Source organism: Ornithodoros turicata, chromosome 7 (assembly GCF_037126465.1).
Source record: "Ornithodoros turicata isolate Travis chromosome 7, ASM3712646v1, whole genome shotgun sequence".
Lineage (NCBI taxonomy): Eukaryota > Metazoa > Arthropoda > Arachnida > Ixodida > Argasidae > Ornithodoros > Ornithodoros turicata.
In genome coordinates this window covers 19,973,079-20,117,257 of record NC_088207.1, presented here as the reverse complement: position 1 = coordinate 20,117,257, position 144,179 = coordinate 19,973,079, and the positions used below count along the sequence as shown (strand labels likewise).

Here is a 144,179-nt window from a genome sequence, read left to right as displayed (position 1 = left end):
TGTAAAGGCCACATCGCGGCGCATGCGGGGGATTAATGCAGCACCTTGACGAGAGGTGTTTCGTGGCATGCGGAAAGCGAGCGTTGGATCAACTCTGCTCAACATAGAGGGGGGAAGAATGTCCGTTGTCCGTTAGCGGGAAGAGACGCCGATTAGACGTCCCTCTCGGTCTTAGATATTTGGATATCACTGGTATGTTCAGTAGACATTCGTGGTTCGCTAGGGAGTTAGCCTCCAGCTTTGGCTTCGTAGCCGGGAAGACAGCCGAAACATGGATGAAGGCTCGAGTCTAGCCAATGGGTGGGGTTGCTTGACCAGAGTCCACTGCAACGACAGGTTCTCAACTGATCGCCGTTCCTAAAAAAGAACGTCTTCGATGGAAGCTTCAAGGTGAGGACCAGGGGCAGATCTCCCGTCAGTAGCCATTCATAATCTCATAGATAGATAGAAAGGACTGTGAGAAACACGTGTTTTTTGTGAGAACTTTCAAGACCGCTCTACGTCGGTTCGAATAGGGAGGTGACAAGGACAGACTTTGTGACTTTCTTTTTAAATACCGGGTGACACCGCATGTCACCACAGGCCGTCCTCCTTGTGAGCTGTTGAATAACAGACAGTATCGTTCTCTACTTGATCTCGTCCGTCCATCTGAGGTGGCGTGTTCTGGAAGAGATAGTCTGGCACGGGGGCGTCAAAAGCGAAATTATGACAGAAGAACTCAGGACAGACAGTTCTCTGTCGACCAAGGAGTTTGGATGTTGGACAACTCCAAGAAGGGACACTGGAAGACAGGGACGATTGTGAGCAAGCAGGGCTCCGTCATCTTTACGGTGAGAGATGCTTCGGGGAAAGTTCACAGAGTCCATAAAGATCATCTGAAACGGAGAGAAACTGTGGAGTCCTGGAAATGTTCGAAGAACATTCCCGCTTCCGATGTACGATGTCGCCCTGCAGCGATTGACGATCCTAATGAAGAGTTTCCCTTGCCGTTTCCGGAAGTGGAAGGGTCGTCATGCGGGACCTCCTCACAGTTTCCTCATTCCGACCGCCCTCATATCTTATCGACAGAAGCGGATCACAAAGACAGTCGCACTTCCAAATCCGCACTTCCGCAGCCAAAATCAACCTTAGCTTCGTCACCTGAAGCTCTATCACATTTTTAAGCAGAGACACACGCTTCTTCATAGTCTTCTTCACACACGCAGTCTTCTTCAATCACAGAATTACGCTGATGGTCCATCTTCTCAAGTTTCTTTTTATTCCTTTTCGACGTTTTTCCAATCTGCTGTGCATTACTGTGCGAGTCAGCAAGAATGGAAATAACGGCCACTTTGAGTTGCGCAGCATGAATGGTAGAAAAAAGAAAACCTCGATGCGCCCTAGAACGTTGTGTTTCAGGTGCCGGTGCTTTACAGTCTCCCCCTCCGCTGCGTTTACTCCTTCCCAGTTCACTGCGCACTCAATAAAACATCATAAATTCAATGTAGAAAACTCGTTGAAAATCAACCAAATGAACGGATAATCAATATAAACAATAGTAATGAGCGAGGTAGGCCACCATTATGGACAACACAGGCACGTAAGCGTCAAACACTCAGAAATTAACGAATTCTAACAACTCAGGCAAAAGATGTGCTGCCGCCAGGAATCGAACCTGGGTCTTCTGATCCTCGGGATCAGCCCCTCTATTCCCTGAGTTTTTTTAATGCATAATCAATGACGAGAGCGAACATTGAATGCCGCCTAACAAATGTCGCCGCAAAAATGAGTTATATTAACATGGACCAATTAACGTGTATCCAGCGTAATGGAAACGCGGTTCATACGTTAATACAACGTACACGAATGTTGAAGTGGACAAAAATGTAAGGCACACCTTTTTAGCGGAAATCAGCATTTTTCCTCCAGTTCTTTTTTCTGTTTTTGTTTTTCCAATCTCTTCCACCACACGCCATTTTCCTCTAGTTCTTTTGTGTGTGTGTGTGTGTGTGTGTGCCGCGGACTTTCCATGACGAAATACGCGCACAGTGTCTTCAAAAAAGAAACAAAGAAGAAGAAAGAGAGAGAAATATAGAAGCTCCCAGAAAAACCAAATCAATGCAACGCAATGCCTGCCCACATCACACAAAAATGATACAGCTCTTCGCCTGAAACGAAGAGTAGGCACCCTCCATTTTTTCAGAAATGCCACTGGCATTTCCTTCCTGAGGGAAAACATACAGGGTGTCCCAGAAAACGTGTCATTGAATTATAATAAAAAAACTACACCACCTAGAGTCATGCGGTCAATGGCATTTGTTCTTACTGGGTTTTTGCCACCTCCTCATGTGAATATCGTGTAACGTAAGTTTAATTATGTAAATTTTTGCGAGCTTAAGTCGGAAATTTGCCTAGTAAAGGTCACTTTTTTACCCCACCAATGTGAAGAGCGTGTGTAATTTAGTGGAATGAATGATAATTGACATGGATATTCAGGAGCTATCCCATCGGAAAAAACAGCCGAACATCATGCTCTACGGAGGTCGCACAGAATAGCTCACGATGAATTTTTCAGCGCAATCTTTGTCAGTCCGACGAAAGGAGGTTGGAAACCCAGCCCTCCCCGACATCGCAGAAAGAGATAAAACAGGCACGGCTTATCACGTACGACTTTCGCTGGGATAATGCTTTCCCTCTCCCAATTTTAGGAACTTACTTTTTCTACTATCACTCTGTGGGCTGGCTTCGGAACCTACTTTCGTCGCACTGAGAGCGATTGCGCTCAAAAAGTCATCGCGCGCTATGGTCCGGTGCTCCGAAAAGCATGAGATTCGGCTATTTTTTCCGATGGGATAGCTCGTGAATATCACTGTGAATTATCATGAATTTTACTAAATTAGACACGCTCTTCACGTTGGTGGGGTAAAAAAGTGATCTTTACTAGGCAAATTTCCGACTTAAGCTCGCAAAAATTTACATAATTAAACTTACGTTACACGACATTCACATGAGGAGGTGGTAAAAACCCAGTAAGAACAAATGCCATTGACCGCATGACTCTAGGTGGTGTAGTTTTTTTATTATAATTCAATGACACGTTTTCTGGGACACCCTGTACATACTATACATTGCTTGTCTTGGAAACTTACGCGAATCGGAGGAACTTGTTCGTCCGTGAATCAAGTCGAAGGGTGAGGTGTCTGTCTTAGTTAATTAACCTTAGTTAATTAAACTTAGTTACTGCAGACAAACAACACGGAAGCGAAGAATAGCTTCGAGTTGGGAGTCAGCATCAACGTGACGTCGTTCTTTCTGACTGGTTACATTCAGTTGTTCCTCAGGAAGTTAATTAAGGAATTCCATCATAAACGTCAACACTGTTAAAACGTGCGCCATTCCACTGGTGGTATATGAGTGCTGAGACTGAGTTGTATACTTGTGTTACAGCTCGCACGTTGAATTTTCCACGTACAATCTGCGTGGAATCGATCTTTGTAGAATTTGCGTTTCAGAAAGCACAAAGTTGACTCGTCTCGGTGGTTTCGCGCATTGTCCGAATCAGGTCCCTTCGGGGTGTTATATGCACTCTTAAAAATGGACTTCACCGCAGAGCGCGCTCTTGGCCAACCATCATGACGAATGATATCGTTATCGGCCCTGATTTGTCGAAAACGGGAGGCGTACGCCTTTTTTGTGACACTTATGCTGTTCATAACTGTCACAAAAAGGCGTACGCCTCCCGTTTTCGACAAATCAGGGCAGATAACGATATCATTCGAGATTATGGTTGGCTAGGAGCGTGCTATGCGGTGAAGTTCATTTTTAAGAGTGTGGAGCATTCAGAGGGCTGCTGGAGCAAAGTTTGTGCATTGCCATTTCAGGCCCATTTTCGCGCCGTGGCTCTTGAAAATTGCGATAAGACATGTGACCCGCTGAAAAAAAAAAAAAAAAAAATTCTAGCGAGATAGCTCTTTCGCCAATTCCGACTAAATCCCTTCTTACTGAAAGCAAAGCATAGCGCTTTCGTGTCAAGACCCGTCGAAGGCGGACCGACACTTTATGTCGAAAGTTTATGCCCCAAGGAAACCAAAATTTCGAGAACGTTTGGAATTTTGTTATAGAACTTGTCAATTTTTTCAGACCCATTTAAACTATCCAGCGCTGTTGTCTAGGAGGCATAGAACGTGTTAATAATATTTGGAGGCGCGCACACCTGGAAGGGTACGCAGAAAAAAACAAAACAAAAAAACTTTGGACATATTGCTTTTTACCACATATTCGTGCGTCACTTGCGCACTGAGGTGGTCCTGATAAAAATATGAGACAAATTGCATTTCATAGTACGTCCCTGGAATATTTATATGAAGTTATGTCGAAACACTTTTTTCTTTTAACAGCTAAAAATATTTTTGAACTTGGTCAGCCCCAGACTCATCTGGCGTTAAACCGCAAGGTTGCTTCGGCCGAAGACACATCAATCCTGTTGTCACCAAGCACACATTTTTTTCCACCAGGTAGGTCACATGTCCCATCGAAATCTTTATGAGGCGGCCAGAGCGCGAAAAAAAAAAGACAAAAATAAGCAAGGAGAGCATTGGCTGCATGGGAACAATAAGCACAATTTATTTGAATGAAATCGGGGATGTTCGAGCACAATATCTGGGACATCGCCCATGGAGTGATCAAATAGCTACATGCAGCATCCCTCAGAGACCCTGGTTACAACCGTATCTCCCGGTTACGTCCACAAAATGCACGTCCGTAGGAACTTCGGACCACGGCCACTTGGATGTCCCAGGATATCCGTTGGAGAAATCTCTTGATAGTACGGATATCCGAATCTCCGTGAAAATATATATCCGATGGATATCCCACAGAATTGACACTGTTGACAGGGTACGGCGCTATTTCATCGGGGCGTCACACTGCTTGAATCTCCCATTCTAGGACTACTTGCACTATCCCTCATACCTGCCACACAGCCTTAACAGCAAAAGGCTAACGATCCTAAATGGTGCTAACGATGCTAAAAACTTCTGGCAAACAATCAGTCCCTCCCAACATACTGCTATTACCCTTAACTGCTCAAACGGGAAAACAGTACCTGACACTGACTGTGCTGAATTCTGTTTTTATAACGATTTCATCGCCACAGGTAACTCGCCACAGGTAACTCGCCACTTCCAGTTATGCAGCCTCATAACCACTTTTCAATGGGTCCCTTTACAAACCGAGCTTACTGGCATAATCAAGTTAATTGAATCACTGAAGCTATCATCAACGCCTGGCACCGTTCTGATCACCATTGAAAAGCACCATTTTGTACTCCTCAATTATTCGTTCTCAACTCTTCCAGCAACCTCTCGACACTCATGCAGCAGATCACAAATCCTGTAACGAAGATTTACCTAACAATTACAAACCCATATCACATACTAGCATGCATTCACTGCAACATACTTGAGCACGTCCTTTATTCACATTTAGTGTGCTTCCTTGAAACAAACATTTAGACCGCTTCCTCATTATTTTCTCACGCACACTACGGGCTCTGCAAAACATTTTCTTGCGAAACGCAGTTGTTAACTTTTAGTCACAAATTCCACCTGATTTTGGACCGTCGCTGAAATGCAGACTGCATATGAAATATGCCTATTTCTATTGAAAACGTATATTCACTTCCTATGCCACTTCCATGCATGGAATGGCCACTTCTCTAAAGCATTTGAAAAGGTTATGTCACAAACTCCTAACCATAGATCCCAATCTTCAAGCGTGGATTGAATTGATTTCTTTCTAATCGTTCCCAGTTTGTCACCTCTAATAGCCACCCGTCCTCGTTATCTCCTGTTCGCTCTGGTGTGCCACGAGACTCAGTCTTTTCCTTATATTTATTAATGATCTCCCGGATTGTGTCTCCTGTAACTTCCACCTATTGGCTGATAACTGCGTAATATTATCCAATTGGTGGAACAAGTGGCTAATGGAACAAAATACTAGCAAAGCTTAAAATGTCTCGAGCTAATACTTTAGTACCATTCTACTACCTTAATAATAGTCTACTTCAACCCGTTTTACCACACCGGTACCTTGGTGTCCATATAAATTCATCTCTTCCCTTCTCACAGCACATAAGTAATATAATGCCTATTGCCAGCCGTATCTTGTTACATTCGTCGCAACTTCTCAAATGCCCCCAGTTCTCTAAAACTAACAGTGTATAGACACTAGTACACAGTAAGCTCGAGTACGCTGCATCAACACGGGACCCCAGCTCCATTTCTCTCAACTCAATAGAGCTCATCCAAAATAATGCAGAGGGTTTCATCCACCGAATTTTCCATCGCCCAGCAGCCGTGACATCAATGAAAAACACACTACAATTACCCTTGCAACTCGTCGTACACGCTTAGAAATGAATTTTACCGCATAGCACGCTCCTAGCCAACCATCACGACGAATGATATCGTTATATTCCCGGATTTGTTGAAAACGGGAGGCGTACGCCTTTTCTATGACAATTATGAACAGCATAAGTGTCACAAAAAAGGCGTACGCGCCAAGTCAGGGCAGATTACGATATCATTCGAGATGACGACTGGCTAGGAGCGTGCTATGCGGTGAGGTTCATTTTTAAGAGTGTAAGATTGAGTCGTAAGTCGTCATAAGTCTTTCACCGCATGCCATAACAACAACTTTATTGCGAGATGATGCCACGCATTTCGCCATTTCGAGTCACATTGCCATACTTACGCAATGACCGACTACTTTCACCATCATACGTATCATCGCGCATAGATCAACACAAGGTTGGAAATAAATCATGTCGTACAGAAGAGTTTCATGAGTCATTTATTTTTCGCACATCAGAAGGGTAGAACCGCCTTCACGAATAAATTTCAGACATCACTGTCAATTTCATAATGCCATATCTAACACTGCACAATAATGCAAAGCAGGTTTTTGTTTTTCCGCATTGTGAGTTGTATTGTCATATGTAATATCATAATGTTTAGTTTTGTTGTGTAACCTATTTTTCTGTTGTTACCTCTGCCACACTCTTAAAAATGAACTTCACCACATAGCACGCTCCTATAGCCAACCATCACCCCGAATGACAACGTTCTCGCCCTAGATTTGTTGAAAACGGGAGGAGGAGCCTATTTTGTGCTCATTATGCACGGCACAAAATAGGCTCCTCCTTCCGTTTTCAACAAATCAGGGGCGAGAACGTTGTCATTCGGGATGGTGGTTGGCTAGGAGCGTGCTATGTGGTGAAGTTCATTTTTAAGAGTGTGGCAGAGGTAACAACAGAAAAATAGGTTACACAACAAAACTAAACAACGGCAAGCTACCTCGACACCCCCCCCCCCCTCATTTTTAAGAGTGCACTTGTAATACGTGATGTTATAGCTATTATATGTTACCATAATTATGATAAACTACTACTAATATACGAATTGTTGCTGTATGCTCCATGTCATATTTATTGTTTATTTTTTTAAAACTGCTCTCTGTATTGCACGTTTGGGCCTTGAGGGTAAAATAAATAAATAATAAGCGAAACAACGGACGCGAGAAAATCGGTATCGTATGTGTAATCGCATTATCTACATTATTATACATATAAGATCATGCATCGTTTCATCGCATTTCACCAGGCTTGGTTCTGGTAAAACCCTTATGTGTCCTTATTGTATGAGCCCTTAGCTTGACTCGCTAGAGCGCGCTACTTATATCCTTCAGGTAACTCATTCGAGATGCTCGTTCCGAAGAGAAAGGAAATTCTCCAAGTGATCTCTCCTCTACAGGAGTCACAGATTTCGTAGTTTCTTCCAGTCTTCTCTTGGAAGCCTTTCCAACCCGAAGAGGTTCTATTCTGGTGGGGACAAAACACAAGTGCACTGTTAGAAGAAAACGTATATAGAAGGTATAAAAAGGTATAATCCAGGGCTAAAGTATCATATTTATGCCTCATTATACCACAGTCTATTCCCCGTTTAAACCATGTGGGAGGTATAGAACACTGAGGTTATACCTTCCACGGCAGTTGAAGGCATAACAAGGCACTTCTCTCTTACGTTTATACGCTCAGCGTTCTGTATAGCTTTACCTCCGCAACCTGTGGGATCACATTAATTTGTAGCACAGAGGATATCATCTCAGTTAAACAGTAACTTGATTAAAAAAACACAGTCGTTAATACAGTAGCATTCTAATCAGGTTGGCTAGTGATACCTGGCAGCCTATTATTTCTTCATAAAATAACTAAATATACGCGTCCTCACTTCTTGAGTTGCTTCCTGGGGGAAGGGCGGTCCATATTTGCGAAGCCCCGCTGTGTTTTATATGTATCTGTTCCCCAGCAAAGGCAAACTTCAGTATCGCTTGCGGCGCTGGTCCGGGGAAGATTTTCCCTAGTATTTCTTGATGTCGTTTCTTGGTTTTGAAAATTTCAGGCGTACTCCATTTCTTTGCCCTCCGATGCGCACCATGTGTTGTGAGTTTGTGTGGGAGCATGTTGAGGTATTTCTCTCCACGCCCAGGTTTCGTTCTCGTTCCTTTTGTCATTTTTGTTAATTTCTGGCCAGCTGGGATCGGAAGCGACTACTCGGGTACGGCGTTGAAATCAATAGAAGATTATAGCAGTGATGGTCACTAACTACTTCTAGAGTAGTTTAACTATAACTACTAACTACTTTGAGATTGAGTAGTTTAACTAGTAGTTCAACTACTTTTCAGGGGAGTAGTTAAAACTACTTCTTTAACTACTGCAATGTAGTTTAACTACATCTATAACTACTTAACGCTGTCCATCAACCCCAATCCCTTGTGGTGTTCTTGGACACCTAAATATGAATCACAAGCAATGATAAACTTTGGCTCAAGCCATTGCTACGATCGTCAAATACAAAGCTTGCGGCGGGATTCTTTTTGTGCCTACGCGATAAACTAAGTTGCAGAATTATTTCGCAGCAAATGAGGCTTCACTAGAGAAGCATCAAAAGTGAAGATTTAGTGCACATGCACAACACAATTGCTCTGCACCTCCGTTCTCATCAAACAAGTAGCTCAAGGTAAAAGTCGGAAGCACAATCGTGCCGTAAAGCTTGCGGCAAAATCAGAAGTAGTTGGCGCCTGCAGTAACCTAACTACTGTAGTTAACTACTCAAAATAATAGTTTAACTAGTAGTTGCCACTACATTTCTGAAAGTAGTTGATAACTACTTTTTAACTACAATCAAGTAGTTTAACTAGTAGTTTAACTACATGTAGTTAACTACTGGCCATCACTGGATTATAGTTTTCGGAATCACACCTGAGGTCTTCATAATATATAGGAGGTATATGCTTATACCCTACAGTGCAAATAATATACCTTCAGCGAGGTATAAAGATAGTATACCTTGAGGAAGGTACCTCAAAAGGTACGCGCCCTGGGAATTTTTCTAACAGTGTGGTACGTTACAACTTGCATACTGCCGCGCTCTAATTAGCGTACGATACGAGTAAGGAGCAACAAAATACATGTAGCGCATGCGATTAAATGGATTGCGACTGGGGGGGATACACGCAGATCTGGACCCGCTCTGCCTGATAGGATATCATTTCCTGTTGCGGACTTTTCACAGCCAATTATAATCGTGTTCGCTCGTACCGGCAGCGAAAGGCTAGCCATTTCAATGTGAATGAAAGAGCGGTCTGATCAGTATGAGCTTCCCGTCGGCACGATATTCTTTTCAGCTGTGCATTATGTTGTCAATATCGCATTCCGTTACGTACCGAAAGATATCCTCCTTCTTGATCACCTCTGGTAGAATGACCATTCTTGTCTCGGGAAGCCCGGTTACCAGAAATCCAGCAACTATGCAGGCCACCGCATATAGCGCCGTTTGAGTCACCTCTCCAGACACAATTTCCTAGGGTGGAACGTCCAGCGTCAAGCTTGATGCCACAAAAACATGAATGAATGCGATTGGTCTTTTTTTTTTCTTTTTGTCACGAAATCCCCGCTTCGCCATTCCGAGCTACACCTCCCCGTTGGTGAAATTTTGTGTAACCGTAGAAGAAAACTACCAAGGAAAAGTACTTGTTTTTGTTTGTAACTCAAACGTCGCCATGCCAGTACGGGACAGCTGTTTCGGCCTTGTTTGGGCCATCATCAGCAGTACGCAGGCAGGCAACGTTTGAGTGGATGGCGTCAGAAGGTCACGTAACACGTGATTCCTCCCGTCAGGGTGAGATAACTCACTCACTGAACTGAAAGCCCAGTGCAAAGCCAGTGAAGTATAAAATGAAAAAAATAGCCGGAGCTCTTTGGCTGCACGTATAGCATATGTTTGTAACTCAAACGTCGCCATGCCAGTACTGGACAGCTGTTTCGGCCTTGTACTTGTTTGTACTTGTTTGATTGACATGCCAAACCTAAATTTTTAGGTTCTTGCCGCAGTGACAAATCCCCGCTTAATAAACTAAATACACAGTGCGCATATATTGTATTGCGACGCCACAAGTTTGCGGCTATGGCACATGGTATACGTCTGCAAAGACTGTGCTATAGCAATGTAGTTTTTTTTGTGTGTGTATGTGTTACTTTTATCAAACCGGTTACTGCGTCACTTCTTGTTTTGAGCTACAGTACATTGTATCGGAAGACGGCGAATGTCGTGAGAGGCGCCATCTGCGTCGGTGCTATACAGTATGAAAAACTTCGCCAAAGGGTGAATGCAATAGCAGTATTATTGTATGCTGTGGACTGGCCTTGAGCATGTTATGCGGTGAAGTGCTGTTTTTAGAGTGTAGGCTATGAAAGCAGTGTTTTGCATATATACATAAGCTGCGCCAGAAGCTCTCTCCCTCTCGGTCATTACTAGTTTTGCTAAATGATGCCATGCTAGATGCTAAGGGATGAGATTTCGAACATACGTACTAGTTTTCCAACAAGAACTGACAATATTCCGCCCACTCTGGAGAAGACGCAGCACATGCAGACGGAGATAGTTCTCACAGAGGTCGGGTTCATTTCCACCATGTACAGGAGGACGACAGTCACAGAAACCCCGATAGAAGAAAGAGCGAGTGTTCTCAACGTCATCTGCACATAGTGTAGCGCCTCGTCACCTGCAAATCAGGAACGAAGAATAACATATGCGTGTAAACAACATGCGAATATGTGTTTTGTTATTACACTGTAAACTGGAAAACACCCTTATGGGTGTAAATGGCTTGTCCTATAACTGACACCTCTTTTTACACCGTACATGGTCTGGAACACCCTTTTTAGAGGGTGTATTCCGTGTAAATCACCCCTGGAAAGGGCGCTTTTCTTTGAAAATGCCCTCTTTTGCACCCTTTAAACACCCTTTTAGGAGGGTGTAAGATCGTTAAACACCCTCCTAAAAAGGTGTATAAAGGGTGCAAAAGACGACATTTTCAAGAAAAAGCACCCTTTCAAAGGGCGTTTTACACAGGATACACCCTCTAAAAAGGGTGTTCCAGACCATACGGTGCAAAAAGAGGAGTCAATTATAGGACAAGCGATTTACACCCATAAGGGTGTTTTTCAGTTTATAGTGTACGTCAAGCACAGCATGGAGTTACGAACCCAACCCCTTTTGCGACTTTCAGTGGCTAGAAGGACGTAAAGAGAGCAACAAATGTTGCTGTGGAGGATCCTCCACAACGATGCTTGATGCTTCGTGTTTTGATGTCAGAGTGATAAAGTACACTGCTTTCACACGGCGAACTGAATACTGAGGATCGTGAGGCACAGTGAGACGAAAAAGTTCGTCGATTTCTGTTTGTCATTTCTGTACAGGAAAGAAAACTTTACATTTTAACTCCAGTGGCTGGAACAAATCATAATGGTAACGCATACTGGTAACGCAAAATAAGCGTTGCGACAAGCGTACAGAAAACCCTCGTAACTGTATGCGCCAGGCTCGGGCAGAGAGTTGCCACCAGTGGGGGAGTATGATACCTCAAGCGTACAACGAGTCAATTGATGGAAAGTTAACTTTGAACGCGTAGCAGGGCTCAGGGCGTCTCCTGCCGCTACCTTTTAGCAGTGCCGTATCAGGAACGTCGGGGTCGACAAAATAGTGAGTTTTAGTACATCGTATTGGTTATCGCCCTTGTTTATCTTAAGCGCCATCTAAGGTCGGCACCTAGTAACGTCAAACGAATGGCTTACGAGGCATTTGTAAGACCGAAATTAGAGTTTGCAGCAGTTATCTGGAGCCCCTATCAGTCGACTCTTATCAACGAGCTGGAACATATCCAAAGTAGAGCCCCCCCCCCCCCCCCCCGTCAGGTTCATAACTTCAAATTACTCACGATTCACAAGTGTCTCAGCTCTCAAAAAAGATAATGGTATCCAAACATTAGAAATCCGGAGGAAAATATCCCGGCTGTGTCTCTTACATAATCTTTATTATTCTCCATGTTTCGAAATTGACTTGAGTTTGCTTCCTCCGCCTCATCGACTTGCGCGTATTCATCATGCTTGTTACATTACCCGCCCAAGGGCTCGAACCACTACATTTATTAAATCACCCATCCCATTGGCCATCTCAGAATGGGACACATTACCATCTTCCATAGTCACAATTAAAGATGCAGCACTGTTTAAGGCTGCTTTGTCTGATTTCTTTATCTAATTAACACTTATAATATCTTTGTTATCTATGTAAGATTGTTCTATTGTTGCTGTTCATTTTGGATGCATCAGTTGTACCCCCCTTATGTAATGCCCCTTCGAGCTCTTAAGGTAAATAAATAAAGAAATAAATAAGTACGCTATCCCCTTTGCGTACGGAAGGGATAGCGTTGATAGTTCTGCGCACGCCCACAACAGAAAGAGAGCTTCGCGCCGTGCGCAGAACCAGCAACGCTATCGCTTCCGTACGCAAAGGCGATAGCGTACGATGTACTCTCTAATAATTGAGTATTTTCTTGCTCAGAAAACTTCGTATTTTCCACGGCCCGCGGCACTCTCTCCTGCCATACACTTGGCTTTAGGTACAAGCAAAAGGACAATCAAATGGGTAGTAGATTTACACGTAAGGTGAGTTAGCCAATTTGTGTGGTGACATGCTGCACGTGCCGCAGTGTAGGACCCCGGATAATTTGCTGGGATTCTTCTGACGTGCGCCGGAAATCTCCGGCACACTGTGCTGGAAGCAATGTTCACCTCCCCAATACGGCTACCTTCCTCGGCTATAGGATCGGACCATCGAGTACATTGATTCAGTGTGCCCCGTGTGCTTCAGTAACGCCGTGCCCAGTCACATAGTTAGATGGGCACACCAGCGCGTGACTTACCGCGTGACTCAGCGCGAGCAAACAGTATGTCATCGTTGGATTCCAATTCTGTGTGATTCCGCTTTCATTTACTACAGTCATGAGGCGTAGGATTCAGGTCACTATTGTTGTATGCCAGGAAGAAATCCAGTCAAAATAGCTCGTCATCGTCGAAATACGTCCGCAAATAAGATTTGCCTGTCGATTGCCCATTTGCGAGAACTAATGACGATGTCGCGCTGTTCGACGGATAACGTTCGTTGTGCTTTTCTGAGGTTCTCAAACGAGGCAGATATCGGCAATGTGATACTCTGCCCCATGCCTCACTGTGCCTAGAGCAATCATAAGCGCCAGAACCTTCGACAACGTGCGTGCGATAGCGTTTATGCGTATACTTATACAGGGCGGTTGCTCTAACGTGTCCAGAAATTTTATTGAAAGCGAGCGATAAAAGAGAAACGACCGCTACTTTTCAGCTACTTGACTAAGAAACAGGTGCTACTAGAGAAGCAGTACCTGTGTCTCACTTAAGTAGCAGAAAAGTACCACTTGCTTTTCTTTTATCGCTGGCTTTAAATATACTTTCTGGACACTTTAGAGCAAACACCCTGTATAGCAATGATGCTCTAATGCTTTGAAGCCAACCCGGCAAATAAAAGCTTAGTGAACGGTGGAGGGCTTATATGCTATACCCCTGTCACACGGTTAGACATGTCCAATGATAGCTGAAGTCAACAGCGATTGAACCAGAGCCGTTTATAGGGAGAGTTTGGCCATTAGGAGGAGCCTAACTTGAAGCGCGTCATGCGACGTCACGGCTAAGCCACCTCCCTCGCCGTGCTCTATTGTTGTGCAGTTGTCAGCCGGTCGCCGACGCCATATTGATGCTGATCGTTGTTTACGATGCAAGGAGGGAAGACACGTGCGTACATTGTCCTTCGAAAGCCCTTCATCCTTGAACTCTTTCAGTTTGGCAACAAAACCCCCCTTATCAGAGGCGGCTGTGGGTCATAAGCCGGTTATTCCTGTAGATTGCATTCATTGCGACAACAAAGCTGACGGACAGCATCAATATGGCGCGCACCAGATGGCTGATAAGCGGATTCTGCTTGGATTCAGTCTTTTTGGGCGGCGCCACGACGACTCTGACGTCAAAATAGGCTCCACCTACGAGGCGGCAAAAGATCAGAGAATGGCCAAACTCTCCCTATAAATGGCTCTGGATTGAACGTACGTGTAGCACCACACAGCGTGTAACATGTCAACCTGCCAGAAAAGACTGGATCCAATAGTCTTTGAGAAGATGAGACGTGGCACGTTTGGTGGTGCTAGGCGCATACGCCTTAAACATATGTCCAAGGACGCTAATGAACCTGTTGAAGGCAGTTACTCTTGCCGACACGTCACCCATCTTCCCCTGTTCCCCTTTGTTTTTTTCTTTCGCAGACCTTGAAGCGTGCCACTTTTATGCACTGTGCTGAAGAGCTCCATACAGAACAAAAAGGGAAGGACAAAAGCTGCGACAGTGGTATGCGACAAAAATAATCACATGCTTTGTCTTTCTTTTCGTCATAATGGAGCTCCGTCAATGACAGTTACCGTATCGGGCTAATTACGCAATGTTTAGGCTTTCTCTATACGGAAAAGAAAATAGACACCTTTAGTTTGTAATGAGCTTCGCTACATTTTTGGTATTAGGGAGTTATAATATACGTAACGCTACCGTTACGTTACCGCACCTACCGGAACCAATGATAGCGTGCGTGACTCAGAATCTGATCTGTTGATTGGGTCCCACCGTGCTACCGGTAGGGGTATACCGAAACTCTGTATTTATTCGCACCCCAGTTAGACGGCCGGTAAAGATGAATGCATCCACAAAAAGAAACATTTTTACAGCTTTGAAATACATAATACGCCGTAGGCAGTAGTAGCTAAACACGCGTCTTATAAAACGTAATGCAAAGCACATTGCCCCTATGTCCATGCATAAAACCAGGGGCAATGCTTCCCTTTCCCGTCAAGCCGACACATCTGTCCTCTATGGCCTTTCACGATGGGTGCCAATGTACCTGATGTTATGAAGCTTGCAGCCACGCTGGCACCTGATGTCATGAGCACCGAGTATGAGAGGGTAGGTCTTCGTCCAAACTGCTCAACGCATAAATAGGCAATGTACTGGCGTGGAATTAGAATGCAGAGACTGACAGCCCAATGCAAGTCCTTCTCCGCTGTTGCCACCAGCGTCATTCCATAGAACGTGAAGCAGGTTGCGAACCTGAAGACACACATCGGTGAAAAAAAAAAAAAAAGCATGACGTGAAAAAGTAGCAAAGTGAAATACATGTATCTACAGGGTAGTACTACAGCCAGGGAAGGATAACGGACGTATTTTGGTTACCGTTTCCATTTTCGTTACTGCTATATTGTCGTTTCCGTTATTTGTTACTGATACCGGCCTTTCGTTTCCGTTACGTTTCCGGTAATGGAACGGTTACAGAGCTGCGGGAGGACGGCCCTTCCGGCTCTCTCAGCACCCTGGTTTGCCCAAACGCTGCTTGGGTGTCACGCGTACACACTACGCAAGTAATTTTACGTCGTTGAGATGCGCACATCTTGCAAGATAAAAATATAAAAAATCTGGGAACATGTCTTCAGCGTTGACTCACTCGGAGTCCAGCAACTCCAGATGGGGTTAACCTTCGCCCAATGTAGCATTTATGAGCGGACGCCCTCAGTAGTGTAATAATACTGCCATGGCCACGGTGAAAAGACAAAAAAGTACAAAATAAGTAACTAAAAATCGTAGGCTGTCACCCTCGTGCTATGGTGGAGTATAGTCATGTGTTGATGTCATGGAGTTATGAGGACTGGGTCGAGGTAAGCGACGGATGCACCCTCGAGATCCAATGTTGCGCTTCCTTTCCATGCTCTCGTGTAGCAATACCGGACGATAAATTTGTTTCCGGTAATGGAGGACCGTGGTACGAGTCTCCATATCCGTTATCGTTACCATCTCCAATTTCGGTAATATACCATTTCTGTTTCCGTTACCTTTACCGTTACCCTTCCCTGACTACAGCATTTCGTGCCGCTCGGACCTAGTATATTTTCTACTATTGTTTTTTTTTTTATTATTATTGAGCAGTCCAGCACCTGATTTCCTTGGGTTCTGTGCTTTGATTCTGTGTAAAATAATGGCGTCAGGTATGCCGTGAACATTGACACGAAACATGAGGCGTATGAGAAAAGGGGCAATGGTTCGGGTCTTACCACGCATAGCTGAGGATGATGTTCGCGTGCAAGAGCTTGTGTTGAAGCAGGATCTTTGTATACGACACGTCAAGCGCGCCACATATCATTCCTTCTTCCTGGAACAATATAACGAATCTGTACCTGCCGTCAAGCTGGGAGACAGCGGACCCCTAGACCCGGACCACAGTATACTTTCCGCTGTTCGCGATGCATGATATGTAGGAGTAATTGCGCTATGACTTGTAATCGGTTTCAACTTACTTGCTTTACTAAGGTCGTGTAATTACGCCACGATTCACGAGCGTGCTCGATGTTTCTTCCATTCACCTTGGCTATTGCCAAAACAGCTTCTTCAGCCCTCTTCAACTCCCACTTCGAGATGAGCCACCTGGGAGACTCTTCGATCAACCTAGAAGGATTGAATCTCTTGGTGAAACACTTTCTTGACATCTTTTTGGCGTTTCTCCTCCTTTCCGCCTTTCTAGTCTATACTAGTGAGAGTCTAGTACTGTCTTATTCACCTACAAGGTGCAATAAATATCAGCTTTCCGAACGATGGTTGGCGAGAACCCCGCTGTGCGGCGCAGTTTCCTTAAAGTACGCTCCTCTACGCTCCTCTAAAGTACGCTCTAAAGGAGATATGATGCCACATGTCTGTGTACACCACAGACATGTGGCATCATATCTCCTTTCCACTTCCCTTTCTTTGTACAGCAGTGTGTGTAGTCGTGTATACAGGGTGTCCCAGAAAACGTGTCATTGAATTATAATAAAAAAACTACGCCACCTAGAATCATGCGGTCAACAGCATTTGTTCTTATTAGGTTTTTGCCCCCTACTAATGTGAATGTCATGTACTCCAAGTTTAATTATGTAAATATTTGCACCAGCTCCCGTGGCATAGTTGTTAGAGTGATCGCTTTCCACGCTGAGACTGGGAGGTGACACGGGTTCGAATCCTGTCACTGGCTGTGCTGTCTGAGGTTTTCCCTGGGTTTTCCGAAGACTTTCCAGACGAATGTCGGCACAGTTCCCCCTGAAGTCGGCCCAGGACGCATACTAACCCCCCTGTCCCCCACTCGTTCCTGCTGTCCTCTCTCCACCTGTCCACGTCTATACGCCGCTCATAGCCACAGTTGCTTCGCGGCGCTAACACGGAATTAAAAAAAAAGTAAATATTTGCGAACTGAACTCGGAAATTTGCCAAGTAAAGGTGACTTTTTTACCCCACCAATATGAAGAGCGTGCCGAATTCACTCAAATTCATGATAATAGACAGTGATATTCACGAGCTATCCCATCGGAAAAAATAGCCACATATCAGGCTTTTCGGAGCACCGGACCATAGCGCGCGATGACTTCTTGAGTGCAATCGCTCTCAGTGCGACGAAAGAAGGTTCCAAAGCCAGCCCACAGAGTGATAGTAGAAAAAGTAACGGTTCCTAAAATTGGGAGAGGGAAAGCGTTATCCCAGTGAAAGTCGTACGTGATAAGCCGTGCCTGTTTTATCTCTTTCTGCGATGTCGGGGAGGGCTGGGTTTCCAACCTCCTTTCGTCGGAGTGAGAAAGATTGCGCTGAAAAATTCATCGTGCGCTATTCTGTGCGACCTCCGTAGCGCATGATGATCATCGGACGCGCATGAGACGGATCATCTTAATCACTACGCCATTGGAGCTTGTCACGGTTTATCATATTCACCGTTTCTCGCTTGCATTAAGTATCTCCAGTCTTGACTACCACAAGATTCCTGTCACATACGAACACTTATTCACACATACCAACATTTAGATTTGTCTCAAAGGAAGGGTTGCAAGCGAGGCAGTGAACAAAATAATGATTGCTTTGGAGAATTAAATAAGAACACGCGTTAGGCGAGGATTCCACACTCTAACGGTAATATCAACAGCATTATTTCTGATTGTTGTTAAAAGTTCATGGTAGAACAGGTTATTAGCGCATAATGCCCCATAGTTTGATTTTTTCTTATGACGCTCAAACCGACTGGCATAACGGGGCAAGGTTACGCTGACCGAAGCGCTCAGTGGAACCAAGGAAAAAGTTTATCACTAATCGGCGATAGGAAATTTAAAATGCTGGCTAATTCTGATACGTTGCATGAACAAGAATTTCATAGTTTCATTTTCGGTATTGGTTACTCAAACTTGTTCGTGCTGTGCACACTAGGAATTTGGTAGTTTGTGATGAACACCGGGCAATTCGCGGTGGATCCAGAGTTAAAATTTGCTCGAAATTTAAACAATGACAACCATGACGGTAAGCGTAATTGGTAAAAACATTGGCTGTGTAATCAAACAAACTTCGGACATAGAATAACTGTTTGCCGGACGCTGGAGAATTAACTCGTAAATTAACTACTACACCACAGTGTCCTCTTGGGTGAATAGGTAAAACAGTATGCATCAACATGACGGCGGTTACGAATTCTTACGAATTCCCAGCGTCCAGACTTGTGCCCGTTACCAAAAAAAAGGACCTAAATACCGTTACCCGCTCCTTCAGAAAAAAGTAACTAAATACGTTACTCGTTACCAACATACAAAAGTAACGAGTTCTCGTTACTCACAGGTAACGAGTTACTTTTAAGTTACCTCCGCATAGTTAAAGGAGCCTACAAACATGCCGTCATTTGCCTTCAACCCTTTATTAATGAGGAATTACACTTCAGAAGAAGCTGATACTCGAAATTTGTCGTCCGTGCTTCGTGTTCCGTGTCTCTCGGCCCCTTACCATGACTCTATATCAGCTTGCCTGGACCTTCTCCCTCCTTTCCGAAGTCGGGGTGATTGGAGATTATGAAAACACAAGAAAAAACACTTTTCGTGCCACCAATCACCAGCGGTTCCCAAAAACAGACGAGGGGCTGTGTCATAATTTAGGGCGCCCAGAAGCTTAGCAAAGACAAGAAAAGTCGAGAAGTCGAAACGCGTTTTTTTGTTGCCATAGCACAATAGGTGTCCATTCTTGTGAAGGAGTGATGGTCGGAGATTACGGAAACAAGAGAAAAGACAACAACACATTCAGCGAGGGACTTTGAGTCACACGTTGTTGTGGGTCACGCAGGTCAGATCTGCACGCATTGCGCCACGCGGAGTGCCGAAATGTGCTCCCCCGCGCTGAAGAAAAAGAACGAGTAACGTCAGTAACGAGTTACCAATTTTTGTAACTGATTCCGTTACTATTACAATTTTTAAAAAAGTAACTGAATCGTTACTTCGTTACCAAAAAATGTAACCGTTACCAAGTAACGAGTTAGGCACAACTCTGCCAGCGTCTTTCAAGCACTGCGAGAACTCTGTGCAGCTGGTATACATGCAATGCAAGTAGCCATTTTGTCTCCATTTGCATTACAAATATCGTACAGCTCGACAACTTGCTTGCATTAGTTGCTCGTAGAATCAACCACAGAGCAGTGACATCCGGATAAATACATGTTGTTGACTGACAGCAATTCAGACCGTAAGAAAATACCACAAACCAATAGTTAGTTTTAGTATACCGGCCATAGGCTACCGGTGGGGCCGGTATTGACGTCATGCCTTCTCTGCGCAAGCGCGAGCGGAATACCGGCCTCCCGGTCCTACCGGCCGCCGGTCGGAGGGGCGAAATACCGCGCAGCCTACCGCCAGCGTACCGCTCGCTTCACCGGCGAGATCGACAGCAGCGCCGCCGCTCTCCTTCCCGTCTCCGTGCGTCGCTACCGGTGAAATGTCGCGGTAGAGTCGCACTATACTAAACGAGCCTGTTATACCGGAGCCGGGGACTGCGGTAAGCAAGTCCACCGGTAGCCGCGGTAGCCTACCGGGCACCGGTAGCGGTATACTAAAACTCTCTAATACTGCGAACATAGAGAATTTGCGTTCCGACTTCACACGCAGCCCCAAGGTCAAAGCTGCCCGCAGGTGGCGCGCTGCGTCGAGAGTACGGGGTGCGTCCCGTTCACGTTGGTTCGTAGCTAAAATTCTGGTCTATAGGAACTGGACACCCTGGACAATTTCCCTTTTTTTACAATTTCGAAGCATAAGATTCACGTTGAGTCAGTACGCCATACATGATTTTGATGACACCGCATGAATACATACATATAATATATATGCCATACATGATGACACCGCATGAAAATTGTGGAGGCACTGTAGAAGAAGCAGTTCTCCACTTGAACTGCAGTACTAAAACAAATTTGACCAAAAAGTAGGTGAAATAGACAGCATGTTTTAGCACTCCATCCACAGCTCACAAGAGTTTCTGCGTCTCCTGCACCACCGGTATGTTCTACACAGCGCAAGACGTACAGCCTTTCATCCCAGGGAGTCATGTACTTGACCACACTTACGCGAAGCTTCCGAGGAGGAAACACATTAAGAGGAGGAACATCGCCTGCAACGTCCTCCACTTGAAATACATGTCCATAAAAGCTCTCGCCATGATGACGCCGACCTCAAAGCCTGTGAAGGTAAGGGCGCCGTAGAGACCCCGGCTAGAGGGAGGTATTAACTCCATGACTGGAAATAAGTTTACGAGGTCCAGTTTAGACAAGAATAATTCCATGTCCCTAACCGTACCTAAAATGTAGCAGGGCAGCGCGACTGCACCCAGGGTGAAGGTGACCCCGCATCGGAAGCAAACAAACAGAGCAAACGATATGCTGTTCAGTACGCCAACACTGAAGATGACACTCGCAGCGGAACAAACGCACACTACCGGTTTTCGCCCGATACTGGAAAGCAAACAGGAATTATATATAGCGTCCTCGATCAACTGCACCGGTGCGCCCCAGTGCGACCTGGTGCGGCTTGCCATCCTCGATAAACTGCACTGGTGCGCACTGAACGTCCTCGATTAAGAGAGTGCACCCGTTCAGTGCAGCACTGAGTTGCCCCGAACCCACACCGAGAAAATCGGCCGAGCGCCAGAGTGCAATCCCAAGAAGCATCGCGATTGCCGGAAGCACGGAGGAAGGCGGAAGCGGCAAGTAGCCAGATGTAGCCGTGCAAGTAGCAGCAGACAGTCATCGTCAGCATGGCATTCGATCGGTGCCGCTCGCCAGGTGCCTCTCGCTACGGGTCGCGCAGCCTACGAGCCACAACGAGCACAGATCTCTAGGTAGCGCATGCTAGTATCCATCAGATCCACCAGTGCAGTGCAGTTTCATGTTCGATAATGCCTCCGCCCAGGGCTCCGCCAGTGTAGAGTGCCACGCACCACTGTAGTTTCGGGGCAATTCCGGAGCAAGTTTATCGAGGACGCTATTAGTTTCAGGAAAGGCGAAGGCATTTTGTGTTCTGAAATATCAGATGTTGCAAAAGGTGTTATGTTCAGACGTTGAGAAGCTGTAATAGAGTAATATGAAACAGTGATTTGAGCATAACGAGTGGCATAAGTCTTGTAATCAGGAGCATTGAGCAGGAGGGACGATAGAGAGGTAGACAGAGATATATATGCACTAATGATCTAACCCTAACCTAGTCCTACAGCAGGCTACATCCTTCCGCCTGCATCACTCTGCCACATGCAATAACGATCTAACCCTAACCTATATACGTGCCGCGGCTACATCCTTTCGCTGTATCAGTCGATCGCATGCAGTGACGATCGAACCGTAACCTATTCGTGCCTGAGTCTACATCCTACCTCCCGCATCAGTCGGCCACGTAAGATATACGATCTAACCCTAACCTACTTCTTTCCGCAGGCTACAACCTTCCGCTTTCATCAGCAGGTGGCATTCCATATAATCTAACCATAGCCTATTCATTCCGCTAGCATCAGTCGGCCGTATGCAATAGCGATCCAACCACAGCCTACATGTGCTACGCGGTACAGAAAGGCAAAATATGCCGTACACACTATGCGGTTTCCTACTCCCTTTTGCCCACCATCGATGTCTGCTCCATGCGCATGCGCCCTCTTGTTTACAAAAACTGAATTGGGTCCATTTCTCCAACAGGCCGCATCCTTCCGGCTCCATCAGTTGGCCGCATGCCTTATCTAACACTAACCTAAATCTGCTGCGGGCTACATGCTCCCTACTGCAATAGCGATCTAACCATAACCTATTCCTTCAGTCGGCATCAGTTGGCCGCATGCAATAGCGATCTAACCATAACCTATTCCTTCACAGGCTACGTCCTTCCGCCTGCATCAGTCGGTCGCATGCAATAACAATCGAACTATAACCTATTTCTTTCGCTGCATAAGTCGGCATAAGTTAACATGTTCCTGACGTAGGCTACACCATAAGGCGTGAATGATTCGGCCCCATTCAAGAACGATCTAGGCATATACCATTCCTGTCGCTGGCTACTTCCTTCAGACTGCATCAGTGGCACGCTCGCAATAACGACCGAACCTTAACCTCTTCCAACAGTAGGGTAAATCCTTCAGTGCGCGTCAGTTGGCCGTATGCAACAACGGTCTAAGCATAACCTATTCCCGCCACAGGCTAAATCCTTCCGCCTGCATCTGTCAGTCGCATGCAATAACAATCGCACTATATCGTATTACTTCCGCCGCATTCAGGGCGCAATGTAATCACGCCTGGGACACCCGCTGTATCACGGCCAGCACTATAGGAGGCGCCACCTTCGAATCGGAGTTAGTGCCACCGCTTTGATGGACTTCTTAGACGTTTAATTCATTAACGTGAGTGCTTTCTGTACTGCTTGTGCAGGATAACAGCACGACGAAAAATGTTTGCTATATGAAATACAGCCTCCGTGAGTTTTGTTGAGCGTATATGACGTGAAACCGTAACTTTGGCAGAGTTTGGCACCGCGCGGCGCGCGTGCTATATGAAACGGCAAAACTAAAGAATACGCACGAATTCTAAGCAGGTGCCCGTTCTCCGTGCCTCGTTGTTGAGTTCTCTTCGAAATAAAAAAAAAAAAAAACGCCCTCGGGGCCGGGGAGGCGCGTGCCTATGCGACTTGCATGCTGCGCTAAATTCTGCAGTAATTCAGGGAGACAGTGCGAAATAACTTTGGGCACCGAACACGAGGGTTGCTGCCTTGGCGGCACTTGTGAAATTTGTCCAGAGCTGTGGGATGGATACAACCTTCTAGCATCCTGTGTGCATGATCTTGGGATAATTGTGAATAGTGTTTAATTGTGGACTTCTAGTGAACATGTGGATAGTGGACTTCTGAACAGTGAATAGCGAACTTGCGAGTAGAGCACCTGGGAAGTAGTTTTGGGGGGTGGGGTGGAGTGATAATTTTTGTTAGGAGTAGCAGAACAAGTCGGGAGACGAGTTCAATTTCTCCTTGTTTTTTTTTTCTTACAAACAAACAAACAAACAAACAACTTTTTCGCGAATTCCTGTGGATAAAAGGTACGTGCTGACAGTTACGAAACAAACTGCCTGCATGCGAAACTTTTTTGTGTTTCCAGAAGCGAACTCATACGCACTGAAGCTTGTTATTGTTGCCGATGTACTATTGTTTCATAAATAAGTCAAAATAAATTTTGACTTATTTGGAATGAATGTTGCATACACAATACTTGCATGCCAAAGTAAATGCAGCGCCAGAAAGTGCGTGAGGATACGGGAACCACCAGCAACGGGCAGCAGCAAAGCTGCCGGCGGATATGTGTGCGAAACAGCGTCCTGCGCAGGCTGCAACGAACTATACGCATCCCTCCATCCACATGCAGCGAAACGCGAAACTGCGCATACACAGCAGAAGTCCATTGTCCGCAAGAGGCGCTGTATCTCAACAAATATTGGCTTCATTGCAACTAAGGTTAGTGTCATACGCATGATGTAGAAACGATCTAACCACAACCAATTCCTGCCTCCTGCATCAGTCGGTCGCATGCAATGACGATCGAACTACAACCAATTTCTTCCGCCGCATAAGTTGCCCCAATGTATTAACGATCTAACCCTAATCTATTCCTGCCACAGGCTACATCCTTCCACCTGCATCAGTGTGGCGCATGCAATAACGGCATACCCTTAATGTATTCCTACCGCAGGATACATCCTTTCGCCTCCATCAGTCGGCCGCATGCAATAACGATCTAACTCTAACCTATGCGTGCCGCATGCTACTAGGTTCCGCCTGTATCAGACAGTTCATACGTTCCTACGACAGGACACGATACGTTCATACGACATATTCGTTATTGTTCACCAAATGCACCACTGCGTGGGAGTCGATCTCCACATCTATCGAAAACCTCTTTCTCCCACAGGCTTATTCCTTGCGCCTGCAATAACGATCTCACCATAAGCTATTCTTCCCGCGGGCTACACCCTTCCGCGTGCATCTGCCGCCACCATGCAATAGCCATCTAACCGTAAACTATTCCTCCCGCACGCTAGACCTCGCTGCCTCCATCAGTCGGCCGCACGCATAACGATCTAACCACAACCTATTCCTGCCGGAGCCTATGTTCTTCCGTCTGCATCAGTCGGTCGCATAGAATACCGATTTTTTTTAAAATTACGGGTTACCGCCGCGAATCAACTGTGGCTATGAGCGGCGTACAGACGTGGACAGATGGAGAGAGAACAGCAGGAAGGTGTGGGGGACAGGGGACGGTTAGCATACGTCTTGGGCCTACTTCAGCGAGAACTGTGCCGGCATTCGTCGGGAAAATCTGCGGAAAACCGAGGGAAAACCTCAGACAGCACAGCCGGCGACAGGATTCGAACCCGTGTCACCTCCCAGTCTCGGCGCGGAAAGCGATCATCCTACCCACTGTTCCACGGTAGCCGGTACACATTAACGATTGAACAATACCCTATTACTCACGCTGCACCAGTCAGCAAAACGTAAGAACGATCAAACCATAAGCTATTGCTGACGCAGTCTACATCCTTTCGCTTGCATCAGTCGGTCGCATGCAATAACCTATGTCTTCCGCCGCGTCAGTTGGCTCAATCTAATAACGTTCTAACCGCAACCTATTCCTGCCTCAGGCAACATTCTTCCGCCTTTATGAGTCAGTCACATGCAATAACTATCCAAGTATGACCTATTTCTTCCGACACGTTAAGTCTTCCCAACGTAAAAACGATCTACCCATGACGTATCCCTGCCGCAAGCTTCCACATGCATCAATACCGTGTATACCGGTCAATACCGGCCGTATGCAATAACGACCTAACCCTAACCTATTGCTGCTAGTCACATCCTTCCGCCCTCATCAGTCGGCCGCATGCAATAACGATATTACCATATCCTATTTTTACAGCAGGCCACTTCCTTCCGCTTTCATCAACAGGTGTCATTCTATATAATGTAACCATAACATATTCCTTCCGTCAGCATCAGTCGGCCGTATGCAGTAGCGATCCAACCACAGCCTGCTCCTACTGTAGGCTATACTTCTTTGCGTCTGCATTAGCAGCCAGTATGCCGTACTATAGTAATACTGTCGGGCTGACATCGATCCACGCTACATCTACACCCATCTCCCAAGATGGCACCAACTACAAATGGTATAAAACTCTTAGAATAACTAGAAACCGAGCTGGCGAAGAGGTACATCCCAACCAATGAGGCGCAACGATAGCTATACGGTGGGCATAACACGTCATGAACGGCATCCCTTACAATCTCCATGCGCGGTCCTCACACGTTGCAGCGCAGGTTTTACATTAGGGATGTGCCAACCGAATCCGCGAATCTTCGAATCCACGAATCCTAGGCAGGGATTCGAGATTTAGGAATCAGAACCCAAGTGCCCAAAACGGCGAATCCAATCTTTCGAATCCACCGACCACGTTTGTTCGTTTCTTTTTCAAATTGGCGCCTCCGAAGTCCGCCGAAAGCCTCATTGACCGACGGGTGTTTTCTTGTTTCTTTGTTTACATTGCTCTGGACTGAAAGAGTTCAGGCAGGAACTCTTACATTACAAGTTTAAAAGCAATACGGTTTTGCTTTTGTTGTTGATAGTCTACGAACAATACGTTAAATAAGTTAAGAACCATATGGGTATATTCTTAAACTAACTTTCTAACTAGTAACTTTCTTCTTCTTCTTCAACAACTAAATAGTAACTTTGTAACGAAACTGAACTATTATTTAATGTGTGTGTGTGTGTTTTTTCCATTAAACTAATGTATCATATTCTGCTTCCAAACACTCTCCAGTAGAAGTTTTTTTTTTTCTTCTTGGCTTTTTGAACTTTTTTTAAGGAAAGGATTCGAAAGATTCGAGATTCGTAAGATTTGTGGATTCGGAGAACCTTCCTTGGAATCGCATTCGGATTCGTCCAATCTCTAGTTTAAATAGTACAATTCCGTTCTATACGGAACAGGAGGCAATCCAAGTACGTACGGTGATAGCAGACAAAAGAAACTTCACTTCGCACACGGGGCCTAGAGGGTGAAACACGCCATGGATTGGATATGCAGGTATGCCAGCGGGCTGGCCTTCACGCGTTCAAAGGCCGTGGCCGTATCCACAGTACCTATATCATGGCGCCTCCCAGATATCGACGCTGGCAGGAGGTATCGCGTTCGCACAGGCCCTTTGCTCTCCACTGTTACTTTATCTCCCTGCTTTTGTTTTATCCTCTCCCCTTCCCATTTCTGGTGTCGTCGAAGCCGTTGTGAAATGTGGAGACGTGAGCGTGAGGCCTCAATTATTCATACCACATATTCGTTGTTGTTCACCAAATACACCACTGCGTGAGAGTCGATCTCACCTGTCTGAAAGGATCCCCGATGCCACCAATCCCAATAGAGCACTTCCCATGTGAATCGCCAAAGCTGAAGAATGCATCCATTCCCAATCACAAACGGCGTCCCACTGCATCATGAATTGCGGGAGACATTAGCCAATTGGATTGTTTCATAGACGATGAATGTCAAATCTATCTGATGCGCCGCGTCAGCTATTAAGCGAGCAACACTGGAACAGGCCCTATCTTGCCCAGAACCTGGACAGTGAGCGTGCCCCGACAGCTTCCGGTATGAAGCTGAATGGGGCATCAGCATAACACCAAATAGGCTACATTGTGCTACGGGACGCGAGTGGAAGCAAGCCGGAGACATTAAAAATCGATGCTTATCTATAACGATATTTAAGATAAAAAAGCTACTTAAAATTACAACTCGCTCAAACCTATGGCTCAGACGTAATTACCATGCGGTGGCTCAAACTTATTACCTCTTGAGTGACGGTTCCAGTGTGGCGTGTTTCATCATATTGCCACTTTGTGCAACGAATAGTTGAACGATTAGGGCGAGATGAGTTGTATTCTTGGTACATTTCGCACTGGCTGTAGGTTCCGTCATCTTGGATAGGGATGCTCATGTTCTTCCAAGCTTCTGTTGAGATGTTCATGTGTTCTGGAGGAGAGCACCAGTGGTCCTGTTCAGGGGCCACCACAAGGGGCCACTGCTCATTCATGGAGAACAGCATCGTCGCGAGCATACAGTGAGCCAGTAACAGACTTTGATATGTGGTCGTTTCTCCTAAGACTGAAGTCAAATCGATATCTGAAGACATCTGGTGCGTGCTGCGCTGTTGAATGCTCTGTGTGGTTACCTCCGACCCCTGCGGGAAAACAACCATGCCGATAAGAGTGGGTATTTTGACGAGTTGGCGGGCGGGGGGGAGGAGACATGTGTGAACGAGCATTGAGTGTAAGAGAAAACACACGCTAACACCTGAAAATAAGTCTTACTACACCTGAAGATGTTCAACTACAAAACATGAGTTAAAAACGGAAAGACCATTTGGGGAAGTGGGTCGCGCCCGAGAAGCAGAGCCCTGCGGGAAGCCATCACAGCGTGCGATATCTGATAAATCCTTTTTCGGTTTTTGTGATCTGTCAAGAGGGATCACAGTTGTCTGTCTCATTTATCGAATTGCCACAAGCATTTTCAAATGACGTCCATTGAGAAGACGAAAGAGGCAACTGCGACAAGACGACTACAGTGCAAAGTGGTCCCTCTTGTGTGTGTGCTCTCCAATGTCCCTACCGTGTCTCGATATAGATCCAATCAGCATAAAGAGACGCTACTATGACGTCGAAGCTATGTGACGGCGGATAGCGTATCAATTAATTTCGCCCATCCAAACGTTCTTTAACGCACGCTGGAAGTTTAACCCACGGCAACCCTTGCGTAGGACGATATGCGACAGCCACTTTGGTTCATCGTTCGAGCACGCAACCTTGAAGTAATGTGTGATTATTCACCAAGATGCTGGAATGGAACAAGGTGCAGAGCATGGTCAAACGTTACTCATTATACTATACCGGAATCTCTGGTGGAGCACCTGTAGGATTGGTCATATGGTTCATTCCAGGCGATTATAGGTATTCCGTGATATTCCGAAGACCAGCTTGCGCCGTTGTTCGCTTCTTCTTCCTCCTAACGCACCCAGTGGCCGTGAAACACGAAGGGAGATGCCACTTTTGACGACGGAGAAAAAGTAAATTCACCAGGGCTGTTACCGTGTATTTGCACGTGTGACACATCAGTGGAATATTCTTCTTCTTCTTCTTCCACCACTAGGAACAGTGGCCACCAGCCACACAGGGCGATTGGCCAGGGTTTCGTGCGGAGTAATATTCTACTAGAAGCGCAAAAAAAAGAAGAAAATGTTAAAAATAGACCAAAGGCCAGGAGACACACAGCTCGGATACACACGAAAATTCTCGTTGGTATCGCAGCTCATGAGGACGTCCGTCCTTGTATTTTTTCATTTATTTTGTTATATAAGCCAGTGTAATCTATTTGCTGTGGACACAAGTGTGTTTTAGAATGATACCTGGGAATAAAGACTGGTGCTCCATGTCTTGTGGACATTATTGCTCGAAAAGGAGTGTGTGCAATCTGCATTGACTGTTTTATGCAGTACAATGAAAACACAAAGCATATGTTGATGCACGTACATTTACCTACTTATCTTATCGTACGCTAGACGCCGCTGGACCTATTCTAGGCACTTACCTTGCAGGAAGAGAACAATTATTGGTTATAAAAACCATATCCCTCCTGTGTGTTTTCGCCCAATGTGTTTGGACATTTTTTTTTTCATAAACACATGTTAGCGCAGCGATGCACCTGTGACTATGAGCAGTATAAAGACATGGACAGACACAGAGGGGACAGCAGGTAGGATTGGGGGACAGCAGGTAGGATTGGGGGACAGGAGGGTTCGTATGGGCGTCCCGAGCGACTTGCCTGGACGTACTATGAAGAATTAGTGTATGTGAAAGATGGGAAAGGATGCAAAATGGGACAGCATGGTGATCATTGCGTCAACTGTGTCAAATTTAAGCTATACTGGAGAGTTTGCATTAGGTGTGTGTGTTTGTTGAAGCACTCACACATTTAGGTGCTGACAAATACCGAAGAACAATATGGCACAATGCACCGTCAGGACAATGGGTGGCCCTGGAAGGAAGGGAAAAGGACGCAAGAACTGTCAGCAATAAATAAGCTTAATCTGCAAATGATCAACATTTCGCATCAATACATCTGCAATACCTGCATCGCAATAAGCGTAGAACAATATTACATCTATTAAACCCGTAACTAAATACATGCAGATAGGAGTTCTTACGTCCTTGTACTGGTGTCACTGACAACACGTTGAAATCGCCGTTTGGAGCCGACAGGGTCGGCGGTCTCGCTTGGTACAGTTCATAGCTCCTTTAAGCTGGAATACGGAGTAGCTGGAAGAGAGAAGTCGTCTTATTTTGCGCTCAACAAGCTTGCGGAAAGCTCCACCCTCATCAGCAGACTTCGAAAGTGCGTCAGCTGTTTTGGAATGGGCAGCTAGCCTGTCAGATGGACTGTTACGTTGTGCCCTCCGTTACGAATGCTTACGGCGGCCAGATATTGTGGCCACCGCTGCAGTGCTCGCTGTCGGTGCTTTCTGCACAACTGGTTGTATCTCGGTGTGAGAGCTGTCCCTGCTGGGTGAGTGCCCTGGTGAAGCATTTGCAATTGACAGTAGAATTTCGCTGCCATTTGTTGTACAGGACTCGACCTGCAATTTTCGGAAAAAGGCGTACACTCTTAAAAATGAACTTCACCACATAGCACTCTCCTAGCCAACCATCATCCCGAATGACAACGTTCTCGCCCCTGATTTGTTGAAAATGGGAGGAGGAGCCTATTTTGTGCCGTGCATAATGGCCACAAAATAGGCTCCTCCTCCCGTTTTCAGCAAATCAGAGGCGAGAACGTTGTCATTCGGGATGATGGTTGGCTAGGAGCGTGCTATGTGGTGAAGTTCATTTCTAAGAGTGTACGTGCTTATCGTATTTACTTTCTTACGTCGCCCTCCATCAGGGATCAACATTGAAGAGTCCAGGGGGAAATTAAGGTGATCACAAATGTGGGTGAGCAAAGACACACACATAAATGGGGTGATGATGTGGTGGGTCATTCTCCGCCGTTATGGCGGTACACTGCCCCATTGCGCTTGTGGAAGGGATGAGAAAGTTATGATGATGGAAAGGTGTGCTATTAGAGTTCATCCATTAGTCCAGTGCTGTAGGGGAACCCAGCAACAGCTCGTAGGCCTTGCATCGTATGTGAGGGGTCCGACCATCGCCCGAAAATTTTGGCTAAGTCGAACTGGCGTTGATCGACGCGTTGGAGAGCAGTTTCCATGAGGGCGCGCTCGCGATCGTACTGCCCACAGACCAGGAGGACGTGATGGAGGTCACCGCGCACACCACACGTGGAACGGAGGCTGGACGCGCCGACAACGAGGAGGTGCTTGAAAGCCGGTGGAAAAGCCACATTAAGTCTCATGCGGTGGAAGACTGTGGTAAAGGAACGCGGCATTCGGCGGGGGAGAGTAAGGGACAATGGTGCACTCTAAGAAAAAAAAGGTAGAATTTTCTATCCATCTCGGTAGAGCTGCATTGCAACCACAGTTCTACTCAAACCAATTTTACCTTTTGGGTATAACTGCAGAGTAAAAACAAACTATAGAGTAGAAACTGCTGTTCTACCAGCTTGGGTAGGAAATTCTACCTTTTTTTCTTATTCTTCCGCTTATACCCACAGAGGAGAAGGCGCGTGTGGATTGTCCCGAAATGGTACAAGTACCGTCGTTCTACCAGCTCGAGTATGAAATTCTATCTTTTTTTTTTCTTAGAGTGTGACTAGGTACCCAGCAAACAGTAAATCCATAGCCACTGTTCGTCACCATATTTGCCAGATAACGTGATCGATGGATGAGGAAGTTCTTTGTGGGGTAAAATGTGCACAGTGCCTGCAAGCTACTAAGGGAGTTTGTGTAGATGAATGCAGGGTTCACATGTTTTTCCAGGATATAACATAAAGACACAATTATTGCGTAGACTTCAGCACTGACGATCGACATAGCAGAGCTGAGACGGTGGCACCTTGTTGCTTCTACCTTAACCATTGCACATGAGACAGCAGTGTCCTTTATGGACCCATCTGTGTGAAATCTACGTGGCTTCCAAAACCCTCTCTCACACCTTCGAACTCCTGCTGGATAACTGCCCAGCAGTATCACATTTTCTGAGCCTTATTAGTGAACGGTCGCACTTTGCAAGTGGTTGCCAGGGGGGGATTAGTTTGCCTCTTTCTATGATCAAGGAGCTGTAATACATTAATCTGTAAAGTACACTGCTCTCTTTCACACACGGGAGAGCTAGGTGATGCGGATAGCTTCTAATTTTTACTCATATGATGCACTAAGGTAAAACCTTCGTCTTTCCAATGACCACTCGCTGCACTGCACATAAGGCTTTCGACTCGGGCTCGCGTCTCTCGTCCACGACCGCTGTCTCCAACTGTCTTTTGTAAATTTTATTGCGCAGTGACAATACCTCGCAAAGCAAAATATTTTACATGGTGGATTCTTTGTGACATGGGACTCCTTGTGGAAAGCTTCACAGGTAAAGCAGGGTTTCGAGTCATGTTAAATGTCACTTCCATGCTCCTTTAGTCTGAGGTGAGAAAGTAAGCTCAATGGCTGCATTGAATAGCTACATTGGCGTGTGGATGCTTTTTGTCAAAAATGAGGCAGAGAAACTATGTTCAGGCCTGACAATACGGTGGTGCCTATTCATTTTAAGTTTGGGATCTGGAAAAAAGGACGCAAGCTGTCTTCTCGGCAGAAAACTTAAAACCGTTTTCATGAGGTCACTTAACTAGCCTATTGATAGCCTACTGTTGCCGTTTTCATTCGGTCACAGAGGGTCATATTCGAAGAACAGTAGGATATGTGTATGTCATCCACGTACGGGGAGGCGTGCCTTCCACGTGATGGCAGGAGGAATAGCATTTGCTACAAAATTCATCTTTACAATAAAGAGTGTGACATACCCCCCGCTGTTTTGTTCATAAGAGTCTTTTTACAGTCGCTTCTCCACCAAGGTTTGGGACGTTTCGGGAGGCGACCAGATGGAAGGAATGGCTTGAATGGCTGCATTGACAATAAGACTATTTCCTGTGACGCGGAGTTTCAAGACCACCGGAAAGTGGTCGCTAGCGTACGGCCCACCTCCTAGCCTATGCATTGAAAGAGACATGGGATACACAAATATATATCTATTGCTGAAAAGGCCTGCGTAGCTGCATTTATGTAAGTTTAGTGCCTGTATTTAGGAGGCAAAGAGAGGTGCTAACTAAGATGTTTTCTCTCATTTTTCCAAACCTGTCAGATCTTGCAGAGCACCACAAAGAGTTGTGAGCATTTGCTCACCTAGAATTAAGAATGGTGATAGCAGTTGGTTGCAAAGATATTTCACCTTCTTTTTTGTCACAGTGACGTTTGGAGGTAGGTATAAAGAGCAAATAGTAAACGGAAATTTGAAATTTGGACTGCTACAGCCTCTAGGTCTGTTGCAAGTGGAGTGCCTTTAGCAGGAAGTGATTTTGGTGTTCGTATGGCCGCGCAGCCTAATGACCGAGTGCTACCTGCACCATCTTTCCTGAGGATATTGCAACGATGGATGAGGTTTTCAATATCTGTATTAAGGTACGTCGTACCTGTCGAAAAGGTCGTTAGCATCATCTACGTTCAAAGTGAATCCCCGACAATTCCAGTGGAGACAAGTCAGTCTTGTGCTTTCTTTGAGGTAGTGAGCCCGTATTGGCAAAAGAGCGTTCAGAGCTCGAGTCCTTATCATTTCACTCTATGGTACCTTCGATGTGCAATGTGAGGTAGCAGGGAGCTCCGTAGGTGTGCTGCTCTTTCGGGGTGGAAAAATAGTGTCAGTTTGCCTTTCCTTTTTTTTTTCATTTGGTGGCGACTCTGTCATCACAGTTTGAGTTGAACATGTTGACATTTTTTTGGCTTTTCTTTATTTACAGCCGCGACTTTTCCAAGATAAATGGAGATGCTTTCTTTCTTGCCTCAGTTTTGTGTCACCTTGCGATGTAGTATTGCTTTTTCAACCTTCCATTTTGGATGCGAACGGGAGTATGTTGGGTGGTCCCTTGAACAGCTAACACAATGATAAGGCTCGGAGAACAAGGAGCAGTCTAAACAAGGACAACGACACAAGAAGACACACAAACAGAGGCTCCACTATCAACAAGTTTTTACTGAACAACACAAGCACATTTATAACCAATGGTAAGGACGGGAAAAGGGGGCAAAACGGAAGACACGTGGGGCCATATACACGAGGAACAATCAGATCTAACTACTCACTTCCAGCCTTCAGTCTGCATTCCAAGAACCCAAACTCTTCCCTAGTTAGCGATATTGACGGCTCACTGACACATTTATCAGACCCGTACTTCATTATCAAAAAGGCCTCGAAAATTTCTCTTTCATTCTTGGAGTTAAATCGTCCTCTAATCTTTGTTCTCGGAAACTCCGGAACGCAACCGCAGACCCTGACATGTTCATGCAAGGTACCCCCACCCGTCTTATTTACACAATTGTTATGCTCCATTAAGCGTTCATTTAGGCACCGGCCAGATTGGCCCACATAAACCTTATCACACGAAAGTGGGATTTCATAAACAATAGACCTTTTACATTCCACAAGAGGACACCTATGCTTCTTCTCGCACTCTAGTGATACCTGTTCTTGATTCGTTAACCTAACGAGTGAAGATAGCTTAGAAAAAGACTTAAAAACTACAGGTACACCGAACCTTCCTGCCAATTTTTTTAAATGGTGCGACGTTTTATGAATATATGGAATCACACCCGGTCTTCCTTCCATTCTTATATGGGAACTCTTTAGACCATTAACCTCTGTAAGCAACCTGCGGAGGATCATCAGCAGTACCTGCCGAGGAAACCCAGCTTCTTCAAGGCGGTTCAACTGTAGCACTACGCTTTCAGACATGGTATGCACACAAGATTTCTGGAGGGCCTTCCTAACACAGGTCAATCCTATCCCATTTTTTACTACTTTTGAATGGTTCGACCCAAAGGGTAACACAGGTTTTCTGGACCTTTGTTTGTACTGCCAACATATATGTTCTGAACCTTCAGAAATACATAGGTCAAGAAACTGGAGCTTGCCACCTACAGGTTTCTCATGTGTAAATTCCAAACCCTGTCCAAAAGAGTAAAACACATTCAGAACTGCATTCTCTTCCAACTCACTATCAAAAAACAGAAGAAAATCATCTACAAATCTAAAAACCTTCTTTACACCTAAATTCTGCAAAGATTCATTAATGCTCCTTGTTCTCCGAGTCATGTACCAACAAGCCCATCAAGCTACTCTAGTCAATATTATTTCTAGTTACTTGGGCATCGTTAATTTACCTTCATCATCTTCGTCTGGACGAGACATTAGCATTAATGAATCTTTGCAGAATTTAGGTGTAAAGAAGGTTTTTAGATTTGTAGATGATTTTCTTCTGTTTTTTGATAGTGAGTTGGAAGAGAATGCAGTTCTGAATGTGTTTTACTCTTTTGGACAGGGTTTGGAATTTACACATGAGAAACCTGTAGGTGGCAAGCTCCAGTTTCTTGACCTATGTATTTCTGAAGGTTCAGAACATATATGTTGGCAGTACAAACAAAGGTGCAGAAAACCTGTGTTACCCTTTGGGTCGAACCATTCAAAAGTAGTAAAAAATGGGATAGGATTGACCTGTGTTAGGAAGGCCCTCCAGAAATCTTGTGTGCATACCATGTCTGAAAGCGTAGTGCTACAGTTGAACCGCCTTGAAGAAGCTGGGTTTCCTCGGCAGGTACTGCTGATGATCCTCCGCAGGTTGCTTACAGAGGTTAATGGTCTAAAGAGTTCCCATATAAGAATGGAAGGAAGACCGGGTGTGATTCCATATATTCATAAAACGTCGCACCATTTAAAAAAATTGGCAGGAAGGTTCGGTGTACCTGTAGTTTTTAAGTCTTTTTCTAAGCTATCTTCACTCGTTAGGTTAACGAATCAAGAACAGGTATCACTAGAGTGCGAGAAGAAGCATAGGTGTCCTCTTGTGGAATGTAAAAGGTCTATTGTTTATGAAATCCCACTTTCGTGTGATAAGGTTTATGTGGGCCAATCTGGCCGGTGCCTAAATGAACGCTTAATGGAGCATAAGAATTGTGTAAATAAGACGGGTGGGGGTACCTTGCATGAACATGTCAGGGTCTGCGGTTGCGTTCCGGAGTTTCCGAGAACAAAGATTAGAGGACGATTTAACTCCAAGAATGAAAGAGAAATTTTCGAGGCCTTTTTGATAATGAAGTACGGGTCTGATAAATGTGTCAGTGAGCCGTCAATATCGCTAACTAGGGAAGAGTTTGGGTTCTTGGAATGCAGACTGAAGGCTGGAAGTGAGTAGTTAGATCTGATTGTTCCTCGTGTATATGGCCCCACGTGTCTTCCGTTTTGCCCCCTTTTCCCGTCCTTACCATTGGTTATAAATGTGCTTGTGTTGTTCAGTAAAAACTTGTTGATAGTGGAGCCTCTGTTTGTGTGTCTTCTTGTGTCGTTGTCCTTGTTTAGACTGCTCCTTGTTCTCCGAGTCATGTACCAACAAGCCCATCAAGCTACTCTAGACAATGATAAGGCCCTTTCCAATCCTTCGTTTCGCACTGGGGTTGGCCACAGCACGCACAACAGGGTGAACCACGACAGGCATCAGCAGCATCTCCGAATCTATTACACATGAAGCACTGTAGAGGATTTGAAATGTACAGCCTAACCTCTGCTGAGAGGTATTCGATCGTAAGCTTCTCTGGGAGTGTAGTCGATCAAATGTGACCACTATGTGGTGATGCACTCGTTATTCTTCTATTGTTGTTGTTGTTTTTCGCACGTCAATGACCTCTTGTTCCATTAGATTTTCAAAGATTTCTTTGGTTGGCACATCTATATCAGTTCTGAAACTGATATAACTTCTCTGCTGGTATTTAGTGTTTTCTGTAAGGAGGGTGCACCCTCCTCCACCTTCGGGCACCCGAATAGCTATGTATAAATAGACTTCCGACTCTTCGGATTTATTCGATGTACTCCGATAAAGACCCTCCGATGCTTTGTGCAAAAAATCGGATTTATCCGGTGAACTCCGATTTCTTCAGCGCCCACGTGGCGGCGCTACGGTTTTTCCAGTTCCCTTCTTGCTTTGTCCCCCTTCTTCCGCGTCTACTTTTCGACTTCAGTCTGACCTACAACAACAACAAAAAAAAAAAGAAAAAAAAAGGGGGACGTTGGACGCATGAATGGCCCAAAAGAAGGATACTACACACACTTGTCCCATCTGTTCTATGCATCCACGACCCTAGTGACTATACTTGACCCTGGAGTAGTGGGCTAGTTTGGCACAGAACAATTCTATGTTCGTCACAGCTGCTACTCATTTTAAATGAATGTGGGCACCATTCACAATTTGAGCAAATACGCTTGTTTGTACTTCAATAGCTCGGGGCAGTAGAACATCCGTGAGCTACATCGTGCGGTCTGTCACTTTTGTACTTCTTTCCTTGCATTGTCTCTACGATGGTCACTCCGAAATTCTTCGAAATCGGCGCCATTCTTTTTTCAGACTTTATAGACTCAGAATTTCGGAAAAGCTGAAAACTCAGATGAACTGGAACGCGATTTGGAGCGGTGGAGATAATTGCAGTATATGCCGCTCAGCTGGCCAAATAAACCACTTTCCGGCACAAATAAGCCACATTCGAAAGGGGTGATGGGCTCCTCAGGTGCGCTTTTCCGGTTTTGGCTTTTCCGGTTTGGCGTATCAAAATTCAGGGATGGATATTTTAATACAAGAGTGCGTTTTGGGAATTTTTGAACGTAGAATGGCATTCAACGAGGATATTCTCTCAATCTGCTATCTCGCTTTTGCCAAGTTAATGAATTTCAGATATATAATAGTCTGGTAGTTACATATTCTCTTCCAGAGGATGTCCGCCTGGCTGTAGAATTCAACTGGAAAAACATCATGTATGCTGCTCTCATAGCTTATAAAAATTCTGCTATATATCCTGCTGATACATACATACCTTATATATATATATGTGTGTATATCTTGAAAAGTTGGGTCGGACGGCTACGTAATTATAGTGAACCTTGAGATAAATGCGAGACGAGACGAAAGTAGGGGAAGCTCCGCTTTTCGTCCTGAAGGCGGACCCTCCGCCATATTGTAGACGTCGCCCCCAACTACAGCAAGGGTTTTAATAAACCCTTTTTGTTACTTCCCCTACTTTCGTCTTTTGCCTCCCATTTATCTCAACGTTCACTATATATATGTATTATATATATTTTATATACAGGGTAGGTCATGTAAGACTGACCAGAATGTTCTGAAATTCGCGATTTAGCTGTCTTTGGAAAGGTGGTTTCTATTCCCGACAGGGCATACTTGAATGTAGTGGAGCATCAGTAATTAGTGAAAATAGGCTAACCACGTAATTGTAAAGTAGTAGAGCACAACCCTGAAAGCATAGTCCACTAGAATCGAACCTGCAACGCTTTTAAGTGCTGTAAAATATGCAAAAATCCAGAATTTTTCGCACCAGATTTCATAAAAATCACTTTATATATGATACCTCGGACACCCTCTATACATGTCAATAAACGAGTTACAGGCTGCACTAACAGCATCTTCATTATTCTTTTTCTTTTGTCAGAAACAGCAAGAAGAAACCCGTTTTTCTTTTTTTTTCGAGGCTCAAATTACCCGGAAGTTTTACACCCAGAAGTATGATGGGCGGAAGAAAGAACATCTCGGTGCGTCCGCTTTATAGTCTCCCTTTCCGCAGTGTTAACCATTAATCCCGCTCCCACCATGTCGTGGTCGAGGTGTGTCCGCCAGGATGAGAGCGCAGAAGAAAGCGACCGTCTCCGAGAGAGAGAACACGTTGAATGCTTTATTGCCCCAAAACCACACCACACGCGCAGACTGCTCTGCGTTAAGTCAACGTCGTCGTCTTCACACGACACCTTCCCCTTTTAGTCTGAAAGTCACTCGCTATGTACAATAGCCGTATCTGTCTGGCTTCTTAACCACTCGGCCAGCCCGTGTCTTGACCACGCCTTGGTCCTGTTGTGTTAGCGCTGTTGGAGGTTTGCCGACTGTTGTCGGCTGTTTCTGTCCGGCTGCGGTTGAAAACGACTCCTGTAGGTGTCTCGTGGTTCGCCTTGTGGGGCCACCCTCCGTTCCCACAACATACGACCTCGGGGTTCCTGCTTGTCGAAGAATCGTCCCATGTGCTCCGGCGCCCGCCAGGATGCGGATCCTTGTACCGCTCCGCAGCTCTGGACGCTCCGCCACCCGGTGTCGCGAGTTATACACAGTTGCCCTTGCGACCTGTTGTTTCCGATACCGTCTTCGATATGTGTGGAGATATGGCCACGAAGGGATGAGGGATTTCGGGTTCACAGGGACGTTCGATTGGAGTCGTCTTCCCATCAGAAGTTCGGCCGGCGCGTACCCACAGCTTCCGGGTGTCGTCCGGTGTGCTAGGAGGGCGCTGTTGACGTCCGGTTCCTTTTTCAAAAGGGCCTTAGCCGTCTGGACCGTGCGTTCGGCCTGTCCATTGCTTTGCGGAAAATGTGGGCTCGACGTGACGTGCTTGATTCCTTGCGTCGACAGAAACCGCTGAAATTCTCCTGATGCGAATTGAGGGCCGTTGTCCGACCGAACAACGTCAGGCACGCCAAACCGTGCGAACATAGGCCGAATCTTCGCAATTACGTTTGCGCTTGTTGTGGTCTTGAGTCTGCTCAGCTCAAAAAACTTCGAAAAATAGTCGACGACTACCAAGTAGCTTCGTTCATTGGCGTAGAACAAGTCCATGCCTATCGTCTCCCACGGTCGTTGCGGTAGCGTCGACTGCATTAGTGGTTCCACCCCCGGGATTCGATGCTCCTGGCAGGTCGGGCATCGGCGTATGTAGTCCTGTAGTTCCAGACTGATTCCTGGCCACCACGCTGACTCCCGAGCTTTCGCTCGGCACCTCGTAATCCCCTGGTGTCCTGTGTGCAACCTTTCCAGGATTTCATTGCAAAGAACTGGGGGCACGACCAGACGAGACCCGCGTAGGAGCAGACCTCTGACGACGGAGAGCTCCCCGGAGAGGCTGGCGTACTTACGCAGATCGGCTGGGAGGGTGTTGGCAGAAGGCCATTGTGTTTCGCAGTACTCCATTACTCGGCACAATGTTTGATCTACCCGCAAAGCGTTTCTGATGCGCGAAAGCATGTTGCGTGATGCCGGCAGCAGGTCTACGGTGAGGACCTCGAAGTCCTTGACAGCCGACTCCAACATGTCATTATTGCCGTTGACGTCGGGAACCGGATTTCTGGAAAGCACGTCGGCAGTGTACAACCCCTTGCCGGGTACATATGTGACTGAGAAGTCGCACTCCAAGGTGCGCATTCGCAGTCTTTGCAGACGAGGAGTGAGGTCATCTAGCCTCTTAGAAGTCAGGATCGGTACCAGAGGCTTGTGGTCCGTTTGTACTTGAAAAGGGAGGCCCAGCACGTACATGCGAAATTTCTCACACGCCCACGTTACCGCCAAGGCCTCTTTTTACACTTGCGCGTAACGCTGCTCAGTCGTAGTCAGTGCTCTGGAAGCGTACGCAACTGGATGACGTTCGCCATCCGACTCGTCCTGTAGGAGTACCGCTCCGAGACCATACGACGACGCGTCTACTCCCCCCCCCCCCTCACAATTCACTCTATATGCCTGCACCACCTCGCCTTTGTATAGAAAAAAAAAAAGCAAGTCGCTCTGCCCTCGCTTTCGAACCGTACCGTGCACTCCCAAACCCAAGGCGTGGTATGGATACTGGGCATACGCAGTGAAGTCGACGCTATTTCTTAAGGGCCTAAATCACTTCGATCCTCAATTCTAGAACTCTGCTCTCTTCTTTATACCTGCAACACAGACTCAAGAGCCTGTTGCAACTTTTGTTTCTTTCTGAAAGGATGCAGCAGCCAGTGTGCACCTTAGTGTCAATAAGCATGGACAGCCCTGATTGGACCAATATGTACGTGATAACAGGACCAACTCATGTGCATCAGTGATTAGGGTGCTGGCCATGTCACGTAGAGACTGGGAGGCCCCTGGGTTCGAATCCTGGTGCCGGCTGTGCTGTCTTTTTTTTTTTTCTGTTTGCATCAGACGCTTTCAGACATATGTCGGCACAGTTCTTTTAGAAATCGGCCCAGGACGCACATTCCCCAGGGTGTCAGTCGTGACGTTGCCCACCTTGCGACAACGGTGAGTCCTTTCACCATCACTACCACCACCACCACCACTACGTGAAAGTCTGTATTGTAGAGTTATTACATTACTATGTGTAATTACATCATGTACATTATCATACGTACGCAAGTCGACGCATTATGCCGTCACATATTTCACCAGACTTGTTGGTATTGCTAAAACCAAGACTGCACGAGCCCTTTGGTTGACTCGTTAGAGTGCGCTATGTATATCCTTCAGGTAATTCATTCTAGATGTTCGTTCCGAAGACAAAGGAAGATCTCGAAGTGACCTCTCCTGAAAGCAGCTTTCTACGGGAGTCACAGATCTCGTGGTTTCTTCCATTCTTCTCTTGTATGCTTTTTCAACCCGAAGAGGTTCTATTCTGGTGGAGGAAAATAAAAGTGTTCCGTCACAACGTGCAACGTATTAGCGAGTTTTAGTAAATCGGAACAACAACAACAATAATAACTGTTTCAAAAACATAAGCCAATCGCTGTGCTTCTTTGGACCGGGTGATATCACAATGCTAAGCTTGGAGTTGATAACTTCCTTCATGGTACCGTTTTCGTAGGTTTCACCCGGCACAGTTCCCCCTGAAGTCGGCAAAGGACGCATACTAATACCCCCTCTCCCCGGCTCCTTCCTGCTGTCCTGACTCCACCTGTCCTCGACTGCACGCCGTTCATCGCCAAGTTTCTTAGGATATACTAAAATTCGTCATTGGTGTGCTGCGGATGCGATTACCATCAGTTATGGGTAAGCCCAATTCACACTGTTGCGTTCCAATGCGTGCGTGCATATGCATTGACACCCCTCTCCTTGTTCTACCTGGAGCGCGGTCAGTGACTGCTTATGACGGTCTATGACAGGCGGGGCACAAGCACACACGCACAAGCGTACAAATTGGTTACCACAGGCACGCGCACGCTCTCGCACGCATTGGAACAGTTGTGAACTGTGCTTAATTAAAGGAGCCGTAAACAGGCCACCAAACATTTCTGAAATAATGATACCCCATGAAAGAACGCAGCTCATAATACCCAAATATACATTTCGTTCGGCTCGTGCCAGCTCATTGACCCGTATAACTGCTTTCAAAGATGAGTAACCAGCGAGCCTCTCTCCACAACGCATACGTCACATGGCTACGTAGCCTTTTGCCGTCCAATCGGGCGGCCCAGTTGCGCACATGACGTTTCAAATTACCAGCCAATAAACATGCTTCGTTATCAGCTGTGAGTCGGAGCGCCCAGTTTGTTTGTGTGAAACGACGTTTTGCGCTCCATGGTTCCGAAACTCAACGTCATGACATCTTCAACATCTCCGGCTGGCGCAAACAGCTGTGCTGCTATCACATGACGCGATTCGAACCCGGGTTCGTCCCAGTCACGGCGTGACATGGCCAGAACGCTATCCACTGTGCCACGCGAGCTGGTGACGCGATACCGCGTTGATCAAACCAAAGTACGGCAGCCCAGTTGTCGGAACCATTCGAAGATGACGAAGATGTTCCATAGCGCACCTACCTAAGATTCCGGAACTGCAGTCCCGGATATTCATTCGCGCTCGTGGTGTGCTGCGTGCTACTGCCCAGAAAACGTAGTGCGCGTATGATACCTAAATTAAACGCATTTCTTTCTCAGTTTGAGGCTCTAACTGTTTAGACTTTAAATAGAAGAGGATTCACGTTCATCTAGTCCAATTCCGCATTTGAAATAAAATCGTACGTAGAACACTCAATCGTAATTGGTGGGGAAAGCGCTACGTCAAAATGACGTAAAGTTAGAGCGCGGGGCGGAGCTCAAATGCGAAAGAGTGCAGTGGATATTTCGTCCGTATGCAAGCGCCTTTTGTTTTTGAGCGTTAGTAATTGCAAGGAGTTTTCACTGACTAAGTTCCAATAATATAACACAAATAAATGTGCACCTTTTGTACCTGTTTACGGCCCCTTTAACGAGCAATACTGCACATATAGCGCATGCGATTACGCGGCAGCGACCGTAGTGATAAATGTGGATTGACTACATCCAGGGAAAATTGACTATTTTTGGCTATTGTGTCATGGCACATTTGGAGATTTTCAAGGTTGGCATTCTTGTGTCTGGTTCACACTGTTGCATTTTCACGCGTTACGGATGCGGCGCGGCAGGGTCGTCATGGCAACGAAGTACGGTGAACGCATACGCACCGCAAGAGCTGGGCCCGGTCGAAGTCCTTGGGGTACGGATTACCTCTGGCTACGCAGGCGAGCAATGAGCGAAGACGCACTGGGGAGTGGAGATAGACAGACAGACGTAAAAAAGAATGGGGGCCTGATTGGTCAAACACAGGCGCTTTCTGTACAAAGAACGCATGTGTCTGAACAGCGTGTACAGTACGACAACCGCATCCGCACTCGTAACCGTAACGGAGAGAAGTGGCAGTGTGAACCGGGCATCACCCCGCCTGGCACATTACGTAATTCTTTCCTCTTATAGGGGTTTACGGTGTTCATGAAACACAGTAGCAAAAGCTAGCCCATGTCGCCAGAGTAACAACAGAGTAACCTATCGTGAAACGGATCGCTTTGAGGATGGGCTTGTAAGCGGTAGCGCCGTTGACATAGTGCAGAAGACGCAGGCATGTGGTGAACCTTAGAGGGGTGTTGTGACCACGACCTACTAGATTATAACGACCATATCGGGCGCACCCCTTCTATGCGCCGCATTTTTGGAAGGTAGCGGTGGCGCTTCTAATCGTCCCAGTTATTGCTTCCTCAACTTCTACAATACTTTGTACTTCAGCTTACCTTAGTATTTCTGTACAAACGGTGGACGTTCCACAGATGTTTCATTCTGAGGTTGATTATCATCATCATTCCACGCGTTTTCATGGGGGCTGTCGCTGTCGTCTGCTACGGTGGTCGTACATACGCTTCTGCGAGTTCAGAATTCAAATTTCCATCGTCCAATCGTGGCGCCAGTCCGCCAAGGCGCGTCAGTAGCGCCCCTGGCGGACCGTGCGGACAGGCTCCTCATAGGGTTTGCGAATTGTGACATGCTCGTTATAATCTAGTAGGTCGTGGTTGTGACACGTTCGTAGATGTGGTTCATTACATCGTGGACGCGTTGCATTGCATGCCAGAATACTGAGGAAAGAGTGTTTTTTTTTTTTTCTACATGCCGTACTTAGCGAGATGCAAGTCCTCGAACACACTTCCGAGCGAAGCGCGGACGTCACAGAGCTCGGAGTTGCGCCCATTCTCATAAGCAGCCGTAAGCAGGTGAATTCTCGTGCGCTACCTCACTGGCCGCGGCGAGGAGTGTGTCGTCAGAGCCACGTGGTTTTCGGTATTAGCGGTGTCAAATTTCTCGGCTTATATGATCCTCTTCGCTATGGAACTTTCAATGCAGGTTGACATCGATGCAAAGAACCGTCTTTTACGTTTATCTGAGATGACCTGAGATGTCCTTTAAGGGGAACAACGGGGAGTAACTCCTCTAATGTGTACAAATCACACCGCTTCCGAAGGAAATGTTGAACTGTGTTTCATAGTAAATGAAAGAAAGGTATGATAATAATAATTAATAATTGGGGGTTTACGTCGCGAGACAACTGAGATCATGAGCGACGCCACAGCGGTCGGTCTGTGGATTGCTTTCGCCCACCTGAGGCTTCTTTAACGTACGATGAAAGCTCATCACATGGCACCCCGTATTTAACATCCCTCGCGGAAGACGGCGTGTCTAAGCAACTTGTACCCTGCTAACAAGTTGCTGGCGTCCTCGCCTGGGTTCGAATCCGCGATCTCGGGATCAGAAGGCGAACACGCTACCGACTGGGCCACCGAGGCCGGTGAAAGATGGCTTTTCTGTCGTCACGCTATGCTTTTCAGCTACCCGGGGAACATATAGTGGTCTAGTAGACATCCAAACCCGTTTTAACCTTACACTTTAGGGCTAAGCCTAAAGCTGGACGTTTACTAGACATCTATAACCATTGCCGTTATTCAGACGTCCAAAATTAGTGATCTACAAGGCGCCTGATGGACTTCTGAAAATAGACGTCTAGTTGTAGACGTCTTGTAGCTCCCCTTGTACATACCACGTATTATAGATCACCCAGATTTCGTTTTAGTGTGTCCTTTAAGACGCGTGATCACGTGAAAATAATGGTAAGCTATCCTACGAAACATCTACTCGCGGATAAGCTTTACTGCGGCTACAGTTCCCTGTGAAGTAAAGGAAAGCAGTTGTCTTCTGACATGTGACTGTGTTGTCCTCCAATGTTCCTGGTGTTCTGACTGTATAGATAATGCTCTTTAATTTTTTGTCAACAAAGAGCTTAAATACATTTGGTGAGAGGCTTGAGCTGCATCCGGTTTACATGCCTGTCGTGCGGTTGTTGGTTGACTATTTTTCAGATGCTGTGAGACGTATCAGAGCAACTGCAGGTGCGATGTAGAAGTAAATGGAGAACTGTGTCAGAGGCTTGTTGAAGAATTGTATAACCTATTTGAGCAGCAGACAAAAGGCTCTTCAAAAGGTACAAAACTACTATTTTTGTGCTTAGTTGTTTTGAAACATCTGTAGTATTGTATGGGGGACTGTATATGTAATTCATGCTTTCTTGCTTCAAGGAAACAGCTGTCCAGCCGCGTCACAACATTTCAGTTATTATTTGAGCTGGTATTTGATGTGGTAATACAGCTTTTGCTTTGAATTGTCTTATTTAATACAAACAGTGTTTATTTTTACCGTTTCAGAATTTTTATAGGAAAGCTATGAGAGCAGCACAGATGTTTTTTTTTACAATTGAGTTATGCGCATCACAAACTGCAGCAAGAGGCGTGACCAGCACTATGCAGTTTTTCATTAGGCAATGTTACCAACTACTCCACTTCAGACCTCTGAGTTAGACGGTCAGACTGACATCCTGAGGAAGAGAGTATGTAAGTACAAGATGTCTATAATTACCTCAATTAATTAACTCTTTAATTATGGAATTTTGGGCGAAAGGGAGACAGCAGAACGGGAGACAATCCTCGTTAAAAGCCATTCTATCTTTTAAAAATTCAGAAAAGAGCGCGCGTCGTGAAATATCCGTTGCTGAATTTGGTATGCAAGTCAGCCGAAACCGAAACGTGCGGCTCAAGTGCGCATCACCTACGCCATCAACACCTAGGCTTATCTGGGCCTGAAAGCGGTGTATCTGGCCAGCAGGTCGACACCTACTCCTATCATCTCAATCGCTCCAAATCGCGTGGCCCTCTGACGTGAAATCTGCGCTGTTCTCCCTGAGTTCCCGGTTGACGCAGTTTCGGTTATGGATATTTTAACGTGCGCGTTTGAGGATTTGTTATACGTGGGATAGAACGAGGATAGCCTCTTATTCTGCTATCTCGCTTCTTCTCGAAATTCCTAATTAGATACTTCGTTAATAAATTTTAGGTAATTAGACATGTTGTAGTTGCGTTGCAGAATATCTGCCTGGCACGCATAATTCAACTGCAGAAACGACATCTGTGCTGCTCTCGTAGCTTTTTATAAAAAAAATTCTGTAAGGGATAAAAGTAACCACACTGCATACGGTATTCTTTTACAGCGACAACTGTTTGTGCCTCGTTTCCTAAGATCCCGATGTCGTCCACATCAGGTAGACACGCTTCAATTCGTGATACTCGACTGTAACCGTCCTGTCAATTTTTTTATCTGCAGCATCTTCTCTTTTTGAATCTACCAGATCAGCATCAGTACCGTTTTTGCTGTTATGTGGCCAGGCCGGCATCCTGTCGAGGAGAGTATGTAGCCACTAGATCTAGTTAGAACTAGCAGGTTACATAATGTTTTCTGGCATGTTTTGGTCTATTTTCTCGCCACAATGAATCATTGGAAGAAGCTCTGCAGCAACAGCGATCACACATCGGAAGAATGCAATGAGGTGGCCGTCAACACCCCACTGCCAATTCAACGCTTATCGGTCAGAATACAAGATGCCTGATGTGCGGCGAAGTCGATCCGGTTTTAAGCGCTAACCGCATACGACGAATTTTCGACGGAAAAACGGCCACAGTCACCGTTTTTCCGGTGAGCCGACGCGAGCAATGGCAACTTCACCGATTTCTCGACGACAGCGGTGGACAGAAAAATTCGGCGAAGAACGGAAGCAGCCGTTCGACGGCAGCCAATAGGACCGGTCCACGCGCTGTCGTATCACGAGCGGATGTGCCGGACCAGTGGCGGGCATTTCGGATGCCCGTATGGCTACTCTGGGAAGTGGGAAGGAAGCTGCCGTCCACTCGCTGCTGTCTGAGGGCGCTTTTGTAGCGCTTGCTTCGAGAATATGCTTTGACCACAAGAACCCTTCTGTGTGCCACTATAACTTTTCTATGTGTAGCAAAATATTTATCGGTTAATTTGAATTCACAATTTAACACGGAGTAACGAAACGCCCGCTAGGACGCCTCCGTCCGCCGCAGTGGAAATCTGTGCATGCGGTTCATCCCGCCGTTTTTCCGTCGAGTTGTCATGGCGGTGGGGAAGTTGGCCGTTTTTTTCCGTCGAGAAATCGTCGTATGCGGTTACCGCTTTTCTGTCCACCGCTGTCGTCGAGAAATCTGTGAAGTTCCCATTGCTCGCGTCGGCTCACCGGAAAAACGGTGACGGTGGCCGGTTTTCCGTCCAGAATTCGTCGTATGCGGTTACCGCTTCAGACTGCCTTTTGTATTGTAGACTTGGTGCATGGTTTACTATGAATAAACGTTCATGCCAAGATGCATCTTTTCTATCTGAATCATATGCATGTATGGATTTCAAATCTCTCATATTTATGCATGAATACACGCGAGGACTGTAGAACGACTAGTCATAGGCTAAAGAATGTCTAAGGGTGACTAAAGAGGAAACAAGAAACAAGAGAGTACAAGAAAGGTATACCCTAGACCTGTTGCTTGAATGGAGGAATAAAATTGGTCTAGCCTAAGATTTTAGGTATAATATGATGGTTAGGTATCTGTCCCAGTTCTAGACATTTGTCCAAAAAATGTGTAAACCTCAGCTAGGCACATAGACATTGGACGTCTAAGGCTAGATGGCTAAGTGGCATAATGGTAGATGTGTTAGTAGATGTATAATTGACATTTGGTCTAGCCTAGGCATTCTATAGACATCCCTGTTTTCTATTTTTAGACGTCATAGACGGCTATTATCCCACCATGTACTGGCTGGGTATGCATCATGTTGCCAAGATCAGCTTCTGTTACGTACCGAAGGATATCCTCCCTCTTGATCACCTCTGGTAGAATGACCATCCTTGTCTCAGGAAGCCCGGTTACGAGAAAACCAGCAACTAAGCAGGTCAACGCGTATAGGACCATTTGAGTCACCTCTCCCGGCACAACGTCCTGTGTGGAAACGTCAGTGTTCAAGTTTTATGCCACAGTTTTGTGTGCGATCTGTGCGGAATCTAACTATTAGGACCTAGAATCAAAAATAACAAAGACGTTTAAGAGCATCAACTGTTTACTATATACATAAAAACAAGACTTTCGTGCAGTAGGCTGCACTTCTTCAGGTTTGAGGACCTGTTACAAGTGGTGAAGCATATATCAAAAACCAAGTCACATGGTACAAGAGAAAAGGCTAAGGGTGAAGAGAACTACAAACGCAATACAAGTATCAACAAAAATGAAAAACAAAAATGAAAAACAAAACGCAATCAATAGGAGGTGGCTGGACAAGGTCAGACAGACATACAGACGAGTCGGAGTTGTACGTGGAGGAAACCAATGAGCATCACATGAATAGGCACAGGTTCACGTTCTACAATATTAGGACCTAGCTACGATAGGTCACGCCACGATCTCTCGTATGATACGATAGCTCTATTCTTGTTCTCTTCAGGACTTTGCTTGCGATGTGTGCCTGGAAGCTACTACTAAAGGTTCGAAGGTAAATGCTAGAGATGAGATTCACAACAGAAAGAAGACGGTTGAAAGCATCTCAATTTTAATGAGACGAGACTTTCGTGCAGGACGCTGCACTTCATCAGGTCTGATCTTCGCCACGATCTCTCCCATGATACCATAGCTTTATCCTGGTTCCCCTCAGGACTTTGGATGCAATGTGTGGGGAGTCTGGTTATTAGGGCTGAGCAACGATAGATCAGGCCACGATGTCTGGCATGACACGGTAGCTTTATTCTGGTTCCCTTCAGGACCTTGTGTGCGATGTGTGAGGAATCTGGCTGGCTGAGCAACGACAGGTCAAGCCACGATATCTCACATCATACGGTAGGTTTACTCTGGTTCCCTTAAGGTTATCCAGTTTGCTGAGCTGCACTCAGGCACGCTAGGACATGGTTACTGCAGTGCCAGGATCCACGAGGTGTGGAGGGGGTATCATTCTCGCTGAGCTCGCCAGGAAGGGCGCCCATCGGACAACTTTAAAGCAGGAAGAAGCCCCTGTAGGACAGGCGAAGGGGGCACAAATTTCCTGCCAGTTTAGACGTTGCTGTAGGGCGCGACAACTGGCAATGCACGATGCGACTCATGATTACGAGTAGTGATTGGCGTTCTCTCAAAGCGCACGGCACTTCACATTGAAATAATATTCCTTGCATGGAAGATCAGACTGAAACGCAATGACACTTTTGCAAATCGTAATTGCTCACGCCATGTTTGTTCCATGGTTTACGGTCATATATTTCACATTGTACACGTCACGTGGAATGGTAAGGAGCAGTTCAAACACTCCCTCGGTATAGTCTGCGCTTCTACAGTGTCACAGGAAATCTTACTTGAAAGGTAACAAAACAGCTAATAACAGCCATTGGTAATGAAGGTGGAAACGTACATTAGCGGCGTATCGAAGCTGGACCGAGACAGGTCACTCATTTGGAGCGATTTCACGTACGTTCAAAAGAACAGATGCAGGGTCTTTTTCTTTATACAGACTTTTGCGAAAAAAAAACAAAAAAACTAAGGGCTATAGACATCCTGTTTTCACTTCTATCATCTCTGGGTCGGCGGACGTTCTTTTCCATCTACTCAAATGTCGAATGACTAATTACCTAAAAATCGCTAAATTAACTGTTTAATTAAAGGCTTTCCTGGAAAACCAAGCCTACAGTTCCCTCGCCGTTCCTTAGTGAAAACTTTTCCACTTGGTAAAAATTCCTAAAAAAGAGCATGCTTCGAATTACCGCTTACTTCCTGTTTCCTATGCTAATGACCAGACACCGTAGCTGAGCGCTCAAGCTGCGCCGGGAGGGACGTTCCTATTTTTCCTCAGGGAACCACAGGCTGTGACAGCACTGACGCACGTGAACGCGACATCGAGACCTTCGGTGAGGGTGGCAGCACTAAAGAGATAAACAGGTCGACGTTCAGATATGATGTATATGAAAGTAGCGTTTCCGCGAGGTCGCTGCGAGGTTCATAGCCATTAACGGCTGGTGTCTATCCCTTGCAAAGTGCGAAAGAGGGTATCGGCTCAAGACAGCTCCCAGCACCATAAGGTACTCCGTGGAGGAGAAAGTGGAAATGGTTGTGGCAGTCGTGGAAATGAATGGCAATTCAAGCTGGCCGCACAGCTCTACGCGTCTCGCCATCCAGGCTGCCCCGTTCCCGGCCACAGCATGCTTGCGAGAGTTTTCAGCAAGTTTCGAACGATAGGGTGCGTCATTCACGAGAGACGTCTGAGAGATGTCATAATACGTCAGTGCGTACCCTGAAGCCAGTGTCTGGCAGGTTGCACTAGAGTCTGGAAGCTCGAGGAGTACAGTCTGGAGAGTGCTAAACAAGCATCATCTTTATCCTTATCATGTATGCCTGCATCAAGATCTAACCGCCCAAGACTGCGAGAAATGACTCGAGTTTTGCAACTGGGCACAAATTTAAAGAAAGAGGATAAGGTCTTTTTTTCACAGAGTAATTTGGTCCGACGAAGCGAAGTTTTGTCGTAATGGAAATGTTTATGCGCACAATGCCCATTATTGGTCGCACCAGAATCCGTAGTGGCTCAGAGAGCGTTGGCACCAAGTTCAGTGGTCCTTGAACGTATGGTGTGGGATCCTGGGCGATCGAATTATTGGTCCCTACTTCTGTGACGGGAACCTTACTGGATGACGTTACGTGGAGGAGATATAACAGGAAACTGTCGACAGTTTTGCGTCGACCTGCCCTTGCAACACCTGCAGCAGACATGGTTTCAGCAAGACTGAGCACCACCGCACTTTTCAGCACTCGCAAAAAATTGGCTGGATGAAAATTTTCCCAATCAGTGGATTGATCGTGGAGGGTCCGTCCCTTGGCCTCCACGATCGTCGGACTTGACGCCACTGGACTTCTTTCTTTGGGGTCACATCAAGACAATGGTATACATGACAGAACCTCGGTCTGTTGCCGAATTTAGAGACAGTATAATTTCTACATGTGCAAGCATTTCTCCAGAATCGATTCATAGAACCATCGATTCAATGAAAAAACCCTTCATGGCCTGCATTTCAGTGGAGGGGGAACACTTTGAACTTTTATTTCGAATTTCATTTCGAACTTTACTACAAGTTTACTGTTTATAAGTGTTGAACAATGAATGAGTTACAAAGAAATTGAAAATAGAAACTTGCGGAAGTTTACGAAGTTGAGAGCGATGGATTCAGCTTTCCTCTGTCATACCATTATTCGTATTTATCATCGTTCTGGAGAAAATCGCCAAGTGGTAGACGCCATATCACGAGCATGCGTTAGGGTGCACATACGAAACATCACGCGTGAAGAACCGAAGTAATCTTCTGGCATGTTAAATTTTAAGGACAGTCTTTGTAACCCTCGCCGGCGTTATGAAGCCTCCTCCCTGTTTAGAGGCACAAAAAAGGAAGAAAAAGACACCAGCACACAGGATAGTGTACACAGCCACGCATCATATCTGAACGTCGACCAGTTTATCTCTTCAGTGCTGCAACCCTCACCGAAGGTCCCGATGTCGCGTTCACGTGCGTCAGTGCTGCCACAGCCTGTGGTTCCCTGAGGAAAAATAGGAAACGTCCCTCCCGGCGCAGCTTGAGTGCTCAGATTCGGTTTCGGCTCATTAGCATAGGAAACAGGAAGTAAGCGGTAATTCGAAGCGGGAATTCGATGCGGGAATTCGGCATGCTCTTTTTTAGGAATTCTTACCAAGTGGAAAGGCTTTCACTAAGGAACGGCGAGGGACCTGTCGGCTCGGTTTTCCCGAAGAGCCTCTAATTAAAAAGTTAATTAACGATTTTTAGGTAATTAGTCATTCGACGGTTGAGCAACAGATGGCCACGTCCGCCGGCCCAGAGATGACAGAAGTGAAAACAGGATGTCTATAGCCCTTTTTTTTATGAAAAATCTGTATCGAAAAAAAAAAAAAGACACCCTGTAGATGAGAATGTTGTGGTTACAGCCTCTTCTGTTGTGGCTGAAAGACTCACATCATCAGCAATATAGATTCATAGGCATATAGCTCTGTGGATAATTACCTAAGCTGTGTTGATGTGCACAGCGTTCGAAGTAACAGGATGCACTTGTCAGGATAAACACAGTTACTGTCATTCTCCTGGTTGATCTGCCGTATACATCAGCCAACCATAAGTGGGCCTCAACTGACCAATCAGAGAAATATCGATGCCTGTACACGCCGGGTCTGCTCGTTTTGTCACATTTTTCAATTTTCAAATGAGCAACCAAACGTGCACTACAGTACGACACACTGCAAATGGGATGTTCCGACCAAAGACTCATGGTCCATGCAATGGAGCAAAAGAAGTAACTAATGGGTTTCGTTCACGCCATGGAAGCGTGACCTTAACGTGTGACAAAAAAAAATTGAGCCAGTTGAGTATCCTATCGTGGCATTCAATCTTAAAGGGGAGGTGAAACTTCGACACATGCAGTCCAGTACATCACGCGCTGCACTGCATGGCAGAGTAATCATGGGCTAATAGCTATTTTTGTTGGTGTCCTACTTTTCACTATACAAACTCTCGAACACACGTTTGGCTCGAGATCTGAAGCAGCGAGAGCCTTAGACATTCCCATTGGTCCTTCTAACCACGTGACTTCAACCGCGGATGCCACACTGGCAGTCATCCATATTGTGTTGTTGACGATTTTCTACATGTCACTTACTCTCTGCTTACCTCTACTACTCTTCTCCCTTTGCTGCAAAACTCGTAATGCAGGTCCACATCGATGCATAAAACCGCCTTTTATATTTATCTAGTGTAGCTTAGACCCAAATGTCTCAACATGTTTAATTCTAGGCGCTCGAGGAGATGACACGAAGACATGTTTTAGTGCAACCTAATACTGTCGAGCAAAAGCGCGTAAGCGGGACTAATTATACGACGGGCAGCAAAATGTGTCGCAAACTTTAAATATGAAAAAAAAAAACTTTCCTTCGCGGCTTATCGTTTTGGGCATCAGGCACTCGAGGAATACGAGAAACGTAATGCAGTTCATCTATGATATATTAATTAGGGGCATAAAATAGGATCAAAAATGGGCAAAGATGCATATATACATTAAATTCAATAATACAGTGCAAAATTTTATGAATCAGTGCAGTTTTCCTGCTTTATTCTCGGAATCGCGCTCTTCACTGGCCCATGAGCGAAGAACCATATAATTTATGCGTAGGTAATGAAAGTGAAGCGAAAGTTGAAGCTGCTTTTGCAGTTAGTTACAAGATAGATAGATATACTCACAGAATGGAAGCAATTTATTGTTTTTTTTATTATTATTATCGTCAAGAAATATTCGTCTTGCCGTCCCAAGCAACCAAAGGAAAGCGATCACGTTTGATTGACTGGCCGAGCTTCGTTTTTAGGTTCCTCCAAATGGACAGTGCTGTATCGCGGCTTCACGAGACTGCGGCTATTACACACGGCGTACATCTGCAAGGACTGTCGGGTCTCAGCATGGGAAACGTAGTTTTTATTCACTGTATCAAACCGGTTACTATATCACTCTTTGCTTTGAACTGCATTGCTGTGCCGGGTGACTTTGAATGTCGTCGGTTGTCTACCGTTACACTGTATGAAAAAAAAAACTTCACCATAGGACATAGGATATCATTCTGTTCAGTGTCTTGTCTCCAGACTGTTATGTTGCGAAGTTCTGTATTTAGAGTGTAGGTTACGAGGGCAGTGTTTTAATTTTGTCGAAGACACGCATGTGCTGCGCCAGAAGCTCTGGCCATTCCAACATGTCACGTTCCAACTGTGATCATTTTTAGCTTTGCAACAGCATGTGAGACTAACTACTAAGTGATTTGGAACACACGTACCAGTTTTACAAGAAGAATGGACAACATTCCGCCCAACCTGCAGAAGATGCAGCACATGCAGACAGAGATGGTTCTCACAGAAGTCGGGTTCATTTCCACCATGTACAGAAGGACGACAGTCAAGGAAACCCCGATTGATGAAAGAGCCAATCTTCTCAGCGCCATCTTCACATAGCGTAGCGCTTCGGCACCTGTAAGCCAGAAATGAGGACTACATGCATGTGAACCGTCGTGTCAGTTTATTCCGTCAAGCACTACATGGCATTAGGAGCTCAACTCATTCCAGTGGAATGCAGAATACAGGCAGGGATACAAACAAAAGGCGCTAGAAGGTCGTACAGACCAGTGCCGTGTATGCCAAAGGGAGTCTGGCCATTAATGGGACCTGCCTATACCTGGAGCTCCACCCACTTTTTGAGCTCTCTGGCCAATCATGAGGCAAAGTACAGTTCGCTATTAATCCCAGGCTATCCAAGCTATAAATTATCTGTATTCACTGGGTGCCGACTATTTCGGGAAACAGGATTGGATTGGATTGAATAGGATATTCCCTGACGACCAAGCAATATAATGGATTTTGCGTCCACTTTTAACAGCGCCATCTGGATGGAGAGGGGCATGTCGGGAAGACGCAGAATAGCAGAAGGGCAGAAGTGCAGAACTGATTGGCCGGTAGAACCGCTAGTTGTAACAGACTGCCGGTATTATACGTATTTTAACTATAAAACATAACATGATTAAATCAAGATTGGGCAAAGGTGTGTCATGAATCAAAGTATGTCATAAAATGCAAATTTTTGGCAATCCGTAGCGTTTTTCTTGCTATTTGCCTGTGGTTGCTGTCGTTACTAGGCCTAACAAGGACGACGAAACATGTTATTTTCAGGTAAAGATCGACACTGGAGCGTAATTTAAAGGTGAGTTGCAAGATAATTGCAACAGAATGTACACTTGCGGAACAAACTTGACGTAATTTGTGAAAAAAATTGGTCATGAAATCCTCGCTTCGCCGTTCCAAGCTACGCCGCCATTTTCGGGAAAATTTTGGTGTCATGGCGGCCCGCATAGAAAACAGCAGCCAATGAAAAACGCTCAATTTGATTGACAGGTCGAGCCTCTTTTTTAGGCTCCTCCTAATGGCCAGACTCCCTTTGGCATACACGGCACTGGTACAGACAAATTCAAACGTTGCCGTGAAGGATCCACCTAGAAGGATGATGCTGCTGTGACGACACAGTGATGACGTACGTTGTTTTTCACGGCGAACTGAATGTTGAGTATATCTGATAAACGTGCTTTGATAATAATCATTCCTAGAGCAATCTCATCACGAACGCCAGAATCTGCGACAACGTTCGTGGTCGTGTTCATTGGGTGCGGTAGACGCGATAGTCTACCGAGCTCAAGGTATCGGCATACTAAAAAATCTATTTCCTGGCACCCCGGCTAGTCAGTGAGGGCGAATATATTCATGCAAAGCAACATTTTTTCTTACAGCTCTGAAATACATTACACGCAGCACGATTAATATAATCCATGTACGTAGGCTATATCATGCAAACTTGCATTCTTATGAGACGGAATGCAAAGCACACTGCCCTATGTCCACGCATAAAACGAGGGGCAATGCTGCCCTTTCCCCTGAAGCCGGCACATCTGTTCTATGTGGCACTGCACGACGGATGCCAATGTACCTGACGTTATGAAGCTTGCCACTACGCAGGCACCTGATGTCATGAGCGCCGAGTATGAGAGGGTGGGTCTTCGTCCAAACTGCTCAATGCATAAATAGGCAATGTATTGGCGTGGAATTAGAATGCACAGAATAACGGCCCAGTGCAAGTCTTTCTCCGCTGTATTCACCAGCGTCAATCCATAGAACGTAAAGGAAGTGGCGAACCTGCAGACAAACAGCGGTCAAGAAAACAACGTGAAAAAGTAGCCAAGGCAAGTGCGTACATCTACAGGGTAGTACTGCATTTCATACCGCTCGCACTGTTTTCAACCTAATCTATTTCTTAAATTTCTCTTACTTTCTATTTCTATGGAGCAGTTCAGCACCGGACTATCTTTCATTCTGTGCTTTGGTGTATTGTAATATCCATTATGACGTCAGGTAATGAGACAAAAGGTAAATTTCGAAGGCGAAAAGGCTAATTTCGTGTGTTAATGACATACGAGAAAAGAAGCAATGGTTCTGGTCTTACCACGCATAGCTGAGGATAATGTTCGCGTGCAGAAGCCTGTGTTGCAGGAGGATCCTTGTATAAGATACGTCAAGCATGCCACATATTACTCCTTCTCCCTGAAATAGTAATACTAGGATTCAGCGCCGAACAGATCCACTTTCAAAAACAATCTCCGTGAAGCGTCAATGCACAAAGCGGGAGCATATATGTAAGCATATTGTATACTTGGGCAATATACAGTGGCGATGTATGCTTTCATGTGGGAAATGCAACTGGTTTATATGCGTCGTCACAAACTTGCGAATGACACTGAGTGTTGTTCTCGACTATTCTAGACGTGTGCCAAAGATGACCACGTGTTGCTTTTCAGCACACCTTACATACAATATTAATAGGCTTTCACACCACAGGAACTCAACAGAATTCCAAGACGTACGCAGTGGATCTGTAAATAATATATCAATAACTTCGGGAATATAAAATTTTGTGTTTTTCAAGAGGAAATTATCACATATGTGCTGTAACTACTTTTTAGTAGTTTAACTATAACCACTAACTATATACTGCGTCAAACTGTAGTTTAATTACTAGTGTAACTACATCGCAGCCGCGCTAGTTAAAACATTTTATATCTACTCGGATATTTTGTACGCGTCGTATCTATGATCGCTTAGGCGTAGGAATAGCGCGTGGGTGCATGGGGAGCGAGAAGACAGGGATCTCCCAACCTCGGAACAATCATAGCACATGCACGCGCCCCTCCATACAGTACTGATGGATTGATATGTCATGCAATGATACAGTCATGGCCTCCAATCTGACGATGGAGGAGCCGTAAGATTTTTGAATGGGCTGTGTGTGTTCGTTATGTACCATGGGAAACTACTTTCTGCTCATGTGCGTACCATTTCTGTACGCAAACTTGAGAACGAATGCCTCCATTCCGCGTCTAACCAGTCTAACTCATCCTGTTGGACCAATGCTCCCTCCGACAGCCAAACGGTTCTGTTGCAACACATTGGATACTGTCGTGACTCCCCGTCGAAAACCCTTCTCGCCCCACACGCTTCGCGCTGTTGCGCCAGGCAAAGGTTCAGTGACATTTCATCGAACGCCGTTTCATCGAACGCCGTTTCATCGAATCATTTCGTCAAAAAATTGACGTTTCGTCAATCGCCGATTCATCAAACGCCGTTTCATCGAATCGGTAGGCGCAGCGTTTTCTTGCGGCAACGTGTGAAATACGTAAAAGGCTCTCCTGACCTAACCTTGGTCAGGGTTCGATGAAACGGCGTTGAAGGAAAAGGTGTTCGATAAAACGACGTCGTTGAAACAGCGTTCGATGAAATGGGCGGACAGCTTAGGCAAAACATGCATCTCTGTGTACCTGCGCTGAGCAATGCAGTGCGTTACGCAATTCTTTCCCTGAATGACACTGCTGAATGGGCTTTTGCTTCCTGCGTCAGATGCAAAAGTGCTGATATTTTGTACATGCGTGTGATGCGCAAGATGAAAAAAATTCTCAGAGTTGTCGCTAATCAGCGCAAAGAAAGAAGACCAGAAGAAGAAGACATTTTCCGAAAAATGTCGAAAAACATTTTTTTTTTTTAATTCGGCATATTCCGAAAAACCGGACCGCTATGCGGATGCCAGAATGGTATATATGCTTGCATTTATTACAACAAAAGATAGGTTTTCCCTGTTTCCCTGTTTTGTACTGACGATAAACGCCACTGTTCACTTGATATTTCACTTTTATTAGTTGATTGTTTCCCTCACTTACAAAATAGGTAGTGCTTCGCGTGCAATTAAACAGGCGCCCGCATTCGGTAATCCCGTCCGTCCCGACGGAACAGCTGCAGAAAGAATCCGATTTTTACTAAACCATATAAATGCCAATAAACACTCACTGAATTTGCTTGCAAGTAAATGCCGAAAACCACTAACACTACGTATAATGAAGGGACACTGCGTGTGTAAAGCGGGAGCGGCCGGCAAATGTAAACACGGTGCGGCACTGGCGATATTCCTCAATCGGCACGTATTCGCGTCTGTCACCAGTTTGCCACAGTGGCGGGGATAAATCCTAATTTCGAAAGGAAGGGAAGTCTAAAAGAAGCCTTATTGTTTTCATCACCAGTTATTTTCTGCTACGATGAAACTGGTGTGCAAACATTATGCACGGCAGATGACTTGTGTACAGAAGTTTTACCGTGATGCTTTTGATAGAACGTAGTAAAATAAATGATATGCAAATATATATGCCTTGTTAAAGCCGAAAAAAAAAAAAACCAGCAGGAGCCGCGTACGGCAGGAAAGCGAGAGCGGATTCGCCTTCAGTGCGGTTTCGCACCTCCTCGCCGCTTGGGTGGCTTGGGGCGTTGTCGTCGACCCCTCCAGAGCCGTTTATAGAGAGAGTTTGGCCATTGGGAGGAGTATAACTTAAAGCGCGTCATGCGACGTCACGGCTGAACGACCTCCCTCGTCGTTCTCTGTTGTTATCCAGTCGTGAACCGGTCGCAGACGCCATATTGATGCTGATCGTCGTTTACAATCCAAGGAGAGAAGGCACGCGCGTACTTCTTGCTTCGAAAACCTTTCGTCCTTGAACTCTTTCTGTTCGGCAACAAAGCCCCCCTTATCATTTACGCCAGTGGGTTATAAGCCGGTTATTCCTGTAGATTACATTCAACACGGCCACGAAGGTGTCGACCAGCTGGCGGACAGCATCAATATGGCGCGGACTAGATGGCTGATAAGCGGATTCCGCTCGGATTCAGGCTTTTTGGGCGGCGCAACGACGACTCTGACGTAAAAATAAGCTCCTCCCATGAGGCGGCAAAAGATCAAAGAATGGCCAAACTCTCCCTATAAATGGCTCTGCCCCTCGAAACACTAGCGCACGGGGCCTATTACGCGTGTGGAGCTTGAGTATAGTTCGAAGAATGACACTGATCAGTTTTTGAAGCGGAGGACGGTATAGTGCCAGTAGTGCCGGCATTCCCGGCGTTCGAAGGACAGTGTGAACGAGAGGATCGCGAAGGCCGTAAAAGCGGTGAATGAGTTCCCCGCGTTCGTAGTTTTCGCTGCTGTAGTGTGAATGTAGCCTAACACTGAATAATAATAATAAAAAGTAACTGATACATGTGACAGAGAACAGAGCAGTAAAGCGGCTCGGTGCGCCATCTGGTGGGACATACTGCATTATTCGTCAAGTAACAGTGATCTATTCTCCCATCTGATTTACTGCTTCTGGCAGCTGGGTAGCCGAGACGTTATTTCGTTTCACGCCCAGTGGTGTCCGCACGCAATGTGGTTTTGCCGCCGTACTTGACAAGCACACAGCGTTGCTCGTAATTTTCAATTTATATTTAAAAAAAAAGAGCAATTTGGAGGAAAATTCTGACTTCGGAGTACTGAGGGCTCAGGCTATAGAATCGGAAAAGTTTCCGAGATTGAACCTCCGCTGCTTTCCAGTACTTTCAAGGTGAGCCTGAGCAGAAATTGAAGAAAAAATAATAAAGAAATGCAAGTTTGTTCTAGAAACTGTATTATACTCAGTTATTGCGTTATTGTGAGGGGCTCGTTATTTTATTCCCCCCATTCCAACCAGCAATGGGGTAGAGTATCGCCTGTGGCGATGAAACTCCCCACTCTCAAAGGTAAAAAATAAAGTTGTTGTTGTTTCTCTCTGCTGTTCGCTGTTCCTGACACACGATTAATCGCACTCTACGTGGTCTCAACTTACTTGCTTGAGTAAGGTCTTGTAACTACGCCATGACTCACGAGCATCTTCGACTTTCCTTCCATTCACCTTGGCTATGGCCAAAACAGCTTCTTCAGCCCTCTTCAGCTCCCACTTCGAGATTAGCCACCTGGGAGACTCTTCGACCAACCTAGAAGGAATGAATCTGCTGGCGAAACACTATTTCTTGACATCTTTTTGGCGTTTCCCCTCCTTTCCGCCTTTCTAGTGTAATAGTGGGAGTTTCGTATTTTCTTATTCATCTACACAGTGCAATAAAGAACATCTTTCCCAACGATGGTTGGCGAGTTGGCGAGCAAGTTTCTTTAGTAAAGTACGCTCCCATGCCGAAGCGCATCTAAAGGGGGTCACGATATCCTAACCTCCCCCAATTTGTGTCGTTACATAGAGCTTCGATTGACCTTAGGTAGTGTAGTAGGATGAAGAAAAATCGTAGGTCCGCTTCTGCTCCCATGACTCCAGGCCGTGTGAGACCCTTCCGTTTCGTCCAGGCACTTTCTTTGAAATTGAATCCCGCTGTGAGGTGACAACTGTTCAGCCAAAATGATAGCTTGAGGAAATTGATTAATTAATTCATTAATTAATTAACTAGGGTTTCGACCGATCCTAAAAACGTCATTTCATTTCTCCTTGAAAGATAGTCTGTGAAGAACTGCAGCGGGAGCGGCAGGGAAGTCATATCAACAAAAATGAGCAAACTTGAACGGGAAAACAATTTGTTTGTTTTTCTTTGTTTGTTTGTTTGTTTCCAAGAAGAATACAATAGGCACATAATATATAGGATGAGGTCCCGTAGTTTAGAAGCTAGTGTTGGGACCTGAAATTGTTGACAACAATGAGCCACTTAACTTTTGAAAAAGGCAACAGAAAACACACAAAAGAGAAATACATAGGTATATATATATATATAATTTTACACATGTATGTACAAAGAGTTTATGACTTATGTGATCACTATTGCGAATGGATAAAATTAAGTGAGGCACTTTTGAAGCTAGTAAGCGTGGGCACGTTTCTGATATTAAACTGTAATGAATCCCATGTCTTGGTGGAAAATTGAACGAATTGGAAGACATAGTTTATTCTACAATTTGGAATCAGAAGAAAATTTTGAGAATTGTGCAACAATTTGTGAGCGGCAATAGACCTATGTGTAAGTTCAATGTTCGGTATCGTTATTTGCTTTTGCAGAATTTTGTATGTGAGTATCAAACTTGATGAGGAAATTGAGTGAAAATGAAGCTATACAGCAATGACATCATTACCGTTACCTAACGAGCTTCTGTTAACGTTAACGTTTAGGAACACAACCACTTGCTGTGTTACCGCTCGTGGTACAATTGCCAGACATTCCGTTTAATTTACTGTTCCAGCTTTCGCGATCAGCTGTTCATGCGGAATAGAAGAAAATGAGGGTTCCCCAGAGGATAATGTAAAGGAAACCAAAATGAAGAAAAACAGAGCTTGGGGACGCGAGGAATATCGCTACAAAAATTGCGATTTCTTCCAATTTTTTGTATAAATCAGGAAAAATAAAACGTCTTTGTTCTCTTAACATTTCTAACGGCCTGTACCGCCTGTTAGGCCTTGTGTGTCTGATGTGTTACAAATTCTATAAAAAAGTACATTTGGTAACTTAATGGTATTCATCTTCGGGGAGATTTTTTTACGACTTAGGGTAATAATTACCTTTAATTACTACCTACTTTAATTACCTACTTTAATTACCTCTCTTTCCCGAGAAGTTCCGGAACTCAGCTCGTGGACAAGTTTTTCTCACTTTTTTTTTTTCGTTGGAATTTGCAATATCCTGAATATTACACAGCGAGAGCTGGTAGGGCTTCATATCCCAATCGCGGGGTCGGCGCCGGCCGCCGAAGGAAAAGCGAACACAGTATGACGCACCGGCATCTCGTGAAATTGAAAAAAAAAAAACACACTGGAGGAGGAAGGAGGAGTTCTTACATAGTCTTAATTTACAGAAACAAATTCGGCTAAAAAGGCGGCAAGTTTTAGCAGACCGCACACATCTGACAAGACTTTCGGCGTCTCCCGCACCAGCGTTATTTTCAACACAAGCAGGAATTAGTCATTTATATTCATTTATGTTCGGGAACAACCTTTCTTACACGAAGCTTCCGAGGAGGAAACATAATAAGAGGAGGAACATCGCCTGCAACGTCCTCCAGGTGTAATACATGTCCCTGGAAGCCCTCGCTATGGTGACGCCGACCTCAAAGCCTGTGAAGCTAAGGACGCCATAGAGACCTCGGCTTGAGGGAGGTACCAGCTCCATGACTGGAAATAATTTTATGAGGACCATGAGAGGACTGGCAGGTTACCAGGAATGGAATAATATGAGAGCGCCAAATTAATCCCACGCAACAAAACGCACCTAATATGTAGGAGGGCAGAATTACTGCACTCAGGCTCATAGTGACGCCGCAACGAAAGCAAACGTACAGGACGAGCGATGCGGTGTTCAGGGCGCCGACGCTGAAAATGACGCTCGCAGCAGAACAAAAGCACACTACGGGTTTCCGCCCAATGCTGGAAAGCAAACGAGAGTTATTTAGATTCAGGAAAGGGGAAGGCGTCTCCGTTCTGAATTTCCGGATATTGCAAAAATTGTTATGCACCCGATTGAAATTCAGAAACAACGTGAGACACATTGGGCACATTCATTATGAGGGACGCGACGGAAACAGTTGCTGATGTGCCTTACTCAGAGGGCGCAGCACCTGGACACCGTTAGGCAACGAGTAGAACAGTCTCTGTTCGAAATATCGGCAGCTTCTGTCCTGAGGCAACTCTCTTCCTACATCTCTACCGGTTCGCTGGATTTCTACCCATCTACGAGTGAATCTTCAGTTTGCCGTAAATATGTCCGTCAGTTCGTTGCAAGCTTCACCGGCAATATGTGCTCAGTGACAGAGTCGGCGGCATTTAATACCGGTCTCACCCTAACCTATAACTGCTGCAGGTTACTTCCTTCCTACTGCATCAGTCGGCGTGCAATAACGATCAAACAATGACCTATTCATCCTGCCTTCATCAGTCGGCCGCAGGCAATAACCATCTAACCTTAACCTTAACGCATGAAATAACGATCTCACAATAATCTATTCCTTCCATCACCATTAGTCGCTCAGGTGCAATGACGCAGTCGGCTGCATGCAATATCGATCTAACCATAACCTATTCCTGGCACAGGCTACTTCCTTCCTCTTGAATCAGAAGCCCGCACCATACCGATCCAACCCTAAGCTATTTCTGCTACACGACCATCTTTTCTCTGCATCACTCGGTCGCATGCAATACCACATGGCCAAACGAAGACGCATTTGTTCCTTCGTCTCGTTGTAGCGCTTTTCGTTTCGGCATATGTCTTCACCAACTTGCTCAACACTGTACCTTCTTACCATGAACCCAAACGTCGTGAGATTCTGGAGAAGGCGGCCCTAGTTGCTTAGCGACGGGCGACGGCGAGGAGTACTCTTCGTCGCGTGCACTGCGCCCCCTCCCTTCTACGTACGGAAGAGAACATACGAGAGAACGTAGTCAAGGAAAGTATCGCTCCCCCGCTCGTCTAGTCTGCCGAAGACGAAAGTGTTTCAGACGTCAGTCTATACGTGAAGCTTGGAGTGCTCCTAGGAATGAACAAGTGTCTCATTAAGAGACCACGGTTGTCTGTTGAAGCACCTGAAGCTTTCAGCTCGCAAAGTCCACCTGCCTGTGTTTCGCCTAACAATTGTAACGTGCGTTTGTGGCCGGCAAGTCAATTGCTGGCCTGTCAGCAGCGATTCCAGGAGACGTCTGTGGCCGTCTTCAGCAACCGTGTAAAGGCCGAGCGGTCATCCACCTAAAGGCAGTGGGGTGGGATACTCGAAGAGTTGGGAATGTACCTAAGAGTGGATTTCGTACAATGCAAAAACCTGTAAGGCACATTGTGCCACTGTGTCAACTCCAGGGACAGAACATTTACGTAGTTCGTGAGACAAGGATTCATACATCGCATTTGTTGAAAGTTTCCAGGTGGTTCAACCTGGAAAATTTCCAGACTGGTTTGAAGGTTTCCCGAACTGGAACAAAAGCACTGGAATGCTTCAGGACATGGAAATTCGGCACTTCATCGCGCAGCTTCTACGGCGTTGAGATCTACAAGAAGAGGACTTCAAGGGAGGCTCCGGGACCATTCAAAAGTCTTATCCCCCCCCCCCCCGAGCCGTACTCGCGGCTGGCTACTCCCCGACGAAAGGAGACGCTAAGCCTACGATCTAACCATAACGTATTCCTTCTGTTTCCAACAATCAACCGCATGTAAATGAGTTGACTTACACTCTTATCCTTCCATCTGCATCTGTTGCTCAAACTACCCAAAAGTTTCCTCTCGCCTATCCCTGTCATCCTATCGCAAAAGGTTGTAGGAAGGTATACTAAATGACTGCTGTTCCAACTCTCACAATCAAGATACTATTTTTTGCCACATTTGCAAACGGCTTACAGCCTAGCGCACGTGACCAGGTTGAAACTGCTCCAGTTCCAAACATACGTAGTAAAGAGTAGCGGGTAGTAGCCTCGTTACTTCCTCGCTCACAACACGCCGTTTTGGTTTACAACAGACATTGGATGATAAATATACACGTACTTCAGCGAAATGGCCAGCTTGCACCAGTAATTTCAGTAAAAAAGACAGTCACTAACACGCTAATGCGGGGGAGGGGGAAGTGTTCCCGTCTCTTGTTTTACCTTTCTTTCTCCCCCTTTGATCTCGATGTTGATGACAACCGTCTTACCACAAAGCAACCATCTTACGACCAAGAAGGCAAAAGAAATGAAGGCTGGGACACTTCCTCCTCTAGACGCACATTTCCCGAGCGCTTGTTTGTGAAACTCAAGCAGGCGGGGCTAAACCGTAATTTTCACTATTTTTTCTCGACTATTTCTGTTGCGATACTGTGCATGTTTCGGGGGTTTTGCGGTTGTACGTGGAGGACTTCACATTTCTGTAAAAAAAGAAGTGAGGTTCGTTCGGCAATTTTCAAAGTTCAAGTGCGAAAAATAAATTTCCCCTAATTAAAATTGTTCAAAGCCTTCCTCAATGGTGGCAAAAGTTTCCAGGAGGTAATTGCCCAAAGTTCCACAATCCTCCGACGAGTATGTCGCCAGGTAGAATTTTTTATCACTTTCGGTGAAACACCCTGTATATGTATGGTAGATGGATAGAAATCCAGCGAACCGGTAGAGATGTAGGAAGGGAGTTGTCTCAAGACAGAAGCCGCCGGTATTTCGAACAGAGACTGTTCTTCTAGGCACCGTCCTCATCATTGGCATGGTACTTAAAGGGTTAGGTGTGACGCGTTTAAAGGTTCATGCGAATTGTGGGTCAACAGCCCGGAGGGGAAGAAAGGGTCCGTACGGGCTACTACGGCCGGACTGAATGGCCGCTTTGTTAGAGGGTGTAGGGGGTGGGCCAGCCACGTGACGCAGTAGTAACAGCACCTTGTAGCAATGCCAACCTCTATTCAAGCTGTATCAACATTCGTCCTTCGAAACTCTATTTCACGTCGGATCGCTACGGAAGTACAGCCCACTACAATCGGTACGTTGTAAGCAAGTGTTATCGAAGCCAGAGAGAACTGATGTTCTGAGACTGGAACAACATAGAAAGGCCAAACACATGCAAAACCTCAAATTGTCTAATAAGTGAACGATGAAAGATGAAAGTCACTGGAAAGGTTAGCCAGCTGTAGGACTCGAACCCACATCTTCTGGATGGTAATCCAAAAGATGTGGGTTCGGTGTGGGTACTACAGCTGGCTAACCTTTTCAGTGACTTTCATGTTTCATCGTTATCGAAGCCGTTGTAAAATGTGGAACTGTAAACGACAGGAGAGGACTGTTCATACGACATATAGGTTATTGTTTGCTGCATGAATCACTTCGTCACATTCGATCTCACCTGTCTGAAAGGACCCCCGATGCAAGCAATCCCAAGAGAGTAGCTCCCATCTGAACTGCCAGAGCAGAGGAATGCATCCATTCCAGATCACAAACCATGTCCCACTGCATCATGAATTGCGGGAAACAATAGGCAATTGGGTTGTTTCATGACGACGCATCAGTAACTAAGCGAACAGCTAACCGACAGGGCACTTGACCGTGCCCCAGGTGTATCGGGAGGGGGGAGTGGGGAACCATATCGCTACACTGTTTTACTGGACGGGAGCGGAAGCAAGTCAGCGACGTTAAAAAACGATTATATTATCGGTCTGCTGGCTTAATCTCGCTGGGCACGCGGAGGAACCTTTTTTTGTTTTCCTACTGGGATGGTGAATTCCTAAGCTGGGCAGCTATCCAACGCAAAAACATTCATACATCTGGTCGCTCTCCAAGTTGGAAATGTATTTTCTCAGTGTGTTATTGGTTGCACACAATCCTCATATGTATTGGAACAATTTTGAAGCCTCTTGAAATTTCCATGTAATCCCTTGTCTGGGAGACTGTACACAAACGAAGGTATATAAAATTACAAATGGCTCGAACCCGTGGCTACGACCTACGTACAGTTGGTGGCTCAAACTTATTACCTCTTGAGTGACGGTTCCTGTGTTGCGTGTTTCATCATATTGCCACTTTGTGCAACGAATAGTTGAACGATTAGGGCGAGATGAGTTGTATTCTTGGTACATTTCGCACTGGCTGTAGGTTCCGTCCTCCTGGATAGGGATGCTCATGTTCTTCCAAGCTTCTGTCGAGATGTTCATGTGTTCTGGAGGAGCGCACCAATGGTCCTGCTGAGGGGCTACCACAAGGGGCCACTGGTCGTTGATGGCGGACAGCATGATCGCGAGCATACAGTGAGCCAGCAACAGACGTTGAAATTTTGTCGCTTCTCCTAAGACTGAGATCAGATCGATATCTGAGGACATCCGGTAGGTACTGTGCTGTTGGAGGCTCTGTGTGCTTTGCGCTGAACTCTGCGTAAAAACAAAACAGTCAATTTGAGTGAAAAATTTGACGAGCTGAAGACGCATATTTGAATGAGCGCTGACTGTAAGTGGAAACAGACACTAACACCACAAGCGATTTTAGTTCAGCTGAAAATGTTCAAATCTTCACAAGCACGAATTTGTGGGCATACCGGGAGGGAGGGGCATGGGGGGCCGTGCCCGCCCCTGGAATTCCAAAGTTCCTGATGAAAATAGCGCACTCCTTAGTCATAAGTCGTAATGATTATTCACAGATGTCATAATAGGAACCTCTGGACACCCACACAATGCGTATCGCTCGTCACCAGAAAAAGATGTGGTAAGGTGTAGGGTTTGCACTCTTGTCCCCCGCCCTAGAAACGCATTGTCCCCACGGAACAAATCGTGGGAAAGCCCATGAATGGATTAGAAAGAGAAGGGTGCACGATTAATTGATAAACAGGCAGCCAGTAGACAACGAATGTGACACAGCGTAGGGGACAGGCAGAGGCACGGAACGCAACTCTGCCGGAAGTACGCAGAGTTTGCATTTTCGTCCCTTTCCTGCAGCAGTACAAGAGAACGCCGGGGGTTCAGCTTTTGCGGATTTTCAGGCGTGAGTATTCTACTTTACAATTTTCTAACTGAAACCACAGATCCATTGAGTGATGAACAAAAATGATTACGAAAGCTCATGGGAACTGCAGTAGTTTCCGCTCCTCTAACGTCAAAGGTTACGTACGTGCGCCAGACAGTTCGTACGTCGCTCAGACAGACACGTACAAATGTTGTTTTCCTAATTACTCTCACGCACAGTGCGGGTGCATGATGTAATGAATTACATCAACCAAAGTGTCACAGAAGTGCAAAATGACATCCATTGACAAGATGAAATAGGTCAGTGGAATAAGAGGACAACAGAGCAAAGTCATTCCCACTCGTGTCTCTATTCTCCCATGCCCTTACCACGCCTACATCGTTCCAGCGACCATGAGCAGACATGACGCAACTATATGACCGTACGCGGCGTCAATTAATTCAACGTACGCTGGAACCTTAACCGACGGCATCCTGGCATGGGACCATATGCTGAAGGAACTTTAGAAGAATGCGTGATCATTCAAAGCAACCCACCATTCCATTAAGATGCTGACATGGCATACACTATGCTGAGCAAGATCATCAAACATCACAATAATTGGTGATACTATACCACAACCTCTGGTGGGGCACGCTTTGGCTTGGTCATATGGTTCATTCCAGGCGATTCTAGTTGTCTCGGCAGATCCCGTGACATTCCGAAGACCAGCGGTGGGCTGCGTTCGCTTCCTTTTCTTCTTCCTCGCACAGGCATGCAGTGGCCAAGGTGCAGTGGGTGTGATACAAAAACGGAGAACAACAACAACAACGTTATTGTGAGATTACGGATGGGGAGCTTCATCACCGGGGGCGATAGGCTACCCCATTGCCACAAAGGGAGATGTGCAAGGGCAACTAATATACTAGAGTAATCGGGAATACAGAGGATTATGAAATGGAGTATGCCAGCGGCGACAGACATGTACCACTTCCAGTTATATGTCACCCCAAATGATAAGGAGGATGGTAAGCACGTAGCTGCTTCCACACGGATCACGGACGTATGTATACGTGTTTGACGGAGACTGTCACAAAGGAAACACTATATTGTAACTTCTGCGTGATTACAAACGATTTCGAGCTTCTTAGTGCCTTGTATAACTCATGCATGTTTACTGTTACATATCGTCCGGCAGGTAGAAATGCATCTTCCTCCTTCACTTTTTTTGGGTGTAGTTCGTTACCGGGACCACTCGTTTTTAAAAAATTGTGAAAGCGTTTGAAAGGTAAATATTGCGTAGAAGTGAAAGAAGTTCATATACTGAATCGAAAAAGGTAAGAATTATAAAATTCTGTGGACTAGAAGTTTTTTTATAGGCATTTCAACAACCCCATCTGATTCACTTTTAGCACACGAGAAACACGGGAATGCTAAGCCTAACGGATTCGAAACTTGCAAGAGAATTGGGCTAAATCGCCTCACTTTAGTGAGGTTGGGTTAAGTTAGGTTCTACATATTGGGGGGGCAGGCAAGCAGTAGGCGGTGCGGGCGTCGAGACTGTGCCTCGGGTTAGGCCAGAAGGTCCTCACCCAAGATGGCGGAGCGCCATCAAAAAACGGGCGATAAAATTTAATTTTTATACGTTTCACGCAATATACGAGGGTCATTCCTGTTTAATTTCGTTCCTAATTTGCTCCTGCTTCAGGTAAAAACATATCATTTACCTAGCTATCTTCTTTCTTTACAAAAACGCAGTGGTCCCGGTAACGAACTACATCCCTTTTTTTTATGCTCATTTCTGATGTGTGTCATGGTGTACTCTGCAATTTTGGGTGGTGGTTTCCCTATGGATATCTTACCTAATTCTGTAGATGAAAATAGTTAATGCTGGCAATTGAAGGGTATGGTTTCAGAAACACAATCCTAATCCCTACACGTTGTGCAGAGCGTTCGTCCACTTAGTTCGATCTATTCATAATAAAATTGTAACTTGTCCTTACCGGAGAGACCAGTGTAGTTGGCGATATTAGTGACCAGATAAAAGTATGTCTCACTGTCGCGAGATGCTGTCCAAGAAAGGATAGAGGAAGAACATTCCAGCTTTTAACAGGGGATACGGATAGGTTGGGAGCCTTCCAAAACGATGTTCAAAATGGTGACTGTAATTTTGTATTCTTTTTAAGAGCCCTAATCAAGCCTACAATGCGCTCCTTAAGCTTTTGGCGTTATATACCGTACGTTTTCCAACTACAGAAGCGCCTATAAATAGCAACGTAAGGAAGCTTCGGATGACAGCAGAATCGCTAAAAATGATCCGGCATAGATATAAAAACCAGGGAAAGTGAAACCTTAAAAGAATCCCCAAGAGTTAGAAACTGGGTCACGAAAAGGGTACGAGAAACTAAGAGAGACCGTTACACCAACATCATAAGTGGCAAATCAAATATTGTGTGGAAGAACCTGAACAATTTTCGAAGGAGAACTATGAAGCCTCCACTGCTAACGAAATTCATGTAAAACGGAGAAGTACTACGAGGAGTTGATATAGCTGAAGGTTCTAACCTATATTTTGTCAACCTATTTCATGATCATGATGGTGGCGAATCACGTAATGTTGGTGACTACTTGCCCCATACCTGTAGTCGGTCAACCTTTCTCAATCGGATGCTGCCGCTTTCGCTCTACATCAACGGCCTTCTACCTCCGTTAACAGAATAATTGCTCCTGATGCACGTGTCCGATTCCTTGTCTACCCTCCAGTGGCAACGAGACATTGCAACCAGGTCCCCTTTACCGTCAGCCTGCAAATCTTTCACGTCCCCCTGAGTCGCTTATCCACAGTCTACGTCGCCTTCATCCCGTTCTATCACTACCAGCAAGTGTGGCGTACCAAAGTGTGGTCTACTTGCCAAAGTAGAGCACATACTTCTCCGCTGCCGGATACGTACAAGGGGCGTACACTGCAATCACAGCTTACCACCATTTGCAGCAGTCCCTTCAACCTGTCTTCCATCCTCAGCCCTTGGGAGACCGCGGCAGTTTCCAGGGCGGCCTTACATCGGCCAGTCGCCTAATAGAATGGTTGTCACCTCGACAGCGCCCCCGGGCATTCCCACTATTACGATCAAGATCGCTATCCCTACTCCGATCATCGTCGTCTCACTCATATTAGACCAGAGGCAGATTTAAGGGTCTGTCATGGGGCGGTGGGGGGGGGGGGGGTTGTAAATTTCATGCTTTGCGGCGCAGCATCGTCCAGGGGATAGGCCTTTTACATAGGGGACACGACCGTATGGAGGGGGGCGGTCGCCCCCCCCTTAAATTCGCCACTGTATTAGACACCCTAGCTGTCTAATCAATGGGGTAGCGTTCCACTCCTAGTGTTCCCACTTTATCGTCAAAGTATAACTGTTGTTGTTACTTTCCTAAGGAAAGTAATCAGTTATCTACTAGTTACTTGTCGAATAACAAGTCACTGCATCTAGTTCCTTCTTGCCAAGACTGATTTAAAGACACATACGTGTTAAATGGCGTTTATTCAGTTTACACTATCCGACGACGCCAACACAGCACAACTTCCTAAGTACACCATTGCAATACATGCGATCACAATGCTTCCCCCGCTGTCCTTGTGCTGGCCGTGGCAGTGTTAGGAAGGGAGACTGCTGTCATGGCAGACCGGAGGTGTTCCGGCGTGACGGTTTCTTTTGTAAAGAAGTCCAGAACCATCGTTTGTTCCAACATCACGAATCCGTTGTCTGAGAAGTAGCCACTGATATTGTGCGCATCCAGCCACACAAACAACGCAATGTGATTAGTGCCTACAGTTACGGCGAAGCGCTTCATGAGGTTATGCCCGGTGAATGGGCCAATTACGCTGGTTATCTGAAGAGGAGAGAAACACTGATCTGTATACATATATCTACAGCATGTCCCAACTACAAAAGAGCGATCTACCTATGCAGCTACATTGGAAAGATAATTTAAAATGTGCGTGCGACTGGCTGCCTTTAAAAGTGCAAGTGTAGTGTCAAGAATAGATTATTGTGAACGACCAGAAACAAACATATTTTAAGCGCCTAAGGATGACCGTGTCGTGCTTTATTGCGTTACTTGGTTCGGAAGTGAGTGTGCTGGTGACTAGAATACACGAAAGAAAGAAAGAAAAAAAAAGGAATATGGAGACGACGAAACAACAGACCTGCGTGTGTTTCTTTTTTCGTCGTCTCCCTTTTTTTTTAACATGAAGTGGTCATATATTACGTGGAATCGGTGCATCTCTACTGCTGTCGCGAGATCTGTGGGCCGTTGTCTGCAGTGGGTCACATCACGGATCATCGAATGATGCTTTGCGCATACAGATCATGCTTGGGCGAAAGACTGTTCTTTTTATGCATCAATAAACGTTTCCAGGTGTTTGCTGTCAGCACCTCGGATATGCAGCAATACAGGATTGAGCCAAAAGGGTGGCTGTCGAGATGGACCCCGTATGAACCATGAATATGTTCCCAGCGGCTCCCTTCCTGTTCCAAGTGGCATTTGTTCGTCCACGTCGGTCCCTATTATTTCTTCATCGAAGCGTCGACGGACATTCTCTTCACTCGAATAAATCTCCACAGGATACAGGAAACGCGTGCAACGGCTGCAGTTGTGACAGGCCTCCTCCGGCACTCTATAGAGATCCTATTATGTCACCGAAGTTGACAAGCAGCCGCGCAGATGACTGCCGGTGTGCCTTTCACCCACACGAGTCACAGAGCACAGACTATATATGTAGCATATTTCCCAAGATGTGCTTGACATAAATGGATGCGATACATGAGTTCTCGCAGTACAGCGGGTGCTGCCTTCTAGACGTTCTGCAATCGTGTCAATAAAATGTGCTGGGAGCATGTCCAACGGTTTGATGAAAGTCAGATACCCCAAAGGGTACTTGCCCTCACTATTGCCTTACTTCAGAGAGTGTAACCTACTAAAATCTCTCGACTAGGTTGCAGAGTGCTTCTTTCTCTTTTCGTTCACGATGCACTGTCTACGATATTTAACCATACTCTCATTTCGTACATAATTTGCTTTGTAGGTGGGTAGACGAGTAGGGAGGAAGTACTGTTACTATTTCTTGAAATTGCTGAATCGCAGCCCGTACATGTTCTCGCGTCAAATGGCATTGCTTGAGCCGTACACTGAATACAGCATGGTAGAAAAGCGCACAGAAGACACGGACAAAAGGAGACGACACCACTTGCGCTACTCACAACTCTATATTTAATCAAAAGACACAAAAAAACACAAGTGGTGTCGTCTCCTTTTGTCCGTGTCTTCTGTGCGCTTTTCTACCATGCTGTATCCTTACCAACTAGCCCAACGGTGTTTGTTGTTGCGTACACTGAATTTCAGCGATAACGACCACTACTAAATGTCAACAAAGCGGTAACATGGTTATTTCCAAACTGCTTTAGACAGCAGCATAAATGTGCTGCGCGGCACACTTACCTTAAGGGTGGCGTTCCTGAACTTTTTGATATTCTTGGGGGCCGCAGGTAGAAGATAATTCGTCGGTCCGAGTAATCGTCCCGCTTTGTCAGTGAGTGTAAACCACAGGAAGCACGTAACAGGGGTACAGGACGTCATGTTCATAAACTCGGCTAACTTCAATTCGTACGCTTGCACAGAGCTTTCTCGGCGCTGTAGAGAAAATCAATGAACCGATTAGAATGGCCCTTCGATAAGCATAAGCCGTTCAACGCAGACCAGCCCCTTGTGTGCGCGATACCTGACACCAGCCGAGGAAACCAGTTTCCCACGTTCTCCAGATGACCTCCACACGGACGTACTGGGTGCACATACTGTGCAATCGTAGCCTCCCACAGGCTGGTAAGGTGGTAAGCTGAGGTCGAGACACCAAAAAATATTGCTTCCTCACATTTTTGGCACTTTCAGTACCCATGCATGATAAATAACTTTGTTCACACACACGACACTTATTTTTTCCACGAACTCGAGGCGTTCCATAGAGACCTAAAAAAACTGTCTAAATGTTACCTATGTAACGCTTAATACAGCGTTAAGGCTGACCATAATGCAGTTAAATTATATGGGTCGTCGGCGTGATGAAGAAAAATATCAGGTTTTACTATCAGAACTGGTGATGCTGAAAATAGAGAACAGATACGTACGACACAGTTGTCTTTCCACTTTGTATGGGTGGTCAATGCGTGGAAAAGCTGTTCACGGTGGTGTTATGTAATGTCATGTTATGGTGTTATAGAGAGAGGGCTCGCGTAGGAGATACCAACATCCTCAAACGACCGTTTGTTTGCCATCCACACACCCCTCCGCCCCGCCCCCCGCCCCGCCCCGAGTGTATGACGACGACTTTAAGGGGACGGTCTTGTCAACTGTCCGGTACGTGTAGTCACCAAATGCCAAACTCCGTTCGGTAGATTCCGTCCGGTAGACGAACGGCACGTTTACATCTGGGAGCCAGTTCGCACATCCGCTTTGCTACATAGCACTAGAAAATTGCGCTATATTTTCCTCCTCGCATTGCTATGAACCGCTATAAAACCACTCTTGTCGAAGTAGAGCCCCGGTCAACTTTTCTAGCGCTATATTGAGTGATGAGTCTGCGTTAACCAATCGTGAGCTTCTTTCAGCCGTGACGTCGCGGAAGCAGGGGTTTGTTTTGCTTCCTATCACTTGAAGCAGCCAGACGGCAATGCAACGACGACGACGACGTGAAAATGGCCGTCATCTGCCAATGCGCGGGTGTTTTGTTACTATGGTATCTGGTATCGCGATCACAGCATTGAAAGTGTCATCCCCCTTCATGCTGCGGATACCCGACGCTGACAGTAAACAATCACTGTAGCATCGGTGCATCAGGTCGCAAAGAGATATCCCGTGACCCCAGCAGGGTAGCGCTATGTGCTCGGATGTATGTGAGAATGGCAAACGGAAACACAGCGCTAGGTTTCGCTCGCTATTTTCTAGTCCTATAGAGCGAAACGCTATATGTGGGAACTCGCCTTTATCGCTAGGAAGCGTAACGAACTAACGCGAGGAAGAGCACGTGATAAAACGCGTCCACGGCGCTCTTCGCTCTGTACATGAAGGGCGTAGCATATGTCACGCCCGCCCGTGCCCGTATTTTTCAATTTCCAACCACTCGTTCGCTGGTTAAACGTGCAAGGGATTAAGCCTTCAGATTACACGGTGACGTCACAGCACCTTGTTGGACGTCATGAAGGTATGCGACCGAGGTGAGGATGACTGTGTTATGGTTCGTGATGTGGTAAGATGAATTCGTATCGTCTATCTGGAATCGGTGGCTCGATTACTTGGTAAGACAGAAACCGAAGTCAGTCGCAATGACGTCATGAATTCAATTGTAAATATGTGGCCATGAGTTTAACTGATTCTTTTTATTTTTATTTTATTTTTTTGCACTGCGACTGAGCATTAAAGAGATCATATTTTAAGAACTTGAACATTTGTTTTTGGGGAAATCCGGGAATACAGGGCTGCTCATACAAAATGCAGATGTAGAATGCAAAATAAATAAATAAAAATAAATAATAATAATAATAATAATAATGAAAGAGAGCGACGAACCTACCACATCCACATCAACGCTGAACGCATGGACGGGAACGAAGTTTCCCCATGAGTATGAATCAATATGAAGCACGGCATCTGGATAATCCACTTGAAGGTCATTAACGACGTAAGCCTGAAGTTGCCCCGTCGAGATGAGGTTGTAGTTGACAAATGGTACCACAATGAGCGGGCCGAAGAACCGGCGAGCGAAATAATGGAGCATCTTCCATCTGCCTCCGTATTCTGCGTAAAACGGAGACCTTTTAAATATCAATGCTGAGCTGTGTTCAACAGCCGTTAAGTTATTCTTAGAATCACTAAAATCAGAGCAGCGAAACTGAGTTCCAAGAGCTAGCAGAGGCGAGCCGATGCGCCATGTTTCCGAACGGCACCCGCGGTTGTGGACAAAGATGTATTGCTACGCGTGTGATGATGAAGCGTGCGTGATTGTTGTACGATAATCCATGTATTGACCACGACAGCACCCAGAGTATGGCAAGGATAGCTCAGTGCTGCGGTCTTAAAGAAATGGTGGTCAATGTTGTACCCTTTAGGGCGATAATTGCTCGTCAGAAATGCTAGTGGACAAATGTGTGAAGCTTATTCCATCTGGCAGGGTGGTACACTCGAACCTTGGACATGGGTCCTAACCTTACCGCCCTAGGTGGCAAATGCACACCCTTCAAGTGTACATTCGGATTGTCCGAGGGAACAGCCCTTGAGCAATCTGTTGTTTGTTGTTGTTGTTCCTTCCGGGGGGCTATAGTGTTTGAGCTGTGAACAATACTGCTTCCTCGAAACATGCTAATGGTGCATGTATACGTCATTGCTGTTGTCTTATGGTATTTTTTTTTACGTCTTAGCCTTTTCTTTTTTTTTCTTTTGCAAATACTTTATTTTCTAGCAGTCGTAACAGCAGCAGCGAAATTTTGGATCGCGGGTTGTTACGTATCATCAAACGAGAAATCAAGAAATTATATTTATAGACCGTTCACGAAAGAAAAGGCGGGCAAAGTTAACTGCGCTTACAAACGTGCAAGCTTCGCGCGCAAGGTCGCACACACAAAGCACTGGTGTTACGAAGAACGTTCGCGCAGGTTACCGCTACATAATCACAAATGTGTGAGTATTGTCATCAAGTAAGTAACATGCGCGAATCACAAATGCGACAGCAATTTTTCGGAGCACATATATTTTTACAATAGGCTGTCACTTCGCAAGTTCTGGGTCCTCTTCAGCTGACAAGGGGCTTTGCAAGAGATGGTTCGAGGATTTCTCCGTCGTATAGTAACGGAAAATATGCCGCACAAGTACAACATTTCGGATTAACGTACAACTGTACAACTCAAATTTCGCCTCAAATACGTATCTTCGAGAAATTTTGTCACGAAACAAACTGGTGTACCCTGGATGGTAAATAGATCCTTGCTACCCTACGCACGCATGTTGTCTTCCGAAATATGGTGCCGCATTCGAGGGGGTAAACAAGCCCGTTATACCCCTTCCGGAGGGGGTGCTGCAGCCGAGGCGTTTCTTTTTTTTGTTTGTTTGTAAGAGTGTGTCTAGGATGTCAACACTGGTGACGTGCTTGTAACAGAAAGCAACATCTCACACACGCGCGATAGATGGCACCGCGACGCTGGCGTGGCGCGCGTACAAGATGGCGCCTGCTTGCCCTTGTTACTTGCTGTCGCTACTACTACTCTGAAACAAAGCTATGACGAAAACCCGAGACTGGGAAAAAGACGAAAAACAGACGACATAACACAAAGTCTCAAACACAGCTAAAGTTTAATCGACGACCGCACACTTTTAACACATCAGGTGGGGGAGGAGGGGACAGTGCAAAAGGCTCGCCAAAGCAGGGCCGAAGGTCACAGACGCATTGCTGACACAGTTCCCAGCCCCCAAAATTGACAACGTTTCTCTCAAAAGCCTCCGACTGAGGTCGGTCTCCCTGGCCTTGACACTCTTCCCATATGGGAGAACAATTAAAGCAAACTGTGAGATGCTTTGGCAATTCCGACGACTGGTCCTAATTTTTCACCTTCGAAGCGTGCTCCCGGAGCCTGTCATTCAAGCAAGGTTTCGTTTGGCCGATATAGCAAAAACCGCAAGCAAGAGGTATCTGATACACCACATTTGACTGGCATTGTACATAGCTATTTTTATGCGATTTACAAACTTTGTCACGCTTCTGGAAAGGACAAAGAGCATCAAGTCTAAAGCAGTTTTTAAAAACAACCCGGACACCAAACTTTTTTGCTACAGCAAGGATGTTATGTGAGACATTGTGAAAATATGGGATCGCAACACGAATCTCATTATCAGTGACAAGTGGGACACAAGGGGAAATTAATCTACTGAAAACAGACTCAAGAGCGCTAAAAAGCATTGCAATAGAATAGCCTGCGAGCTGCTGACGATCACACTGAAAGTTAAGAAATACACAACTGATGTACACATGACATGACAAGTGCTAGATAGGAGGCCCGTGACAGCACCACGTTTTACATTCTTTGAATGACAACTGCTAGCGGGTAAAAGTGGCTTAGGAGCCAATTTTCCATACGACCAACACAAAGAAGGTGTTAGCAAGAGCCTCACATCAAGGAACTGTAGCACAGCATTGTACAATTAACAAAGCTAATTTTGATAATAGCCGTCTCAAGCAGGGTGACATGTATAAGGTTGCTGGCGATATATATTTGAATGGTACGTATAGCGCACTGATATGGATAACATTGACTTTTAGTACATATCGTACGCTGTCGTCATTGCGTACATCAGCGGCAACGTCGTGGTACTGCGAGTCTGTTTATCGCGTGCGCAGAGCCACCAACGCTATCCTTTACGAACGCAAACGCGATAGCGTACGATGCACTAAAACTCCACGGTAAACCACCGACGTTTAAAGGACGTCCTCAATGATCCCGAATTACTGGTCCCTAAGATATGTCTGGCTGATGTATATAAAGACGTCATTGGAATAATCCTAGCATTGTCTAATCAGGATGTCTAGTCACGCTATCATTGAGACTTGGAAACTATGTCCCGATCAGAAGTAAAATACAGGCATATTTTCGATACCAATTATATTGTTACAACCTTATATGACAAAATTCAACAGCATACAGCAAGAAACTAAAACAGCCAGGCCAGTTTTGAACAGTGCTACAGCTTGGGAGAAAAGTTGACGGAACACGGCACTCGTGTATTTCTTCATCGGTGCGGCCACCGGCTAGCCATCAGGAAGATATCGAATAAGAGACGGATGACCGACTATTCTATCCAACTCTCAGTATGTGTGTCCACACTCCGGTTTGCTGCTAGGGTGCCGCTCCATTGGAGAAATGTGACACCTCGGAATTATTTATCTGAATTTGCAAAGCTGACAGAAGTGCAAAAGCCTATAGCTTCTGTTTCCCTCTGCAGTGGTACGCATGGTGGTTGGGAAAGCCAACAAGCTCTCAGATGTCTTCTGTAATATCTCCTTGAAGAACAGAACACACCAAACTACAAATGTCTACAAACCAAAGCGCTCCCTTCGTAATAATTGGTTTGAGCAAAAGCTGCGCAGTTTTGGACCGGGTCATTTCGTACACATGCTCTTGATATCCCAAAGATTACGGGCACACCACAACGTTTGCGGTGATTTTGTTGCAGAGTCCCACTTTAAGACTACGGCGCTTTTTCGCGGGCAGAGGTACAGATTGCGAAGATTCCATTGCAGAGTTCGAATAATCACACGTGAGTGACTTACCAATAGAAGCCCATGAGGGTGCTTGCCAGATGGAGTTGAGTTGCCAGTACAACACACCCATATTGTGGCCTTCGTCACCGTGTAAGACACTGCGTAGATGTCGGAGGTACTCCACTCCCGTTTTGATGCCTTGTGCTTGCACGATCTGTGGAGGAAATCGCTTTCAACTGCGGCGGTGGAGAAAAACAAAAACGCTGAAACACGAAAATGGCGAAATTGCCGCCAATTTGTCCCGGAGCACTCTCGTCCGTTTGGACACACATTTGGAAGCAATGCTATTATATGCCCGTTTTTGATATCCAGTAAAACGTCGTGCAGCCCGTGTACACTGAATTAGCCCTACCAGTATAGACCTGAAAACAAATATGCCAAAGCTTTCCCTTAAAACAGTTTTTCGAGGAAAACGAAACAAAGAGGAGACTCACCTACCTGGGACAAATACACTACCATGTCGAAATCTTTTGCTGTGTCCCCCGTCCGTGGTAGATTAAATTCCATCTCGATAAAACGCATATTGTTTTCCGTACCTAGGAGCGAGACCTCGATTGATAATGATTCACAATTGAACACCATTCACACACTTTAGGAAGGCGGCTTTTGGACAACTCTCTCGCCAGACACTTGTGAGCGGGAATGGTGGTTGGGGAGGGGGGGGGGGGGGAGGGGGGGACGGTTGTACTCAGTAGTGGCCATACTAGTTACACGTATTTGGAACATGTACACTGGGGCTTTCATTGACGGCTTCGTAAACCCGTGGGGTGCCGAATTTTTGCTCCCGTTTGCAAAGGACGAGATTAGTAAACAGATTGAAAAAAAGAAAAAAGTACCTGCTAAAGAGACGCTCATATCTGCAAGATGTCTGTCAGAACGCTATGACGTAGATAGGGAATAGCGAAAAAAAAACGATGGAATTCAGGGTACCAATAAGATACTGCCCTACATACCGCCTATTTGATGCTGGCGGCTCTCCATGAACGTTGTGAATGGGTACTCCAGGGAGAATTCTGGAGCCACCTTGAGAAAGGTGTCTCGTGATGGGAAAGACTGGATTCCAAATTCAGAGAGAAAGCGGGCTCTGGGGTACATGTTTGAATTCCACGGATCAGCATAGTAGTTGTAGTAGTGAACTGGAAAACAGCAGTCAGTAGAAAATCTTCGAACATACTTCGAGTTTACTTCGGGAAACTATAAATTTAAAACACTCATCCACGTTGTCCGGGTTGTTGAGAGTATATACAGTGCGATACATGCCATCCCCGTAATTGACGCCATTAGGATCTGCCGCAATCCAACCCTCTTTCTCGGTCTGCTTTCCATTCGATGGGCTCGAAGAGAGGAAGGGACGTGTTCGATCTTCCTCCAGGACAATAGGCATAATTGTCTTGATGTACAAACGTATGTAGTCCGTTTTGTGCACCGGCGAAATCGGCCTAAATCCAACAAAGAGCAAAATTGAATTAGAAAACAGTGAAAATACGAGACACGACTTGAGGCAACGCCACCAAGGGGCAGAATGCTCATCTGCTTCCTTCGTCACGTATACATCAGGTCAGGTCATCGTCAGGTTGTCGCTGTGACGGTTGTGACTCGCTGCCAATGCGGCTGATGCCGTCTCGTCTCGATATAGCTACGGCCGGTGAAAGCACCGTCGCGGCTTGCGGACTACGCCCCGTCCTTTAGGCGATCAGGCTTTGATTATTTGAGTGATGCTACTTGAGCTTACAAGTCATTCCTTCTTGCCTTCTGCATTACGGCCGCGTCCCCTTTGTCTTGCATAGAGAAACCCCCGCTCCTCCACACACACACATGGGGACGCCATCCCTTTTCTCTATATATTCTGCGTACCTTGTAGTCTGCCTGTCCTATGTCACGTGCGTTACTTAGGCTAGATCAGCTGCCTTAGGTGAAATTTCTTAGGGCAGTTGAGCTCCATACCTTCACTGTAGCACAACTGACAAAGAAACCCCAAGTTGTCGGGTGCCGGCTCGCAGTGTTTCTGCAATTTCATACCTGTAACGCTAGCTCTACATAAGGAGGATCACATTAACAATGGCTAATGTAGAAACGCGTTGATGACAACGTGAGTGGGCCTGGTCGACGCAGGATACGATTTGTTTCGGACCGCGATGAAGTAATTGCACGTCGATCTGATATATTACACTTTGCCATGCTGTACTCCATGCTCCGTTAAAACTTGTATAGGTAAGCGAACGAGGGATACGTGCGGCAGGTAAGATTATATATATATATATACAGGGTGTCTTTCTTTAGGCGATACAGATTTTCCACCAAAAAAACTATAAGGGCTATAGACACGCTGTTTTTTCACTTCTGTCGTCTCTGGGCCGGCGGACGTTCTTGGCCATATGTTGCTCAACCATCACATGACTAATTACATGAAAATCGATAATTAACTTTTTAATTATAAAATCTACAGAGCTGTCCCAGTGAGAACATCTGTTCCTTTCGGTGACCTGATATCGTAGCCGTTTTCAGAACAAAATCAGTTTGGTAGGATCGTAAAATTCGAAGGAATGCAATTACTTTTATTTTTTTCATTTTGGCATCTTCGCAGACGCGTCTTTCCTTCACCCCCAATGTCAGATGGTGAAGGAGCCTCATGCGTCGAAGATGAGCTTTAACTTGCGGAAACAAAACAAAAGCACACGTATCGGGCGACGCTATCGGAACTGCGCTTATCTTGGGTTGCATTTTCTGTTAGTCTCTTTCCAGGACGCAAGAGGCGACAGTGTGCTCTTTCGCCCTCTCACACTGGGGGTGAAGGAAAGACGGGTCTCCAACGATGCGCAATTAACAAAATGAAGAAAAAAATGGTGTTCGTTCATTTTTTTTTTTTTTTTTTTTGCGGGCGATCTACCGAACGGATTTTTGTTCTGAAAACGGCTACGATATCAGGTCACCGAAAGGAACAGATGTTCTCATTGGGACAACTTTGTAGTTTTTATAATTAAAAAGTTAACGATTTTTAAGTAATTAGTCATTTGACGGTTGAGCAACATGTGGCCAAGAACGTCCGCCTAGGCCAGAGATGATAGAAGTGAAAACAGCATGTCTACCCAAGCAGCAAAATGTACTGAAAGTCGAGTGCAATAGGGGTGGACGGGTACGTGGAAGGCCTTGAACAGACTCGTGAAACTAAAGAACATTGATAAGACACATACCGTCCACCCCTATTGCACTCAACTTTCAGTACATTGTGCTGCTTGGGTATAGCCCTTATAGTTTTTTTTGGTGAAAAATCTGTATCGCCTAAAAAACGAATGTATCCATTATGTTTTTAATGGCACAAATGCGGCAAAGGCCAAAGAGCGCCAGAATAAATGTATAAAAGGCCAGAGGAAACGAACCGCGCATATATGCGATACATACAGGTCAGGTTTCTCAAAGGACATCCTACGAGTTTGGTCTTTCTCCACGTCCCCTTACAAACGTAAACAGAAATGAAGGTAGTTGAAAACAATCTAGTACACACCACCAAGAACTTGCAATAGCCTGTTCATTTTCGTTGTTTCCACCCCAGACGCACACTGATGGGTGGTGCTGCAGCCTTCGCACCTATTAAAATATGCTGTGTATGAAGCGCTGCGCTCGGCAGCATTGGAAATGTTCACTGCAAAGGGACCTCTACTACCTGTTGCCGAACTTCCGTTTTGACAGTCTCCAGGAAGTCGGAGTTGGTTGGATATAGGGCCACTGCAAACATGAAGTCCTGCCATATTAGAAGCCCAAGTTCGTCGGCGGTCTGGTAGAAGTAGTCCGACTCATAAATTCCTCCTCCCCAAATGCGGAGCATGTTCATGTTTGCAAACTAAGAAGAAATAGACGAAGGGGTGATTGTGCATGCGTTCAGTTGCCAGATATGTGTACACCAAAATGTCGTACCTTAGCGGACTGCAATAGATACGTCAGATATTCTTTAGTTACGCGCTCGGGGAGTATGTCAGCCGGAATCCAGTTACTTCCTTTCGCGTAGATTGGAACGTTGTTTACTTTGAAGTAGAACTCAAGGCCCCCGGCGCCATTATCTGGAAAGTTTATTTTGTGAGTTCTGTCAGTTTTTTTGGTAAAAACGATCAGAGACACTTGAACAGAAAAAGGTACGGTCAGAAGTCGCATCCGTTGCTCAACAGACTTACTGACTGGAGTCTGCATGAGCTCCACAGTCCGGAAGCCGATTTTCACCGCTTTCGTGAATTCTTCTCCGTTCGATGCCATGGTGACCTTTAGGGTGTACAGGTTCTGTTCTCCATATCCGTTCGGCCACCATCTTTTTATATCCATACTCTGCGTAAATACCAGCAATGTGACTAGCATCACAACAGCACAACTCTATTTTAAGTGATGGTGACTAGCCAGAGGGAATACTTCAATGAAAGATGAAAGTCACTGAAAAGGTTAGCCAGCTGTAGGAGTCGAACCCACATCTTCTGGATTGCCGGTCCAGGGCTCTACCAATTGAGCTTAGCTAACACGCCTTCTCAGCGACTTCCAGGGTGCGTCATCTGAAGGGACAAACCAGCCACTCTCTCTCATTCATCCTTCTTTCACTCTTACATTTTTGCTCACTCATACACACATTCATACGACGGGATCGACGCAGGCGGCAACTGTTGAACGTGAGAGAACTGATGTTCTGAGGCTGGAACAACATAGAAGGGACAAATACATACAAATCCTCAATTACTTCAAACCAGCGCTCGCGGTAATTTGGTTGATGGGCCTCACAGTGACGACCCGAAGTCCTACGTTTCCCGGAAAGGTTAGTGGCGCTTAGCTAGCGTCACAAGCTAAATTATAAGAACGTCGTGAAACAGTAGAAAATTGAGATCGTTACAAAGGGGCGATTGGTCGACATGGTTTAAATTGCTTAAATATTCAGGCAGGGCTCAGATGAAACTGAGACGCACCAGAAAGTTCATAACTTAATTGAGATCGGGGTGGAATTACTGCAAGCGAATTCAATGAGAAAATCTACTTCTTCGTTGCTGGCCCTGAAACTAACGTAATCTGATGTGCACGAGAAGCGATCATAGTGCCGATTTCTAAGGGCTCCACAAAGCTTGCACCTCTTACGATATTGGCCTCAAAAGAAAACTGAAATAAGCGTCACAAAGCGCAAGAGAGAGTAACCAAGTCTTTCCGCTTTGGAATTAGTGCATTATATTCGTAGCACGATCTTCACGCAAGAGCAACTGGCTCAACTCGGAACAGTCACTCCTGTTTATACATTCAAATACGAATTATGCGAATCAACTTTCTGTAGTTAGGATCGGAATGGTATTCCTTTTGATATTGTTGTTGTTGTTATCTCTTCTCGACAGAGAACCGAGGGTGACAATTGAGGGGGCGGTGTTTCCCTTGCTGTGTGTGGTAGCCGCGTTAAACTACGAAATATTTCATGGATACGAATACTACATGTGTCGAAGCAGAAACAGACACACTAGAGAGGAATCTCACTTGAGGCACTGTGTAAGAAAGCTTTACGGATGCTGCTCCGTGTTGATCTGGACGAATGGTCACGGCGCTATTTCCCAAGGTTTTGTCGTTCAATAGTACTCGAACACGACTGGGAAACTGCTTCACTTGCTTGGTGGTCGTTGTCTCCACAAAAGCTGTCACACTAAGAATCCACTGCGACGTCTGTTGTGCTGCGAAGTGAAGCGGATAAGATGTAACCATGAATGTCGTCAGTCTTATGCAGTTGCCTGGATGTGTGACTGTGTTTTTTTTTTTTTTCGCAGGCTGAGAAAATCAGAAAACGAACAGTTGCCTTCGCGTCGCATCCTGAGCACAGTATACAGGTCGTGAATTCGAAGGCAGATATGGAGGGTGATAGCTTTCTTCGACACGTTCGGAGGAAAAAAAAACGATAACGAGCACTGTAAAGAAAGTCGCACTGCCGAATGTACGATGGGGCAAGCCAAAAGCTGATACACTTCTTACGTCACGAACGTCACCCTTTTGTCAGTATACAGCTCTCTTTTGATGCGTACATGACAGACGTCATGGCCCGTAAGGCGCTTGGATTGGGTGGCGAGGAAATATTGACGGCGAAAAGCATTAATAGACGCGAAGCGTTCCAGTGCCCGTCAGACGCTATAGTGATCATTTAAAACTGGGGAAACATTTAAAATTGTACAAAATTACTTCAAATCCTAATTATTGTACCTAGACTTTATTGTCTCGGACTTTCCTCGGTATAGCTCAGTGGTGTACATATATGCTCGTCAACGTATCCATTCACGTTTTGTCACTTTCATTTCCCCACGCTTTTGTAGCATATGTTTGCTTTCTCATATGCTTGTCGTGCTCCTGTTACGGACGTTACTACCCCATTCCCCTCTCCTCTGTAGATGGACCGCGACTACGTCCTTCTGTCGCCAACCCGTCAGACATTACACGAGACCTGTCGCGAAAGCGTGTTTCGCGCGGGAATGGGAACTACAAATGAACCCGAACCGAAAACCGGAAAAACCGTCGTCTGACGAACCCGAACCGAAACCGAACAACGTTTTTGCTTGCCCTGAACCGAACCGGAACCGAACTGAAAAAAATTCATATGGTCACCGGTTCGCGAATCAGAGGTGAAACAATTGTACTACTTTTTGTATGAAAAAAAAAAATTCATTTATTTTTTGTACGATGACAGATGCGAGTAAAAGTTCGTGACTGTAGCGCCAGTTTCTTTACTGCGGCAAAATAGGGCGCTAGCACTTCGCTTTTCGTTTTCAGCGGGCGACTACGAGAGTACAATGCAGTAAAATATCGCGTAACTAATAAATGCGTTTATTACTTGTCTTGTGTTTTCACGTGCTTTCCTGAAAGGTTTTCCACCTGAAACTGTTATCTCACACATTTCTCTTACAACCGTCCACGGCGAGCGTAAGCTCGCTTTCATGTAGCAAAATTACTGCCCACGGATCGTTTAAACCGGAACCGGAATCGTTTAAACCGGAAACCGAAAAACGTAACGCTTCCAGTCCCTGTAAATGTCCCTACCGCTGACCGATTTTTTTTGTCTGTGTGTGCGCCGGGGGAGGTGTTCTTCCTGAGCCGAACCCGAACCGAACCGATATTCCTGAACCCGAACCAGATCCGAACCGAAAAAAAAAGAATACCTTTCCCATCCCTCATTTCGCCTGCGGTGCAAATTATCCGTGTAAGAAGCGTCACTTATGGCAAATTCGGGCGATCATTTGAACTCCATGAATTTGGGCGAATTTGCTAGCTCGCGCTTTTTACGCCCGGTCTAGAAACAACCGAGCAGCGGGTTACCCACACTCTTAAAAATGAACTTCACCGCATAGCACGCTCCTAGCCAACCATAATCTCGAATGATACCGTTATCTGCCCTGATTTGTTGAAAACGGGAGGCGTATGCCTTTTTTGTGACACTTTTGCAGTTCATAATTGTCACAAAAAAGGCATAACGCCTCCTGTTTTCAACAAATCAGGTCAGATAGCGATATCATTCGAGATTATGGTTGGCTAGCATCGTGCTATGCGCTGAAGTTCATTTCTAAGAGTGCAAATATATCCCGCGTCGTTCCATCGCACTGCAAGGGTGGGGAGGGCCCGCATTGGCTGGCATGTCGATGTTCACGGAGGCTAGCAGTCGACGAAACGCGAAGACGATCGACCACGTCGCCCCTAGCCCTGCGTCATCCAAGCTACGAGAAACCGCCACATTCCTGGCACTCATGTTCGCGTGGCAACGGTCACGTGATCTAGCGCGGGCCGCTGGGCCGTGTTGTCATGAAATGACCACTCGAATTTGCTATGAGTAGAGCGAATTTCTGTCCGAACACAGCCACTCCTCCACGACGCTGATCGACCACGTTTTGAGAAAGTGGCGAAGCAGTTCATACAGAGAAGCCTCACGGGGTTAAACCGCAGTTCACCTATACTCTTAAAAATGAACTTCACCGCATAGCACGCTCCTAGCCAACCATCATCCCGAATGACAACGTTCTCGCCCCTGATTTGCTGAAAACGGGAGGAGGAGCCTATTTTGTGCCATTATGCCCGGCACAAAATAGGCTCCTCCTCCCGTTTTCAACAAATCAGGGGCGAGAACGTTGTCATTCGGAATGATGGTTGGCTAGGAGCGTGCTATGTGGTGAAGTTCATTTTTAAGAGTGTAGGGCTTGCTGCAACAACACTGAAAACAGAACAAACACGGCCGGGTAAAAATGTGTTCCACGCACGAAGGAATTGAATTGATATTGGCCAAACATGTGCTGTTTGTACTGTTTCTCCGTCATGTCCATTTTAATGGGAAGTCACTGGAATAATCATGTTCAGTATAAAAGGACATTGGCTTTAGTAGTACTAGGTCTGGCAGAAGCAAAAGCGGGATGAGTTCCGGGCGCGCCTGGGCCGACTTCACCGCGTATTTTTTCCCGCGCGGCGCGTGTGCGGAGGTTTGTCCGCGCGCTTACCGGCTGGGGGAGGGCTGCGCGTGCGCTTATCGTAGCATAGTTTTCAGCATGGGACGACTTCTTTCCCTATTTTTCCACCTGGGCCGACTTCCCTCAGAAATTTTTTTTCGGTGCAACAGTTGTGCAGTGGGCAGTTTACATGCCAGTACGGACATGCAAAGGATAGCCATACACAAAAGTACAAGTAGAAAATACATTTATTAAAGGCGATACTGCCAGAAATTATTCTGTGACTCTGTGTGGAGGAGAAAAACCCAGCCAAAAATCCTGAAGCAGAAGAAACACAATACAACACACGTAACAAAGAATATACTTATTACAGGTACAGTACAATAGCATTGAATAGGTATCACACATCAAACACAATATTTGTTTATTAACTGTAATCATACACACAAGTTTTCAGTGAATCAGAATTAAAATTGGAGTAGCACACTTAATTAAAGAAGATACTCTTAATCAATACGGCTACAATCAAAATTACATATTGTATTATTAAAAGTCTGAGACGTGAGAGCCATCATTGCATCACAGGAGCATTACAAGTTCTGATAGTTCTATGTAATTAATTGTGAACAGCAGAGACCCTGGAAACATAGATCCGTGCCGTGAACAATCAACCACATGTTTCTGTGTGGTTCATCTATATAGAATTTTCTGTTGAAAGATATTACAAAAATTTATGTAATTAAATTTGTTTCTCGTTTTCGATTGAGTATTTTTGCTATCATTTAATAATTTGGACTTTCTCTACATATTCAATAAAAATATTGCATCTGTACAAACTTAGCAGAATCCACTTTGAGGACTTCCGTTTCAAGGAAGGATACGAAAAGATAGTGATCCCCGCGAATAATATAGGCATCTATTTGCACAGCACAATAAAATATATCACCTTTGAACTATCTTATCTGACCTGGAGAGCGCCCTGTTTGCTGGAGGAAGGAATATAGCCCCCAACCCTTTGGGTGATAAAGCATGGGAGTTGATTGGTTTTGGTCATATAGATAGAGACATAAAGTCTCCCTGTAGATGGGTAGAAATCCAGCCAACCGGTAGAGTCGTAGGAAAGGAGTTGCCTTAGGACAGAAGCCGCCGATATTTCGAACAGAGACTGTTCTTCTTCTGGGCACCGTCCTCATCATTGACATGGTATTTAAAGGGTTAGGTGTGAAGTGTTTAAAGGTTCATGCGAATTGTGGGTCAACAGCCCGGAGGGAAGAAAGGGTCAGTACGGGCTTCTACGGCCGGAGTGAATGGCCGCTTTGTTAGAGTGTGGAGGGGATTATGTGAACGTAGTGGCCTAGGCTCCAGACCGGTTACAGAAAAATGGGAGGCTCACGAACACTGTTATCATCTTATGTTCCCTGTTATTATCTGTGATTATCTTATTATTATCTTATGTTATTATTATGTTATTATCTGTCATTATCATCTGTTATGTTCTGCATGGCCACTGCTTTCTGCTTTCTTTATTGCATGGCACAACTTTGTATTACAAGTATTAAAAAAAACCTTTGCTCGTACTGGAATTTTCTCCACGTAACCACTAACCTTCTTATCTTTCGCTATGCTTGCCAATTCTTGCCTGTTGTCCCGTTTCGTCCACGTGTTCGTGAACCTCCTATTTTTCTATAACCGGTCTGGAGCCTAGGTCACTATGTTCACATAATCCCCTCCACACTCTAACAAAGCGGCCATTCACTCCGGCCGTAGAAGCCCGTACGGACCCTTTCTTCCCTCCGGGCTGTTGACCCACAATTCGCATGAACCTTTAAACACTTCACACCTAACCCTTTAAATACCATGTCAATGATGAGGACGGTGCCCAGAAGAAGAACAGTCTCTGTTCGACATATCGGCGGCTTCTGTCCTGAGGCAACTCCCGTCCTATAAAGTCTCACTGGTTTGAGCAAAAAGAGTGAAAACCGAGATGAAACAGTGCAGGTTTTATACAGGGTGTCCCAGAAAACGTGTCATTGAATTATAATAAAAAAACTACGCCGCCTAGAATCATGCGGTCAACGTTATATGTTCTTATTAGGTTTTTGCCAGCTCCTAATGTGAATGTCTTGTACTCCAAGTTTAATTATGTAAATATTTGCGAACTGAACTCGGAAATTTGCCAAGTAAAGGTCACTTTTTTACCCCACCAATATGAAAACCGTGCCGAATTCACTAAAATTCATGATAATTCACAGTGATATTCACGAGCCATCCCATCGGAAAAAATAGCCAAATATCATGCTTTTTGGAGCACCGGACCATAGCGCGCGATGACTTTTTGAGCGCAATCGCTCTCAGTGCGACGAAAGGAGGTTCCGAAGCCAGCCCACAGAGTGATAGTAGAAAAAGTAACAGTTCCTAAAATTGGGAGAGGGAAAGCATATCCCAGTGAAAGTCGGACGTGATAAGCCGTGCCTGTTTTATCTCTTTCTGCGATGTCGGGGAGGGCTGGGTTTCCAACCTCCTTTCGTCGGACTGAGAAAGATTGCGCTGAAAAATTCATCGTGCGCTATTCTGTGCGACCTCCGTAGAGCATGATGTTCGGCTATTTTTTCTGATGGGATAGCTCCTGAATATACCTTTCAATTATCATTAATTTGACTAAATTAGACACGCTCTTCACATTGGTGGGGTAAAAAAGTGACCTTTATAGGCAAGTCTCCGAGCTCTTAAAACTTAAGCTTACTCGCTTAAACTTAAGCTCGCAAAAATGTACGTTACACGACATTCACATGAGGAGGGGGCAAAAACCTAGTAAGAACAAATGCCATTGACCGCATGACTCTAGGTGGTGTAGTTTTTTTATTATAATTCAATGACACGTTTTCTGGGACACCCTGTATGTCTATAGTATACAGGGTGTTTCAAAAAACGTGTCATTCGGACTTTATAAAAAAAACGGGGCGACGGAAAAATACGGGGTAAACAGCACTTGTGTGGCAACTGAATTTGCCATCTTGCAAAAATATTTTCATCTGATTTTAATTATTATAATTCAATGACACGTTTTCTGGTACACCCTGTATGTCTTGGATACCTCCATCCAGGTTTGCAGCGTTCGTTAGAATGAAAATTGTATTGCGTTCGATTAGATTAAGTCACTAAGATGATTTTATGATGGTTCAATGATAGATTATTTTCCTCTGTTGTTACGTAGTGCCGCTTAGAGTGTTCCTCTGTTCTTCAGGGTTAAGTCTGTATTGGATTGTAATGCTTCTTGTTTTGATAGATTGTTTCGCTATCGCATGTATCTGTTCTCTACTTGGAGCTGCAGGTTTGGCTCTCTATTAATGCTAGCTGTTGATTATGTTGTTTCTCATTATTTCCTTATGTCTATGCTATTCGCTTAATAGGAAAGTGATTAACTAAAAGTTGTGTAATGTTGGAATAATGAACTTATCTTCCCTATTGTGCTCGGAATGTTCATAACTCCCACAAAACAGGCGTACGCCTCCAGTCTTCAACAAATCAGGGCAGATATTATTAGAGCTGGTTGTTGCCTAGGAGCGTGCTAAGGGGTGAAGTTCATTTGTTTACATATCTATTTGCTGTGTTGATAAAACAAAGTACGGTTTGTAGTGTCTCTTAGAACGAAAATTGTATGGTGTTCGATTAGATTAAGTCACGAGGATGATTTTATGATAGTTAAAATGATAGATTATTCTCTTCTGTTGCTTTGATTAAGAGTATCTGCTTTGATTAAATGTGGTGTTAGAGATTTTATTTCCTCTTGTGTTCATGTCGTTCTTGTCCCATGGTCTTCAAGGGTCTCTGCTATTCACAATTAATTACATACAGCTATCAGAACTTCGCGCTATGCAATGATGATTCTCACGTATAGGAATATTAGACTTTTTATAACAAAACTTGTAATTTTGATTGCAATTGTATTGATTAAGAATGTCTTCTTTGGTTAAATGTACTGTTATATATTTTATTTCTTCTTGTCGTTTGTGTCCCACGGTCTTCCAGGGTCTCTGCTGTTACAATTAATTACATACAACTATCAGAACTTGTAATGTTCCTGTGATGCAACGATGGCTCTCAGGTCTCAGATTTTCAATATTACAATATGTAATTTTGATTCTATCCATATTGATTAAGAGTATCTTCTTTAATTAAATGTGCTACTCCAATTTTAATTCTCATTCACTGAAAACTTGTGGTATGATTACAGTTAATAAAAGGATATTGTGTTTGATCTGTGATACCTATTCACTGCTATTGTATCGTAACTGTAACAAGTATATTCTTTGTTACGTGTGTACGTCTTTTTACGTTTTTTGGCTGGGTTTTTCTCCTCCACACAGAGTCACAGAATAATTTCTGGCAGTATTGCCTTTAATATATCTATTTTCACTTGTACTTTTGTGTATGGCTATCTTTTGCATGTCTATACTTGCATGTAAACCGCCCACTGCACACCTGTTGTACCGGAAAAAAATCTGAGGGAATCGGCCCAGGTGGAAAAATGGCGAAAGAAGTCGCCCCATGGCGAAAAAATACTCTACGATAAGCGCACACGCAGCCCTCCCCCAGCCGGCAAACGCGCGGACAACGCTCCGCACACGCGTTGCGCGGGAAAAAATACGCGGTGAAGTCGACCCAGGCGCGCCCGTAACTCATCCCGCTTTCACTTCTACCATACCTAGTACTACTGGCTTTGAACAGTGCTTGCATTCGTGCAGGCCAGTTGATGTTCAGCAGTAAGAGGTCGCAGCACCGAAAAACTGATGAGACCAAAAACTTACACGACGGTATCGTTACCACGGAGACGTCACGAATGAGGACACCACTGTAGGCTTCAACTGCAATGTGTTTCCTTGCGATGAGGAATAAAACGGAACGGATCATGTAGACAGAATACGTATCACGCGTAAGAAGGCACTAAAACTAAACTAAGAAAACTAAAAATACATGGTGTGCACAGAACCCCCGCAAATTTGTTAACTGAAGCCCATGATACGAGGGCATCCTAAAAAGATCTGGGCACGATCCACTTCCAGAGAAACGAACGCAATCTCGTCATCGTAGACACAAAGGGTGAGACGAAAAACAAAAAAAAATATGATAAACTGTGGGTTCCGTAACGCGAAGCTTTCATTCCTGCTTGGGATATCAGGAGAACATTTCACAGGAATGCAATAGACAACTACAAGAGACGTCACCGTGACGTAATCGTGACTTTGACGTGACTTTGACGTAATCGTGACGTAATCGCGACACAGCGAAACCGAAACAGTGCAGGGCGGAGGACACCACCGTTTCACAAAGCTGTACTCCTTCATGGCGGCCAAAGGTAGCTGCTTTTCTTCTAGTAGTGTCACACACAAGTGACACAAGTGAGTCGCTCTGGTGTCTTCATTCGTATTCCCAGTCCACAGCGAATAGAAAAAATCGGCTCCATCCCAGGAGTTGCACCGTCTCAAAAGTGAGTCTCGTAATCCTGTGCTGAAGGTTTTTTGTCAGTACGACTTAGTTCGCACTTGCTTTATGTAGGGACACCGCGTGCACTTCTAGAGGAACTCGTGCTCCTCAGGATAATGAAGACCGAGGAGCCTGGTAACAATCTCTATAGAAAGGGCTACCAAAAAGATAGGGCTATACCGCAGTAGAATTGAGCGGAGCAAGGCTGTACAACCAATGATAGGTAAGACTACATAAAGATCCTACAATATGAAAAGCTATATTTAAACCTGGTTTCCCAGTGAACATTTGAACTGCAATCCGAAGTGAAACCATTTGCACGCCAAAGTGGTTTTAAGTGGACGAACTGTTTCGGGTTCAGAATGACGTGATTTTAATTGATTGCCATATGCTTTCCAACGCTTCACCCAGTCTCCAGTTGAACTAGATGTGCCGACCACCTGATTCCACTTGGTTTTACCCAGGCTGCATTTGAACTGGATGTGCTTCCAACTGGTTCCACTTGTCTACCAAGATTCCAGTTGAACTGGATGTTCCTACCATCTAGTTCTATAGTACAAAACAAATGTGGTACCTCCTCTTCGTTGGCAAGCGACCATATCCCAGGTCCACTGTAATTTGGACACCTGCCCTAGAGACATGGTAATCCTCATCGGGGTGAACTGAAAACGCTCTGCATTCCGTGCAGGTGCATGCAGCTGCTCAAGTAGTACCTGCAGGTACGCGCACCGGGCGTTGTTGCTATGCGAATGCTAATCTTAATGTACATTTCAAAATATATCAATCGTTTATGGTCTTACCGCAATTCGTCGAAGTTACTTTTACGTAGGCGAATATAAGAGACATTAGCGCAGGGTGCCGAAATCGAACTTTGTGTAGTTTTCACTTGAGTTTGAAACCAAAATCTTCACGGCCTCGTCGTTGACAAGAGGAGCAGACTGAGCGCCATCTGTGTCAGTATGTCTTTTTATGGAGGCCGGAGACGCAGGAGCGGTCCCTTCGACCGTTTTCCCATCGGGAGGAGCTTAGCCGCATTCCCATTGCATTCCGGGTGCTCCTGTCTACCACGTGATCACTCACGTGACCCACGGACAGCACAACTACCAAAGCTCACGACGCGAGCTGTAGCTGTGTGATAGTTCAGATACAGGTCAGATGTCAGTATTATGTTGAAAGCGTGCATGCATATTTATCTTTGTGTGTCCGAAGGTTTACTGATCTCTTAAGACCAGTCACAGTCTGCAGAAAACACGACGAGTGCGCAGGACCAGAAGCATCACGTGTGGCAACGGTGCTATACTGAATGACGTGTTACTGATCTCGGTTTACGAGGTACGTACATAGAGTATCACATAGGATAATTGGGGATAGTACCTATTCGAGTGAATTTCGTGTTCTCTTCCCTAGTGGTCTTTTACTCTTTAAACCGGTGTTAATTTTCATTCGACGGTAACGGGGCAGAAAAAAATGTGTCTCGGATGAGACTTACGGAGAAAAGGTGGGGTGGCGGGACCCTCAGAGCGAGAGTTCGGGGAGATGGGGGTCAGAGCGCGCATGTGAAAACTCAGGGGGCCGCCCCCACCTTCCGACGCCCCTCTCTGCCTTCAACTGACTATTATTGGACAAGTATGGCATGACGTGGCAACTGTGGCTAGCGCAACATTCCTGAGAAAGTTTTCTGTGTTGAAAGTTAAAAACGTTCGTTACGTGACATTTTCGTTGTGCAGAATTTTTTCTACAAATACGACGACTGTGGATGTGCAGATGTACGAATATATACTAATTAATACACCTATATGTGCGGAAATTAAAAGCAGGCTGTTTCATACAGCGCGGTTGAGAATGCGGCAGCGAACTTGACCCACGTTGCGCATACTTCTTAGCCATCTTTTCATTTCCAATCCTTGTCCGCGCTTAACTCTGTGACCACGGTTTTCTTGCTGATTGACTATCTAGGAGGCTGAACCGTAAATGTGGCATACTACTGTCGCCTGTTCTGCCGGCTAAATCTGGGAAAATTGCGCGGAAAGCTGCGTGAGTGGCGTTCATGTTTTCTCCTTTTACAGGACACCGGCTCGCAAAGCAGGAAAGACAACGCAAGTTCTGAATTTTCGGCGATTAGAATGCATGAAACTTCCACTGTACTCGCTTGCCGGAACCCAGAAAGAGATATTGACATCAAAAGAAATATTCTTTATGGTGATAGGAGGATCAGAAGGGCATACTTCGTTGTGCAGACGTCGGATTTCTGTTCTCGCTGGCTCTAGAAGATTTAGTCGAGTCCTAAATAGGGATTTATGACTCTTTGTCGCGTTCTTCCTTGCCGGGTCGAGATCCTCTCAGTGCCCCTTTATACTATGCAGGCCACAGAAGCAGAACACGAAAGCAAAGAGATCGGAAGCAACCAATTCCATGCTTTGAGAACCACGATTCGTACATCACACAATGACTCAATCCAAAATCAAAAGCGACCTCCTGCACTTCTGTTCGTACTTGTCTTCAACTTTTTGTGCGAGTCGTACCTTTCTGACATTAGTCCAGAGCTTACATACTCTTGCCCTGGGTAGCTTCTTGATTGCCGATTTATCTTCTATCGCTCGATAACAATAACAGTAGTGCATACAAGACCGGAACCAATGTATAACTCACCAAATTCCTTGGGAGGGAAAGGATGGCCCCCAATCCCAACTGAAGGCACATTGCATTTTCCTCATGTGGTTGATGTGGCAGTCTGCGTTCTGAACGCTGGGTGGACATTCTGGGTAGACCGTATACTTCTTCGCCTGTAACTGGTGCTGGCGCAAGGCGTAAGTAACGGGCGACTCGCAAGCTACTCGAATCTGATTCCCAGTTTTCTGCATGTTGTGAAAAGAATGTCAAAACAGCCTGTTTACAACATTTAATCGGGAACCGTCGCATTAGCCTATAAGCCACGAAACCAGAGCGAAAATCAAGTGCAGCAGCCGGAGAGGCAAACTTCCCGCTGGAGCCTTTTCATGAATTGTCATTCTTTGACGCAAGAATTTTGTCGGACTCTCTAAGAAAAATCGCGGGGACGAAAAAACTTTCCGTGAACGTATTCACCCGCCACCGGCGACATTGTCGCAAACCTCTGTCATGTTTCGAACCACCATTAAAGGAGCATGGAAGTGACATTTAACATGACTCGAAATCCTGCTTCATTTGTGAAGCTATACCCCCAAGGAGACACCCTGCAAAATATTTTCGACCTGCGGCGTATTGTCACTGCGCAATAAATTGCGAATTCGGGTGGTCATTCTTAGCAATACATCCGAGCGCTCGGAAATTGCTAGGTCGGCAACCGAGCTGGATCACGTGACCGTTGTCACCCGAACATGAAACCTAGAAATCTAGCGGTTTTAGGTACTTGGATCACGCTAGGGGCGTCGCGGTCGCCCGTCTTCGAGTTGTGTCGTTTGCTAAACCACGTGATTTCAGCATGCGGGCCAATGAGGGCACTCGCCACCGTTGCAGTACGGATGTGACGACACCGGATACAGTTGAGCAATCTCCTGCTCGATCGTTTTGAGACCGGGCAAAAAAACGCTACCTTGCAAATTCCGAGCACCCGGAAAGCGCCACGCGAACATGCGAGATTGCTTCATTTTGACCAAGCGAACACGACTACTCGAGATCTGTCAAAAAAAAGTTGCTACGAAATGACCACCCGAATTCGCCAAAAATCTACAACAGACAGTCTAACAAAGGATGTCGCGGCCGATAGACTCTAGCCTCGAGTGACGCAGAAGCTGCCTCTGTGCCCTTTTTCTTTTCTTTTTTCATCTTGGCTCACGCGCCGCTTATACATGTTTCAGCCGTGCCGTTGGACGTCACTGGTCACGTGCAGTAGCCCGTGATACGTCACGCCGTCTTCTGCTTCGGTTCGGCGCTCTCGGATGTGGAGAGGGTTCTTTAAGTGTGTGCGGAACAAAGCCTTGCGCGTGCTCTGTGGATTACCTGCTCTCATTGTTCTTTCGCAGCAGCTCGCAGACGTCGCAGCGAAAAAACTAAAAATATTTTTGGGGCCACTTCCACGCTCCTTTAAACAAAGATATGTACCCTTATATTTCTGAAATCGACCCAAATGCGCTCTGCATATGCTCTACAATAACATGCGCACACAAAATTTGTCCTCACAGAAATCGTCCATAATTCCTGGGTTCACATTAACGAGGCACGACGGCACATCAAAATCATTTAATTATTCAAAAAAAATCACTATGTGTCGACATGTTTTCTTGTTGGGGGGGGGGGGGGGGAGCGTGAATATTTTTTGCTTGGGGTATCGACCAGTAAAACAAGGGTTCCAAATTCGTCAGAAGCGAAATTTAAGAGTTAGAAATTTCATTTTATCTATGAGCCACTCACTGTATAACCCTTGGCCGCTGTCTCAGGGAAGCTCACTCCAAAGACAGCTTTCTAATAGCGCCACCTGCTTACGAAATAATCAGGATGGGGACCTTCGTGAAACACCCGGTGTAACTTTGACGTTCCTTTTACTATTCTGAGGGATGCTCCGCCGCCCACCATACATTGTCGCCATACCACGAGAGATGGCAGCAATGAACAACATTCACGTGCCTGGTGGAGGCCCAATCAGAACACTCTTAGTTTTCGTTGGCGCGTTAGTTAGTGCGTTAGCAGTGGTTGTTAACTAGTCTTTGTCTGCAGCGGACGTGCGTACTGGATTGTAACTGTAACGACGATTCTCCATTAAACTCTTTAAGCCTAATCCGTCGTGCCTTGCTGCCACGTGCCGTGCTATTCACACTAAGGAGATGTGGTCTTTCTTTGAGGAATCTCAACGCAAAAAGCGTAATCCTAAACCATAAAACTTGCCATAAGAATTGTGACCATATATAGTTGATTCGCGACGTAAATTCACGAATGTGATCATTAATGTCAAGAACTCACACATTACCCTGATTTTGCCTTTGAGGTTGAACACGTATCGAACAAACATATTGACTGTGCTTCCCAAAAAGTGGTTGTTGACGAAGACTTTACAAGCTGTGTCGATGCCATGGGCTACTAGGTCCACCCTGGATTTCGGCAGCATTTCAGCAGGAACTGTGTGGATGAAAACAAACGTGTGATAATCAACAAATGTATCTGGTCTGTCGCTTCATATATAGAAATATCGAAATGCAGTTGTAAAAGAGTACGTTCGAGCATTTACTTATTTCCTACAAAATATGCGGGGAGGAGAACGAGACTGAGGCCGGTCGTCCGGCATTCTGGTGACTTTTTTCAGATATCCCGCATAAAGCACTGCACGGGCTTGAATTTCTTACTCTCTCTCTCTCTTACTTTCTCTTCTTGAAAAATCCTACCACTTTTTACCACTCTTTTTCGTTTGAGTCGTCGTCACCAAAGCAAAGCTACGTTGATCCACATGTAGGGAGCCTATTATTAGGACCCTCTGTGCCCAGTGCTCAGCTTGCTTTCAAGACTTAAGAATTCGATACAGTCTTTCACAATCCACTTCGTTCAATCCGGAGCGAAAACCGGAGGACAGCGTGGCAGCAATTGCTGCCCATAGAACGCACAGTTCGAGATAGTTCACACACCGCTGGGCACAATGCAAATCAAATTGACAGCACCAATAAAAATGCAACGTTACGCATTCGAGTCGGCCAATCAGGGGCCTTCCTACTTGTCTCGCTTTGCAGGGTGCGCGGGCTGCCATCGATTTAACTGGTTTTCCGTCTGACGCCCAGTTATTTGTAGTCCGAGATAACAAAGCAAACTTTGGTTCAAAAACGTTTTTCATACATCGTATCGATTCAAAGGTCAATGTACCCCAAGCCCACTAGGTATCGCTTCCAATCCCATGCCCCCCATGTGTTCGGTCTTGGACGACGGAAAACGTGACAGCCCTATAGCAATGCCTGCTCTAGTGTCCTACCTAACAGTGACACATGCAGCGGACTCAGTGGACCGGACTGAGCTAAGACATGGGAGTAAAAATATCATGAGCAGTCAACTTTTGTTTCATACTATGCTAGCTGTGATTTGACACCCGTTCAGTGGTGAACTCACCAAATGTAACCCTCTGTTAGACCGTGCTCTAATTATCAACTCCATTAGCAGCTATACGACATCAATATTGAGCAGAGAATTTCAGACCATAGGCTGATAGCCCTCACTTGCGAAGTTCATGCTCCTGAAAAATAAATTCCACAGTCGAAGGTAGCAGTTCTTAAATTTGGAAATGCTGAGAATGTATCCGTAATTCATGTTATTGAGGAAAGGATCGCTGGCTTTTCGATGCAACGATGTAAATGTTTCGTAGGATGAGTTGGAGGGTACTGTATTTTATTGCTTGAGGCAATTTGTACCATTGTCGTGGAAGAGGATGAACCGCAGACTTTCACAGTTGTAGAGGCAAATAAATAGGGCAGAATTAAAGCAAATCCTTCGGTCAATTTCACCAACACCGATAGCTGTCGGCAGAGGTGGAGAGTTTTCACTTTCCCGGAGGGGGGGGGGGCAGGGGGTATGTTTCTTTGAAAAAAAAGGAAGGTAAGCCAGATGGATGTCGGCTTGTTATTCAAAAAAAAAGTGAAAGGGGGAAGACAAAAAAGGCAAAGAAAAGACGAATGCAAAAGAAAACAAAAAGAAGGAAAGAAAAGGAAAAGAAAAATGAAGAACACAAAACTAAAGCTGAAGAATCACACACTCTGGCAGGATCCTATGATGTATGCAGCACTGGTATAGAAATAAGAGGAACGAAGAACAGAAGAAGAAGAAGAAAAAAAAAAAACAGAACGTAAACAGTGAACATGTGCACAACTGAAGGCATCCCGCCTTTGAAAACGGAGTGCAAAAGGAACAAAATGCATTGAATCGTCGGTGTTTGACCCGAAATACGCGCAATATATGAATATGGTCAATGAAATGGAGCAGCGGGAGTTGCACCCAACGAATATGCGTTCCGAAGATCCTACCGTTACACCTCACTGGCAGCTGCTGGTACCTTTTCGACTGCTTCGTTTCATTGATCTGATTACTTGGGCGAAATTCAGGCTGTGTTGTGTCATCCTCTGTGTTTCTTCGCCTCACCTTCGCTCTTTTGACCCGGGGGCGCTGAGCCCCAAAGGTTGGTGTCAGTTTCTTAGCGGGACTTCCCGGGGGAGGCGGCGCCCCCCCTAGTTCATGTTCCGGGGGGGCAATGCCCCCGCGCCCCCCGCAGTCGTCGCCTATGGCTGTCGGGTCCACCTGAGACATTACGTCTGCGGCGATGAAAGAGTCCGCACGTCTGCACATGTGCTGTGCGTGAGTGGATGAATAGTCGCTAAAAGAACACGCATGAACCCTCACTAACTACTTCACCGACCACGAAGTACACCACACTAGTCGCTGTGGATCGCCAACTCTTCAGCGGACACTTCCGCACGTTTCTTCGCGCGTCGCCCACGTAGCAATGATGCCTTGCAGGCCTGCTTTGTGCAGGCGTAGCTCCTCCGCCGAATGCCACTCTCGCCACTGGACGCTGCAACCAGCGGAGCACGAACGACCTCACGGCGTCGTTGTTTCACTGCGACACTGGTAGTCCGCCCGTGTACCTTTGCTGCCTGACCAACAATCTCGGCCTCGTCGGCCCGTTGAACCCTACATTACACGGGTCGCCTACGTCCATGGCGACGGCGGTATCACTGCGATGACTTCGGATAGACGTCGGTTTCCGTACTTTTCCTCGCGTCCTGCCCGTCATACAAATTAACGAGGTAGAAATTCAGGATTGTTGGTACCTGCACTTTTCGCTGTAAAATTGTCTGACGCAAGATCAAAATTATTTTCTGTCACCTTGCGAAACTTTATGAAAGAATCACCAAATAAATTTTGGAAATTCCTTTCGCCAACTAAGGGCCTAGACAAAATCACGATAAACAGTGAACTGGTGTCCGACCCGAAGGTCATTGCTTGCCAGTTCAATTCCTACTTCCATACAGTCTTCCTGGTCGTATGATTCTCAGTCCCGTTTGGTGGCGGAGTCATCAATGTCTGACGTTTCAATGTCAGAGGAGGGAATTTTCCAAATATTGTTAGATCTTGAAGAAAAGAAATCAGCTGGGCCTGACATCGTTCCGAACGCGTTTTCAAGAAAACATGCGCATTGGGTCTCGGAGTATATTAGCACTAAATCTTTCGCTGTTCCTTTGATTCTGCAACTTTGCCCAACGGTTTGTTTGTGTGCAAGGATGGTCCCCATTCATAAAGCAGGACACAGAACGCTTGTACAGAACTGTATTCCGATTCATGTACCAGCACATGTTGCAAGTTATTCGAACATAGTCTATAGAAGCACATAATTTCGTATCTGGAAACTAACGGCCTGCTCACGGAACTTGTTGTCACAATCCACGACTTCGCTGCTGCGATCGATCACAAAAGACAAGCAGATGCCATTTTCTTACATCTGGCAAATGCACTCGATACCGTCCCTCACTCAAAACTTACTCGGAAACTTAAAACAATATGGTTACCTATCAAGATTACGAACTGTGTGTCTGCCTGCTGGAGAAAGCGCTGTCAATACGTTGATATAATAAATCCGGTGAATTGAATGTGCTATCAGACTCGATTTCATCCCCCAATGACTCATTGCTTTTAAATGGCAACCTTGTAAGGATAGCAGACTGGTGCGACATGTGGAGAATGAAGATGAACTATAACAAGACAGTGTTCATGACTAAGAAATAACAGGCAGGTCATAGAGTCCACTTATCACATTAACAATATGATGGTTCGAAATGTTAACAGGGTTAAATATCTGGGACTAACCATAACGTCAAATTTAAGTTGGAATAACAACATTGAGAACATCTGCAGTTCTGCATTTAGGAAGACTTGTTCACTCAGGAGGTGCATGCCTAAGACGTACGCGCCGAAGGTTAAGATAACGGCCTATATAACATACATAGCCCCATACTAGAGTACGTCGCAGTTGTATGGGATCCGTCCGCGAGAATACACATAGAACGCGTTCAAAGATTATCCGCTAGATTCATTTATTGAAGATACAAATAATCACACTCCGTTTCGGCACTGTTGCAACGGGCACATCTAGAATCATTGCAGGTGAGAAGAAGAATACACAGCCTGATTTTGTAAACCTAATTTGTAATAACCTTCTCGGTATTAATTCCAGGACGTACTTTTTTCCACCTGCCCATCAGTCGGCAAGACTCAACCACAACGCAACAGGTTTCAATATCCTTTGTTTCGCCGACCTATAGAAGAGTGGGAGAGGTTGCTGTCTAACAGCGTGTCCATTGATTCTGTAATAGGATTTGCTAATAACGTTCATACCTTGCTCACACAGACCTCTGTCGTCTATTCTTGCGCCATTACTAGTTGCGTATTGTTGTGTTTTGCTTGTGGTTATTGTAATGGCACCTGCTTGGGCTCGCAGTACTGCTGAATAACAAATAACATCATAGGCAAAATGAAAATGCTTAATACCGTTCAAAGCTGGATTGCTTGTATTATATGTGCCAAATTATTCCTAACATAACGTAAAGAGAAAAAACTCACGCCTTTTCGCAGCCACGTGCGAAGAAGTACGATAGCTGTCTATCGTCCACTTGCAATAAGGGATAGGGGGGGGGGGGATATATTTATTAGAACAAATAAGAAAAAAGGGAGGAAATGTCAGCATAACGGCATGTCGGCCTTTGCTATTCCACAAAAATATAAAAGAAAGAAAGAAAAATAAATAAAGGTAAAATAAAATATAAAGAAAAGAAAGGAAGTGGAGAACATAAGGAGGGGGAGGTGATAAGACAAGATTGGATAGATTAAAAACATTAATAGAGATGCGCGCGATGCTTATGAGGGTGAGATGCGACGGCTATATATTCTCTAGGGCACGCGCACACGTAGACAACTTTCGGGGGTTCTCCGCCTCGTTCCATCGCAGCCGCTTTGCATGCCCTCGCTGCTGGGTCATGTTGTCATCGTGTAGCCGATGCGCCCCTGGTTGCTTGTCCGCTCTATGTGCTATACCGTACACTCTAAATCTTTTCACACCTTTAAAGGTGTAACAACGTGCATGGCGTACGCCTTTTTAGGTGTAATTTTGGCAACATCATAATGGAGCACGGTTTCGCACAAATTTTCTTTACTCGAGTGTTGTCTGTCCTCCAAAAATTCAGTCTTGCAACATCTCAACATTGTTCAGCAGTATTGTAGACACTTGCGCGTGCTCGATTATCGATAGCGATGCATATATGCATTAGCTCGTACCTACGATATCCAAGGCATAAAGAAAGCAAGATTTGCACTGACACTTGATCTTTAGTAATGCTTTCCAAATTTTGTAAAATATGATCCTGGAGATGCAATGTTACGCAACCAGGTTGAATGTGCACAGCGCACACCTTTAAAGGTGTGAAAAAGTTTACAGTGTACGCGTTCTGTAGCAGCTCGGGGAGCCCTGCATTCCCTCTCTGCATATGCCGTACGCATTGATACATAGCATGTGATACATTGACGACGCTTGTTTGCGTCCCGCCGTCTTTTCTTTTTTTTTTTTTTTTCATGTGGTGGTTTTGGTACTGCTGAAGAGGTCGCCGTTGTCAACATGACAGAGGTGGGCAACGTCACGACTAAAGCTCTGTGGTGTTGCCTTTACACTGAAATGCTGAGTGTTTTCTAATACACCCTTTACTTAAGTGTATTCCTAGTAAAACACAGTTATAATAGGCGTTTAAAAACAAAAACACCCTTAATAGGGGAGTATTCCATTGAAAACACCTTTTGTGATGGAATTGTTTGCTGGCAAATATTCCCTCGCAAATAGCTAGTGTAATAGAAGCTTGTGCGGCAGCATGCCGAGACATACAGTTCGACGTTCTTGCTTCTATGGCAAGCACCACCCTGAACACGACAGACTTCCAACCGTGTTCCGTCGTAGAACCTGAACCGGAGCGCAATGCGTCGCAGGCACGACTCGTTACCTTGGTAACAGTGTGGGACCAACGTGAGTGCCGAGGCTTGAAGACACCTCGGGCATCCTCAGTAGCCTATATTGGCGTGTGGGATGGGTTATATACTGAAATACAATTTGTTGGGGCACGTTTGTTACATGTGGTGGGGCGGGAAACTTTTGTAACGGTGACGGGAATGCGTTTTTGCAATTGACACCCACGCTTGCAACGAGTCAAAGGTATCAGCTAAATACCCAACACCCCTCCCTGTCAAATACTGTGTTTTTCACACAGGTTATGGTTTATAATGTGATTACCTGCTGAGCGGAGCTGTGAAACCAGCATAATTTTTCTCTCACAAAAAAACAAAACAATTTTTTACACCATATTCCCAATTCAAATGTTGTGTAAAAAAGGTGTATTAGAAGCTAAACACCTGTTTCAACACCCCACTTTACACCCTTAATGATTGACATTGGATAAAACGTGATGTATGTCGATATTAGACTTTTAGTTATGCTGTTCTTGCACCCTTTGCTGAATAGAAAATTGTATTTTTACAAGAGTGCACCTTTTTGAGCAAATAAAGGTGTAAAATGATTTACTGTGCAGGTGAGGCTAAGGCTAGTGTTGACGTAGCTTCATGTGCTTTTCTTTTCGGGTGGAGGAGAAGTGGGTACAGGAGTTCCATTTCGTCCTTGTTTTTAAAATTCAATCCCGTCCACTTATAATCCACGCAGAAACAGGCAAATGAGGCTACTTTGAAAATGAATGTGCACTAACCATCAAAACTTCTAGAGAAAGTCCAGTTCTCCTTGCCGACCCAACGGTACTCAATGTCGTTCGAGCCATAGTAGGGATCTCCTATGATGTGATTCCGATGAAGGTCTGTGTATATGCCACCAGGAACTTGGGATGATATATTGGTATCTGAAAAGTCAAGGACATATAGGTAGATGGGTAAACATCCCGAAATGCGCATTGAAGAAACAGGTTTAACACTAAGAGACAGGGAGAAAGAAAGAAAGTAAGGAAAGGTAAAAAGTACACTATAAAGTATACATATCTATTTTGTAGTGTTAGATTTTGTTTTTTATACCTGCCATATTTTTATTGCTGTTGTCACAGCTTCGCCTCGATCAGATGTTAACAATGGCAGGTCATATAGTTGATACTCTGCACCTGATGCCATGCTACAACGCTGCCCTCAAACTTTAACGCACACAAGGCACACACACAACATGTGTCCGCATTAGGAAGCGTGTTGCCTGGAATCTACCTGAAGGCCGGATCGAAAGCTTAAAGGTACTGTAAAGCAGTAGACAAGTAAGATATGCCGGTGATGTGACTAGAGACTTTGTTGCTTCTAAATACCATATGCGGAACCATACGACCGACAACGCGCTACAAATATTTTTAATTTGCCATGAAAAATGCGGCGGAGCGGAGCGGTGCGACGCCTGGTGTCAAATAACCCCTGTACAGCGGGCAACAGTGAAAATTGGTATTACACACTATTACATCGGAGCTTCGTTATTTTGGTAACAATATTATCAGTTTCCCTGTTTACCTATGGATTCTGAAACCCTTGTTAACAGTGTTTTTTGCGAAGTAACCGAGCGCTCGCCGCTGTTCGATGGAGGCTCCCCCTACTCCTCTGCTGCGCCTGAGCGCTCCTTCTGTTCGTGGCCTCTTTCGAACGAACAAACTCTCTCTGTGAACCTCTGTGAACAAACAAGTCCCGACGCTGTCTGGCTTCTTGAACGTCTGACGCATTTTTTTTTCAACGGCTCAGCATTTCATTTCAGTAACTCCTCAGATGTGGATCGTTGTGTGTATTGCAGGGACGGATTTTATGGTGGATTGTGGTGGATTGTTATGTCGAGCCCAGTGCTATACGCATGCAATGTGGTTGCCGCCGTATGTGGCAGGAGTACGGATTCATTGGGAATACCTAGTACAGATATAACGCCCTGGAACGCACTGCGCAGAGACGTGCTGAATCGAAACCCGCATGTTGCGGAAACGCCAGGAAAACTCGAGATGTTGCACCGCTGCACGATCTGGGCCAGGTCCCCCAAACTCACCTCGGAAAAGCGTGCAACGAAGAAGGCCGCAACTAGATACCCCACTGTTGCCGTTCCGGATCACTTCAGCGCGCTAAGTTTAGCGGCAAAATGTTTTTGTTGTTTCTGCGAATGAATCTAGTCTTTATATGTCCAAATAAAACGCGTATAACAACTTTCTGTGCCGTGTTTCACTTTCTGGTCCCCTTTTTAAGCGTGTTGAGCGATCGGAAGGATCTAGTGCACAGCTGCGTGCATCACATAGCGTACCTGTCGTACCAGGCGCCGCAGGCGCAGTCGTCCATTTCTCCTTCGGTGACTTGGCCTGGCTTGGATTGTGCTTCAACTGGATCTTTAGCGCGCTATAATCCAACGCAAGCCAACGTCTGGTAACAATGGGGTATCTAAGGGCGGCCTCCGGCATTGCACGCATCGGAATAGGAACAAATACATGGGAATATGGCGACCTTGGGGGACCTGATCTGGGCAGAGCGAACAAGAAAAATGACGAACAAGGGTAGAAGCCTTGGTATCCCTCCTGTTACAACGCTTAGCATTTATAGAAAGCCCACCTTCGTGGTAAAGAGTGAAGTGAGGTATAACAAGAAGGTGTTATGTGATATGTTATGTTATATGTGATATGTTATATGTGATATGTTATAAATAGAAGGTGAAGGCTGTTATGTTTACAGCTTTTTCCCTCGGATGTTGTCGTTCCCTAAGCTCTAACTTCTCAATATGCGTTACATTTCAGTCTTGACGCCAGGGTATGTGTCAAAATGCATCACACATCGCCCGTCAGCACATGTTCGTATTCTTCGTCATAAACGCAAGTCCATGTTATTTTCAAGTCCCACAAAGGTAATAAAAAAAAAGAACAACAGAGAAAAGTCAGGATGGAATTTAAGATCTGACTATAGCATACATGTACACATTTTAGGAGATTATTAGAGACTTACAGTTCCCGCTGTTGTGTGCGGTCCACTTTCCATCCAAAGACAACTCCAGTGCACGCACAATATTGAGAGCGTAGAGAACAAAGAACAGAGCGCAAACGAACTTCACCAGCATTTTTCTGATGACCCCTGTCGAAGAAGTTCCATCAGTATTAAATATGCTGATTTTTTTTTTTAAATCCGCTAGTCATGAGAACACTCCAATAAGGTTTGGAAGAAGTTCACAGTAAAGACACCTGCTAGCTGGTGCAATATCGATGCTTGCGTCACATTACCAAATATGTGGAGTCAAATCGATGTGGTCACACCACGAAGGGCAAGAGATCATTCAATGAACTGCTGAAGAACGAGAGGAATGAGAGCGTGAAACAGACTCGTCGTCTTCTACACTCTAAAATCGGTACCTTATAACGTACCTTATATCGAGCTATACCTGGTAAATATCAGGTACATCCGCGCTTTTCCGCAGTTGCTTTAAGAGGGATACAGCACTGTGCACACTTAACAGTAACACGACCTCCGTATAATCGGTGACCCCAGTAGAATGTGCGCAAGGGTTCGCCACAATGCGAGTAGTAAACATGTAAGTCGAAACCTGACCTTCATGTTTGCAACTCGCATTGTCGGGAACCATTGCGCACTTTCTACTGGGCCACCGATTGTACGGAGGTCGTGTTACTGTTAAGTGTGCACAGTGCTGTACTGGGCAAGACAAAGGATCGCGCTTTGTATGTATGAGGTACAGGCATAGTTATGGGGTACACCGTTAGTTTATGAGGTACCGTGACTTGTACTGTATAAAGCAGTACCCCTTGCGCAAAATCTTACTGTGCTTTCTGCTGCTTTCAGCACTTCTTGCGTTCAAGTAACGCCCCAAAGGGTTCGATGCAGTCAGATAATGCATGTACACCGCACGGACTCGGAGATAAAGATTAGCTGTTGATTTACAACTATGATTGTTTCATTCACGGCTGATGATAAAACGTTTCCTGCCTATGTCGTCAGCTAAAGAGTTTGTTTCAAGTTTCTTTCAAGTATATTACGAACACAGGCTAGACAGTGAGCAAGGAAAACGCCGTTCTGCATATGTGATGTTTATTGGTTATTGGGTATTTATATTGCTAAAATAGAAAGAGATTGAACCCTTTCCGTGTGTCCGTGAAGGATGCAGGTTTTCGTTTGCCCAACATGAAAACTAAAGGAAAAATAACATTCCGGAACAGATAAGCTGTCGACGAACCCCTTCCAGTGGTTTCATGAGTTCAGGCGGGTCAGTTTCTTATTTTTTGTTTATCTTGCCTCATATCTAGTGAATCGAACCTTTGATCCTACGGAAGAAACATGTGTTATAAGTGCAGCCGCGTCCGCGTGTGAAAGTCATTTGTGATCAGGAAGCCGCCGTCTTCCCACGGTTAAGTTGACCGGTTAAGGGACATGGAAAGACCGGGAAGGTGTACCTGCTCATGGTGAGTTGCTCTTTGACGTTGTTCGTCTCCGCTACAACTACGTGCATGCCGTTTCCCAAAACGTGCATCTGTAGGGTGAGCGTAGTGAACGGTAGCTTGCCAGAGTACGTATGCGATTGTATTGAGGGTTGTAACAGCATAGAAGCGTTCCACGTCAGTGTACTAGTTCAGGCTTGTCTCCCAAGCAGCACACTGCACTCAAAGGTCGAGTGCAATAGGTGGACGGTATGTGTCTTATCAGTGTTCTTTAGTTACACGAATCTGTTCAAGGCTTTCCACCTACCCGTCCACCTTTATTGCGCTCGACTTTCAGCATATTGCCCTGCTTGGACTAGTGCTGAAGGTTATCGTTCCAGTTGTAGCGCTGAAATATTTTTCGTTGTAGATATAGTGGCGGTGTACACTTGCCTTAACCAGCGGAGCGCGTGTCATCGGGCGCTGATAGACAGCTGGAAACGAGATTGGGATGATTCACTATCCCGTTGAAGGGAGGGTGCCCTTGTGCAATTTCTCGTCTCGACGGACCTCTGTGACACATTGCGACGCTCTTTGTTTTTCGTGCATTGAAATTTCGCACGTGGACTGCAAAGTTTGTGCAAAGTTTTGTGGTGATGTTTTCATACATTCCGTTTCCATTCCGTTTCAAAGTGTATAGATTTGTGTAGTTTCCCTTTCTTTTCTGAATAACGCGCCCTGGAGCAGCCAGTCCCGAGACTAACATCTCCATTTTTTTCTTTTACAAATCAATTAGGGTCGGTACGCCCAACGGAGATGCCGAAACGCGAACTCATCCGCTGTGCGTACCGACCCTCCCTTCAGGTGATAGCGGATCATCCCAACCTCGCTTCCAGCTGCCTATCAGCGCCCAATGACATGCGCTCCGCTGGTTAAGACAAGTCTGGGCGCCACTGTACCTCCCATCAGTCAATTAACAAGCACTAGTACCCCAAGGCATGGCCACCTCTAATGGATTCTTTCGAATCTAGCTCTCCGGGTAAGGAATAAAATTATAATTCTATACTGGAGCGAAATCTGATCGCCTTGATACATTAGTTTGCTGGAAAGTCAGGCACCAAGAATAGCCAGTCGGCAAAACACCCATGGGTCAGAATGACGTCTTCACTTAACGGCGCAGCGGTGTAGTTTGTCATGTTAGTAATGTAGTTCGCCAGCACTAATTATTCATAGGATCGAAATAAATTAAGCGAAGTGAAAGGCTTTGCTGTGCTGTTACTGCTCAAACCAACAGCGTAGTTTTATCTCTAATATCTACACTTCATTTGTTTCTCAGCTGATACTGGAATTCGACGTCAGATTCCGCAAAAGCTTTGATCAGGCAATGGCGGAAATGACCAACATCCTGGCGGCTTTTTCAGCCATGAAGGAAAAACAATCGCCGACGTTCGTCGATGTGGACGTATTCTTACGTCCAAAAAAATTCGAAGTATGACCTGATGTCAACGGTAAGTGGACTGCTTCCTATGTTTGAGACAATCCTTTTGGAAGGCACAAACACGAACTAATTAACGCGTTCCTCTCCAGATCGTCCCCGAAAAGGTATAGTCTCTCCGGGACCGAAACTCTTTTTCGGGCAGGAGAGCTTTGTTTGGTGTAGTGCCGGAGAGGCTGTGCAGCTGGAACCGTCGGGCATGCTTGAGTTTTCGTTGCTTTGCTGCTTGACAGTTTACTACGTAAAAAAACGTGACATACCCTGCTTCTTTTGGCCAGTTGTTAGGCCTGCTGCAAATATATGTTGTGGTCGACAACGAATTCTCGAAGCCGTACAGAAAGCCACGACTTTCGCAGCTGCTAAAATCGCTGAAGGGCGGTTCAGTATTTAGATTGCCTTGTGTCTTTGTCCCGCATGTGCTTGCAACACGTTGGTCACCTTTGCGTATGTTACAGATGCACACTTCGGCGAGTGTATATTACCACTACTGATACACCAAAGCGTAAACGCGCAATACATGATGCGCGTCGTGCATTCCTGTGCGTGCGATACGTCACGTACGGATTATGTCACCACAAACATGTTCATCTCCGTTGTGTGTGGACTGTATACTTTTTGGACAACTGTACCCCTTAGACGGGCGTACCCCTTAGACGGGCGTACCTCTTAGACGGGCGTACCTCTTAGACGCCTATACCTCTTAGACGCCTATACCTCTTAGACGGATGTACCCCTTAGAAGGATGTACCTCTTAGACGGGCGGACCTGTTAGACGGCTGTACCTCTTAGACGGTTGTACCCTTTAGACGACGGTACCTCTTATACGGGTGTACCTGCTAGACGGCTGTACCCTTTATACGGGGGTACCTGTTAGACGGCAGTACCTTGTAAGTGCTGGACCTTTTAGGCGCTTTCGTACCGCATAAAATAAAGGGCACATTTTTGCAAAAATGTACCTTATAAAAGGGTGTTTTAAGAGGTACAGATTTTAGAGTGTACGAATATTGCTAGAATTGCTGATATGATATGATTTCAGAAGGTTTGTTTCTCACAGAACCTTACGTGCAGCATCACGGTACGATTACCATTTTCCTTCACAGAATTAAAGACTGCCAGAGTTGTCCCTACACACAAGAAGGACGGCTGCTGGTGGTGGGGAAAGGACTCGCCGTTGTTGGCCTCACAGAAGGGCAACGTCGCGACTTACGCCCTGGGGAATGTGCGTCCTGGGCCGACTTCTAAGGGAATTGTGCCGACATATGTGTGAAAGCGTCTGAGGAAAACCCAGGAAAACCCCCAGACCGCAGACACGCCAATAAATCATTCTTTCGCCTGCCATCAACCTGTGTGGTTGTCTCCCACCTTTCCCCCTGGCGCGACAACCCACAACTGGTGACCCGGACGTTATTCGAACGCCCTTCGCTTCACTCATGGAGGATTCACCAGCCACTTCCCACATTAACCACGTCGCAGTTCGGCTGCCGCCTTTTGGCCTGCGAACCCTTCCATCTGGTTTGTCCAAACCGAGTGCCAGTTCCAGCTCGCAGGTATAACAACACAGGCTACTAGATACCAGCATGTTGTCTCCTCTCTACCACCTGAGGTCGCCTCCGACGTTGCCGACATTCTGTGCGCACCGCTGGGCACAACACCGTACGACACCTTAAAAGCAGCCGTCATCAAACGCACTACGGCCTCCGAACGTCGACGTTTTCAACAATTGTTGTCAGGCGACGACCTCGGGGACAGACGACCGTCCCAATTCCTGCGCCACTTCCAGGGCCACATCGGCGATCGGGCAGCCACGCTTGACGAATATTTTCTGAAGGAACTTTTCCTCCAGCGTCTGCCTTCGGCGGTACAAATGATCTTGGCCACAGGTTCGACCCTCTCCCTCAGTGAGTTGGCCCTGCACGCGGACAAAATTATGGAGGTCGCCCAACTCTCCGTTTGCGCCCTCGCCCCACCGGCAAGTCATGGGCTCTCTCCGCCGCCTAGGAACGCGTGCTCTACGTTCCCGGGGCAACCTGAGCCCCCTCAGTCTGACTTCGACTTACTAAGGGCCGACATCCAGCGCCAGAGCAGTCTCGTGGCATCTGTCAGCCCCCATGATCGTTCCTCTGGATATCGTCGGTCCAAAATCCATCTGGATATCGTCGGTCCTCTACCTCACTCAGACGGCTACCGCTACATGCGTTGACCGTTTTTCACAGTGGCCTGAAGACGGGCACATGAAGGACTCCACCAGCCAAACCGTGGCTTCTACCTTCATGGCCACATGGGTAGCGCGCTTCGGAGTGCCTGACGAAATCATCACCGACCGAGGCCCGCAGTTCGAGAGTCACCTTTTCCGGGCCTTCACGAAGTTCCTAGCAACCGCCTGACTTCGAACCACTGCGTACCATCCTGCCTGCAACGGTCTGGTCGAACGGTTTGACAGGCACCTGAAGCAAGCCTTAATGGCCCACGGCGATCGCAATCGCTAGAGCGAGTTCTTCCCTTCCGCCCTTCTGGGAATCCGCGCCGCCCTCAAACCCGACCTCGGCTGCTCGTCGGCCGAGATTGTCTATGGTGCGCCCCTACGCCTGCCTGCAGACCTCTTCCCACCAACGGAACCCTCCAGCGCGACCCCTACAGAATACCCCCGGCACCTTCAGAGGCTTTTCGCCGACTTACGAGCAACCCCGACACGAGCCGTTTCCACTTCTCCTTCCTATGTTTCCCCCGACTTGTCGAGTGCCACGCACACCTTCCTCAGCACAGACTCGATCCGCCGGTCCCTCCAACCTCCTTTTTCTGGCCCGCATCAGGTCCTCAAGCGCGGTGAGAAGACTTTCACCATCAACTTGAACGGACGTCGTTTCGATCGTCGTTTTGTCGAACCCGGACGTCGTTTCGATCGACCGCATTAAGCCGGCGTTCGTCGAGCCGAGCTTTCCCATTTCCTGTACCCTGCATGATATCGCCGCACCGCCTTCAGCTGCACCAGTGGCTTCCGTTGGCTTCCGGGCTGACCGTTCGCAAGCTCCTCCCTTCGGTACTCGTCGACCCTTTCTGCCCCTCACTATTCGCCACCTGCCTCCCATCCTCAAGCACCCTCGGTGATCGTCATCACCCCTCTTTTTTTTTTTTTTTTCGGGGGGGGGGGAGGGGAGGATAGTTGTGGTGCGTGACGACAAAGTTTATCGGCGATCGCGCGCGCACCATCTGGCGCTCACGCCAATAAATCATTCTTTCGCCTGCCATCAACTTGTGTGGTTGTCTCCTACCTTTCCCCTTGTCGCGACAACCCACACATCTACTTGCTGGCTTCCACTGCGGCCTCCACTGGTGGCGCCGTTACCGTGGAACACTGTCGACTCCCCGAGATGCACAGTTAGCGCTGACCCAAGATCGTGCTGCGCCGGGAGTGAAACAGCTGTCCTCTGCTGGGACTGCACGATCAATTTATATATATATATATATATATATATATATATACATTCTCGAAGGTCTTGAAGATTCAGACGGCGCCGTATTAATACACAGAAGAAATAAGTTCGCACAGAGCACCACCAAAGGAATATTTTGACATGACTTCATTTAATTCATTTTGAAATACATACACACGACGTTTCCAACGGTGGACCGTTCTTTTTCAAGTGTAAAGATATAATGAGTTAGTCATACAGAAAACGCTTACTTTCGTGTGCTTCAACAGCGGTGGGGAAAGGGAAATAACAGTGCGTTGAGGTCGCCGAAGGGAGGTCATAAATTCTGTGTGCAGGGTCCTGTCGAGTGTGTTCCGAAACCCCCACCCATATGCGAAACACACGAAAATGAGTGTTTTCTGTTTGACCAACTCATTATATCTTTACACTTGAAAAAGAACGGTCCACCGTTCGAATCGTCGTGTCTATGTAACTTCATTATAGCTGTTTGCGAGCAAACGATCTAATCAAAATAACTCCGACGCGCAGAGCGCCAAATCCCCTCTCCGTCTGTCGCTTGGATTTCCAACCTAGCACTGTGTACAGCTGCCTCCGGCTACACGATTTAACCCTACGCTCCCCACTACGCAACGGAGTAACGCGTTCCAAACACTTTCCCTCTATGCGTCCACCGATACACAACGAGGGGGCGAGGCAGTCTTCCAAGCATATGCAAATTCATGCACCAGACCAGACACGATACGCGATGCGTTGATGTTCGCTCCGTGCACTCCGATTTCGCCTTTCAGTTCACACGCGCTCGCATTGGTAACAGTCAGGACACGTACGTGAGAGTCAGACATCTACTAAACATTGTCAGCTTCCAAACCTATTAAGAGGACTTCGAAACTTATCCTTCATCTACAGTGACTTCAACTTCAAAACCAATCATACTGACTTCAACTTCAAACCCCATCACGCTGAGTTCAAGTTCAAACCCCATCAAGCAGACCTCAAGTTCAAAACCCATCACACACACTGCCAACTTCCAAACCCTTCACACTGACCCCAACCTCAACACGCATCACACTGACTTCAACTTCAAATGCAACAAGCTGACTTCAATTTCAAATAAATCACACCGACTTCAACTTCAAAACCCACCACGTCGCATCATATAGCCCTTCATTCGACTTCAGCTTCACCATCACATCTCGTCAAAATCAAAATCAAATCAAAAATCAAAATCAAAATATTTTTATTTGGAGCTCTAGATACACATGATAGGTGTGGGACAGCGAGGACAAGGCCTGTGCTGCTGTCCCGAACATGATAGAACGCACGCAGCAAGAAACGCACGTCTTGTGGGCCTACCGCGTTATAACCAGTTTGTAGACGTAAAAAAAAAAAGAAAAGGTCTGATATCTGCATCAATTACACAGGATTACGTATCCATATGTCGCAAAAATAACTTTGAGATACCACAAAGGGGGGAGACAATAATATCACAAAAAGAGAGAACAATGCTGACATCGATCGTATCATATCTCCGACAAAAGAAATCACAACAGGTCATTCAACTTCAACTTCAACATCACATCACATCATAGCCCTTCATTGAACTTCAACATCACATCATTCTCTATGAAACGATGGTGAATGAGCTCGGTGAAGGCCATCATGAATGAATGTGCCGACCTAGGCTCCACGGGCTGTCATCGTGTTCCTTCCCCACGACACAACAATGAGCTGGAACCCACCGGAGAACCGCCAGCCTGTGTCCTGCTACGTACATGCGGGGTGTTCTCCGAGAGGATGTCACTCAATTCCTGAAAGTAGGTTTTACTTCAAAAAATTATAAAACCACCTCAAACACTCGTACAGACTTGCGACAGACTGAGGCCGATAGAATTCGTGTCACGCGTTGATTAAGCTCATTTGCGTAATTAAACAGCGAAAAATGCCAAGGACATGTAGAAATTTTGGTATTGAATTCGGAAGCCTCTTGCCATAATACACCAATCAACCAATCAAAATATCGCGTTTTTTTTTCACAAGTTTTCAAACAGCCGAATATCATTCGCATGGCGAAGCACGCTCGTGCTTATTGAAGTTTCCGGAACTGTTGGCTTAGTCTAAATACTCACCCTCCTGTTCAAGAAAATAAAACCGCACCATACAACACCTCTATCAGCATGTCCATCATCAGCTGCCATCCACTGAACGCGCGACAAGATCTTCGGTCGGAATAAGGGAGCTTCACTATTTTCCAGTCACAAAGGTAAATTTCACCGGGTGTGCTTCGCCCTGCGACTCATTTTCGGCTGAAAATATTGAGAGAGAAAAAAAACACTAGATTTTGATTGGAATAGTGTTTTACGGTCATAGCCGTCGGAATTCGGGAAGAAAAATACCTCACTTGCTTGGCAATTTTTCGAGTTGAATTACGCGAACTAGCTTAATTAAAAACGTAGCACGAAAAGCATACGGTCACATATCTCTGTCAAAAGTCTGCATGAGTGCATTCGGAAGAGTTTCATAATTTCCTGAAGTAACGCCGATTTTTAGGAACTGAGTGACACCCTTTTTTAAAGCTTCTTTAGCTCCTATATATCCTCCGATTCGAGTATTCTTGGTCGCATTAGGAAAATACGGAACTAAAACTAAAACAGGGTGAATGAGTACCACAAGGCGTCAATACAAGGATACACACTCATGTTAGATTCCTTCATACTCTACCATTTGAGTTCAATTAAGCGGTTCACAAACTAAAGAATGAATTACAGCGAGCGTCAGACACACTGAACATCGATCGTCGTCAGTTGTGCACAGAGACGCCAGCGAACTCACTTTCCACCACTATGGTATACAGAATTCTGCACTGTGCACTGTTCAGTGCGCACCGTTTGAGACTATACGTGTACGTACTGTTTTTCATAACCCAGGTAGCGAAGGTAAGAATTATAACTTACACTCAAACATGTGGTCCGGCGCACGAAGCGGGTAATAAGCATATCTGCTCTCGCGGAAAACTAAGAGACAGAGCAATAATGCGTGCATTGAAACCTGGAGAATGGAGGACGTTCCTATTCAACACTTGTATGTCTGCATCAGGCCATCTGTAGTATATCATTTCATACAAAAAAGGCGCGTTGTGCCCCACTGAGAGAAACGACCGAAAGAAACTTTCATTTTCTTTGTTTTGTTTTTTTTCATTGTTTAGATTACTCTGATATTTAAATCGTTCAGCGTGTCTCACGTAACATGTACTCTTGATATGCTCAAAGGGCGACTTCATCAACTTCTTCAAGCTCCTGTCCTCCTTCTTGCTGGTATCATGATATATTTCTGATATCATGGCTCCGCACATCTAATTGTACAACAATGCAGAAAAACAACTCGATCCTCCCTGCTATTTTTTAAACATTGGTAGTAATACGATGTGCAGCTTGCGGCACTGGTGGCACAAACAAAAATTATGTTGGCCTCCTTTTAATTGTTTTGATTTGTATCGGTAACTTGCCTCCCATGTTCACAAAGTGTACGGCCAGTGAGGGCATTAGGCTATTCCGAGCAGCGTATATCCGTAATCAAACCCCGGCAGTACGCAGGAGCACATATTAGTGATGCGAAGATACCGAAACTTTCAATGTCGATAAACATCAACATCTTAAACATATAATCGATAAAATCGATTAAAATATCAATATTCTACCGACTTTTTTCCCCTGTGGGTGTTGGACACTGCTTGCGCATCACCTGACCAAGGAGGCATTTCGTAAACTCTCATGGAAATGGCAAACGGAAATCAATTTGATAAAGCGGTAGCATCCCATTTACTAGTAAAAGGCAACCCATGAGATTCTAATATTCGGTTGGCGACACGTGTATTCAGACAGTTAAAGTAAAGTATTTGGGTCTCATAATCTCCTAATCTGAAATGGGGCAGCCATATCGATTATATTTCCGCTAAAGCCTTGAAGAACTTGCGTTTTTTAGGACGTAGATTAACAAAGGCTTCTCGATCTGTTAAGCTAAATGCTTACAGCACACTAATCAGACCAGCCCTAGAATAGTCATCTATTCTCTGGCACCCTCACTAGAGTCACTAAATAAGCTACGCTTCAGAGTATCGGCACTGAGCCGCCATGTTGTTTCGGATGACCTCCAGCGCCATCCATTTAGCACTCTTCGAAGTGTTGTCTTCTTCCACTGCTGAACTTCATCTTCACCTATTTCTACTGCCAAAATAGAGGTGGGGCTGGAGGTCATCCGAAACAACATGGCGGCTGTTTTTGCCTCAGTGTCGTTACTCTGAAGCGGAGCTTATTTAGTGACTCTAACCCTCACCACACAAATATGATATCAAAAATGTCAAAGTTCAGCGCTTATCTGCCCGTTTTATTACTAATGATTACAACCGGACTTCCCGTCTTAGGAATATGATTTAAAAAATTGGTTTGGAACCATTAGCTACTTGAGCTACTTTCCTGTCTACCACGTGACCGCTCACGTGACACCAACAGCATGCGCATGCCAGCTGCAAAAGCAGACGACGGGAATCGTGGTTGTCGTACAATGATATTAAAGGGGCACTAAACAGCTCCACGAACATTATCCAGTTATTATGCTCTATGAAAAAACGTGGCTCACGATGTCAAAATGTGAAATTCCTTTACTTCTAGCGAACGCCTTTACCACGAAACAATGCCATTCAAAGAGCATAATCCCCGTGAGCCTGTCCTTCATTCTTGGAACGAGGACACGTCACCAGGTTCCAGCGTATATCGACACCGCATTCCAGGCGCTGGAGGTAGGGGATATTTCGATCTCCCAGCCAATGACGGGCTCCACTGAGGCTGCGTTCCAATACCCCGATTAGCCGACTGCCTAGCGGTCTAACCGGAAGTGCCGCCATGTTAAGTCTCGTTCCAAATCTCGCCAAGTCCGCTATTCAGTCGGCTACCGCCTAGTGCGCATCGATGCAGTCTAGTTATACGCCTGACCATCTGACAGCCGGGATGGAGACGCGCGTTGACGGTACCAGCGTGCCCGCTGTTTCTGCTGGCTTTAAATGTAAAGTTGCACATAGTGGTATGTTTTTTTAAAACTGCGTAGAGAGTTGCAACACATGTTTAGTTGTGAAGGTGACAGTTTATGCACGATGTCCTACAAACTTAGCGCATTAGAGTCCTGCTGCGCTTGCGCCGTACGCATTTCTTGCGCGAGCAACGAGATGGCGCCACAGGCGCCTCGGCTAGGCAAGCCCGTTCCAATAGTGACAAGCAAAGGGGTCTACTCAGCTGCCTAGTCAGGCGGCTTCGCGGGCGCGAGGTATTGGAACGCAGCCTGAGACAAGCCGCAGCTCGCGAAGGAACCGGTTGTGGGAGCATCTCGGTGACCTCTCGGAGCAATACAACACTGAAAACATAGTGCGCACATGAAGTGCAACATTGCGGGCTTTTCGTACTGTTTCATCTAGCTACCTTGGGATTGACAAGTGGCAAGACGTTTAGAATTCACCTAACTTCCCTATATTACAACAAAATAAATGTATAAGCGTCCGGCATTTTGAATGGTTAATGGTACGCGGCGTCAAAATGACCTGTTGCCATTGTCGCCTGGGCATCGCAAGGCGGGGCATGACCGCGAAAGAGTGCAGTGAATATTCGGTCGGTTTCGAGCCATTATTTAGTTTTTTGCGACAACAATTTTTGGAAAATGTTCACTGTCAGCAACGTATCACAACCCATTTAAAAAAAAGTGCACCTTGTATACCTGTTTATTGCCCCTTTAACATTGCGATGAACGCGCGCATGCAGTTTTATTGATCTGTGTTTGTAGGTTTACTCTTAGTATACTCTTCTATTGCACGACCAGTTACGGTCTAAGGAGAAGCGCGAAGGATTAGAAACATCATCGGTGGGAGCGACGCGTGTGTGACGACGTGGCCACGTTTTGTGCGTTAGTCGCTGAAGCGGTAAAGAGTGCCATTAGTCAAACTTGTACAACAATGGAGGAAACTAAATTAACCTGCAGCTGTGGCAAGGCGCCAGGTCGCAAACGAACGATTCAAGATGACTATCACACACACAGGGGCACGAAACAACCCATCAAGTACATACTTACGAATGAAACGTTATTCCCGTGAGAGAGCTGTTTTCTGTTGAACGACAGCAGCAGCCGTGGTAAGACACGTTAGCATAACGCTGTCTCCGCAATGCTGCTCACATTTGAAGAGTAAATGACTCTGGAAAGTCATAAAAGCACGGAAAGTAGCGCGACCAACAAAGCGCTGCTAAACCGAAGCTTTAGAGAGGATCACGTGGTGGACAGGAAAAAATGGCGATTTTGACACGAGCGACCGCCAGAGGGGTCCCACGGAAATCTGTTCGAAACGGTCGCTCCTGCGTTTCCTTCTTCCATGGTTGCAGAGATCGACGACCGTTGGCTACCAACGAGGGGTGTTCAAGTCAAACCGGGACTTTCTGTGTCCTGAGTGTACAAACAGCTCGCGCTACTTCTTTTTCGTCATTTTCATACGCGACAGGCCTCCGCGTTCACCACGTGGTGGTCCAAAGTTTGTGCAAAATAGAAGACACGTGCTGGACAAGATGGCCGACAACGAGGTGAGCGCGTACGTCGAACAGCGAATTGTCATGAAGTTTATCGTGAATGAAGGCGTAAAGTCATCTGAAATTCACAGAAAACTTCAGGCTCAGTATGGCCACGATACACTTAGCCGCAGCAAAGCGTTTGAGTGGTGCAAACGGTTCCGAGACGGCCGTACATCAATGCAGGACCATCCCGGCCGGGGCTGCTCAGAGTCCACTGTCAGAGCTCCTGAGAACATCCAACTTGTGGAGCGCCTGATCCTCAAGGAGCGACGGATAACATGTCTCGAACTGGCTCGAAAGACGGACCTTTCCGTGGGAACGTTGAACACTATCATTCATGAACATCTCCAGTTTCGGATAGTTAGTGCCCGTTGGGTCCCGAGGCAGCTCTCCATGTTTGACCGGCAGAGAAGACTGGAAATCTCCCATGAGCTAAGGTACCGTTTCGACACTGAAGGACAGCCGTTCCTTGATCGGATCAACATGTGCGATGAAACGTGGGTGCACCATTTCACTCCTGAGTCTAAACGCGCATCAAAACAGTGGAAGCATCCGGGCTCGCCGGCTCCCAAGAAGTTCCGAAGCACTCCGTCTGCGGGTAAGGTCACGGCCACGGTTTTCAGGGACAAGGCTGCCGTTGTACATGTTGATCTTCTACCCACTGGTACCACCACCATTAGTGCATATTACTGCCAGGTTCTCAAGGATGTGCATAAAGCGCTGAAGCAAAAGCGGCCGGGCCTCATCACCAAAGGAGTCCTCCTCGTAGGGGACAATGTACGCCCGCATATCGCGCATCTCACGAAACGCACCTTACAGGAACTTGGCTGGGAGTTGCTGCCATATCCCCCTTACAGTCCAGACCTTGCCCCCAGCGATTTCCATCTCTTCGAGCCATTGAAGGCGTTCCTTGGGGACCGCCACTTCAGCTGCGACGACGAGGTCAAGAATGCGGTGCGATCATGGCTGCTACGCGCCGGTAAGGATTTCTACGCTGCTGGCATCCAAGCCCTCGTGAAACGCTGGGACAAGTGCATTAGTGCAGCTGGAGACTACGTTGAGAAATAAAACTAATTTCTCGCCTGTAAGTTCATTTTACTTTTACGAAAAATGAATAGTCCCGGTTTGACTTGAACACCCCTCGTATTTGCAAAGCGCCACACCAGGTGGCGCCACCGTCTTCCTCATGGCGGTTTGAGTGGAAGACAGAAAACACAATAAAATACTAGCGGTAGGCAAGAATTTCTACGTGAACAAACACTGGTAAACACGTACATGCACTTCTAAACGTGCATGAGCGCGTACAAACACTCCTCAGTATGAGAGTCACAGGGAAAAGGCTTCAGACGAGCGGGCGGTGTTGAGGCCCAATCACATACGTGATCGGCCATGGACGAGGCGAACACTGCTACACGCAAATTTGTAAACAAGTCCAGACACTGGTAATTGCAAGTGAACATGCATCGCTACGAAACTCAATGGCTTGCACAAGAGGCTCTTCTCTACCTTGCCACTCGCGTGGAAGAACTAGATCTAGGTAAATATACCGATCACGAACGCGGCAGAAAACGCGCTAAACTCACTTCTTTGATTTCAGCAGACATCCATGCAACCACCACCACCACACTGTGGAATCCTGACTATTGCGGCGGCGAAGCGCAGCGACGTGCGACCGCGCTCCTCAAAAAGCAGAGGAGTGAGCTACGGCGCCCTCTCGCCGCATATTTGTCTTTGCGCTTTCGCTCGTGGTGCCATTCGCGACTTTCTCTCGGCACACATCCAGCCGCCGGCTCTAAAGCGAAACGCACCGCCTCAAAAATATTGTCGCCACCGGCGCAGCAGATCTGATGATCTCTGATTGGCTGCGCATTATACGTGTAAATATGGATGCTCATTGGTCTCCCAGAGCTGGCGTCAGTTTCTTTCGCGCTGATTGGGCGAGAGTCATTTGATTGAGGCGCGAGTGTCCGAACCGATCCGAAAGGTCCGTCGAACGGAGGAGAAAGAAAAACGACGGAGGAGTCATCATGTCTGTCCGGCTACGCGTGTTCTCTCGGACTGGAACCGTTGTGCTCGCAGATGCTAGCGCGGTTTTGAATGCTTTAGATTTTGATTGTGGCGAACTGCTAATGTGAGAACGGAATGGCACATCCACCTGATCATCACAACAGCGGGAAGACGAACATGACAGGGAATCCCTGCACCTCCAAAGGACGCAGAAATTGTTAGAGAGGAAGTCTGCACTCTTTCCGATGTCCCGCAGGTGAACGGTAAGACAAGTGTGGTTACTTTTTGTGACCGAAGGAAGTAATGCAGGTTTATCACGTTAAGTGTATTACGCGTACAACATTTACTAGTCACTCGGTACGTTAGCGGCGTTTCATAGTGCAGTGCATTGCCGTAACTTGTGCGTTTCGGATATGCCGCTAGTCAAATTATGTGTGGTTATGCTAGTTGCCCCTCATGCACGTTGCAGCCGTTCATCCACTGTGATCTACGAACATTTGTGACAAGTGTGTTTTGGTGTTTCCAATACGAAATCAACATCGACTGCCTATCATAACAGTGGTTTTCGTGCAGAGTTACGGATCATCAATAGAGTTTTTGTTTTGTTTTAGTGCTCCCGCAGCCATCGGCAACAACGACGCACATGGCACAGCTGTTTTCGAAAACTGTATACTTCTACATTCTGGGTGTGCGAACTGCGATAGGCTTTTAACTGCCCTTCGATGTCGAAGCATCTAACACTCCAGTGAAGCCTGTTACAAGACGTGAAAGAAGAACAGTCTCTGTTCGAAATATCGGCGGCTTCTGTCCTGAGGCAACTCCCTTCCTATGTACTGTAACTTTTTCGAAGCAGTTCTCGAGAACAAATAAACTTGCATTGTCATACACCATCGTTGTTTGATTGTTTGCTTTGGGACAACATGATCGTTGCTCTATACAGTAAGAGCCGAAGAAAAACGGACGAGGCTGGGGGTAGGGGAGACGAGAGGAGAGACGAAAAACCCGAGGAGAGAAGGAGGTTGGGAAAGGAGGTCAGTCTGCGCATGCGCACTTGACCAGAGCTTTTTTCCCGCGCTGATGATCTGGGACGCTATGATAATAATAATTGGGGGGTTTACGTCGCGAGACAAGGGGACGCTATGAGTGGCTCCTGCAGATCATGTGGTTTGGGCGCCCGCCATTTTTCCCTGGACCATTGCGTCAATGGTAGCTTCCGGCGGATGACACATCTGCCTACCGTGCCCCTAGCGGCTCCTGCTGCTTTGCTGTTACGGTTTGAGTCTCGTATCTTTGCGCGCTTTTATTTGAATGTACTTTATAAAGGGAGCGCGTGATAGCCGTGCATTACCATCCTGACCAATGCTTGGAAATCTTCATGTGACGTTTATTCTCCTGCATTTCTCGTCGATGGGAAGAGACATAGGGCTTCGCGAATTTATTTGTGGCATCGTGGAGGAAGCCTTTCAAGACCATCATCTCGAATGGCTGCAAGCATGTCAAAAAATATGTCAGGACAACATGAAAACGCTCCACTGCATCTTAGCGTTGGACAGACAGACCAAAATGAAGTCCAGCTTTAGTCTGGATACTCTGTATGGGAACGCAGTTCAGACCTGGAGGACGATGAGTAAATATATAAATCCTTTTCTCTGCAAGACTCAGCTAGTCTGTTCATTTGGTTCGCAAGAAGTGTACACGCCGCCATGTCTTCGCCCGATCATTTTCGTTTCTGACATCCTTTTCATTGTATTTTTAGTGGCCCCTCCATGTGCAATAAATCCACATTCGTGACGAACATATTGAGGACCCTGAACGTCGTCGTCGACAGGCCTCCGACGCAAATATTCTACGTACAGCAATATGCTTCGCCGAGCATGCAGGACGAATTTGGAGACTCTAAAATTTACCAGAGAGCTACCTCATGAATGGGATATGTCGCACGATACGCTCATCGTCGTCGGCGATCACATGACCGACGCCAATTCCTTGAAGGATGTTACCGATCTTTTCATTCGGGTTCTGACCACGCCAACGCGTCGATATTCTTACTCTTTCAAAACATCTTTTTATAACAGCAGGAGTTTTAGAACTATATCCTACAACGCCAGTCATGTTACCCTGTGGCGCACTGTTCACAGTGTTCACCAGGTGGAACATTTTGGGCAACAACTGTCTGGTAGAGAAAGATTGGACTATTTTCAGGACGCATATAAACAAGCGATGTCGTGGCCCCACGCTTATTTACTCGTGGGTGTTTACAACCATATAAACGAGGATCACAGGCTTCACAGCGGTACTTTTCCGGATGAGCGTCAGTATAGTTACGCTCCAAAATGAATCTCTGTCCTCACGTCACCTTTCTCAATGTGATCTCCACTCTACATCCACCACGACATTACACTTTTTACGACAGCTCGCCTACAAAAATATTCATAAGAATCTGAAACATTTGAAGCGCTATTCGTCTCAGTAGCGAGGACAGGCCATTATTTCATCGGTGGTTCCTCTCCTGCTTTTCGGAGTGTTGGACCTTTTTGCCCCCTCCAATGGCCAAGGGTGTTGAAGTTACCGGCTCCATCAGAAATAATCTTGCCTCGAAGCAGACTGAAGATGTCAAAGTGAAGTTGATTCTGCTGGCACTCTGTCGTATAGTCAAGCTGTATACGTATTTGATCCCTAGTACAATAAAAACAAGACGTCCGACACTACTGATGACTTTGACTATTCGCTCATCTCTCCAGGCGTCCACAAAGACAAAACAGGAAGGGTCGGCTTGGAATTAAAAAATGTCATCTCCTACGATAAAGAGGATTGTGTCTCCACCCCAAGAACACACACGGTCCTCAGGATATCCTCACAGTGTCGTGTCCTCGTCCTACGAGGTGTATCCCCAGAATGTCTTGAGGATGACACTCGCGGACTGTTCGTGGAGAGTCATTCAGGTACGTCCTGTGCCCGTCCCTGTTGGTAGCTAGCAGGACGAGAAATATTACTTTATAGTTTACCTGTTCTGATTCCCTAAACTCATTTGTTTTGTTTTTGGGCCGATCCTAGGACCTGATTGAGCGTAAAATTATCTGCCTTGAAACAGAATGATTGTCTCTCATACATGGAGCATTTCTCGTGAAGGACAGAAACGCATTATTTTGTAGCACTGCCTTTGACTTTCAAAATACATACCTGGGTGTCTCAAACAAAAATGAGTAAGAAACATAGACTTTACAGTGATGCAGAGGTAATACTTCAATCATTTTCTCGCTTTGGGTATTTACTCTTTGCATAATCGAAACAAGCGTAGACAGCTCAGCCTTCGTTTTGTGTAGCACCGAGCAGAACTATCGAATCTACTGAAGGTCATGTCATAAGCAATAAATGGTATCTGTTTTCGCTTTTGGAAGGCAATTCTGGTCCCTTTCGGAGCGGGGTTCTCGGGCATAGTGCCCCTGGCGGGATATTTTTTGTTTCTCTGTGTTTTATACCTGTCTGCTTTCTTGTTAAACCGCTGTGCACATTGTCTGTTGCAGACTGCACTAGAAACGAGCAACCAGACTTTATTGTGGCAGTTTACCAAGATGTGTGGAATCAGTAAATGCACGCAGAAAAAAAAGACGAAGACGAAAAAGACGAAGACGAAGTAATAAAGTGAAACTAGGATTCGTCCCTGAAGTGTCATCACTCTGTCCTGGAATTGTTCCCAAGGAAGGCCTTAGGACATTCTTAGTACGCCATAAATAGTGCCACATTGACACGATGAGGAGGATTCGAGGATCAGATTTGACCCTCCTCGGGATATCATCCCTGTCCATGCATGATGTTCTTAGGATATCCCTGGGATGACAGTGTGTTTTTGGGGCATGTCTGACAAACCCATTATAGGCACTCCTCCGTTTACGAACTCGTCAGATATTTGATCAAGAGAGAAACTGATGTTCTGAGGCTGGAATTCTGTTCCGAATTCTTGATTATGAATGTTCTGAAGCCTCAAATTGCCTAAGAAATCAACGATGAAAGATGAAAGTCACTGAAAAGGTTAGCCAGCTGTAGGGATCGAACCCACATCTTCTGGATTACCGGTCCAGGGCTCTACCAATTGAGCTAAGCTAACGCGCCCCTCCAGCGACTTTCGGTGTGCGTCATCTGAAGGGACGACAAACCAGCCACTCACTCTCATTCACCCTCCTTTCACTCTTACATTTTTTGCTCACTCATACACACATTCATACGACGTAATCCAGAAGATGTGGGTTCGATCCCTACAGCTGGCTAACCTTTTCAGTGACTTTCATCTTTCATCGTAGATATTTGATGCAATGTAAGACGGAGAACAAACCTTCCTGGTTCCCCAAAGTCTCCAAAACTATTGAGACTAATTTCCCTGCGCAAATTTCGCGAACCCCTACAGCAAGACTCAACAGACTTCTCCTTGTTTATGAACAAATGACGTCATATTGTTCAACAGCGCCACCAATTTGGTAGAGTTGAACTACGCTCGATGGGGGCGAACAAGGTCGCGCCCGAAAGCCACGGTCTTGAGGGGATTACGATGGTCCATGAGAGGGACGCGACCTTCGGTCCTATTTTTCTTTCAATAGGAGGTAGTGAACAAGTGCCCATTCGTGGAACCCAGCCTTCCCCTTCTGATGTGCTGCGGTTTCAGAGTCTCTACCAGCGTCACGATAACGTTTCTCGGGTAGAGTTCTATAGAATGGTCGACTTATGGAAGAATATGATAAACCCGAGGGCGGACTGGGTGGCGTGGAACGTTACAGAAAAGCGCGTCACTTGAGCAAAAAGATGGCTCTCGCCATTCTCGTAAAATTGGAGACGTAAACTTAAAAGTTTCACAGAAGACGGAACATCTCCATCAAGATAAACGACGTCCGGCAACCACGCCGACTTTTCAAAGTACAAGTGCTTCAACATCAGTTATCGTTACGTTCTCATGGACGGTTCTCATTCGTACTCCACTCCGTACTCTTTCTTCCTATTTGTGCGCATGCTCCCGGTAAAGATAGGACATCCTGCCAAAATGAAAAAGGCGATAATACGACTTTTTCAGGGAAGTAACATTCTTACTGCAATAGAGGAGGGGAATCCTACAACAAGAAAGGAATACCTTCGTACGAAAAAAGCTCATCCTCTATTCCACTTTTTTACCGATCAAGGCCTCACATACCAAGAGTCTCACAAGGACTTCGCGCGACAGAACATTGGGGTATTCTATATGGTGACCGGAAACTTCGTTTCCACACTTCTCAAAATCGTATACGCGACAACAACACCACCAAATACAGAACGTTGGGCATCAATCTGTCTGAAGAATAACTTCCGAAAACGAATTGGAATTGTTCAATAAAATAAATCGTTCACTTCGTGATAGAGAAGCTGAAAGTCGGAGATAAAGTGAGGTTCCTACTGCCTAGAAAAGTTCTTAAAAAGTGCTAAGCATGGAGTCGGTCACCTCAGATTTTCACCATCTCCCGCCGGAGAGATCACCTCCTCTCGCGGCATTCATCCGAAAGATTACCAGTGTAAGGCAGTAGAGAGATGTTTCTATCCTGAGGAAGTCCTCGGGGTGATCCGTGATGACGACCAGCCCTGGCCGGTAACTACAGTGTTGAGAAAGAAGAGAGTGAACGGTCAGTTTTTCCTTAGATCGTTCGACCGATTACGACAATGAACACGACAGTTGAGTTTCGAGCAGCGACGTGGTCAAGATTGGGAAATGACGCCTGGCATCTATGTTCACTTCCTCTCCAACATCAGCATGGACAAGTTTCTCTCGAACAAACTCGAGGCCCTCACCGTAGCTTTCAGTTGTCCGCTTCAGCTTTCAGATGGCTATAGGTCGTCCCGATGGATCTTAGTATAAGCAGCATTTTTTAAATGTCGGATACAAGAAGCAAGGTGCAAACCTTCAGGTTTCTTTCTGGTTAATTGTCAAAACCAAGAGGCCCCTTCGCATCACCTCCAGTCCGGAAACAGATTTAGGGGAAGCCATTTCGGAATTTAACGTTTCTTTCACATACAAAAAGTGGCGATACGATTTCGTTTTACCGTCCTACGTCGTCGTTACCGTCGTTTTAAGTCCTGAAAACCCTGGAGTTGGACCCTTGACTCGCACAGGCGCTCGCGCGGCGCCGCGCAAGGTAATGCGGTGAACAGAAAAAATAAGGACCCTCCAAAAATAAGAGAACATGGAACCACCTCTGTCTTATTGTTCCACCTTTACTTCTTCTTGGAGTTCGGAAACCACATCCGTAGGTAACACGCTCAACAACTATATCGAGCCACGTAAGTTCGAAGCCTCGCTGGGCTTTGCGGATAACGTCTACACTCTCAAAATACCGAAAGAGTTGCACACATTCCAGAGGCCTTTTTAAGGCTGCTACTGTTTACGCACATCGATGGACAGGAATAAAGTCTAGGAATTTCCAGCCCCATGTCTCGTGAATTTTATTTCGCTGTCTAGACGAAAACCGCTTATTGTTCTTGTCAAGTGCACGTACCTCCGCGCTACTAATTGTACTCCCCAATCACTGCTTTATGGGGTAAATGATGGTGTAGGTGAACGCGTCTGCTTCATCCTAGACCAAACCGAGCAGAAATGTAAAATTCCACTCTTGAGCACCACCTTAAGGCTTTACGAGTACCTGTCCGTGCTTTTGTGCTTTAAGCCGTGCACCATGTTCACGGACGATGCCACGAGCTCCTTTGAAGTGCACTGTTAGAAAAATTTATACCGTTTATGGTAGAACCGGCTTGTCCTTGTTTTTAGGTGTAGACGCTATTCCTCCTTCAAGGTATAGTAACTTTGTACCTGCCTGAAGGTATATTATTTGCACCTCATGGTATAAACATGTATCCCCTTGAAGGTATGTTTTTAAACCCGGGGTGTAATCTCGGAAGACAGTAATATTCGATTGATTTCAGCTTTCTTGATCGAGCTCGTAACAAAATTAGAACAAAAAGAACAAAATAATAGAGGGCGACATAATTGCTTTGCTAACTACCGCGAGAAGGAAAGAGAGACAGAAAATACCTGGGAACACACACGCACACAAACGTACCCACAATCTCATATTCACAAAGTGCAGGTGTAAAACGTAGACGAGAGCTCGTGCTGATTACTCGCCACGCAAGAAGAAACGTGGGAGGATTTGGTGGAGAACCGATACTGGTATAATCAGGGTGTCGAACCGCAAAAAAATACGGGTTCGGTTCGGGTTCGCGTTGCTTGGATTTCTTTCCGGTTCAGTTCCGGTTCGGCCACGCCAAAAACGAAACCGGTTCACAAACCGGTTCGAAGCCCCGAACCGGTTCGCGAACCCGTTTAACCCGAACGTTTTATATTTCACATGAAACCTGTTTTCTCAGGATTCTCATGCGTGGCTAATAGCTTACTGCTGTTGTCTGCATTGACATCTTTTGTGGCCAGGTACGCCCTTTAACGAGAGAAAGGAAATGGATGAGCACTTGCAAATAGCGTCCACGTTGATGAAGCGGTGCAGTCCTGCTACTCTCTGTTGCCAAAATCGGAACGGTTCCCCCTGGAACCCCCTTGTCATAACACAATCGTCTATACGCGATCGTAATATCGCGGATCCCGCCAACGTGAGGAGCAAAAAAAGAATAACAATGATACTACCCTTTTATTACGAGAAAGAAAAGCACGTTGTCACCTACACATTAGATAACATTCAGTATGTTAACATCTGTCAATTTGAAATCCTCTGACGATTCTTCTCGCGGACGAAACGGGGAGACGATTACCGTTGCGATCCAAAGGTAGAAGAAACTTTACTTTGCACTTTAAATATGTATCGTAGTTCCCCCAAAATAGTTCCCGTGTATACGTGTCCCCTGTTCGAACGAGGTGGAGGTCTGTTAAGCAATATATCCAAATTTATTGCGCCCATCTGGCAACAAATAAAACAGTTCGCAAAAAAAAAAGAAAACGTTGAAGGGTTTGGGGCGGAATTTACCCGATAGCGAAGGAATATCGCGGGCAGCAAAAATACAGCGAATGCAGCGGGGAGAGATATACTGCGTTCCATGGAGGGCTCGAGGAAGAACAGTGGAAGGATGTGCCGCAAAAGACAACCAAAAGCCTCACCTGTCGTCGCGCCTGGACAAATATTTGCTTCTTTCTTACTGTGAGCGTTACACATCCGCTGCCTGCCATCATTACGCCTACGAAAGAGAAAAACAGGTGCAACGGTAGCGCTGCTTGGCGAGTGCCATAATAGTCTTTGAACCCCCTTGTGCTCAATACAGAGTGGTAGGTATTTCGTACCAATTCTTTTACCCGGTCAACGGGGTAAATAGTACCGTCATCGAGTTTTTGATTCAAAATTTACAGAGGGCACACTTGTACTTCTACGGAAGCTTCGTGTCTTTAGCCGTGCACATAATTCCCGGCAACGGAGGAGACATGGACGAGAAAGATGTCGTTTCTCCAATAAACCATTTGCTGAGTGGCATGCTTAAGATGGCCAGTCATCAACAGGCCTCTCCACCCTGCTTTGATTACCTTATCATATCCCTCATCATCTCTCATCACGGACAAGTGGCACTGGGGCAGCGCCCAGCCTGCTGGCCGGCATCAGCCCCATCTCATCATCGTATCTCTATTTGTGTGTGTGTGTTAAGATGGCCACCGTTTATGCGAACAGGCTCGTCAGCTCCAACGAGTTGTACGCCTACAGGAGTATTTTGGACGTCATGCTTCATTCCTTTCCTCTGGCTAAAAGACTGTTCACGCGGCTGGACTCTTTCTTAAGGACTACGTACATTTAAGTAACAGTTAAGACGCTAAGTCTCGTGCTCCAAAAGAGCGCTTCGAAACGACCAAGGGTGGAAAATATTTTAACGTGATCATACAGATCAGCCCCGACTTGTGTCAGCAGTCTGATCCCATCTTACCTGGCGTGGACATTCGCATTATTTTTCTGCAACACAAGGAAGAATTTAGGCTCATACCAGCCCCTGACTACAAGAAAACCTACGATTGCGAACTGGAAATTAAATATATTATTTTCACTCGAAAATGGGCACGCTGGAGCCTTCCCTGTTTTTGCAATACGAGCGGCACGCTTAGACCACACCTGCCATCTACGTCTTACGACGTAGACAGGAAACCAAAGTGTGAAGTTTGAGTGCCGGGAGCTTGGATGCTCTCTTTGAAACGTTTACCCCGAAAGGGTGCCTTCCAAATTATGCGTCGTCCTTTAAGAACTTTAAGACTTTAAGAACGACCACTTACAATTCCTTACTTTAACTTCTTGCATGAACTGGGTAGCAGCCACAAGCGACTCAAAACAAACGGATTTATTGTCGATTTCAACCTGGACATGGAGAAGTGTTCTTCTCCTTCACGTTTGAACGAGGTGCGAAAACGCGGTGATAGTGCGTCCACAATTACGCTTCGATAAGCCCCTGCCCCACGTGGTCAACGTCCTCTTCATTTCCGAGAGTGCCAAGCCCACGTGCGTGGACAAGGACCATGCGGTCACCTTCCCATAAAAACGTACAAGAGGGAAATCGTCGAACTCGATTCCCTGAGCCCCGTTGCTTACTCCAAGCTGAAGCATTGGTGCCCCCAACAACGCCTTCGTTTTACGCAAACTCGGCTATTTAATCATGAATACGGAAAAAAGAAGACCGCGCAAGCAGCACTTAGTGCTATACCTGAAAACCGATGACGGGATTCCCGTGTTTTTCGACAGCTGTGGACTTCCCATCAGCGAAGAAAAAAACCTCAGAAGAACTCAGTTATATGGACGACTATAACGACAAACGTATTCAATCACCTATTTCCGCCATACTGTGGGCTTTCTTATATCTATACGTAGCCACACGCGTGTCGAAGCACTATAGCTTGAAACACTGTGTGTCCATGTCTCCCTGTAACCTCGAACAGAGCGATGACGAAGTAAAACGTCTCCTCGTCAGAGAACTCGCTTCGTAAAACAGTGTTTTTGTTTCACGACACGCATTCTATTCACTCAACACGCCTGCGAGACGCTCTTCCAGTGTGCTGACTCAACGCTTTTCACCGTTCACCGTGACGTCCAGGGAATTTTAGAGAAGCCAGTATAGCGACGGCCTGCTGAAAGTCGAGTTGATAACGTAGGAACGACGTCCTCACCTCTTTTGTACGTTTCCAAGAGGTCGAGCTCGTGAACTACGAAGCGCTTCATCTTCTTTGCGGTCTTTCCACAGGTGGTCAACAGATGTAAGGGTATCGTCTCGAGAATCTAGCGACAGTCACTCTCGCAGCCATTGCATTAAACGTGGTCGCGTAATCGAATTAAATCTCGATACATTCGCGTTCGAACAAAGGTCGCAAACCTTTTCTCAGACGTCATTACTGAGACGGAGTGAAAGCACAACCCTGTTTTATTTATCGTGAGTGGTTACATAAGAGTTCCCCTCCAGCTTTGGCTTCGTAGATGGGAAGGCATCCCAAAATACGGACGAGTCTGAGTCTAGCCAATGGTTGGTGTTCCTCGGGAGCGGCACGTCCCCAACTGCTCATCATCCCGCAGGAAGAATTTCATGGGATCATGCTTGAGGGTTTAGACCAGGTGAAACTCTCCCCACCAATCGCATGGCCGAGCGGGTAAAGGAGTCTGCTCGCTTGTGGCAGCTAAGGTCGTGCTGATGACTGGGAGGTGGTGGGTTCGAATGCTACCACCGGCTGGACACTGCCTGAGGTTTTCCGAAGACTCTCCAGACAAATGTCAGCACAGTTCCCTTTGCAGTCGGCCCAGGACGCATACTAACCCCCCTGTCCTCCACTCCTTCCTGCTGTCCTCTCTCCGTCTGTCCACATCTGTACGCCGCTCATGGCCACAGTTGCTTCGCGGCGCTAACACGGAATGACAAAAGTCTCTCCCGTCAGCAGCCATTCGCAATATGAATACGCAAAATGCCGTGAGAAACACGTTATTCTTTAGGCACTAAATAGTACTGCTGGTCCATCTTCTCCACCTTCTTCCTATACTCTTCTCTCACGAGTCGAATTCTTTTACAATACCCGTGGAACGGTGCTGATGCCAGGGAAGGGTAACGGTAATGGTAACGGAAACAGAAACGGTATGTTTCCGAAATTGGAAATGGTAACGGTAACGGAAACGCATACCAAGGTGCTTCATTACCGGAAACAGAAACGGAAACGTATTTATCGTCCGGTATTGAATTCGGGTAATGGCTATTCCTGTTGTGCGATGACGTTTGAGTGACTTTTCAGTATTTTGTTTTCGTTTTGATGACTCCATTCCCTGTAATGCTCTAAATACTACACGACAGCGCGCAATACTGGATCTCGAGGGCGCCTCCGTCGCTTACCTCCTCCCAGCCCTCATAACCCATGGCATTAACTTCATACTCCGCCATAGCACTAGGAGAAGGCACTACGATTTTTAGTTACTTATTTAGCTTTGTTATTATTATTATTATTTTTTTCATTTCACAGTGGCCATGGCAGGATTATTTACTACTGATAGTGTCCACTTATGAATGCGACGTTAAGGATGAAGGTTACATGCGTCTTGAGTTGCTGGACTCCGAGTGACTGAAGACATGTTCCTACATCTTTTTTTATCCTGCAGATGTGCGCATTCCAACGACGTAAAATTATTTGTGTAGTGTGTACGCGTGACACCGAAGCAGCACTTGGGTAAAACAGGGCGCTGATAGAGCCGGACAGGCTGTCATCCCGCAGCTCTGTAACAACAGTTCCATTACCGGGAACAGAAACGGAAACAATTACGCTTCGCTAAGCCAAGTAACGGAAACGTAACAGAAACGAAATTGAAAGACTGGTATCAGAAACAGATAACAGAAACGAAAATATAGCAGCATCGAAAACGGAAACGGTAACCAAAATACGTCCGTTATCCTTCCCTGGCTGGTGCTCGTGAAACGGCTCTCCGTTGCCGGCCTCACAAAGGTGAGCAACGTCACGACTGACGCCCAGGGGAATGTGCGTCCTGGGACGACACATGGTATGCACGGTAAGTTGGGTACGCATGTGGAACGGTACTGTTCGACAGCCAAGAAACGGTGGATCAATCGCTCTGTCCAAAGGAAGGAGAACATTTCCCTGAGTTTGGGAAGCAACTGAAAGGGACAGGGGGAAAGAGGAAATTTATATATAGACGAGTTACTGATACATCGGGGCGTGTTCTTTATCACCACCGCTAGCGAGCGCTGTTGATAACGAACACGTTCCATATGGCCCATAAATACGCGCCCCTCATGTACACAGGGTGTCGACCCAAGTGCAGAACTTATCGCTGACACATAGCGCGTGGAAGCGTGCATAAACCCCTTACAACGTAAAGGGCCATCTATACCCTCGTGCTGGTCAGAAAAAGAGAAGAGCATACCAAGCTGGTTTTCGTGGTGGCGATCGAAATAAAATAGGTAGAAACAACCATACTGACATTTAAGAATCATCAATGGGTGGAAAATAGGTCGAACTCTCTGTTTGCACTTGCTCTTCTCCATGCTCTGTCTTTGTGCACAGCAGGGCCGGTGCTAGGAGTGTGCGGGGCCTGAGGCAAAGGCACATCGCGGGGCCTATTTCACACCAGCAGTAATGAAAAGATAAGAAATTATAGGGTATTCGCAATGGGAGATTTTAGCAGTACGGGAAATGGCAGCAGGAGAGAAGGGTGCGAAATCCTCGGTATAGCTTGCAGGGTTGGCGGATTTTTCTTAAAAGTGGGACTTTTTCTCAGCACATGACGGAATGGCACATAACACATTCTTCTCTCATTTGCGTGCGATTAAGTGCATAATTGATATTAATAAAAAAAGTAATCCCTGGTTGAGGGTTTCGTGCGCGGGGCCCAAGGCGGTCGCCTTACTCGTCTACCCCTATCGCCGGCCCTGGTGCACAGACACTTCACTCGAACGGCGACTAGATAGCGCGGTGGCGGTCAGTGATAACACGATAATGCGCCTTTTACATCAAGACCCCGGATTGAAAACCGCACCATTCCAATAGAACTGAATAAAACGGATGAGCTACCGTGCTGGTGCAGTCAACCCAAACCGGTACCCACTACTGTGTCGTGACCACTACTAAAAGTGGTCTTTCATATCGCGGTAAATCTTTCAAAATGTTGAACGCCCATTGACGCCTTCCTGTCCACTTCGAGCACTGTACCACACAAACGGAGGTGTGCTTTTACCTGCCTGTTGTGCTTCATTACCACGCTTGGTCCCTGAAACGGTTTGAAGTAAACGGTTCAAACCATTATAGTTGCCTTCCGGAGCTGAACCGAAACTGAAACCTTGTCATCGAACTTAAACCCGAACCGAATCGATAAACGTTTGGGTTCGGCTCTCTGTTCCTGACCACTTCAGTGAATCACACCCTCGCTGCCTAAGAAACTCAGCCGGTGTGGAAGAGTTCGAGCGAGGCTACATTAATTGGATGACAGGGTCAAAACACATACAGGTCATCGTAAATGTTCGATAATACACACAAAAACTACTGCCCCTAGAACACAACACTGGCACGCAGGCACGCTAGAAAACAAACAATCTAATTATCACAATATGGGACGCAGTACTGCACCAACCCAGCGGCGGATCTAGGGACGGGGTGGAGGTTCGGTGATTGCCCCCCAAACGTTAGTCTGTACAGTGGACTCCCCTCCTCCACTACGCGCTCCGACAAAGAAACCACCACACCCCTAAAAAACGAGGGTCTGGATCCGCACCTATTCCAACCACACACCGCAACAGACAGTATGACAACATGAACAACACTCTGACTGAAACACAGAATGTAAGAACTACCCAATAATTTGCTTTGTACCAGTTCACCTACCATCCACGAAACAATTCACCAGTACATTAAAGATTGCGAGAAGCAAATGTTTCGACTGTACTCTGTACTACATTGCTCAAGGTTATAATTTCCAGTGTGCAATCAGGCTACATGACGTTATAAACCATCATTAATGATGTCACTGGTGCATGCGCTATTTGCATGGATATCATGCTGGGAGCCATGCCTCGTTATCATGTGCCGAGTACGTAACTGTTTCTTAGTTAGGTGTGAGCATAAATGCATTTTATAATGCCTGTGGTGCTCATTGGGGCTGTTGCACATATGCGATCTGATCATCTCATTCTTGGACATGACTTTCCATGGTCAGTTTCCTGAACGTGATGTCTGGGAAAGCTATACGTAGGTCGCAAAGCGGTAAAACAGATGACAGACACGATGGCACAAGCAGTCGCGCAGGGCTCCCATCCAGGTTAAAAATTCTTACGTGAACGCGTGTCACGGCTGCGACCAAGCGCTTCATACATTCAAATCAGTGACCACGTGGGGTAGTTGGATACCGCACATGTTTAGGTCGAAGCTGTCTCAAACTCGATTTGAGTTTGAGGCACCCTGCTAACTAATATTCTAATATTCTCGAAGAAATTTCCGTACCTGCCAACATTTTTGGGAGAATAACGCCAGCCCCAATGGATTTTCGTTAAGTGCCACTACGGACTAAATCTCGTGTCTTCAGAATCCTACCAAAGTTATGTTACTGAAATCGTCTTGTCTCACTTTACATTCCTGCAAAATATTTTGGCTCTACGTGACGCGAAACCTAGAATAAATTAATATTTATTTTTTAGAATTGTGACGTCATGTTAGGCTCCCACGGAGCGCCCGGCTCTCATGTGACAACTTTGTTGCCTTTCGTGTCTTCCAGGGGGCTCACCCTTTGCACTACGTTAGTGGAGACACACGTGACATATCCTCCAAACGGACCTTCGAGAAAACGCAAGAAGGCAGAAAATATCTCCCCCATTTGCCAGACGTGGCAGAGCTTTCCTTGTAATAAATGTATATTCCTCCGCTCCCATTTTCCCCTCTTTCAATCAACATCACGTGACTTCTCCACCCCGTGACTCTCACTGGACGCCGGCGTCGTTGCTAGGAGAGGAGTGCCAGTAGTATAGAGATAGACGGTATAATATTCGCTACGTACAACGACATCCTTTTTCTAATCCAAGATGGCCGATTCTAATCCAATTCTAAGCCAAAATCCGGTTCTAAGCCAACACAATCCAGTCCTAAGCCAACACAATCCACTTGTAATCCAACACAAGCCAAATCCAAAGCCATCTGATTGGCGGCCATTAGCCCCGCCCACTTCACGTTGATTGGCCACCACGCCACTGATTGGCTGACCGTAGCTCCGCTCCTTTATGCTAATTAGTTGGTTGGGCTCCGCCCAGTTCACGTTGAATGGCCCATGCTAAGCCCACTGATCATTGATTGGTTGACTGTAGCTCCGCCCCTTTATGTTAATTACTCGGCTCTTCACGCTGATTGGTGCACGCGTATGGCTGAGCACGCCCCCGTTATGCTAATTAACCGGCTCCGCTGATTGGTCCATTCTAAACCTACTGATCACTCTCCCAGCCCCCCCATCTGATTGGCCGCCACCGCCGCCGCCGCCGCCCGCCGCTGAAACACACCGCTGCGGCCTCAAACTTACCCGGGCTAGCGGGTGGCCCACCGCCGCCAGATGGTGCGCGGGTCGCTCGCCGGCGGCTTCAGATGGTTCTAACCCAACGTCTCTATCTCATACATCCAAACTTACCTCGTGCCACCAGATGGCGCGACTCAGGTGCATCAACTCCGCGTTGTTCCGCTTCCAGGCGTCACACGAGCGAGAGAACTTCGTCGAGATGTGCTGCCACATATTGCGCTCCCGTATCACCGCAAACAAGTTGCGGGAAATCATACGCGAAATCTTGGATGAGTACCTGTCGGCTTACAGGGAGCAATCACTGCGCGAGCTTCAGGAACTATGTCAGGAAGAAATAAGAGTCCTGGAGACGATCATCAATCGCGCTAGGAGCTATGGATGAAAATAAAGATGCATCACACCTCGCTACACAGTCTGCTCGAGTTATTCCACGATGCGCATGCAGTTCCAGCACCCTGCTCGAATTCTCATCTCCGGCGCGTCCATGTGTGGGAAGACGGTGCTCACGCAGAATATAATGAGACACCCCGAATTATTTAGCATTCCACCGCAGAAGATACTCTACGTACGAAAGTATACAGCCGGCTGGGAAAAGGATTTCGACGGTGTGGAGTTTATGGACAGGATACCCGCAGATTGGGATGAGCCATATCCCACTCTCATAGTTATTAACGATCAAATCACGGAAAAGGGGGTTCTATCGGAGGTAGAGTCGCTGTTTGTACGTGGTAGCCACCATAAGAATGCGTCCGTGATCCTGATCACACAAGCCTTGTTCTATCACAATGCCGCTTTTCGAACGATATCGTTGAACGCCAGTTATATCGTATTGTTCCGGAACGCGCGGTCCGTACAACAGATCGAAACCTTCGGACGTCAGGTATTCGGGAAACAGGGGCTCTCCTATTTTCTCGACGCATATAACCAGGCGACGGAGAAGGCGCACGGTTATTTAGTTGTGGATCTGCATGCGCAAACACCTCCCTCTCGTAGCCTGCGAACGGGTATTTTACCGCACGACCGGCAGTTCCTGTTTACGCCCGCGAAATGACGGCCGATCTTAGAAGACATCTCACGCTCCTCAAAGTATTGGCCGCCAGCAAACCGACGCACCGCGCAGAGTTACTTAAAGAGCTCAGCTGCGACGACATTCGAATCCTTTCGGAAATCTGTCTGAATATTCTACGCGGAAATATCCCACTTTCGACGGAACTTCATAAAAACCTGAAGAAACACAAAAAAATCCTCCGCTTCCTCGCCTACAAGTCACTTCATAAGTGCCCCCGGCAGTTGAAGAAATATATTAGGGGACAACGAGGTGGTCTCATTCCCATACTTCCACTGCTCCTCTCAGGGCTATCAAGTCTCGTGGCGGGAGTCGCCGGGCGAGCGATATCCAAAGCCATCGGTCATGGCTCATAGAATAGAAATAGGTGAAGTTCTGAAATCTAACGATTCGGACGATGTAAAAGTGGGCAAAATACTGGAAGCCCTCTATTACTTGCTGAAGCGAGCTCACTATCATCCTCCTCCTCCTCCTCATCTGGAACCTGTCCATTCGGAGCCCGAACCGGAACCCAATCCATTCGATTTTAATCTTCTACCCTCCGGCGTTGATAAAGCACGCGCGAAATCTGTGCTAAAAGAATTGAAGAAAGTTTTCACCTGGCAGGCGGATAATGTGCTAGTATATAGAGGGAAGCGAATCAATCGCTCAAACATTGTGGCTCTCGTGAGCTACTTAGCACGTCGTAGCGCGCTCATCAAGAAACCCCACTGGTACAAAAAAGTATCGAAAATTATAAGCGCTCTGAAAATACACCGCATTGCTCGCTGGAGCAAAAATGGGGCCCTATAGAAAGATCAAGGAGAAAGGGTTAGGTGGAGTGGATCGGTACCGACGGTATCACAAGCTCACGCGCGCAGAAGCCTTGGAACAGCTGAAAAAAGAAGATGCTTACACCCTTCACAAGCCAGTGAAGAAAAAATTTAAGCGGCGCTCCATCATCGCAACTCACGTGCGGGATTTATATCAGGCAGACCTTCTGGATATGCGCAAATATCAGAAATTTAACAAGGGCTTCAGGTACATCCTAACGGTCATAGATACGCTATCGAGGTACCTGTACATGGTCCCCATTCGCACAAAGCGCCCGCAAGACGTAAAGAAAGCCTTCCAACGAGTTTTCCGTCACGGAATTCCGAAGAATTTGCTCACTGATCGCGGGAGCGAATGTTGGGGTTCCCCCGTTCGTCAGTACTTTCAGTCGCTACTTAATCACTATAGCACACAAAGCGGAATGAAAGCGGCCTCCTGTGAACGCGTGCAGAGAACAATTAGAGAAAGAATAGCCAGGCATTTCACTAGTACGGGGAAGTTTAATTATATCAACGCGCTGCCGAAGATAGTGGCCGACTATAACGACTCGGTACACTCCGTCACGGGCGAAAAGCCGAAAAACGTGAACGCCGGAAATGAAGTAGCTCTGTTCAACAGATTGAATCGTAAGACGACCCCGCGCGAGAGCAAGTATAAATCAGGGGACCAGGTGAGGCTCGCGTTAGATCGCGGTGTGTTCGCCAAAGGCTACGATCAAAGGTGGACGGCCGAAGTGTTCGAGGTGTCGCGAACGAGAAAGACCGATCCGCCCGTAGTGTACGTGAAAGATTCGACGGGAAAAGAAATACTGGGATCATTCTACGAGCAGGAGCTGCAGCCCGTCCACCATCTTTCCTCGTATGATAAGCGACTCATATCTGCGGTGATTAGAAAGAAGAAAATTAACGGGGTATTGCACTACTTGGTTCGTTGGTTCGGATACGCCAAAGATCACGGTTCTTGGGTGCCCGCCAGCGATGTCAGAAAATGAATTTTACGTGTATCTGCTCTCGAACGCTAGCATGGACCTGTACCCGTCCAACACGCTGAATGACTTCACGATCGCGTTAGATAAGCCACTACACCTGGATGATTCGTACGTCGTCGGTCTAGAGGGATTTTCCATTCCCAACAGCTTCCTGAACGTGAACCAAGCGCCTGATAACCTGATAACGCTATCAACGGAGAAGTGGCAAACAAAACAGCTCACGTTCGAAGACACGGACACGCTATTGAATAAAATATTCCCCGAATATGGGATAGAGTGGACTTACGAGGAAGATCACTACGTGTTTAAGCTACCGTCGCGCGTGCGCTCGGCGAAACTAATCGACAGACCGCTGCATCTCGCCTTTGGAATCGTCGACATCGATGGAGATCACCGGGAGGGCGGTAAAGTACGCGCCGTCCCAAACGTGTTACCGCTCGCGGAGGAAAGAGCCGTTATGATGCGAGTTCGCCGGGTGATAGTGATCAATAACGATCTAATTTTAGAACCCCGATCGCTCATTACCGACACATTCAACGAATTCTTCAGAGCGACGAACGATACAGAATCACGGGTGGAATACAAAGACAACACTTACTCGCTTTCTCTCCCGACGAATTTCAACTTGTCGACCGAGTTCCTGGGCCTCATTCAGGTGAAGCACATCCATGTTGAAGGATCCCGAAAGCGCATCACGTGTAATCCCATAGTGAAGACGTACCGCGTCCACATAAACACTCAAGAGACGGAAAGTCGGCGCATTTCACTTCCACCGAATTACTACGAAACACCCGAAGCTCTCGTGAGCGCCATCCATGAGCGTCTGCAGCCGGAGGCTTCCCTCACGTACGATGCATGGGCGAGGAAGTGTTCGTTGAGCTTGCGGGAAAACGTGTCGCTTACATTATCCGATTACTTTGCGTACCTACTGGGTTTCGGCGCGAAAACCGTATTTACGGAAAATGATACGGGCGTCGACGAAGTGACCATAGATCTTTCCATTAACTGTATTATGATATACACGGATCTGGTCACGCCCTCCGTAGTGGGAAACGGGCGACATCCGATACTGAAATTAATTCCATTCGTATACGATAGAACGAAAGAACAACTGAGTTTCAGCTTTCTACCCGTTCAGTATTTTAAGTTAGTGCAGCGCGAAATTTCCTCAATCACCGTCTCTATACGCGACGACACGGGTCGCAAGCTACCGCTACAAAATCGCGGTAGATCGACGCTGACGCTGCACTTTAAGCATGCACACTAAAGCGGTACCAATCTACGGATTTGGCGTTCCAACGGTATACAGGTCGCACCTGTACCAGAGGGGAGGCAATTTCTTTTCTCAGCTCGGGCGTTTCGCTATTCCACTCTTTAAACGCGTATCGCCATACTTAAAAAAGACGGCTGTTGCGGCCGCTAAGCGCGTGGCCAAAAATCTGTCGGAGGGAGACTCTTTCCGAAGTGCGCTTAAAGGTCAGCTACGCCGATTTCCCGATGTGTTGAAACGGTTGTGATATTCAGAACGAGCACATCCAACTGCCCCCGATACACACCTTCGTTTCTCAATTTTGTCTTCCTATTACGAAAATTAATTCATCAAAGAAACCAAAACAAGCCATGGGCGCAGCCATTTTTGTGACGTAGATGGGATAAACCTGCTCCATCTACGTAGATAGAGAATCGTGCGTCTGATTGGATGAAAGCTGAGGCTTTCTCTGACTTCCCTGGCGTCTTCTCCCGTTTGCGAGGAAATCCAGTTATGGCCGCCGGCTACGATGAGCGTTTCGTCCGATGGTCCGAGGTAATCCCGAGAACTATTGAACGATGGAAACAACAACCGCGAACTCACCTCAACATCATTTTCACCGTGAAATTGTGATTATGTGCTCGAGAACTTCGCAGTTTAACCGTTCAGCTGCCATTCACGTCAACCCGTTTGCTGCTTTTACTACAAGTGCAGGAATGGGAGCGATTGAGCAACAACGTGAGACTTTGTGATCGTTTGAGCACACACCTGCAGAGGACTGGTCTTCAAAGAAAGAAGGCCGTATTTCTGCCCATGCACATCGTGCGATTGCCAGGCTTGTTACACGAATTACATGTATTGTGCAGCATTATAGCGCGACTGCAATGAACGACGTAGGAATGTATCGTGACCACTCGAACTGAATTCGTTGAACCATTCGTCGGTTATATAAAAGTGCTCATTAGAGTTGCCCCGCACAAAAACTGTTGGATGTAGTTTTGTAGTGTGTTGTTTATCTCGTAGAGCGCATCGCGGCATGTAGGTCGAGAGCCCTTATACGTATTTTTTGCATGTTTACTTGAGTGTGCGCATTGTTCTATACCACACAGGCCATATTTCATTCATAATAGTTTCGCAAATAAACACGTACGGGTCGATCTCATATTGCTTTTGAGTTAGGCATAGTGTCTTCAAATCAGGGTATGTGTGCCCTGTTTGCTGGGCCCAACAGATGTTATTAAGGGTAGTGCAACATTTCCCACTTCTTGAACCATGCTAACATTGCCAGAATAAGGAACATTACACTGTGCTGTGTATTCCACACTCAGTTGTCTCGCGACGTAAACCCCCAATTATTATATTGGGTACTCCACATGTTCACCAAGTCAGCACTTCTCATATCCTATTTTTTTTAAACATGTGCTTAAAATTGCACAACTGCCACTCAAGTAACTTTGCCACCAAATTAGTCAGTGACAAAAGGTACATGTACTTTATCACAAATTTAATAACCTTAGTGGAAATGGTGGATGGTGTCCTCTGCCTGGTACGGTGCACTTCATAGCAAAATACACAATAGTCCAAATGTTTTCCTTGTCCACAAATGCCCTGTCAAAGCTGAAAGACTCTTATCAGAATGGGGAAGCGGGCTTGCTTGTCCAGAGAAACAAATATGAAACTGCAGTGCTCAACGTAAATAACTCCATGCTCAGCAACTAAGGCTGGTGATGCCGAAGACCTAATATTTCTAGGTTAAAAGGAACAAAAGAGAAAAGACCACTGCGGCATATTAATGTTGTTTCAAAAGTATAACACCACAAAATTTGTGAGAGGCAGTTGGTGTATTTAGTTATGTTGGTCGCCTCCTGCACCAATTTTTAATAAGATTCGAATGCGTTGCTACCAACCAGGACCTAAGCCTGACATATGATCTAATAATAATAATAGTATCTATCTATGACCTATATGGACCTTCACCACTAGTTTGGTCTAGGCTTCACACGTGGCTTCTAGTGAAATTCGAAGCTGCTCTGTAGAGCTGACAGGAGACTTGCAGAGTAGAGAATTTATTTATATTTTCCAAAGAACATGTAAAAAACAATGTGCTGTACCAACTGTATTCAAAGAAATACAAATATACTTTGTTTGAGCTATGTGCATATTAGCAGATTACGGGTGACCGATGACACACAATGGGCGTCAAGGGTGAGAACACAAGAATACTACCACTGCAAGCACTGTCCTGAAATTCTAAGTCACCATTTGTCAGAAAGCAATGACCACACACAGCCTAAGGATCATATTGAGCTCCTTCCATTATTCTTTTTATTGACAGCATGTTGGCTGCCATCCAGTCCATGAAAGTGACCCTTATCGTTGAAAGAACGGTTCAACAGCAAGC

The 144,179-nt window shown here is 46.0% G+C and overlaps 4 protein-coding genes across 10 annotated transcripts; all 4 read right to left on the bottom strand.

Moving 5' to 3' along the window:
• Positions 1 to 7,324: 7,324 nt before the first annotated feature.
• Positions 7,325 to 28,984, bottom strand: LOC135400296 (solute carrier family 22 member 6-like). Of its 3 annotated transcripts, XM_064632103.1 has the most exons (11): positions 28,775 to 28,984; positions 27,679 to 28,068; positions 27,215 to 27,318; positions 21,118 to 21,272; positions 20,889 to 21,057; positions 16,798 to 16,945; positions 16,555 to 16,652; positions 15,354 to 15,559; positions 10,910 to 11,100; positions 9,763 to 9,899; positions 7,325 to 7,858 (listed from the first exon to the last, which is right to left on the bottom strand). In XM_064632103.1, exons 1-11 carry the CDS (start codon positions 28,817 to 28,819, stop codon positions 7,699 to 7,701), a joined length of 1,803 nt encoding a protein of 600 aa, XP_064488173.1. In that variant the 5' UTR covers positions 28,820 to 28,984; the 3' UTR covers positions 7,325 to 7,698. The 3 variants fall into 3 exon arrangements, with proteins under 3 accessions (XP_064488173.1, XP_064488174.1, XP_064488175.1); XM_064632104.1 differs by lacking the exon at positions 9,763 to 9,899; XM_064632105.1 differs by lacking the exons at positions 20,889 to 21,057; positions 21,118 to 21,272.
• A 9,931-nt stretch (positions 28,985 to 38,915) lies between these two features.
• On the bottom strand, positions 38,916 to 40,436 carry LOC135400517 (uncharacterized protein K02A2.6-like). The gene has a single exon (XM_064632349.1). It carries the CDS (start codon positions 40,434 to 40,436, stop codon positions 38,916 to 38,918), a length of 1,521 nt encoding a protein of 506 aa, XP_064488419.1.
• A 774-nt stretch (positions 40,437 to 41,210) lies between these two features.
• On the bottom strand, positions 41,211 to 71,407 carry LOC135400295 (solute carrier family 22 member 6-like). Of its 3 annotated transcripts, none has more exons than XM_064632100.1 (11): positions 68,591 to 71,407; positions 66,997 to 67,386; positions 66,369 to 66,472; positions 62,802 to 62,956; positions 62,536 to 62,704; positions 60,389 to 60,536; positions 56,659 to 56,756; positions 56,146 to 56,351; positions 54,452 to 54,642; positions 48,407 to 48,543; positions 41,211 to 41,544 (listed from the first exon to the last, which is right to left on the bottom strand). In XM_064632100.1, the coding sequence occupies exons 1-11, from the start codon at positions 68,936 to 68,938 to the stop codon at positions 41,373 to 41,375; spliced, it is 2,118 nt and encodes a 705-aa protein (XP_064488170.1). In that variant the 5' UTR covers positions 68,939 to 71,407; the 3' UTR covers positions 41,211 to 41,372. The 3 variants fall into 3 exon arrangements, with proteins under 3 accessions (XP_064488170.1, XP_064488171.1, XP_064488172.1); XM_064632101.1 differs by having other exon boundaries at positions 68,597 to 71,407; XM_064632102.1 differs by lacking the exon at positions 48,407 to 48,543 and having other exon boundaries at positions 41,436 to 41,544.
• Positions 71,408 to 71,476: 69 nt separating this feature from the next.
• On the bottom strand, positions 71,477 to 116,525 carry LOC135400294 (beta-mannosidase-like). Of its 3 annotated transcripts, none has more exons than XM_064632096.1 (18): positions 116,490 to 116,525; positions 107,195 to 107,320; positions 104,953 to 105,099; positions 98,157 to 98,305; positions 95,864 to 96,069; positions 92,539 to 92,609; positions 84,798 to 84,988; positions 83,477 to 83,624; positions 83,223 to 83,365; positions 82,972 to 83,148; positions 82,813 to 82,895; positions 80,571 to 80,749; positions 80,264 to 80,446; positions 79,749 to 79,846; positions 79,320 to 79,464; positions 75,576 to 75,799; positions 73,451 to 73,642; positions 71,477 to 71,842 (listed from the first exon to the last, which is right to left on the bottom strand). In XM_064632096.1, exons 1-18 carry the CDS (start codon positions 116,497 to 116,499, stop codon positions 71,564 to 71,566), a joined length of 2,751 nt encoding a protein of 916 aa, XP_064488166.1. In that variant the 5' UTR covers positions 116,500 to 116,525; the 3' UTR covers positions 71,477 to 71,563. The 3 variants fall into 3 exon arrangements, with proteins under 3 accessions (XP_064488166.1, XP_064488169.1, XP_064488167.1); XM_064632099.1 differs by lacking the exon at positions 116,490 to 116,525 and adding an exon at positions 107,467 to 107,547; XM_064632097.1 differs by lacking the exon at positions 116,490 to 116,525 and adding an exon at positions 107,428 to 107,536.
• Positions 116,526 to 144,179: the final 27,654 nt, after the last annotated feature.

Bases quoted from the DNA above. Each gene is read 5' to 3' on its own strand.
- LOC135400296 (XM_064632103.1), bottom strand. From the start codon at position 28,819: ATGAACCATATGACCAATCCTACAGGTGCTCCACCAGAGATTCCG. The intron at 27,319-27,678 runs GTAATAAGTTTG...TTCATGATGCAG, and splicing joins CTGGAACCGTCACTCAAGAG to TGGGACGCCGTTTGTGATTG. The intron at 21,058-21,117 runs GTACGGTTAGGG...ACTTATTTCCAG, and splicing joins GCTGCCCTGCTACATTTTAG to TCATGGAGTTAATACCTCCC.
- LOC135400517 (XM_064632349.1), bottom strand. From the start codon at position 40,436: ATGTACGTGCTGGGCCTCCCTTTTCAAGTACAAACGGACCACAAGCCT.
- LOC135400295 (XM_064632100.1), bottom strand. From the start codon at position 68,938: ATGTCTGTCGCCGCTGGCATACTCCATTTCATAATCCTCTGTATTCCC. The intron at 67,387-68,590 runs GTATAGTATCAC...GTTTTTACGCAG, and splicing joins GTGCCCCACCAGAGGTTGTG to AGTTCAGCGCAAAGCACACA. The intron at 48,544-54,451 runs GTACGTGTGTTC...GTTTCCACACAG, and splicing joins CCATTCTTCTTGTAAAACTG to GACGTTGTGCCGGGAGAGGT.
- LOC135400294 (XM_064632096.1), bottom strand. The intron at 83,625-84,797 runs GTGAGATTCCTC...GTATTTACGCAG, and splicing joins TTTCTTACACAGTGCCTCAA to AGTATGGATATAAAAAGATG. The intron at 83,149-83,222 runs GTACGACATTTT...ATTTCTTCTTAG, and splicing joins ATCTATTGCAGTCCGCTAAG to TTTGCAAACATGAACATGCT.